General features: G+C 38.5%; 1 long non-coding RNA gene and 1 other non-coding gene across 3 annotated transcripts; both read left to right on the forward strand.

Moving 5' to 3' along the window:
- The first annotated feature begins 4466 nt into the window (after nt 1-4466).
- Nucleotides 4467-104886, forward strand: LOC135966798 (uncharacterized). Of its 2 annotated transcripts, none has more exons than XR_012421755.1 (2): nt 4467-4599; nt 104755-104886. It is a non-coding gene; the product is annotated as an uncharacterized lncRNA (long non-coding RNA). The 2 variants fall into 2 exon arrangements; XR_010580399.1 differs by lacking the exon at nt 4467-4599 and adding an exon at nt 38914-39088.
- LOC123568525 (small nucleolar RNA U13) lies at nt 36746-36849 on the forward strand. Its single transcript, XR_006691897.1, has one exon. It is a non-coding gene; the product is annotated as a small nucleolar RNA U13 (small nucleolar RNA).
- Nucleotides 104887-144179: the final 39293 nt, after the last annotated feature.

Raw genomic sequence — 144179 nt, forward strand, 5'->3', positions numbered from 1 at the left:
AAGGACTTCTTGGAGAAACAGTTGATTGCTAGGCTGGGGAAGGAGAAAACACAAGATTCCTTTGGAGTACTCTGTGGGTCATAAAATAAAGAAGTGCTTAATAAAGAATGAAGGCCCATCAAAAGGGCAGAAATAAGCCTGAAAGATCTCCCAATGACCATAGTTGAAAAAAAGAGCAATAAATAAATAAGAGTAATGCTGGCTTATTAAACTCACAGGATAAGAAACCATTCATGAATCCTCACTGATATAAATAGTTTAGTAACTTAATAAGTGGGTGAAAAAGGAACAGCTCTTTCTTAATTCCAGTTAATAAATGTAGAAGCAGCAATGGGGGAAATAAAAAAACTACCACTAAAATACCTCAGTAATAATTGTTATAGGCAAGATACACAGATCAGTGTCAAAATCATTGCATGAAAGTATGAGAAACAAGATAATTGCACAGTCTTAAAGTACATACTTATTATAAAACAAAAAAAATAGTAATTTTGTGAGATTGAAACCCTGCAGACACTACCTTACAAGTAAGCAGGCTAGCATCACCAGTAATAAGACTTATTAACATCATATTTCCTCTGACATGATGCATTGAGAAGAGCATATCACCTCTGTGGTACTCTTGCCAAATGTTGCATTTCTGGGATTAGGTCATGGGGGCAGATTTCCCCCATGCTGTTCTCATGATAGTGAGTGAGTTCTCATGAGATTTGGTGGTTTAAAAGTGTGTGACACTTCCTCGCTCACTTGCTCTCTCTCTCCTTCCACCAAGTAACATGTACCTTGATTCCCTTTCACCTTCTGCCGTGATTGTAAGTTTCCTGAGGTCTCCCCAGCCATGCTTAACTGGGAGCCAATTAAATCTCTTTTCTTTATAAATTACCCAGTCTCAGATAGTTCTTTATAGCAGTGTGAAAATGGACTAATACAGTCATGAGGAATGATTCTTTTTTTATGTATTTTTAAATTCAATTTGCCTAAAAGTCTGCTTAAAAATTTTCACCTAAATTCTTGAGGGAATATCCCTAAAGGCAAACTACTTGCCTTTAGATATAAATATCATTTCCTACTATCACTCTTTCAGAAATAAAGTATTTTGCCCACCCTTACGTATTTTTTTTTGTTCTTAATTAGTTCAAAACTTTTACAGGAATTAAGAGTTGTTTCTTGAGGGGTCCCCCCAATATTTCAACCTCTATGAAATTCAGAATTATCAAGAATGGTACACTCTGGGTGTGGTCATCTGAAGGGAATTTTGATTCTCTTTAAGAATATCCCTCAAGAATATAGGTGGAAAATTAGCTTTTCTTCTAGTACATTTTTCTTTTTCTGGGTTTGTGTCAGGGTAATGCTGGCCTCACAGAATAAGTAGCAAAATATTTCCTAATCTTCAACTTCCTAGGAAAAAATTTTATAGAATTGGTACCATCTCTTCCATAAATGTTTGGTAAGATACCCCAGTGAAGCTAGCTAGGTCATATTTTTTTTTTTTTAGAGAAGAGTTTTTTCTTTTATTTTTAGTTGATACATAATAACTGTACATATTTATGAGGCATAGAGTGATATCTTAGTCCATGAATACAATGTATAATATATAAGAAAGCTTTTACTTTAACAGAAAAATAGTTTCTTACATTTGTTCACATACTTGACATTTCTGGTGTATATTTACCAATTCTGAGGTTCTTGACTATTTCCAAATCATCTGAGTTTCTATTTTCTATAATTTTCTTTCAACCTGAAGAATTTTCTTGGGCACTTCTTGTAGTTCAGTAAAGGTGGTAATAAATTCTTTCAGTTTTTTTTCCTTGACTCATATTTATTTTGCCCTCATTGTTGAAGGATATTTTTCGGAATATAGATTTTTAGGTTGACAGTTGTTGTTATTGTTTTTAAAATTTATTTTAGCACTTTCAAGTTGTTCCAGTATCATCTGTCTACCACAGTTTCTGATGGAAAGTTAGTGGTTTCAAATTATTACTCCCTTGGATGTAATGTGTCACTTTTCTCTGGCTGCTTTCAATTTTTTCTGGTTTTGATTTTTATTACTTTGACTATAATGTAGCTAGCAACGTGCGTTAGGTTTTTCAGCATTTATTCTGCTTGTATTTTATTGAGGTTTTTGAATCTTTAAATTTGTATCCTTCCCCAAATTGGGGAAATTTTTAACCACTATTTATTCAAATATTTTTTTCTCTCCAAATTTCTCTTCTCTTGTGAAAATTCAACTACACGTGAGTTGAACCGTTTTACATTACTTGTTTTAAAAATATTTTTCTTCTTTGTTTTCCAAATTAGATCCTTTGACTTATTTATTTTCAAGTTCACTGTCTCCTTCCTTTGTCACTTCCTTTTGGTTATAAAGCCTACCAGGTGAATTTTTAAGTTTTAGATATGACATTTTTTAGTTCTAGAATTTTCCTTTGGTTCTTATTTTTATCATTTTTGTTTTGCTTTGTTTTTGAGACAGGGTCTTTCTCTGTCACCCAGACTGAAGCACAGTGGTGTAATCTTGGCTCACTGCAACCTCTGCCTCCTGGGTTCAAGCAATTCTTGTGCCTCAGCCTCCCTAGTAGCTGATATTACAGGTGCATGCCACCACATCTGGCTAATTTTTTTATTTTTGGTAAAGACAGGGTTTTGCCATGTTGTCCAGGCTGGTCTCAAACTCCTGACCTCAAGCGATCTGCCTGCCTCAGCCTCCCAAAGTGCTGGGATTACAGGTGTGAGCCATGACACCTGGCCTTTTTTTTAATCATTTTTATTGATGCAGTCTTCCATGGACTGTATTTTATCTTTAGAAGAAGTCACTTTTTTTTACTCTTCATATGTTGAAGAAGTTTGGATTATATAATGAATATTGTGACTATCATATTGTTGATTCTACTTCATGTCTCCCAAAATGCCAATTTTCTCTTGTTTTATCAGGTGGTTAACTTGTTTGAATTCATACTGCAAACTCAGTCTCTTGATAATAGCTCAAATACAAGTCCAGTTCTTTCATTTTTAGCTATTATTCTTGTGCTCTGTCTCATGCTTATATGGTTCAGGGTTTTTTCAGAGATTTGGGCAGATTTTAGACATAAATTGTATCCTTCCTACTTTAGCTCTCTCCTTTCTGAGATTTCTGCCTTCCTCTTATTTTCTTCAGACTGTGCTTCTTCAGACTAGAAGGATTGCAGTTTTCTATCAAAGTGTTAGCCTTTCCTTGTGGCCACCTTCAGGCTAAAAAAACTGTAAAGATAGAAAACACACAACTTATTTTGAAAATAAATAAGTCAAATTATCTAATTTGTCCTTCTTCCAAATTTTGTTTCTCTTCAAGAATATTCCTACTTTTATTCACTCTTCAATGCCTTCAATAGTTGCTATTTATATTTAGTTGATATCTGAGGAAGTATTGGCCTGGTAGAGGCTTTGTTTTATATACCATAAGCAGAATCTTATATTTCTTACTTTTAAACATCTGTTATTAGGAGTATATGGCTTTTTAATTACACCTGGTATTTCTTAGTATATGATAGATCCCTGTTAGCATAAAATTCCTGGCTTCTCTTTGCTCATTTTTCATCTTATAGAAGGTATGGTGATTTTACTGTTAAATGAGTTTGTATGGAAAACTAAGAAGGCATAACTTTGCCCATTTATTTCCTCTTTTTCCTCTTGCAAGTGGGCCTGTCTACTGAGAGCACACTATCTACTCTATTTCTTTATTCCATATTATAGAGGCAGGCCATAAAGGAGGCTTATGATGGTCCAGGGCTACCTAGGACTCTGGAGATGGGTCTTTCAATGCTGAAATTCAATATCAGGCAAGCTACTTGCCTTTAGATAGAAATAGCATTTCCCAGTATCAGTCTTTCAGAAATAAAGTATTTTGCATACCCTTATTTGATTTTTTTGGTCTTAATTAGTTCAGAACTTTCATGGGGACTAAGAACTCTATTTCTTGGCGGGGGGGCATCTAATCTCCCCAATATTTTGACATCTATCAAATTTGGAATTATCAAGAATGGTACACTCTGGGTTTGGTCATCTGTAGATAATGCCATAAAAACAGCAGGAGTTTAGAATAGAAATTAGGAAAAATATACAGATAGAAGATGGTAAATACTATAGTCTAAATTTGAGTCTGAAATCAATAAACCAGAAATACATCTTATATTCTTATTTGACTGTAGCATATGCCACAGCAGAACAATGTTGAGCTGTGAGACTCACACTCATCCCCATATTTAGCTTACATGACAAAAAATGAACAATCCCACAGAAACTGATGCTAGCCAGCTTCCAGCGATCCCTACTTCCCGGTATCCTTGCCCTTCTTTCCCACATCATATCGTAATTGCTGTATGTGAATAATGTAAATATAGAGGAAGTATATGATTTCCTTGTGTATGGTTTCTGAGATCATTGAGGATTCTGCCTTGTTTTCTCTCTCCAGGATTAATTGCTTGCAGGAGAATCCACCTGCCATGTAATGAGGACACTCAAGCAGCCCTATGAAGAGGTCAATGAGAACAGGAACTGTGGCCTCCAGCTCACAGTTGACAAAGAACCATTGATGACCTAGAGAGCAAGTCCTCCAGCTCCAATCAGGTATTCAGATGATTCCAACTTTATGAGAAGTTGGGCATGGTAGCTCACGCCCATAATTCCAGTACTTTGGGAGGCTGAGGCAGGTGGATCATCTGAAGTCAGGAGTTCAATACCAACTTTATGAGAGACACTGAGTCAAGCCACCCAGCCAGGCTGCTCCCACAGTCCTCACCTGCAGAAACTGTCTTAAGCTACTAAATTCTGGGGGCATTTTGTTACACAGTAGAAAACTATTACAGCTGACATGCATAAAGAGGCTGTGTATTATCCTATTTACCTCATTGCTATATATCATTTCATAGAGAAGGGAGGAGGTAGAAGGATAGAGGGTTTAAACTGAGAATTATTCACTCAACTCTGCTTTATCATGCACCAAATACATGGAGCTAACCTAGTGCTTGGATTCTGCTTGCCAGCATCATCAGGTCTGTGCATCAATAAGCATGCATGGGCTGAGGAACGTGCCAGATCTCCCACCCCCTCAACCCTCCACATCTCTCTAGCATAAAGTCTTGCTTTGCACATGCACACCTTACAGATATGGCTGAGAAATGAAGCACTAAAAATTGTGCTCTCTATACTAACACACTAATCATAAAACTGGGATCACTCTCACTTTTTTTCTAGGTGTTGTGACCACATGTTTCTTACAGATTTTGTTTAGGTAAGTCAAAGAAAGTGGATAAAGTACCAGTGGAATGATACTTTGATTTTTTGGTTGTTGGCCAGTGACTTGCACAATCATCTCTGAGAAGGAGGCAAAATGTCTTGAGTTATTAGTACTTTTTAAAGAGCCAATGAAAAAGTATTTCTGTAGTCATGAAACTTTTGCACTGATTAGCAGGCCATTCATAAAAATTAGCTAACAGTACAAATACACACACACACACACACACACACAAACACATGCTCCTTAACTTAGAACAAGCTATACAGACTTTTCCTGCCACAGTTTTCTACCTCCTTCATGAAAATGAAATAGGCCTTTCATTTAAAAAGGTAGACATCATTTCCAACACTTATTAGTGAATTTGGACATTATATGGTCAAAGGAGCAATAGGAATTTAAGAACTGGAATGGAACTGAAGTAAATGTGAGACCTGGAGGATAAAGGGAAAGGCTGGGCACAGCACATTGGAGCCGGAAAGAGAATGGAGACAAGGATGACAAGGTCCAGGAGTGAAACTTGAGATGCTAGGTTTCCATAGTTGCATCTCTTAAATAAGGCATTCTGGGTCTCTCTCTCCCCGCACATATACACACAAATCTTTTAATGCTTCTACCAAAGTTATTTACAAGAATGTTCTGAGTTTATACATTTGCCTGTTTCTCTGCCTCTCTGTCTTATTCATCTTTGGTCTGTAAGGCCTGGAATAGTGCCTAGAATGTAGGAAAAAGAGTAAAAGGTTTTGGTTGAATGAGGCACTGAGTAATGGTTGAGATGGATAAAGAGTGTGGAAGTGATTATAATGTGGATACTTAGATGAGATTAGATACCATGTATCCTAACACTCAAAATGTTATTTTATGGGGTGACTATCATCGTCAGGTGCTAAAGAGAGTCTAGTTCAGAGTCTAGAGGTAATAAAAACCCTCCTGACGTCTGGGTTAGGCACCAAAATAAACCTAAATCAAGGACTTAATAGAAATCTGAGGACAATAATTAGATCATTTGATATCTTGTTTGAATCCTCATTTCACTACTTCTTAGCTGCATGAACTTGGGAAAGCTCCTGTCTCTGAGCCTCAATTTTCTCATATGTCAAATAGGGTTGTATAGTAACCTACATCAGAGAGGCTGTGGTGAAGGTTAAAAAAGGTAAGGCATGTAGTGCTTAGAATAGGGCCTGGCACATATTTAGGACTCAAATTACAGTACTTCTCAACTTTCCTGGTGGATCATCCCTGTGGTCCACCATTCAAGGAACATCCAATTGCCACCAACTTTCTTAGGCTGCCATATCTACCTGCTTCACCTTGCTTCTTTGTATTGCATCTCTTTAGGGAAGACACTGCATAAATCCATCCATTGAAAGGCCATACACGGTCTGCTAATAACCCATTTGAATCTGGTCCCTAAAGCCCACCACTCTTTTAGATGGGATTAGTTTCAAGTCCCAGGTCTTACAGTCTTCCAAGTCCTGCTTAGATAACAAGATAGATCAGCAACAAGACACCCTTTCTAACCTATGCCTACCCGTACAAATTATTCTCTCACTTTGATGCTCTCTCTACTTCTGCAGAATTTGTGCTCTGCCCTTTTCAAAACTGACTCCCCACCCCTAATTTGTATCTTATATGTTTGATGCCTTCTCCAGCTGCATATTGAAATTTATCAGAGAGAGCCAGTCCACACATTTTTTGTCCGATTTTGTTCAAAGGCATCTCCTTAAAACAGAATAGGGGTTCTGGAGCCAGATGGAGCTGGACATAGACCTTGACCCTCTGTTTTCTAACTCTGTGATTTGGGGCATATTAGTTAGCCTCTCTCTGTGCCTCAGCAACTACATCTATGTAATGATAATAATACCCACCTTCTAGGGTTGTCATGGTGGTTAAATGGGATAATATGTAAAATACTGTGCTTAGCATTTAGTCAATACTCAATAAATCATAGCAACAACTGCTAGGGATAGCAGCACTGCCTATCAAGGCCAATACCACCCAGCTGAGTTGGGTGAAGGGCCAGGTCATACCGGGCACTCCATGACGTGGACTGAATGCAGGAGGGCAGTTCCAACTGATGGCCAGGTTGAGATGCATTCCCTGCCCCAGCAACTTCCGTCTCAGGTTGGGTTTGGAACAATGGCTTTTATTCTAACCAGCCCCTTTTTGAGAATCAGGCAGAACATTTCCATTTCTTTAGCTTTCTGGCTTGTGTTTTCCACATTAAACTGATTCCTTCAGAATATAAGGTAACTGTTGAGTGTGCTGTCATTTAATACAAAGTTGTTGATTATGCCGCAGCTGATTTCTGACATGGGTGGGATCTTATCCCAATCAGAAGCTATTATCCCCCACAATTCCCTATTGAAATTGCACCTGTGAGCTTCTCCCAGGCTGCGTTTCCAGAATGATAGACTTCAAAGCTGCGGGTCAGTGCATGTTTGGGGCCCAGTGCCAGTCAGCTTGGAGGTGTTCATGCCGCACATCATGATCTCTACATATGAAAGAAAAGTGATGCTCACGAAACTGGTCTTTGATGTGATCCAGAGCACCATGAATAGCTGAGTGATTGCATTCTCAAGGAGGTCTCAGAGTCAGACGGGGAGGGTGAGAAATATGTGAGAAGAAGAAGACAGAAGAGTTCAGTTCAAATGAGAGTACAGTGATGCAGAGCTTGTGCATGCCTGCTGGGAAGGGACATTAGGCCAACGACTTTTCACCTCTCATGGCTATCTTACCAAGGAATTAAGTGGCTTTGACTCAGCCACGGTCATGTCATGATGAGGCTGGACCCTGGTTCCCTTGGGCTCCCCCAATACACACAACATTCTTTGCTCTGAAAGTGTACCTGGCAAAATTTGGCTTCATTGCCTATGTTGTGGTACTTGAAAAAAATGTTTAGATAGATGAGCAGCAAGTGGCTGAGTGGTAAAAACAAAGTGTTCACCAAGGAGAGGCTGGACAGCAGTTCTCAGACTTGAGCATGCACAGGAATAACTAAGGGAACATGTTGCAAAGACAGATTCTTCCACCCCATCCCAGACCAGCTGGATCAAAACTTTTTGGGTAGGGAGGATGGTGCCTGAAAGTCTGAATTTTAAATATAACCATAAAACTGATTATTGCATAAGCAGTCAACCTCACATAATCATTCCTATGTGGCAAGCACTGTCCTGAGTGTCCATAGTTATTAACTCACCTAATTGTCACACTGGTCTTGTGAGTAGGGTCTATTATTCTCATATTCCCCATTTGCAGATGAGGAAACGGAGGTGAGTAACTGACTCAAAGTCACATGACCCAGCTAGGCAAGATTGGCTCTAGGGTGAGATTCCTGGGCCACAATATTTTTTTTTATTACAATAGTTTAAGGGTTACAGGTGGTTTTTGGTTTCACGGATGAATTGTATAGTGGTAAAGTCTGGGATTTTAGTGTACGCATCACCTGAATAATGTACATTGTACACAATAGGTAGTTTTTCATCCCTCATCCTCTTCCCATCCTTCCTGCTTCTGAGTCTCCAGTGTCCGTTATAATATTCTGTATGCCTTTGAACACTCATAGCTTAGTTCCCACTTATGAGTGAGAATACGTGGTATTTGATTTTCCACTTCTGAGTTACTTCACTTAGAATAATGGCCTCCTGACTGGGTGCAGTGGCTCATGCCTATAATTCCAGCACTTTGGGAGGCCAAGGCCAACGGATCACCTGAGGTCGGGAGTTCGAAACCAGCCTGACCAACATAGAGAAAAACCCATCTCTACTAAAAATAGAAAATTAGCTGGGCATGGTGGTGCATGCCTGTAATCCCAGCTACTCAGGAGGATGAGGCAGGAGAATCGCTTGAACCCAAAAGGTGGAGGTTGCAGTGAGCCGAGATCGCACCATTGCACTCCAGCCTGGGCGACAAGAGTGAAACTCCATCTCAAAAAAAAAAGAGAGAGAGAGAGAGAGAATAACGGTCTCCAGTTCCATCCAAGTTGCTAGAAAAGACATTATTTCATTCTTTTTATGGCTGAGTGGTATTCCATGGTGTATATATACCACATTTTCTTTGTCTTCTCATTGGATGATGGGCACTTAGGTCAATTCCATAACTTTGCACTTGTAAATTGTCCTTCAGTACACATATGTGTGCAGGTGTCTTTTTGATATAATAATTCCTTTTCCTTTGGATAGATACCCAGTAGTGGGATTGGTGGATCTACTTTCAGTTCTTTGAGAAACCTCCATTTTGTTTTTTATAGAGGCTGTACTAATTTGCATTCCCTTTTCACCACATCTGTGCCAACATGTATTGCTTTTTCACGTTTTAATGATGCCTGGCTTGCAATATTGACGATGTCTCACTCCCAAATTTATGCATGTGCTCCTCAGGGAGTAAGAGCCTCTTTAAATTGGCTGCCCTAGGGGCCTCCCTTGCCTCACTTGAGTCCTGGCTTTGGAGCTAGGATTTGAACCCAAGGAGTGTTTCTTCAGAATACATTATTTTAACTGTAGTACATGCAAAAACCACAGGGAAAGACCTAAGATATGGAGACAATTTCTCCCTTTACCTTCATTTGGCACCCAAAGATCTCCCTTCTGAAGAACATCCTGCAAGAAGTGCAGGTGTGGAAAGTCTCCAAGGCTGCACATCAGGGTCTTCGCTGGCTTTCATGTCCAGGCTACACCCTCCAAGGGCTGGGGGCTTAATTTTGCCGGACTATTTCTTCCCAACACCAGACTTCCTTAAATAACAAAGTTTGCTCTGGGATTCCCATCAGTTTAACCAAGGCTATCTGCTGCACTACAGTCTAAGGCTCTTTTTATTCAATCTGCCTTCCTATCCTCCCCTCTTTCAGGCGTTAGGCCCACATCACAGTCTGATGGCTCCTTCTGCCTTCTCCTCTCTCTTTGTCCTTCCTTCACAGTTGTTTCTACAATAAAGCTTCTGCATGTTTAATTCTATCTTGGTGTCTGCTTCTTGGAGAACCTGTACGGACATAACCATCTCTTGCCTTCTAGATCAATGACTTTGAAATATTTTTGGCTGAGACCCACAGTAAGAAAAAAAAAAAGTTTCATCTTATCACAGTACATATACATATTTGTGTGTGTGTGCATGTGTATATATGTGAATACATATCTCATATAGTTGAGAAAAGGTTTCGAAAACAATACGTACCTTCACTCTATGCGATGCACGATTCTATTCTATCTCATTTTGAGAAAGTGCATCAAGTTATAATTCACAAAATTGCATTCAAGGCCAAATACATATAAGAAATGTGATTTATTTTCATCCATTGGCAGCATTTGCTGATGATCACATGATGGTGGCATTTACATTTGATTGCTCCATCAGCCAGTGCAAGAGCTCCTTGCGTTGTATTTGACTTTTCCCATGGTCTCTTTTTCATATTGGCTTCTTTTCGATGCAACATAGCCATGTTTAGATGAGTACATACCATTATATTAATAAAATAAATGTCAAATCAAAAGATTTGTATGGGTAATTTTTAAATTGCTTCCATGTCAGGAGCACCTGGAAGTCAGGATACTCTTTTCAGAATACTTCAGATTTGGTAAATTTAAGGTCATGATTGACAAAATGCGTGTGTATTAATTTAATGAAAATACATTTCCTATGCCCCCCAAAAATACAGGTTTTTAAATTGATCATTTGATATTTTCTAGGTCTCATTGGTAGCAAGAAGAGGCAGTTTCCTAAGATTAGGAGATATTTAGTGGATGTAAAAATTAAAATTTAGAAGTTCTATCCAGTTAAGTTTTGATTAATTGGAGAAAGGCTGATTTGTTGTTGTTGTTGTTTTAATTTTAGCTCAAGGAATGCCATTTGTCTTCAGGAGCATATTTTGAGAGGCAAATAATGGACACTGTGTTCCTAGCCCCTGTATTCTACCTGCACATCCCACTCATGCAATTTAAAGACATCTCAGTGCTGTTTGGTTTGCTAATTCTATTATGAGACACGTATTCTAGAGAAATCATCGGAATTACAGAAAACGATTCATGTGCACAGTGGTCACCATGACATTACTCATAATGATGTAAAATTGGGAACAACCTTAATTTCTAATGCTGGGGGATGGTTCAGAAAGCCATGATGTGTCCATAAGAACATAGATGTCCCTGATGTGCTATTAGAGAATAAAGGCAGGAGGCTGAACTGACCTTAGAATTTACAATTACATCATTAAAACATAAAATCTGGCAGTAAATAACCAAAGTGCAAATGGCAATACTTTCTATATTCTAAAACATTGATTCTCAACCGAGATACTTTTTTTTTCTGTCGGGGGACATTTGACAATGACTGAAGATAGTTTTTGGATTTCGTGAGTGGAGTGAAATGCTTCTGGCATCTAGTGGGTAGAGACCAGTGATTTTCCTTATCGTCTTGCAATGCACAGGATGGACCCCACAGGATGGCAAAGAATTAACTATCCCAAAATGTCAATATTACTGAGATTAAGAAAATCTACTCTAGAAGCGTGAGCTGTGTTAGTTTTCTTCACCATACTTTTATAAGCCTTTTTCAAATGTTTGTTTTTCACAATAAGCATATAGTACTCTTATTATTAGAAAAATACATGAGTGATATGTGATTTAAAACTCTGTCTAACTAATAAGTTTAAAAGAGCTCATTTCATAAGCGTAAAGTAAAAATTCTAAGAGATAAATCACTGTGTTCTGATTCAATGGGCAGATTTTTGTTTTGTTTTCTGCCTTTGTGGTATAAAAATATCTTCCAATTGATGGCATCTTAGATGAATGAAATGCAGTATTTTCCAGCTAGGGAGAGATTTTCTTCTCTGGAGAGCTATTCCTACATTCCTAGCACTCCTTCCTTCAGGTTCTGAGTTGCTGTGGTGTTTTTTCCTTTTCTAATTGGTTATCTTCTTACCTCTCTAATGCTATTTTCCAGACCTTCCTTTCTGGGTTTTGGCAGGTGAAGTATCAGAGTTCCCAGGGTTTTGTGCTCAGACCTGTAGGTATCTGTTTCTGTGGAGGCTCCTTTGGGACTGTCACCCCTCTCTGGGCTCCATAAAGGCTGCAGAGCTCACAGGCAACTTCAAGTCTGTGGATTATTCCTTCTGAATATATTTTGAGTCTATTCTTTCTCTATTGATACTGACTCCATCATGGTTGAGGCTTTTTTCATCATTCTCCCTTAACTATGCCAATCAGTTTTCTTAATTTAGTATTTTTTTTTTTTTTTTTTTGTTGAGACAGAGTCTCCCTGTGTCGCCCAGACTGGAGTGCAGTGGCCGGATCTCAGCTCACTGCAAGCTCCGCCTCCCGGGTTCACGCCATTCTCCTGCCTCAGCCTCCCGAGTAGCTGGGACTACAGGCGTCCGCCACCTCGCCCGGCTAGTTTTTGTATTTTTTTAGTAGAGACGGGGTTTCACCGTGTTAGCCAGGATGGTCTCGATCTCCTGACCTTGTGATCCGCCCGTCTCGGCCTCCCAAAGTGCTGGGATTACAGGCTTGAGCCACCGCGCCCGGCCTAATTTAGTATTTTTAAATTAAAGTTTCTCTTTGAAAGTAATAGTAGACTCACATGTAGTTGTATGAAACAATACTGAGAGATTCCATGTACCCTTTATCCAGTTTCCCTAGTGGTAAAATCTTGAAAATGAATTTACAGTATCACAACCAGGATATTGACTTTAGAGTCAAGATGCAAACCATTCTCCTTACCACGAGGAAACTTCAGGTTGCCCTTTAAGAGCCACATCTCCTCCTTAACTTTGGCAACCACTAATTTGTTACCCACTTCTATAATTTTGTCGTTTAAAAAATATTTTATAAATGGAAATAGACTATATGACCGTTTGAGATTGGCTGTTTTTTTCCCACTCATCGTAATTCTCTGGTGATTCATCCAGGTTGTTGAGTGTATCTATAGTTCATTTGTTTTCAATTGCTGAGTAGTATTCAGTAGTGTTGATGTACCACAGTTTGTTTACCCATCTATCCATTGAAGAATATCTAGGTTGTTTCTAATTTTTGGCTATTATGAATAAAGCAGCTATAAATATTTGTGTATAGATTTTTTGTGTGAATATATGTTTTCATTTTTCTGTAATAAATTTCTGGGAGTACAGTTACTGCATTATATGCTAGATGCATGCTTAGTTTTTAAAGAAATTGCAAACTATTTTCCAGAGGATTTGTACCAATGGCAATGTAATGGTGATCCAGATTCTTCACATCCTTGCTAGCATTTGGTGGTGTGATTTTTTTCTTTTTTCTTTTTAGAATAGATAAATATATTTTATTTCATGAATACAACAGTTCACTTTACAGCAATGAAAATGAATAAATTATAGCTGGCATGTAACAAAATTGTTAAATCTCAGAAAGAATGTTAAACAGAAGACAGAATCAGAATACATACTGTATGACTGCAGTTCAAAAGCAGGCAAATTTCATCTATAGGGAACATGTTAGTAAGTGATAAAGTTGCGAAGCAAAGCACAGTGACTATTTTAAAAGCCAAGAGTGGTTACCTTTGTTTTTTAATAGAATATTTTTATTTGTATATTTCTTTAATTTGAAAATTTTCAAAGATGTCTACACTCAAAGAAAATGTCAAAATAGTCTCCAGATTCTTTATCCAAAGCTTCTTGGAAGAATTCAACAATAGGTTGTGTGTTACTTTTCATTTATATTGCAAACATGGAAGCAAAAAACAAATTACAAACAGTTCAAAATTCAAAAGAATATTGAAATGTTGGAAAGAATTAGAAAACTTTTCAGGAATAATTTGAGTTTTGCCTGTCTGAGGCTACATCTTACCTGATTAACTCAATATTTTCTGTATGTTTGTGTGTATATGACTGAGTTCTTATAGACTTAGAAAAACTTTGAAATTGCGTTCACAAAAGTAAAAAATTTTAGGTTTGAAGATTTTAATTCAGTTCAACAAATATTTGCAGAATCTGCATAATGTGCCTGGAAATACATTCCAGGGTTGTATTTTCGTTGTAATCTACTAAAATTTCTTTTTAATTTTTTTAAAAAAAATTTTTTCTGTTTAATTTTACTTTAAGTTCCAGGATACATGCACAGAACGTGCAGGTGTGTTACAGAGGTATACATGTGCCATGGTGGTTTGCTGCATCTAGCAACCCATCATCTGGGTTTTAGGCCCCACATACATTAAGTATTTGTCCTGATGCTCTCCCTCCCCTATCCCCCACCTCCTAACAGGTCCTAGTGTGTGTTGTTCCCCTCCCTGTGTCCATGTGTTCTCCTTGTTCAGCTTCCCCTTATGAGTGAGAACATGTGGTGTTTGGTTTTCAGTTCCTCTGTTAGTTTGCTGAGGATGGTAGCTTCCAGCTTCATCCATGTCCCTGCAAAGGACATGATCTCATTCCCTTTTATGGCTGCATAGTATTCCATGGTGTATATGTACTACATTTTCTTTATCCAGTCTATCATTGATGAGCATTTGGGTTGATTTCATGTCTTTGCTATGGTAAATAGTGCTGCAATACACATACATGTGCACGTGTCTTTATAATACAATGATTTATATTCATTTGGGTATATACTCAGTAATGGGATTGCTGGGTCAAATGGTGTTTCTGGTTCTAGATCCTTGAGGAATCGCCACACTGTCTTCAACAATAGTTGACCTAATTTACATTCCCACCAACCATGTAAAAGCATTCCTATTTCTTCACAGTCTCATCAGCATCTATTTTTTCTTTACTTATATTGTTTGTTGGTATTTTAATAATAGTCATTCTGACTGTTGTGAGATGGTCTCTCAATATGGTTTTGATTTGTATTTCTCTAGTGATTAGTGATGTTGAGCTTTTTTTCATGTTTGTTGGCTGCATAAATGTCTTCTTTTGAGAAGTGCCTGTTCATATCCTTTGCCCACTTTTTCATGGGGTTGTTTGTTTTTTTCCTTGCAAATTTGTTTAAGTCTCTTGTAGATTCTGGATATTAGACCTTTGTCAGATGGGTAGATCACAAACATTTTCTCCCATTCTGTAGGTTGCCTGTTCACTCTGATGATAGATTATTTTGCTGTGTAGAAGCTCTTTAGCTTAATTAGATCCCATTTGTCAGTTTTAGCTTTTGTTGCAATTGCTTTTGGCGTTTTCATCATGAAATCTTTTCCTGTGTCCATGTCCTAAATGGTATTGCCTAGGTTTTCTTCGAGGGTTTTTATGGTTTTGTGTTTTACATTTAAATCTTTAAACCATCTGGAGTTAATTTTTTTTTATTGTATTTTAAGTTCTGGGATACATATGCAGAACGTGCAGGATTGTTACACAGGTATACGTGTGTCATGGTGGTTTACTGCATCTAGCAACCTGTCATCTAGGTTTTAAGCCCTGTATGCATTAGATGTTTGTCCTAATGCTCTCCCTCCTCATGCCCCCTACTCCTGACAGGTCCCAGTGTGTGATGTTCCCCTCCCTGTGTCCATGTGTTTTCATTCTTCAAGTCCCACTTATGAGTGAGAACATGTGGTGTTTAGTTTTCTGTTCCTTTGTTAGTTTGCTGAGAATGATGGTTTCCAGCTTCATCCATGTCCCTGCAAAGGACATGAACTCATTCTTTTTTATGGCTGCATATTATTCCATGGTGTATATGTGACACCTTTTCTTTATCCAGTCTATCATTGATGGGCATTTGGGTTGGTTCCAAGTCTTTGCTATTGTGAATAGTGCTGTAATAAACATATGTGTGCATGTGTCTTTATGGTAGAATAATTTATATTCCTTTGGGTATATATACAGTAATAGGATTGCTGGGTCAAATGGTATTTTGGTTCTAGATCCTCAAGGAATCACCACGCTGTCTTCCACAATGGTTGAACTCATATACATTCCCCCCAACAGTGTAAAAGATTCCTATTTCTCCACATCGTCTCCAGCATCTGCTGTTTTCTGACTTTTTAATGATCACCACTGTAACTGGCATGAGATTACATCTCATTGTGGTTTTGATTTGCATTTCTCTAATGACCAGTGATGATGAGCTTTTTTCATGTTTGTTGGCATAAATGACATAAATGTCTTCTTTTGAGAAGTGTCTGTTCATATCCTTTGCCCACTTTTTGATGGGGTTCTTTGTTTTTCTTTCTTGTAAATTTGTTTAAATTCCTTGTAGTTTCTGTATATTAGACCTTTGTCAGATGGATAGATTGTGAAAATTTTCTCCCATTCTGTAGGTTGCCTGTTCACTCTGATGATAGTTTCTTTTGCTGTGCAGAAGCTCTTTAGTTTAATTAGATCCCATTTGTTAACTTTGGCTTTTGTTGCAATTGCTTTTGGTGTTTTAGTCATGAAGTCTTTGCCCATGTCTATGTCCTGAATAGCATTGCCTAGGTTTTCTTCTACAGTTTTTATGATTTTAGGTCTCATGTTTAAGTTATTAATCCATCTTGAGTTCTTGTTTGTATAAGGCATAAGGAAAGGGTTCAGTTTCAGTTTTCCGCATATGGCTAGCCTGTTTTCCCAGCACCATTTATTAAATATGGATTCCTTTCCCCATTACTTGTTTTTGTCAGGTTTGTCAAAGATCAAATGGTTTTAGATGTGTGGTGTTATTTCTGAGGCCCCTGTTCTGTTCCATTGGTCTATACATCTGTTTTGGTACCAGTACCATGCTGTTTTGGTTACTATAGCCTTGTAGTATAGTTTGAAGTCAGGTAGTGTGATGCTTCCAGATTTGTTCTTTTTGCTTAGTATTGTCTTGGCTATATAGGCTCTCTTTTGGTTCCCTATGAAATTTAAAGTAGTTTTTTTTCTAATTCTCTGAAGAAAGTCAATAGTAGCTTGATGGGAATAGCATTGAATCTGTAAGTTACTTTGGGCAGTATGGCCATTTTCACAATATTGATTCTTCCTATCCATGAGCATAAAATGTTTTTTCATTTGTTTGTGTCCTCTCTTATTTCCTTTAGAAGTGGTTTGTAGTTCTCCTTGAAGAGGTCCTTCACATCCCTTGTAAGTTGTATTCCTAGGTATTTTATTTTCTTTGTAGCAATTGTGAATGGTTTGTCTCTCTGTTTGTCTATTATTGATGTATAGGAACGCTTGTGATTTTTGCACATTGATTTTTTGTCCTGAGACTGCTGAATTTGCTTATCATCTTAAGGTGTTTTGGGGCTGAGACAATGGGGTTTTCTAAATATACAATCATGTCATCTGCAAACAGAGACAAATTGACTTTCTCTCTTCCTATTTGAATACCCTTTATTTCTTTTTCTTGCCTGATTGCCCTGGCTAGAACTTCCAGTACTATGTTGAATAGGAGTGGTGAGAGAGGGCATCCTTTCCTTGGGCAGGTTTTCAAAGGGAGTGCTTCCAGCTTTTGCCCATTCAGTATGATATTGGTTATGAGTGTGTCATAAATAGCTCTTATTATTTTTAGATATGTTCCATCAATACCTAGTTTAAGTGGTTTAGCATGAAGGGGTGTTGAATTTTATCAAAGGCCTTTTATGCATCTATTGAGATAATCACGTGGTTTTTGTCATAAGGTGTAAGGAAGGGGTCCAGTTTAAATTTTCTGCATATGATTAGCCAGTTTTCCCAGCACCATTTATTAAATAGGGATTCCTTTCCCCATTGCTTGTTTTTGCCAGGTTTGTTGAAGAGCAGATGGTTGTAGATGTGTGGTGTTAGTTCTGAGGTCTCTGTTCTTTTCCACTGGTCTATATGTCTATTTTGGTACCAGTACCATGCTGTTTTGGTTACTGTAGCCTTGTAGCATAGTTTGAAGTCAGGTAGCATGATGCCTCAAGTTCTGTTTTTTTGTTTTGTTTTGTTTTGTTTTTCACTTGGGATTGTCTTGGTTATAAGGGCTCTTTTTTGGTTCCACATGAAATTTAAATTTATGGGCTCTTTTTTGTTCCATGTGAAGTAGTTTTTAAAAGTTCTTCAAAGAATGTCAGGGGTAGTTTGATGGGAATAGCATTGTATCTGTAAATTACTTCGGACAGTATGGCCATTTTCACAACATTGATTCTTCTTATCCATAGGATGGAATGTTTTCTATTTGTTTGTGTCCTCTCTTATTTCCTTGAACAGTGGTTTGTAGTTCTACATGAAGAGGTGTTTATAGTATTCTCTGATGACAGTTTGTATTTCTGTGGGGTCAATGGTGATATCCGCTTTATCATTTTTTATTGTGTCTATTTGATTATTTTCTCTTTTCTTCTTTATTAGTCTAGCTGATAGTCATCTATTGTGTTAATCTTTTCAAAACACCAGCTCCTGGATTTGTTGATTTTTTGAAGGATTTTTCATGTCTCTATCTACTTCAGTTCTGCTCTGATCTTAGTTAATTCTTGTCTTCTGCTAGCTTTTGGATTTGTTTGCTTCTCTAGTTCCTTTAACTGTGATCTTAGAGTGCTGATTTGAGATCTTGCTAGCTTTCTGATGTGGGAATTTAGTGCTATAAATTTCCCTCTTAACACTGCTTTATCTGTGTTCCAGAAATTCTGGTACCTTGTCTCTTTGTTCTCATTGGTTTCAAAGAACTTCTTGATTTCTGCCTTAACTTCATTTTTCCAAAAGTCATTCAGGAGTAGGTTGTTCAGTTTTCATATAGTTTTGTGATTATGAGTGAGTTTCTTAACCCTTATTGGGAGAACCCACTCCTGAAGTTTAATGTGGGTTCTTTTCTATTTCCTAAGTGTCTCGGCTGGGTTGAGAAATAAAGGGAAAGAGCACAAGAGAGAGAAATTTAGAGCTGGATGTCTGGGGGCAGGATCTGTGATGTTCCCAGAGCCATAAAACTAGCAAGTTTTTATTAGCGATTTTCGAAAGGGGAGAGAGTGCACGAATAGGGTGTGGGTCACAGAGATCACATACATCACAAGGTAATAAAATATCACAAAGCAAATGGAGGCAGGGCGAGATCACAGGATCGCTGGATGAGGTGACATTAAAATTGCTAATGAAGTTTCGGGCATGCATTGTTGTAAATAACATCTTATCAGGAAACAAGGTTTGAGAGCAGATAACCTGTCTGAACACAATTTATTAGGTGGGAATTTTCCTCCACTTAATAAGCCTGGGAGTGCTATAGGCAACCAGGGCTTATTTCATCCCTTTGGCTTTGACCATAAAAGACAGGACACCTTAAAAAGGGGCCATCTATAAGCCTACCTTCAGGGTGCATTCTCTTTCTCAGGGATGTTCCTTGCTGAGAAAAAGAATTCAGTGATATTTCTCCTATTGGCTTATGAAAGAGGAGAAATATAGCTCTGTTCCATCCGGCTCACTGGTGGCCAGTTCAAAGTTACCTCTCTTGTTCCCTGAACATCACTGTTATCTTGTTCTTTTTTTTAAGATGCCCAGATTTCATATTGTTCAAACACATATGCTGTACAAACAATTTGTGCAGTTGATACAATCACAGGGTCCCGAAGCGACATTCATCCTCCTCAGCTTACAAAGAAGATGACGGGATTAAGAGATTAAAGACAGGCATAGGAAATCACAAGGATATTCATTGGGGAAGTGATAAGTGTCCATGAAATCTTCACGATTTATGTTCAGAGATTACAGTAAAGACAGGTGTAAGAAATTATAAAAGTATTAATTTGGGGAACTAATAAATGTCCATGAAGTCTTCACAATTTATGTTCTTGTGCTGCGGCTTTAGCTGGTCCCTCTGTTCGGGGTCCCTGACTTCCCACAACAAACCCTGAGTTTTAATTTGATTGCACTTTGGTCAGAGAGACTGTTTGTTATAATTTCAGTTTTTTGCATTTGCTGATGAGTGTTTTAGCTCCAATTATTAATTGATTTTAGAATAAAGACCACGTGATACTGAGAAGAATGTATATTCTGTTGATTTGGGGTGGAGAGTTCTGTAGATGTCTATTAGGTCCACTTGATATGGGGCTGAGTTCATGTCCTGAACATCCTTGTTAATTTTTTGTCTCATTGATCTGTCTAATATTGGCAGTAGGGTGTTAAAATCTCCCACTATTATTGTCTGAGAGTCTAAGTCTCTTTGTAGGTCTTTAAGAACTTGTTTTATAAATCTGGGTGCTCCTGTATTAGGTGAATATATATTTAGGATAGTTAGTTCTTTTTGTTGAATTGATCCCTTTACTATTATGTAATGCTCTTCTTTGTCTTTTTTGATCTTTGTTGTTTTAAATTCTGTTTTGTCAGTGACTGGAATTGTAACTCTTGCTTTTTCTTTCTTTGTTTCTTTCTTTTTTTTTTTTTTTTTTTTTTTTTTTTTTTGCTTTCCATTCGCTTGGTAAATTTTCTTCCATCCCTTTATTTTGAGCCTATGTGCGTCTTTGCACATGAGATGGGTCTCTTGAATACAGCATATCAGTGGGTCTTGACTCTATCCAATTTGCCAATCTGTATCTTTTTATTGGGGCATTTAGTCCATTTACATTTAAGGTTAACATTTTTATGTGTGAATTTGATCCTGTCATCATGATGTTAGCTGGCTATTTTGCACATTAGTTGATGCAGTTTCTTCATAGTCTCTTTGATCTTTATATTTTGGTGTGTTTTTGTAGTGGCTGGTACTGGTTTTTCTTTTCTGTATTTAGTGCTTCCTTCAGGAGCTCTTGCAAGGTGGGCCTGGTGGTGATGAAATCCCTCAACATTTGCTTGTCTGAGAAGGATTTTATTTCTCCTTCACTTATGAAGCTTAGTTTGGCTGGATATGAAATTCTGGGTTGAAAATTCTTTTCTTTAAGAATGTTGAATATTGGCCCCTACTCTCTTCTGGCTTGTAGGGTTTCTGCTGAGAGATCTACTGTCAGTCTGATGGGCTTCCCTTTTTAGGTAGCCTCGCCTTTCTTCTTGGCTACCCTTAACATTTCTTCCTTCATTTTGACCTTGGAGAATCTGATGATTCTGTATCTTGGGGTTGATCTTCTCATGGAATATCTTAGTGGTGTTCTCTGTATTTTCTGAATTTGAATGTTGGCCTGTCTTGCTAGGCTGGGGAAGTTCTCCAGGACAATATCTTGAAGTGTGTTTTCCAACTAGGTTCCATTCTCTTCATCTCTTTCAGGTACTCCAGTCAATTGTAGGTTCAGTCTTTTCACATAGCCCTATATTTCTCAGAGGCTTTATTTGTTCCTTTTCATTCTTTTCTATCTATTCTTGTCAGCTTGCCTTATTTCAGCAAGATGGTCTTCAAACTCTAATATTCTTTCTTCTGCTTAATTGATTTGGCTATTGATACTTGTGTATGCTTCACAAAGTTCTAGTGCTGTGTTTTTCAGCTCCATCAGGTCATTTATGTTCCTCTCTAAACTGGTTATTCTAGTTGGCAGCTCCTGTAACCTTTTATCAAGGTCCTTAGCTTCTTTGCATTGGGTTAGAAACATGCTTCTTTAGCTCAGCAGAGTTTGTTATTACCCATCTTCTGAAGCCTACTTCTGTCAATTAATCCATCTCATCCTCCATCCAGTTCTGTGTCCTTGCTGGAGAGGTGTTGCAATCATTTGGAGGAGAACAGGCACTCTGACATTTCAGGTTTTCAGTGTTTTTGTTGCTGTTGTTGTTGTTGTTGTTGTTGTTGATTCTTTCTTATCTTCATGAGTTTGTCTAGTTTTAATCTTTAAGGCTGCTAACCCTTGGATGAGATTTTTGTGGAAACTTTCTGTGTTGATGCTGTTGTTGCTTTCTGTTTGCTTTTCTTTCAATGGTCACATCCCTATTCTGTAGGGATGCTGTGGGGGTTCATTTCAGGCCCTATTCATCTGGTTCTGCCTGGAGATGTCACTCGAGGAGGCTGGAGAACAGCAAAGATGGGTGTCTGCTCCTTCCTCTGAGATGTCTGACCTCGAGGGCACTGACCTGATGCCAGTAGGTATGCTTCTGTATAGGGTGTCTGCCAACCCCTGTGGGAGGGTCTCACCCAGTTGGGTGGCACAGGGAGCAGGACCCATTTAACAAAGCACTTTGGCTGTCCCTTGGTGCGAGGAGTGTGCCACGCTGGGGGGAAACTCACTCATCTGAGCTGCCCAGATTCCTCAGAACAAGCAGGAGGAAAGACTAAGTCTGCTGGTCTGAGGAGAATATAGCCACTCCTCCCCCTAGGAGCTCAGGCCCAGGAATATCAGAGTTCTGTCCCTGAGCCCCTGGATGGAGTTGTTGGAGTTCCTGCAGGGAGGCACCCCAGTGAGGAGGGATGGATCAGGGTCAGGCCTAAAGAGGCACTCTGGTTGCAGTCTGCCACAGCCTGTGTGTTGGGCTGCGAGGAATACCTCCTAAGACCAAGGCTTCCAGCCTCCCTGGCTCCAGCCAGGGAAAAGCACAGCCTGGAGCTACAGTGATGGCTGCCACTCTTTCCCTAAGAGCTTAGTGTATTAGGCAGCTGGGAATCCCATTGTTGGCTGCTGCCCTTCCTCCAAGGAGCTCAGAAGGCTTAAGCAGTAGACAGCTGCCCCGCCCCCTCAGGAACTCAGCTGATTTAAGCAGTTTCTAGCTGCTTAAAGTTTTGATTCTTGTTCAGAATCTGCTCAGCTCCGTGGTTTTCTAGGCCCTGGTGGTGTGAGCTCACTAGTGGGATTTTCTGATCTGTGGGTTACACAGTTCCATGGGAAAAGCACAGTTTCCCATGTTGGATAGCACTCTCACTCACCACCTCCCTTGGCTGGGGGGTGGAAGCTCCCCTGTCCTGCGTGGCTCTCAGGTGGGCCACTGCACCACACTGCTCTTCCTTCCTTTCTATGGGTCACACCAGCTACCTAGTCAGTCCTGATGACAGAACCTGCATACCTTGGTGTGGATTTGCATGCTGTTTTGGTTCTTTTCAGTAGGAACGTCTCATCACCACTGCTTCTAGTTGGCCATCTTGACTGGAGTCATTCTTTCTATCTTAGAGGTTCTGATAGATTTGTAGTAGTATCTCACTGTGGCTTTAATTTGCATTTTCCTAAAGGCTAAAAACATAGAACATCTTTTCATGTGCTTATTTATCTTCTGTATTTGTTTTTTGATGAAATGTCTTTTCATGCCTTCTGCCCATTTTCTAATTGAATTGTTAGCTTTTTTACTATTAAATTTGGAGGACTTAAAAAATATATATTCTTGACATTAGTCCTTTGTTGGGCATATGGTTTTAAATATTTTTTTCTCCTCTATAGTTTGCATTCTTATCCACTGTTACAGGTTTTTTCTGATTCATTCTAATTTCTAGGCTCTTTCCTTCAGTGCTGTCTTCAGAGGTGTTTTAGTACAAGGAACTCCTAACATGAAAATCCTTGTAGGATTCCAGTAGAGTCTGGTAAAATTGTTTATAAAACTGGTAAAATTTACATAAATATCTGGATCCTAGCTTCTCCAAAAGAATCAGGTAATCAGGCAACACTGGTTTGCATTTATTTTGGTAACAGAACTCACTTTAGATAGGCCATAAAATCTCTGAGTTTTCACTTTCTTCACTTTTTCTTATTGGCTAATAACCAGACTGCTTTATTTACTTCTGTTAGAGTTTGTATATGGTTGGTTTGTCCCACCAAATCTTACATTGAAATTTGATACCAGTGTTGGAGGTGGGACCTACTGGAAGATATTTGTGTCATTGGGGGTGGATCCCTAATGAATAGATTAATCCTCCCTCTGGGGAGGGATTGAGATTAATGAGTTCTCATACTATTAGTTCCCATGAGAGCTGGTTGTTAAAAAGAACCTAGAGGTTTCTTCTCTCTCTTACTTCCTCTCTTACCAGGTGATCTCTGTACACATTGGCTCCCCCTTTGCCTTCCACCATGAGCAAAAGCAGCCTGAGGCTTTTGCCAGATGCAGATGCCCAATCCTGAACTTTTCAGCCATCAAGAATTGTGAGCCAAATAAACCTTTTTTATTTATAAATTACCCAGCATTAAGCATTCTTTTATAGCAACATAAAATGGACTAAGATACTTTCTTTAGCTGCCTGGCTCTGGTAGGCATTAAGATTTTAACCACTGGCTGACATAATACAGTTTAAGTTATCTTGCATGATATGGCAGGCTGAATTATGCCCCCCAAAAATGCCTAAGTCCTTGTAAAACAAAAAGAAACTTCTAAGCCCCGCCCACCCTCACTGACCCCAACCATTGAATGGACTTCCTCCTCAGCCAGGGCACTCTTAAAATTTAACCTGAAAGACTGGTTCAAGCCATTACAGGAAGTGGGGGTCAGATACGCCTCATTATACCTCTGGCATTAACATCAACACAGACCTTAAGTCTGATAAGTATTTACCATCTATTCTCTCTGAAGCCTGCTACCTGAAGACTTCCTGTGCACACTAAGAACTTTAGTCTCTACAATTCTTTGTCTTAACCCAGACATTTTCTTTCTATTGATCCCAGGTCTTTATATAAACTCAACCAATTGCAAGCAGAAAATTTAAAAATCTACCTATAACCTGGAAGCCCCCTCCTAGCCCCTCACTTCAAATTGTCCCGCCTTTCTGAACTGGACCCATGTATTTCTTAAATGTATTTGATTGAAGTCTCATGTCTCCCTAACATGTATAAAACGAAGCTGCACCCCAGCCACCTTGGGCACATGTTCTCAGAACTTCCTGAGGGCTTTGTCACAGGCCATGATCACTCATATTTGGCACAGAATAAATCTCTTCAAACATTTTACAGAATTTGCCTCTTTTTGTTGATACCCTGATTCTCAGAATCTGCAAATACGTTACTTTATATAGCAAAAGGGACTTTGTTGTGGGTGATTAAGTTAAGGATCTTGAGACAGGGAATTATCCTGGATTATCTGGATGGGCTTGATGTAATCACAGGGGTTCTTACAAAACAAGAGTAGAAGAGACAGAGTCAGAGAGGAGATGTGGACAGAAGCAGAGGCTGAAATTATGCACTTTGTAGACAAAGGTAGAGGCTGCAAGTCAAGGAATACAGATGGCCTCTAGAAACTGGAAAAGGCAAGAAAAGAGATTTCCCATAGAATCTCCAGAAGCAGTGCAGCTCTGCTGATACCTTGGTTTTAGCCTGTAAGATCTATTTTGGGTTTCTGACCTTCGGAATTGCAAGCTAATACGTCTGTGCTGTTTAAGCCTATAAGTGTATGGTAATTTGTTACAACAGCAACAGGAAACTAGCACTCATCATTTAAGTTTATTTACTGCCTGACTTCAACAAATCCCTTAATGCTCGTTTCTTTCCCCTTTGCTCCATTCTCTGTATACCCTATAGTCTCCACATCAAATTACTCGTCTTTCCCCAGGACACCATGTTTTTCACATCTCCATGATTTTGTGTCATTCTTTTTGCCTAAAATTCTCTCTCTCTCCATAAAACTTCTAGAAGAGAAAGGGGAAGTCTACTTTAATATTAGTAACTACTAAAGATGTTTCTACCACTTATAGTGCAGACAAGCTGAAGTTGATGAAAGACACCACAGATCATTCCACAAGTTTCCTACCTGAGAAATACACCCTATTATAAGAGTCCCATTAACATACCCTAATTTGGAAGGATTCAGGCTGGAAAAGAAGGCAGTTCTCTGTGGATCGGGTGGGGAGTTCCTGGCTTGATGTCCTTTTAGCATTGTAGAATAACACTGGGAAGCCAAGGTGATGGGAGGTACAAAGGCAGGTATGGGCATGGCAAATGGAAAGGTGACAAATGGTGGGACCTCCTAAAGATGCAGCTTCTTTGTGCCTTTCTGTGCATCCCAGTTTTAGTATTTAGCATGCTATGCATTTGTAGTTAAAATCTAAAGCTAACTTAAGAGTTGAGACTGTAGTCAGCCAGGTTCAGCTTTGCTTGCGGCACTAGTAGTCCCAGAAAACAGAGCAGCTGTCTCCCAGTGGCACAGAAAGAACTGCTCTAGCTGACAGCAGTCGCATTTGCACTGACTCAACCAAGGCAGTGAGCACCTCCCACCACATGCCTATGAAGACGAGCTGCTCCCAGGCTGCTGGGCACCACTCAGTCTGATTCCTGGCTGGACTCACTGCCAAGTCTGCTGAACCACTTTGTTTTCCAAGATCTACAATTCCACCAGTATGATCAATTAATATTGCCAAGGCACCTGCCACAGTTGGCCATGGCTTCTGGGAATGGTAGTGACAACAGATACATAGGCAGGACACAAACCAAGCTTTGTGGGTAGTTCCCAGCATTTTACCAAAACTGCCTCTTTTGCTGCAGGGAGATATTTTCCATTTCAGATCTGGAACTTTCCATTCGAGATGCTCATCCTCTTTACTCCAGCCAGCCTCGTCTTCCACAGGCAGAAGCATTATCTTAGGCTTTCCCTTTACCCTCTTCTCATAATTCCTCTTTATGCAGCCCTTAAGTATGGCTTGTACAGCACAACAGAGCTTTCCTCTTAAGCCTGAGATCTTTCATGGCACCTCTTCCTCTGGCACGGCACTAGCAGGGCAGTAAGATTTCAGAATCTTGAAACCTGCTGCCACTGCTCGTCTGCTTGATTTGCATGACAACTAGAGAGTATTTTAAGATGCCGGCTCCTAGCGTTATTAATCCACCTAATATGTCTCTGAGGGACTAGGGGGCAATCTTGTAACTCCATGCTGGTTTTCCAACAGTGTTAGCATGGGCTTTTATCAGAGACTTTAGAATTTTCAATTGCTTCTATGTACCTACGTCCAGGATTTCTTCACCATAGTTAGTTCTTGTCACATGTTTAACCTGCTGTTTTCAGAGAATGATGAAACGTAATGAATTCTTTTAGAATCATATTTTTTAAGGAAAGGTAGAGGTGTGGAATGAAGAGAAAGCATTACAGATGCTCAAAAATCAGCCCCAGCTCTAAAGAGATAAGGCAGCTTGGATTTTCTGATACTCTCCTTGAACTTTCCAATCAGGAAACAGGCACTGGGAGAGAGAAACCACATTTTCCTCTCTTTTTCAAAACAAAATGTTGCCCAACAGGTTTGTGCTATTTCTGATATAAAGCCCGTGTGGGCTGTGTCATCCAATTATATCACTCTAAGATCTTTGTGATAGATTAATTTTCACTCCCAGTTGATGAAATTGTTGTCTTTTTTTCCTCTTATGTCTTCACAGGCTTTTTAGCAGAAAGTTGAAAAATGCCGCATTTGGACCTGCTAGCCAGATTGCTTGCTAAATCAAAACTTCTAGATGTAACTTTCAAAAGTCTGTTTTGTTCTTTTTTGGTCTATTCAGAGAAGCCCATTTTATGGATTGTAGAACAGGGCTAAGTGGAGGTGATTATTATGGAGAATGAGGAGCTGCATTCAGCCTTTAAAAAGCCTTGATTTGAATGGAAAGCTCAGAAACCCTAAGCTTTTACATTTCCGTACTTACTGGAGTCCTGGTGTCAATTTTTCTTTCCTTTGGATGACAGACATGTAATTTCTAGTTTATTGTGCCTTTACAATGCAATGCCTGATGCTTCGTTAACAAACAAAACAACACATTGCATCTCGTGTCAGTTAATGACATCTTCTCTCCCAGTGTATGGCTTTCTTGAATACTCAGAAATTGTCTTAAAATTGGAGGAGTTTTCTTTTGAAATATTGCTGTCACTCTAACTCCCTATCACCCTTTTAGTCTTCATCTTTGGAAGAAAAATTTGCACTTGTTGCCACATTCTCACCTGCTCCCCGCCCCACAGGCCCCCAGCAATTTCCCCAACCTCTCCCCAGTCACTTCTTTGCTTACTGGATTCTGGGCCACCATCAGTCCACGGCAACTCATCTTGAAGGCCACCACTGAATTGCTAACAGCCAAATTCAGCCTCCAAACTTTTTCTTACCTGATTTCACCTCCTGCTTCATTTTTTTTTTCATTTTTTTAATAGGAAAAATGAATGCGAACAACTTTGAATTTTCTCAATCTGAAATCACCCATTCTTACTCCCTTCCCTGTTGAGTGAGCCTATCTGTTGTTCAAGTTCCGTTCTTGAGACCCTTTCATTTCCTCTAGAATCTTCCTCCATCAATAGCTTCTATAGTATATTCGGATTTCCCCTTTCTAGTGGCCACTTCCAAATTAGCCTATTAATGTGTTTGAGTATGTCTCATCTAACACACACAAACACACACACACACACTTTGTCCCTTGATCCTGCATCCTCCTTCAACTCTTAGATTATCTTTCCTTGAATAGCCAAATTGGTTAGCAAAACAGTTTCCACTTGCTATCTCCAAATTCTCACCTATCATTTTCTCTCAAAAGCTTCAAACAACTTTTTGTGGCATCTAATGGGATGTTTGTATAGTTTTCATTTCTTATCTGATCAATGAATGTCACGAATTATTTAAACAAAATGTTCATCAATCCTTGGAGTGTTTTTTTTTTGTTTGTTTTAATTCAACCTGCTAACGTTTTATTTGGCAGTTTGCATGTCACAAAGATTTATCCCTGTTTTTTTCTAAGAGTTTTATAGGTTTAGCTCTTACATTTAGGTTTTTGGTTTTCAATTTATTCTTAAGTTAAACTTAGGAATTTATATTTAGAATCTAGACAGTGGTTCTGAAAGTACTGCTCCCACACCAGCAGCATCAGTACCTCCATAAACTTGTTAGAAACGCAACTTTTCATAGGAATGTTTTCACACTGTTGGTGGGAATGTAAATTAGTTCAACCATTGTTGAAGACAGTGTGATGATTCCTCAAAGACCTAGAACCGGAAATAACATTTGACCCAACAATCCCATTACTGGGTGTATACCCAAAGGAATATAAATCATTCTATTATAAAGATACATGCATACGTATGTTCATTGCAGCACTATTCACAATAGCAGACAGGGAATCAACCTAAATGTCCAACAAAGATAGAGACTGGATAAAGAAAATGTGGTACATATACTCTATGGAATACTATGCATTCATAAAAAGGAATGAGATCATGTCTTTTGCAGAAACATAGATGGAGCTGGAAACCATTATCTTCAGCAAACTAATGCATGAATAGGAAATCAAACACTGCATTTCCTCTCTTACAAGTGAGAGCTGAACAATGAGAACACATGGACACATGGAGGGAACAACACACACTGGGGCCTTTGGGGTGAGGGAGGTGAGGGAAGGGAGAGCATTGGGATGAAGAGCTAATGCAAGCGGGGCTTAATACCTAGGTGATGGGTTGATAGGTGCAGCAAACTACCATGGCACACGTCTACCTATATAACAAACCTGCATGTCCTGTGCATGTATCCTGGAACTTAAAATTAAATTAAATTAAATTTTAAAAAAAGAAATGCAACTTCTCAGGTTGTAACCCCAGAGCATTGAGTCAGAAACTCTGGGAATGGAGAACAGTGATAGTGGCAGGAGGCAGCCAAATGCCTGAAGCCAAACCTGAAACCAAGCTACAAGTCAAATTCACAGACTGAATTGAGAACCTGTCTTCCCATTTGGTGCACTTTCCTCTGAATGCTCCCTACCCTTCACCTATTTTACATACTTAACCTTCCCTAATTGGTTTTTTACACTGTCATGCCCACCTTTGAGTGGTGCCTTTGTTTTAAAATTTTTCACGTACTCACAAACCAATCAGCACACACTCCCCATTCTGAGCCCATAAAAGCCCTGGACCCAGACACACTGAGAGAGAAACCACCCGATTTCAGGTAAGGGACCACCCTCATGTTCACCCTCTGCTGAGAACTGTTTCATTGCTCAGTAAAATTCTTCTCCACCCTCCTCACTCTTCAATTGCCAGCGTGACCTCATTCTTCTTGGATGCAGTACAAGAACTTGGGACCTGGCGAATGCGGGTACAGAGAAGGCTGTAACAACTGTAGCCCTCTGCCCTCACCAGTGGAGGGCAAGTGCCCCACATGACAGAAAGCAGTGGTGGGGATGAACCAACCCTGGAGCCATGAACCAGAGCAGGTTAAGGGGCTGACAGAGCTGTTAACATGCTGTTGTTCATCATGCTGCAGATGATGGGACTAAAAGAGCTAATTATCATGCTGTAACACCCCCTCTGAGGCTTCAGGGTCAAGGGCACCCCTGCCTGGGTGCCACTGTATTCCCCTTGTCTGGACACCAGAGTCCACTATGGGAGTGGCTTGTGACATGCCTGGTCCAGCCACAAGCACCACACAGAGCCCACCTCTGTGCCAGCACTTGGAGAGGCCAGCTGAACCCTGCACTCTCTTGCTCACACACCACCTCTCACCATGGGCTGAGTGTGCAGTTGCAGCCACTGTGGAATCTGCGCCAGAGTGCAGGTTGTACTCTGCCAAGCAGGCTGAGTGGATGGCGCATCTCCTGCAGTGAGCCAGGGCCTGAGTAAGGCCCAGACAGGGGCATTGCCAGCTGGAGGTCTCCACCTGAGAAAGAGACTGAGAAAAATCCTACATCAACACTAATTTGTGTTTTAACGAAACTTCCAGGAGGTTCTGATACACAGTCAAATTTGAGAAACATTTTACTAGAAATGCATGTTTTTCATCCAAAAACATCCATCACCTCCAAAGGTTTCTTCCTGCCCTCTTTATTTATTTATTATTGTGCTAAGAACACTTAATACAAAATTTAGCATTTTAGCAAAATTTTGCAATATAGTATTGTATACAAAATTATGCAAAAGTATCTATTATCTTTTGTGATAAGAACACAACATAAAATTTACTTTCTTAGCAAAAGTATGCAATACAGTATTGTTAATTGCAGACATTACACTTTTTCAAGTAGATCTCTAGGACCTATTCACCTTATACAAGGGACATCTTGTACCCTTGGACTACTGCCTCCTAATTTACCCCTCACCCCAGCCCCTGGGGACCACCACTTTACTCTCTGCTTCTATGAGTTTGACCATTTTAGATTCATCATATCAGTGATATCATGTAGTATTTGTTCTTCTGTGTCTGGCTAATTTCACTTAGCATACTGTCCTCCAGGTTCATCTGTGTTGTCATAAATAACAGGATTTCCTTCTTTTTAAGGCTGAATTATATTCCACTGTCTCAGTCTGTTTGAACTGTTATAACAAAATACTGTGTGGCTTATAAACAATGGGAATTTATTTCATTCAGTTCTGGAGTCAGGAAAGTTCAAGATCAAGGTGCCAGCAAATCTGATGCCTGGTAAGTGTCATTTTTTCACTGTAACCTCAGGAGAAGAAGGGCGATGAATTTCTCTGGGATCTCTTTTATAGGGGCACTAATCCTATTAATCCAACTTATGAGGAGTCTGCCCTCATGATCTGATGACCTACCAAAGTTCCCACCTTCTAATATTTGATGGTTAGGATTTCAACCTATGAATTTTGAGGCACACAAACATTCAGACCATAGTGCCATAGACCAAAAGCACATATATTTATACACCAAATTTTCTTTATCCATTCATCTGTTGATGGACATTTAGACTGCTTCCATATCTTGGCTATTGTGAATAATGTGGGAATAAACAAGGGAATGCAGATGTCTTTTTAAAATCCTGACTTCAGTTCCTTTGGATGTATACCCAGAAGTGAAATTGCACGATTATATGGTAGTTCTATTTTTAATTTTTTGAGGAACCTCCGTAGTGTTTTCCTTAGTGGCTACAACAATTTCCATTTCTACCAACAGTGTCCAAAGATTCTCTTTCCTCCATATCCTTACGAACACTTACTTTTTTTTATATATACATCTGTGTGTGTGTGTGTGTATGTGTGTGTATCTATAGTATCCATTCTAACAGGTGTAAGGTGAAATCTCATTGTGGAAAAATCATATTCAAATAGATGTTAAATAGACATTCATATGCAGTTTACCCTTGAACCCATCCATATACAATTTACCCAGTTTACACGTTTGAACTGTGCAAGTCCACTTATACAGAGATTTTCTTCCACCCCTGCTACCCTTGAGCAAGACCAACACCTCTTCTTTCTCCTCCTCAGCCTACTCAATGTAAAGATGATGAGAATAAAGATCTTTATGATGATCCATTTCCCCTTAATGAATAGTAAATATATGTTCTCTTCCTTATGATTTTCTTTTTTTTTTTTTTTTTTTTTTTTGAGACGGAGTCTCACGCTGTTGCCCAGGCTGGAGTGCAGTGGCGCGATCTCGGCTCACTGCAAGCTCCGCCTCCCGGGTTCCCGCCATTCTCCTGCCTCAGCCTCCTGAGTAGCTGGGACTACAGGCGCCCGCCACCGCTCCCGGCTAATTTTTTGTATTTTTTTTTAGTAGAGACGGGGTTTCACTGTGGTCTCGATCTCCTGACCTTGTGACCTTATGATTTTCTTAATAGCATTTTATTTTCTCTAGCTTACTTTATTGCAACAATAAAATATATAGTACATATAACATGCAAAATATGTGCTAATTGACTATGTTATTCATAAGGCTTACAGTCAACAGTAGGCTATCAGTAGTTTAGTTTTAGGGGAGTCAAAAGTTATGTGTGAATTTGAGACTGCATGGGGGTAAGGCATTGCTAATCCCAGCATTGTTCAAGAGGCAGCTGTAATTTAATATTAGTTCTGGACAGAAATTTTTTAGAAATAGGATGATAATTTTGTTTGTTTAATGTGAGAAACATGCACACACTATCATAAAATTCCAGGGGATTCCCATTAAAGAGAAGTAGAGAAGAAGGATAACCACTGTGACAACTATGGGTTAACAGTGTTCTGAAAGTTTTAGGAAAAACAAGCCATGGAAATGAATTAAGTTGGATAACTATTGGAAATGACACAACAAAGGTATGATTTCCTTGTGATCTTTGCCTACAAAACCAAAGGAAATGAACTAAGAAAAATTTACTAAGATAATGAGTTAAAAATGGCATATACAACATTAAAGATTTTGTATATATTCAACAATGCAGAACATATAATTGTAAAAAGAGCCTACTGACAAAAATAATTGAAATATGCAGGATTAAACTTAATTTGAAATATTCAGAACCAACTGAAATAAAGCTCCAGAAGTAACAAAAATAGACAATTTAATAAAAATAGATACCATGCTTCTGGATACAGAATACTCAATATCATAAAAGTTGTCTACAAATAAACGTGTACATTTGATAGAATTAGTAATGGGAAGGTGTACAATACTGAGATGCTAAAGTTCATGTGGGTAAATAGGCAATAATAGTTTATAAATTTTTTAAAACAAAACTGGAACAGGGATCTATAATACTAGATATTAACGCATATACATTTTCAATAATTAAGAGTGGAGGCTTTGACTTGCAATTCTGATGGGGTAGCTTGCTATAGAACAATGCTCCTGCCAAGAAAACAAGAAAAACCAGATAAAACACAAAAACCATCTGTTTGAAGGCATTGATGAGCTGCCAAGAAAAAAGAAGATAATGGAGTGATATCTTTAAGTGCTGAAAGAAAATAACTAGAATCCTATAGTGTTAAGCAAATAACGCTGTGGAGCGGAAGAACTGAATAAAGCAAATAATGTCCATACAGAGACCATTTCCCCCTTGCAAGCTTCCCTCACTAGAATTATGATCCCAAAGGCCTTTGGATTCAACTTTTATTTAGGTCTCATCCTTAGGGTGGAGTAAAAGGGAGACAGACAGCAGAAGGCTTTAGTGTTGCTTCTGTGCCTTACCCCTAGAAACCAAATTTCCTTTCCCCTGCTCCTAGTTTTTGTTCTTTTTCTTTTTAACCCCAGTTGGGATACAGGGAAGACTACAGTTCCCAGGGTTGTGGCCATGCTCTATGCAGAAACATCTCTAGAGAATCAGGGCAATTCTGCTGTCTTGTAGAGCTACTTCCTTAATTCTTGTCTCTGTTTTTGTATATCCCCCTGGGATAAGTAACATGGGGACTTCAGTAGCTCAGTCTTTGGAATCACCTGCTAAGTATTCTTAAATGGATCAGAGGGTGTGACTTATCTTTACCCAACTTTTGACGTAAGAATTCACTCAGTATTCCACTTTCCATCTTAAATGGGGTTCAGTGATTCTGATTAGCCAAGGCGACAGATTATGCATCAAAAGATGCTATCGCCCTAATTGTACAGTGCCAAGCATACGCTATGCCTCACATGGCTGCTTCTTTCAAAAATGGCCTCTCCATCTCTTCCCAGGCAAACCTCCTCACTCCTCACTAAAGATGAATCAAGAGCAATCTTTTCCCTCCTCTCTTCATTCCACCTGCATGGGAGGCTACTTCTTCTGGACAGTCAGAAGTTTTCTTTTTATCATTATACTTTTGTTCCCAAAGAGATTAATTTGTCTTGCTATTTCAAAGCTCTCTCTTAATTACTTTCTTTTTAAGAAAACTATATTTAAAGAAGATATTTTTGGCTTGAAACAATAATGCCTCTTTAAGCTGCTTGGACATGTGCATTTACTCTTTGAATCAACAATCTCAATTCTAAGAATCTATCCCAAATAGACACTTGCAAAAGTATAAAAACATGCATGCACATGGCTATTCTTTAAAGCATTTTTTTAGATAGGAAAAGAATGGAAATGACACAAATGTCTATCAATAGGTGATTGCTTGACTATTGAGAAGGAATTTAATGTAGGGAAATTGCTACAAAGGAATTAGAAGAGATAAAGAGCAAATGAGTTGGTAGGGAAACCCAGAGATAACAACATCAAGCAGCCCTACCATCTCTAGGGCCAGAATGACAAAAGGAAAAGCTGGTATAACAGCTAGGGCTTTCCAGTGAAACTGGAACCTTATAGGAGATGTGGCCAGAGACACAGCCCAAAGCAGAGGAGAGAGAAACCTGCTTCTTTCCTCTGTGCCTCTGTGCCTCTGTGCCTCTGTCTCCTACACTGTCTAACTCTACTTACCAAGGAAGGCTGGTTTGCAGAGGTCAGATCAAGAAAAGCTGGGGAAGGCAGAGGATGCAAATGAGACACTCAGATTCAGTTTCTACTAACTGCTTTCTCCCCCCCTCACTTGGATATGAGTCCCATTTCTTTGTGTATCCCAAAACGTTGTTTATTGAAAATTAGAGCCGGGCGCTGTGGCTCACGTCTGTAATCTCACCACTTTGGGAGGCCAAGGCCGGCGGATCACCTGAGGTCAGGAGTTCGAGACAAGCCATGACCAACACGGAGACACCTCATCTCTACTAAAAATACAAAATTACCCAGGCGTGGTGGCACATGCCTATAATCCCAGCTACTCAGGAGGCTGAGGCAGGAGAATCTCATTGCAGCCTGGGCAACAAGAGCAAAACTCTGTCTCAAAAAAAAAAAAAAAAAAGAAAGAAAGAAAGAAAAAGAAAAAGAAAGAAAGAGAATTTAGACACTTTGATAATATAGCAACTCTGGGTCATGGTTTTCTTTCCTGACATTTGCTTTTGTTGTTTTGTTTGTTGAGTAGCTTGCCTGGGCCAAATCTGTGAAACTGGTTTTCCCAATGGCTGCTTATGTCTCTGTTCCTTCTTTTTTTTTAAGTTATTGTTGTTTTTATGTTGGACTTATGAGGGGTCTTTCTTCTTTCTGTGTAGCATAGTGGTCAGCCAATGATTGGGCAGATGCTATACTCAAAACACTTGGGCCAATAAGGTTTCTGTTCTCTGTTGATGGATTTCTATGCAGGAAGAGTACAAACTTCAGGCTGTTTTCAATTTTCCTCCAGATTTTTCTTCCCACCAGGCTCTTTTGCACATCTTCTCTGTGTGTGCAACCTCAGTGTTGGCCAGTAGTTTGTAGAGGGGCTTGGACCATCTTGGTCTCTGTCATGGATATGTATAGCCTTAGCTGATACTATGCTTGTCCCAACAAAAACCTCAGATTAGAAAAATCACTGGTCGATTCCACTGACTCTTTGCCAAGACTGTCACTTTTACTGACATTGCTGCATGGGCATGGCCCACCTCTCCAAATCAAGTGTTCCCAGTATGACCATGGTAGCAAACTTCTAGTTGTCACAGCCTGTTCCGCTCTCACAAAACATCCATGTCAGCCAGGCTGGCAGGAGCTTTCGAGTTGTCCCAGTACAAAATGCCCTAAGCTCCCACTAATATTCACAATGCCACAGGTTTTCAAGCATAAAAGCTTCTCCAATTGGCTCTGCCTTTGGCAGATTCCAAGAGCATAGACATAGTTGTTTTTGTCATTTTTGCTTAGCTTGGCAGTTGCTTTTGGGGAGAGGATTTGCTAACCTTCTTACTAAGCCACACCCTGAAGTTCTGCTTCATTCATCTAATAAATATCTATTTCATACATTCTTGTAAAAGGTATTTTTCTGGGCATTGAGATTCCTTAATAAATGATACAGACCTAGTTCCTGTTCTTATGGAGCTTATGCTTTTACAAGGGAGATGACAAGTGACCATATAATCATTATTTAATTACAAACGTAGTGAGTGCTACAATGGCAAAGCGCTTAGACTTCTGTTTTTGTTTCATGTCTTACTGAATCAGCCATAATTTCTAGAAAATCATTACCATAACTTTGTAATAGCAGTGATGCATGTAATTTTCATGTTTCTGATTTTGATAGGCTTCTAATGTGTAACCACTAAGATAAATGTTTTTTGAGATCATGTTGAAGAATTACATATTTATTCCTAGTTTTCTAGTATGTTTTCCCCTCAAAAAAATTATGTTGAGATCCTTTTGTGATTTGTAAACTTGATGATTAGGATTTTATGCTTAGGCGTGAGATGTGCCTCCCTCATATCTTGTTATGACATTTGTACATTACCCATCTGATTCGAGAAAAATAAAGAAGAAAAAAATTATGTTGAAAGTTATCAGATGCTTTTTCAGCATCTTTTAATATAAGTTTTTATATAAGTTTTATATAAAAGTTTTTTATAAGTTTTTTTTATATAAGTTTTTATATAAGTTTTCTTATTAGGCTCGTTTGTTTCACATTTCATGTATTGAGATATTCTAATAACAAAGTACTTTGCAGGATTATAGTAAAATAAACTAGATGGAGATGGTGATCATTTAAATTTACCTGAATTTCATTGGCTTGTACTTTGTTTAGTATTTTATTGAAAGTGAGCTGGGCCACTATTTTGGTCCTATCATTTTCCAGTTTTTAATGATTTTTAATATTTTTCTGTGATCTGCAATTGTTCATGTAAATGTGTGACAATTTAAACAAAAAGAAGGGAAAGAAATTTGGTAATTTATAATATTATATTAGTTATAGGGCAGGAATACTACCTAGGCCCCAGACCCACAAAACCAAAATGTTTTACTAATGTATCTTGAAGAACTTTTTAAAAGATTATCCGGTTTATAATCTTAAGTTCTTTAGCCTTAAAAATATATAAACCTATGTCATAAGAAGTTAATCTGACTGGCTTTTATTTAGTACTTTGAATTTAGTTCTAAATCATAACAATGACAACTCCTCAGGATAAGAAAGATGGAGAAGTCCCACTAGGAAGAGAACTGTGAATTCCATGGCACCAGTAAGTATCTGTTTATTGTATACCTGTCCGATTGAATTAAAATTATTTACTTACATGTAGATAATCCCCACTGGCCAGTAGCATCTTATGGTGATGACTTAATCAGTCATCTGCCCCTACATCCTGGTGCAGCTCCCAGCACATGCAGTTACTTCAAATCTTTATTGTAGGAAGGAATGTATGGGGCTATAGAGGACACCCCAAAATCTAAAGGCCAATTCTTATTCTTCCAATGTCCCAATAAAATACCTAAAGAAGAGACATTATACAGGCATAGAAATGATTTAAAGATTAGGTTGAAGGAGGAAAACATGCAAATGTCAGGGACTTTCACTGATGGATGGACAGTTGTTACAATGTACACAGTGCTTCTGCAATGATCTCTTACCAAGAGGAAAGGCAGCCTGCTTTCCTAGAGATGCCGTCAGATTCACAGAGACCTGTACAAAATGTGTTTTCTTGAGGGTCCACATCTAGTTGCACGAGCTCAGGAAAGTCACATAATTTTTCTGGATCTCTGTTTTTCCAGCTGTAACATACAGGGGTGATAAGTCTGTTTGAGAGTCTCTTCTGTACCTCATATCCTTTGATTCCAAGATGAATGAAAAATAAGCACTGGTTTTCTGAAAGATTTATTATAAAACATAAAATCAAATTCTACCTTTTTATAATAATAAAAGTGAGTTGGAGATTGTCAATCCACCTGCCATCCCCATGAGCAGAAATTTCTCCTAAAGGAAACAGAAACACAATACAGTCCCAAAATATCAAGACTTTATATCTGTCAGAAGGAGAAATGATTATTTGCTCTCGGTAATATGGGACAGTTATTCTAGCCAAATAAGTTAAACAGGTTTGTCTTCCCAATATCTGAGACCTGGAGCTGGCTTTCTTATTTCTGCTCTGAGAGTGTTTGATTTGGTTAATGTTTAGCAGAAGGAAAAAGAAGAGAGAGAGAGCGTGTGTGCATGTTTGAAAATTGCAGTCACTTTTCTTCTAAAGCCACAGGCTATGATGTCAAGAAGTAAATGATAGAAGATGTCAGCTCTCCTATCTATCACCTCAGCTTTGCAGTTTCTCTGGGGGCCTCATGTGCTCTTACAGCTTCTTAAACAGGAAGTAGACCTGGCAAAAAATTGAAGTGCATTTTACACTTGATATACCACAGACTCAGCCAGAACAGTTCTAAACAGAAGACTTCACAGAAATCCTGACACTTTGTTTTTTGCCAAAGAACAGAGTCTTTTTCAGATAATGCTGATTTGAGGATCATGGACATTTTCCTTAATTTCTCCTTGCCAAGTCTGTTGGGAAGGAGGAAATTGGTGCCTTTGAACAGATTATCCCTCCACACAATAGCACTTGGTAAGTGGCAGTAAGCAGCACAGGTGAGTGCTGTTAGAAGGTGGGGTGGGAAAGAGGAAGAAGGCAGAGGAGGAGCCAATTAGAGTTAAATAGAAAGACCAGAGCAACCCAAGAGTGCCTGAGAGGACTGGGTGTTGAGAAGACCTGCAGGAAGGCAATGGTGAGTTAAGAATGTTATAATGAGAACTCCTTTTGTCTACTCCATATCTTTGTTTACTATAGACAGCTGGGGTTTTGTACAAACTGTGTGTTCTCATGAGAATCTAGAGCTGACTGCTCTGAGCATTTCTTGGTACATACTGTGGGATTTTGACTAATGCTGGCAAAGATCTTTAATTTATTCCAAGGACTGGAGTATACAGGAATTTGTTTTTTATTACATAGATCAATCAATAGAAACAGCTTAGATGATATTATTCATGCAGTTAACCTGAAATGAGTATGATAATAGTTGCAGGAAACAACCATTACCCTCATATTAAATTAAATCATTTTTGTTAAACTCATTTATTGAAAAAAAAGTATCGATTCTCCCAGTAATAATGTGATTCTGTGAATTGAATTTTATGTTATTTAGGAACTTCAGAGTAAAATTTTTCCAAGGCTTGTTTCTCTTGGATGAAGGGCTGTAAAATCTCATTTTGGATGTAGAATATTATGACCGCATAAATTACTCAGGGTTTATAATGTGAAGTTTGTAAGAAAAGCAAATAGTTTTTGTTTGTTTGTTGTTTGTTTTTTGCTTTTAAAAATTCCGGGAGTATGTGGCTCCCTGAAGAGATGCTTCTTTTCAACCTCAAATCAACTTTGTTTCTTGGCTCTTTCATAAACTTTCCTTCCTGTGCTACAAGTATTTCCAAGGGAGATTGTGTCATATGTTTTCAGATTCTGCCAAGAAAAAATGTTCCGTTGCTCACAGTTGCATTTATATCATTTGGTTATTGTCTATGATAGAACACAGCTAAGGAAAGAGGTCAATACTGACTTCTTATTAATACTGTATACTTATTAATACTTATTAATACTGTTGACTATGTAGTTGAATTGGCCTTATAAACAGATAAGTTAAGCAACTAAATTTGCAATGAAAATGTCTACATCTGTTCACTAATTTCTGAAATTCTTAAATGGGTAATGTCTCTCATAAGTATAAATTGTTTTAATCTAAGTTGCCTCATATGTCAAATCTAACACAACAACTTGCATATAGATAGTTTATTCTGGAAAACGATCACAAAGAATGAAAGTAAAGAATAGGGAAGAGAGGAAAAATAATCCAAGGGTGTGTTATTAAAAGTTTTTACTGCTGTAGGCAGCTGAAACTCAAGCCACATGGGAACATCTGAGGACCCAATGATAATTCACCTGAGAGTTATTCACTCAAGGGATGCAAGGGGAGAATATTTATCAAGCAAATTTTGTTCCCCATTGGTGAATACTTCATGGGATATTAACTCCATCTTACTTCCAGGTTTGCTCGGAGACCAGAATAGCTGAACAAGTTTTGGCAGGTATTAGGGAGGCAGTGGTGGAGAAGTGCTAAGACACAGAAATCAAGAGATGCATGGTGGAGCTGAACAGAGGTGCTGTCAGGCTACATTCTCAGGCATTGGTAGCCACACCAAGGGCTAGAGTGAAAAAAGAGCCTAGAGAATATGAGGCAGAGCCCAAGAAGTCCAGAGATAAAGCTTAAAACATAAACATTTATATTCCATTTAGTATAAGAAGGTCTCATTAGAGCATATCTGTGGAGGGTTAGTGATACAGAGGATGGTGAGTATCTGAGGGAGGAGACATGCTAAGCCATGCACATAAGGAAGATCATACTGGAGGTTGGTAGAGGGTTTAAAATGACCAGCTTGGCCTAGTTTAGATTTTCAACTAAGGCTAAGACTGCCTGAAATTCACTGAAGAGTCTGTAGAATTATAGTGAATTTAGGGTCATCTACTTAACTTCCCATCTTATACCCTCTGTCAGCAGGCATTGACCTTTGCCTAAAGTTCTCTCATGTCAAAGCACTCACGGTCTTCTGAGTTAATAGCTTGAGACATTCCTAACTACTAGATATTGTGACAAAAACTTATCTTTCTGAGATTCCTGCTTATGAGTTTTGGATCCTTGGGGCCATGCAGAACTATTAAGATCTGAAGAGTTATCATGGCTTCCTGAATCTTTAATCATTAGGCTAAACATCTCTAATTTCTATAGACACTTATTCCTCAGTTAATAGTATTTATAGGTCTTGCTCCTCTGAAATCTTCCATATTGAGGTGTCCCAAATAAAGTGCTAGACAATGCATTGTAAACTGATGAAGACTGGAGGGATATCATTTCCTTCCTCGGGCTAGGTGACACAGTTCTAGTAATATAGGCTGAAACTGACAGAGCTTTCTCAGAAGCTGCTACGCACTGCTATGTGTAACTGAATTCACTGCTGACCAAAGCCCCTGACTCTTTTTCATATGAGCTACAGCTAAACCATATTTTAATCTGTCTTTGTACTTTTATTAGTTGGTTTGATTTTTTGGAGGGGTGGAGCAAGGAAAGAATCTTACATAAATCTTTATTGAAATTAATCTTGTTAGATCAGTCAATTGTTTTGACCTGATAAGACCTTTCATAGCCATAATTTGACATTCAACATGTTTGTTATTGTTTTTAGCTTCTTATCACTGGCAAGGTAAAGGAAAAAAAGATTTATTAAGACAGGAGTTGCATTACCGCAAGTAGAAATGTCTGTCTGGTAATGGCCATTCAGCCGGTTATTAAACCTACCAAATGTACTAGCATACAAGCCAGGGAGAACTGGAAACATTGTAGGTCTTTATCTTTGAACAGGAGAAGCCAGTTGATATGGTTAGGCTTTGTGTCCCCACTCAGATCTCTTCTTGAATTATAATCATCATAACCCGCATAATCCCCATGTGTCAAGGAAGAGACCAGGTGGAGTTAATTGGATCATGGGGATGATTTATCCCATGCTGTTCTTGTGACAGTGAGTGAGTTCTCCCGAGGTCTGATGGTTTTATAAGCATTGAGTGTTCTTCCTGCATTCATTCTCCTTCCTGCTGCCTTGTGAAGAAGGTGCCTTGCTTCCCCTTTGCCTTCTGCCATGATTGTAAGTTTCCTGCAGCCTTCCCAGTCATGCTCAACTGTCAGTCAATTAAACCTTTTTCCTTTATAAATTACCCAGTCTCATGCAGTTCTTTAAAGCAGTGGGAAAACAGACTAATACACCAGTAATCCTCAGAAAATGCATCCCAGCAAGTAAGATAAGACGCTAGCCCAATTCTAGCATTCATCAGTGTCTAAGGAAGAGTCCAATTGGTGGTGGCAAAGTGAAGACAGCACTTTTGTATTTCTGAGAAGAAGCGTTGTATAGTGGCGGGTATAGTTGAGGTCATTAACTAGAAGTTATTTTGGTGGGAATCGTCAGGAAAATCTAACAGAGTTCACTGCTTGGAGAAAAGACTGTTAGGAATAAAGCAAGAAAATTGCCCTCCTTTTCCCTCCCCCACCATAAAGGATGGGATGGAAAGTACAATTTTCAAATTGTCACAGGTTTCTAAGGAATATTTTTGTATGACCCCTGAGTTTTGCCTTTAAAGAGTGGACAACAACAACAAAATGTTTCCAAATTCCATTTGTCTTTTAGCGTCCTTCTGCCAGGCTATTCCACTTTGCTTACTTTGGGGCAGGGCCAGTGGAGTCAGGACTGAGCAGGAACTAGCACTTAAGTACACACAAAATACATCAATATGGGCATGAATTTTTGTCATTATTCTCACCCAACAAAAACAGCTCCCCAATTCCCTCTTTGAGTTTCCAAAACGTGTAATAAGTACCACTTTTAGTTCTAAATCTACATTCTATTTCCTCACTAGAACCAGAGCTCTGCCATGCACCCCGGTTCATTTTCCTGGGGCCATGATACCTTGCCTGTCTCTTTTTCAATAATCTACCCTTGGGACACAATATAGACAGAAAAATGGCCTCCTAATGATGTTCACATCCTAAGCTCTAGAATCTATTACATTATACAGTAAAGGGGAATTAATATTACAAATGGAATTAAGGTTAGTATTCAGCTGCCTTCAAGATAAAGAGATTATCCTGGATTATCAAGAGAAGCCTTGTGTAATTATAAGCGTCCTTGAAAGTGGAGGAGATAGGCAGAAGAAATCACAGAAAGAGATGTGATGATGAATGGAAAGTCAGAGTAAGGTGTTATGAGAAGGACTCGATAGACCATTGCCGGCTTTGAAGATGAAGGAAAGGGTTAGGGGCTGCGGAATTCAGGTAGCCTCTAGACACAGGAAAAAACAAGGAAACAGATTCTTCCATAGAGATTACAGAAGAGAATGCATTTTTGCCTGACACCTTGATTCTAGCCCAGTGAAACCAATGTCAGAGATCTAACTTTCAGATAATAAGAGAATAAGTTTGTGTGGTGTAAGCAGATAAATTTGTGGCAATTTGATTCAGCAACAATAAGGAACTAATACAAAACTATATAATGTTTCTTTCTCTTTCAAATAATTATTGGGATCTTGATTAAACCTGAAACCATGGCTCTTCAAATGATGACCACTCTTAGTTAAAATAAAAAAATTAAATTAACAAAATTATATATATTTATCTTAGCATTATGTTTTAAAATATATACATTGTAGAATAGCTAAGTCATCCTAATTAATATATGCATTACATTGCATAACTTATTTTTTGTGGTGAGAACACAAAATGTATTCTTAGCAATTTTCAAGAATAATATACATTGTCATTAACTATAGTCACCATGTTGGACAATAGATCCTTTGAGCTTATTTCTATCTAACTGAAATTTTCGATCCTTTCACCAACAACTCCCTAAATCGCTTCCCACCCACTTCTTAGTAACCACCATTCTACTTTCTGTTTCTATGAGTTTAACTTTTTTAGATTCTACATATAAGTAAGATCATACAGTATTTATCTTTCTGTGCCTGGCTTCTTTCACTTACCATAAGAACCTCTGGGTTCATCTATGTTGTTGCAAATGACAGAATCTCCTTCTTGTTTAAGGCTGAAGAGCATTCCATTATATACATATACAATGTTTTCTTTATCCATTCATCAGTTGATGGACACTTAAGTTGATTGTATATCTTAGACACTGAATAGTGCTGCAATGAACATGAGAGTGCAGATATCTCTTCAATATACTGATTTCATGTACTTTGGATATACACCCAGTAGTAGGATTTAAAGTAATTATTTATAGGTAAGGAATTTACTACTGTCATTTTGCTGCTTTCTGATTGTTTTATAGATCCTTCTTCCTTTCTTCCTGTCTTGCTGTTTTTCTTTTTTATTAGATGATTTTCTCTAGTGTTATGCTTTGATTTCATACTTTTTATCTGTTGTGAATCTACTATAGGTTTTTGCTTTGTGGTTACCGTGAGGCTTGTAGTTATAACAGGCTATTTTTAACTGATAACTACTTTTGATTGTATTTAAAAAACTCAACCTTTTAATTTCACTTCCCCCCATCTTATGTTTTCAAAGTCATAATTTATAGTTTTTTATATTGTGCATCCCCTAACAAATTATTGTTGTTATTAATAGTTTTGTTTTTAACCTTTATACTAAAGAAACAAGTGACTTACACACCATAGTTTCAGTATTAGAGTTTTCTAAATTTGATTATGTACTTACTTTTGACAGTGAGTTTTATGCTTTCATATGTTTTCATATTATTAATTGGTGCCTCTTTCTTTCAGCTTAGAGGAGTCCCTTTAAGATTTCTTATAAGACTTCTGGTGATGATGACTCTCTCAGTTCTTCTTAGTCATTTCTCCTTCATTCCTGAAGGACAGATTTGTTGGGTACAATATTCTCAGTCTGCAGTGTTTTTCCTTTAGCACTTTGACTATATGAAGCTACTCTTTCCTTGCCTGTCAAATTTCTGCTGTGAAGTCTGCTATCAGCCTTATTAAAGCTCTGCTTATATGTGATATGCTTATATTCTCTTGTTGCTCTCAGGAGCCTATCTTTGTCTTTGAATTTTCAGTTTGGTTATGTGTCTTAGGATTGTCCTGTTTGGATTGAATTTCATTTGAGGCTTTTGACTTTCCTGTTCTTGGATATATATATTTGCCCCAATTTGGAAAGTTTTCTGCTATTATTTCTTTAAGTAAACTTTCTATCTTTTTGTCCCTTTCTTCTCCTTCTTAAACTCCTATATCTCAAACATTTGCCCTTTTGATGCTATCCCACAAATCCCATAAGATTTCTTCATTCCCTTTCATTCTTTTTTTTTCTCTGATTGTGTATTTTCAAATAACCTGTCTTTAACTTCACAGATTTTTTTTCTTCTGCTTTATGAATTCTGTTGTTAATGCTTTCTGTTACATTTAAAAATTTTTTATTTATTGTATTTTTCAGCTCCATAATTTGTTTGTTGTTTTTTGAAAATAATTTCAATCTCTCTGTTACATTTATAATTTTGGTCATTTATTGTCTTCCTGATTTAATTAAATTGTTTCTCTCTATTTTCTTGAGGCTCACTGAACCTCCTTAACACAATTATTTTAAATTCCTTATCAGGCATTTTTTGTGTCTCCATTTTTTTGTGGTCAGGTCCTGGAAATTATAGTGTTCTTTTGGTGATGTTATATCTCATTGATTTTTCATGTTTCTTGTTGCCTTACACTGATATCTGCACATTTGAAAAAGTAGAGACTTATTCTAATATTTGCAGACTGGTTTTGTCTGGGAAAGCTCTTCACCAGTCAGCCCATGCAGAGATTTTGGGCAGGGACAGGCTATCTGGGGTGGTCTGTGGGAAGGCTTGCTGCTGGAGTCTTTGGGGGAGTTTGATCAGCAGGTGGATGCCTGGCACCTAAGTTCACAGGGGCTTACCAGGTGCTGCGGTGGGCCTTGAGCCTAAGTCTGCAGTGGCCAGTCTGGTACTAGGATGGGCCTGATAGCTGTGTTCACTGGGACAGGCCTGGAGCCTGAGTCCACTGGGATGGGCCTAGAACCTGAGTCCATGGGCACTAGCCTGGGACTGGGGAAGATCTGGGGCCTGAGCAAATGAAGATGGGTCTGCATTCTGGGTCTTCAGGTGTGGACCTGGACCCTGGGTCTGCTGGAACATGAGGCAATAAGGGCCAATATGGAGGATGCAGCTGCAGGGACCAACCTCAACAGACCTGGAGTCTGTGTCTATATGTGGCAACCTGATGCCTGAGGCCATAGATGTGCCTCTGTTGCTAGAAAAATAAATAAAAATAAATTTACAACTGAACATAGTGCAGTTAAAGAAAACCCAAAGGTAAAGCGAACACCTCAAAAGTAGTCAGAGAAAAAAGGACAGAGTTTCCCAAAAGAGCAAGGTTTAGACTAACAATTGACTTTTCAACAACAGCAACAGAGGACATAAAACAGTTATGTGATATTTTCAACTTGCTGGAAGAAAAGAACTGCCAATCCAGGCGGTAAAAATATTCTTATGATATTCTTATTCTCAAAAAATTAAAGAAAATTAGGAACATTTCCAGGCAAATAAAAATAGATTTCACTATTAGCAGACCCATGCTAAAGAAAATTCTAAAATATATTCTTAAGACAAGAGGAAAATGATCAGATAGAAAGATTCAGGAGAAAAATAAAAAGCAATAACATTGACTATAAGTTCCATAATGGCAGAGCTGGGCTCCATCCTGTCCACTGCTGACCTTAGCCATTTAAAGGATGAATGAGATAATAAAGTAAGTTTGAAATAAAGATGAGATTTCCAGTCATGAGAGCTGCTTACAGATGGAATAAGCTGTCCCAAAAAATGAGATATAGAAGCAGAAACAAACCAACTGATGCATTCCAGGCCTTGACTTTAATCCAGGAACTTCTGGATATTTAACTTAACTATCATTGACTGAGCTCCAGTGAGCCAAATATTTTTGCATGCATTATCTCACTAAATGCTAATATCTACACCATGAAGTAGACAAAATTATCTTTATTTTACAAATAATGAACTAAAGCTCAAAGAGGCCACAATCAGGGAAAGAGGTGTACAATTGGAAAAAGAGGTGCAATTAGGGTTCTATAAAGCTCAAACTAAAGCTCAGAGAGGGTATAGTTGGGGAAAGAGGTGAAATTAGGGTTCTATAAAGTTTGTATACAAGGAGTGTTAAGCCTATGGCAAGGTCAATACCTGTCATACCCCTTGTATGTCTCGGCATCAAGTGACAACCCCACAAACTTACTCATACTATAGGTTGTTATAGGCTTTCATCTATGAGTTCTTATAAATTACCATAGCTCTGCTGAACCATCCTATGAATCAAATTCACTGTTCCTGTTGTGAGTGAGACCTGTCACCTACTTCCTAAGATGTGAACCTCATTTATCATGAGAACCCCCTTTGCAAATGTCTTCATAAAACATACATCTGAGTCTTATTAAACTATTAGGAACTTCTTGTTAAATATGTTTACTTCTACTCCCTTCCCAGCTCCTATAAAACTGACAACAAAGGAATGAAAAAGTACAACTCAATGTTTTCAAAAAAAGAAGAAGTCAATCACAGTAGATTGTAAAGATCTATAATATTTAGAAGATGAATTGAGAATAGATGAGTCTTAAATTACTAAAGAGATTAAAGAAAACTGAAACTCAGATGCCCGGTATTGGTGGCAGTGCAAAGGGAAGAAGTATTGGTTTTTAGGGATGACACAGGGAAGCAAAAAAAAAAAAAAAAAAAAAACTCAAGGGGAGTTTATTGAAGAAGACTGAAGTTATCAGTATGAGTCAGCACTGAAAATAGAAAAATTTGCCAAAAGTCTGTAAAACAAACAACCACCCCTCATCCTCACAATACACCCATAAGACCATTCCTCCCACACTGGGATAAAAAAACTAGAGAAGTTATAACTCTTTGCAGAAATGGAAATCTCAGATTTAGCTAAGAGTTGGAGTGCCATGCCAGAAACATAAGAGCTAAATGAAGTCAGAATACTAAGTGACGAGGTCCCTTTCAGCCCCCAGAAGTCTGAAATCCAAGCTTCTACCTCCGCTGCCATCCCCTCTCTCCATGACAGACAAGATATCGGAAGGTTCCTCTCTATGAAACTGACTAGTGTAATAAGACCTAAGCATATTAATATTCAGGGTGTCTTCCAAAGAAACAGCCCAATCCCCACCACTCTTTGCTGAATCTCACACATCAACAAGCTTCTCTCACGTACAGTAAACGCCCAATCAGCTTTGTAATACTTTACTCTCAAAATTGAATGGAGAGCCAATGATTGCCAAACTATTGAGAAAATCCTTAACTTATTTTTTCTTTTTCTCTCTTTTTATTAAAAAATGCCATCATGCAGGAGAATGGCGTGAACCCGGGAGGCGGAGCTTGCAGTGAGCTGAGATCCGGCCACCGCACTCCAGCCTGGGTGACAGAGCGAGACTCCGTCTCAAAAAAAAAAAAAAAAAAAAAAAAAAAAAATGCCATCATGAGAGCAACATTTTTGCTATGAGTCATACCTTATCTTGTAAAAACCCATCTATGCCATTGGAGTAAATTTATTGTTGTTCTGGTGTAAGGTCTTAGTCCTTAGTTCTTTAGAAAGTGTTTCTATTTCTTTCTATGAGACCAGTCTTCCTCTTCCTGCTCTTGTCTAATTTCCTCAATGACAGATTTTTCACTTTGACATTTATTGAGCCTTAGAACTACTTTATGGGGTATGACAGCCCCAATTCCCATTGTGCGTTGTTTATTTTTAGTTTAGTTATTTCATTGGGTGTTTTATTGGGTTGATATTTTTCTCATTTTATTCTATTATGTCTCTTTAGAATGCTATAGATGTGTATATTGAGAATAACAAATATTTTAAAGCTTAAAAACAATCAAACCTCTCACCTATTTTTATAGTCGGCTGTATTTTGTTGAACTTATTTTATTGGTGCTGTAGTCATCACAATATGTCTTGTCAACTGGCACCTTCCATTAGGGTCGGGAAGACTTAAAAATTTCATGTCATTAGTTTATTTTGGGATGCAGTACAGTAGCTGAGATAGTGTGCTTTGATAAATAAGAAGTTTAATTTTAGAAAGTTCAGTAAGACCTATAAATTTTTTACCTGGTCTATGCTTCATGGGAAAATAAACTTCAGAAACATTCTCATTTACTTTCTATTTCTTTTTTGTTACACATATGTAGAATGTTCATCTACAGAGAGCTCTTTCTTATGTGCATTTAAATGTGGTTATAAATTTTTGTTTATTAATTTAATAAAAGAAAGAAAAATAGCGATGTGCAGAAGGAGACGGAGCATGGCACAGAGCACTACAAATAGGAAAGATTTTTCTGTGCCCAGAGATAAGGAGCAAAGAGCCATCATACACTGAGAGCATGTTTCCCTGAGAATAATGAACCGTATAACTACTCTCATGTGATTTTCAAAACATAAATCTTCAGGATGAAAGGGCAGGTGGTGATGAATTATTGAAACAGAAAATAGTTGAAGGGAAAGGGCAGCAACATCAATGTTGTGCACATTTATGCAAATTCAACTTCTAAAATATGAAAGGGTTTTCTCTGTACTATGACAGTGACTGAAATTAATAGGTGAGAAGCAGGGAGATTTTGTATGTCTGCTTAACTCTGCCTATGGAGTCCTTTTGAAAGGATGCCTACAACACAAAAGACTGAGCCATCTTTCACAGGCTCCACACTATTATGAGTTTAGGCTGACAGCCCAGATAGCAAGAGTCAAAAGGCAGATGTGTTTTGTGAAGACTTGAGTGGAATAAAAGAAAATAATGCCAGGCTCAGAAGAGAAACTTCATATGGATGGAAATGGGTAAAAAATACTCAGAAAATATGATTCTAGTGAGCAGTGGGAAACTTTAGTAACCTTGAAAAAGCTCAGAACTCTCCTGTAGTATGTAGAATGCCTTTAGAACCCTAGGTGAGTCAGAAAAGACCCCAAAAAGCTAGATCATATTAACAGAGAAAATGTACTATGGTAAAGATAAGAGCCTCCACAGAAAGGTCAATGAAAGATTTTAAGTTCATCTCAAAGTATTTCATTTTGGCCTGGATTTACATTGATGTAAAATCTCAGAGACTCATTCCAGCTTTTTGGGGGCCAAGATGATTATCTCCTCCTGCAGATCTCCCAATATAGTCAACTTTTCCATGAGGTGAAGTGTGATATAAGACTTTATAAGAGCCAGAAGCACACAGTAAGAGATATGGCAATTGACAAGGATATCCTAGAACACTTAAAAAATTTTGAAAATACAAAAGGGAAATCTACATGCAGATAAGCATTCTAGTTTTTATTCTGCCTTCAGATGATGCCAAAATCCTTGGAAATACATGGAAATGGGTGAGTGAAACTAATATTTTTCTGCTTGCTTACAGTTTATTACTTCTCATTTTAGTATTAATCACCTATGATTACACCACATGTTAACAATAACATGTGGAAAATGAAGGCAGATAGCCAAAGAAAAGCTGTTTGAACCCAGAGGGAGATTTTCAGGAAGGAAAAGATAGTTCAGCAGTTAGAGCTTATAAGATGTGTGTGCTCAAGAGAAAGAGCCATGACCCAGATAAGAAAAATAAAGAGTATGCCTTAGACTGGGGAAAAAAAGAGAAAGAGCTTACATCTCAAATGAGAGAGAGAAAAAAAAGAGACAGAGAGAAGGAGGAGATTTATGATGGATGGAAGCTCTTTAGCTGTCTAGTACAGTAAAATTTTGTCATCAAATGTGACAATAGGAAGCTCCTAACAAATTGATATTTGATGGCTTAATGATATTTCTACCCAACCTGAGTGGGTCACATCGCCTCTCTCTGGCTCGAAATTATTTAATCTATCCTGGAATATTTTGCAATTTCTTCTTCCTCCAGCTGCACTGCTTAGTCAGTGATAGGCAATCATTTTGCATAGATCTTAATAATAGAACATCATAATAGAGAGTCACCTACTCATGCATACCATTCTTTCTTAGGCCCTATAAAGCATTTGGTTGTTGCTTTGTAAGAAAATATGGAAATGCAGTTATCCTTACAACAATGAGTATGTGCATTACTAATGTAAAATCTATGCCCTGAGATACTATTTTCTTACTTTTCTGTGTACTTAATCACATTTTGTTTCAATCATTAATCAGTGTATTCAATTTGGGTACATTGCACATGTCAATTAAATTTAATGCATAGAGCATCAACAATAAGCATAATTCTTTTGAAGTGGTAACAGCATGAACAGCTATAAGGACGCTCCCACATGCACAGGCAGTAACAACTATATCACAATACTGATAACAATTGCATGATTCCATTGATTATAAGATATAGTCTTATTTTAAAGATGTTAGTATGTGAATAAAAGTTTCAGAACCATTGCAGTATGGTAATGTGATATATAAGAGAGAGTGACAAACCTCATTTTGTTATATCTTCATGTGTTCACACAGTCATGAGGAATTTGGGAAATTTACTCCACTGAGTTGAAGGAATTTTTGCCTGGGACCCTGATAGGCATGATTCAGAGAAATGTGTTGCAATTCTCAGGATAAACCAGTAGAGGGAGGAATTCTCCACAGTCAGGAGCACACTCAAGCAAGAAGCAACATAACCTAATTTAGACCAAGGGGTAGATGTTATAGGGTCTAGCTATGGGAGTGTAAAGTATGTCTATGGAGGCAGAGGTCACAGTGAGCCAAGATCATGCCACTGCACTCCAGCCTGGGCAACAAGAGTGAAACTCTGTCTCAAAAAATAAAAAAAAATTTTTAAAAGATGGGGTCACACTGGAGTAGAGTGGTTCGCTAACTCAATATAACTAGTATCCTTAAAACAAGAATGCCATATGAAGAGAACAGACATGCATACAAAGAGAATACCATGCAAACATGAAGGCAGAGGTTGGGGTGATGCATCTACAACCAAAGTACGCCAAAGATCATCAGCAAATCACCAAAAGCTAGAATAGAGGCACAGAACAGATTCTCCCTCACAACGTTCAGAATGAACCAACATTACTTACATGTTAAAATCATACTTCTAGCCTCCAGAATGGTAAGACAATACATTTCTGTTGTTTTAAGCCACCCAGTTTGTGGTGGCAGTCCTAGGAAACTAATACACTCAGTAAGATACAAAAAAGCAGGTTCAGAAACAAAAAAAAAGCAAAATGAAATATAAATGAACAAAGTTTAAAAGATTACAGAAGAAATTTTCCTTTCTCCAATGTCAAAAATCAGTTAGTTCTAAATATGTGGAATTATTTCTGGATTCTCTATTCTGTCTCATTGGTCTATGTGTCTATTTTTGTGCCAGTACAATGCTGCTTTTGTTACTATAGGTTTGTAGATATTTTGAGGACAGGTAGTGTAATTCCTCCAGATTTGTTCTTCCCTCCCACCTCAGGATTGCTTTTGTTATTCGAGATCTTTGGTGGTTTCATACAAATTTTAGAATTGTTCTTTCTATTTTGTGAAGAATGTCACTAATATTTTGATAGAGATTTTATTGAATCTGTAGTTAACTTTGAGCACTATGGTAATTTTCACGATATTAATTCTTTCAATCCCTAAAAATATGTTGTTCTACTTTTTTGTGTCCACTTTAATTTTTTATTAGATTTGTAATTTTCATTGTACAGATCTTTGACATCCACGTTTATATTTATTCCTAAGTTTATATTTTTGTGTGACTACTGTAAATGATATGAGTTTCTTTATTTTTTCTTATTTTTTTGCTTTTATGATTATTTTTAATTGACACAATAATTTTACATATTTATGGGATATAGTGTGATATTTTGATACATGTATACAAGGTGTAATTATTGAATCAGAGTAATTAGCATACCTATCACCTCAACCATTTATGGATGAGAACATTCAAAATCTGCTGGAGAGGATACGGAAGAAAGGGAACCTGTGTGCTGTTTGTGGAAATGAAATAGTATAGCCATTATGGAAACCAGTATGGAGGTGCCTCAAAAAACTAAAAGTAGTACTACCATAGGATCCAGCAATCCCACGACAGGGTGTATGTTCAAAGCGAAGGAAATCAGTATGTCAAAGGGATAGCTGCATCCCCATGTTTACTTCAACACTTTTCAAAATAGCCAAGGTATGAAATAAACCTAAGTGTTTATCAACAGATTAACAAATGAAGAAAATGTGGCATATATATGCAATGTATTACTATTCAGCCTTAAAAAAGAATGAAATCCTATGGCAATATGGGTGAGCCTGGAGGACATGATATTAAATAAGTCTGGCAAAGAAAGACAAATACCACATGTTCCCACTCATTTGTGGAAGTGAAATAAGTTGATCTCATGGAAGTAGAGAATATAATAGTGTTAACTAGAGACTAAGAAGGGTAGTGGGGAGGAAGAGATAGCCAAAGGCTGGTTAACAGATATAAAATTACAGCTAGGTAGGAGGAATTCTTTCTGGTGTTCTTTAGCACTGCAGGGTAGCTATGGTTAATAATAATTTATTCTGTATTTTCAAATAGCTAGAAGAGCAGATTTTGAACGTTCCCAATACAAAGAAATGATAAATTTTAAGGTGATTTATAGACTAATTACCCTGATTTGGTCTTTATCCATTGTATGTATGTATCGAAATATCACACTGCACCTCCATAGCGTGTAAAACTATTATGTGTTAATTTTAAAATGATTACAGAGAGAAGTAGAGGAATTAGGAAAAAATAATAGCAATAGATTGGAAATAAGAATGAAGCTCTTATGAGATTAAACCTATGCATAGTTAGTGTTCTTAAAAAGAGAACAAAACAAATGTAACAAAAAATAATTTGAAAGGTATAATTCAAGAAAGTTTCCCAAAGATACAAGAGAACTTGACAGGGTAAGTCTTAGATTGAGAAGACAAAAAAGTGTATACAGAGATTTTCAGAACAATTAATATTAGGACACGTCCTACAAAGTTTTGGGATCTCATAGATAATGAAAAAAAAAAGCTATTGTATATCCATTCAAACCTATCAACTTAAATGAGAAAAAATAATCTGTGTGGTTTCAGATTTCTCTAAGAACGATTTGATGTTAAAAGACACCACTGTCTATGAAATCTTCACATTTAGGTGAAAAAAAGTGTTGCCCGAGAATTTTGTATCCAGTTGAACTGTAGTTCAAATATAAAGGAAAATATAGTTCCCATAAAAATTTATTGAAGAAATGACCAAATGAATTTTAGCCAACAGATAGATGAATGAAGAAATCAGCAAACAGATTGACAGTGAGCATAAAGTCAATTTAATTATAAGGCTGAGATTAAAACAACTCTACAAGTTATGGTTGTAAGTGTAAATATGAAATACAATAATTTAGAAATTATAAAACTAACAACCTGGAAGGTTGTATTAGTCCATTTTCAAGCTGTTGATGAACACATATCTGAGACTGCGTAATTTTTTAAAGGAGGTTTAATGGACTCCGAGTTCCACGTGGCTGGGGAAGCCTCAAAATCATAGCGGAAGGTTTTACATGACTACAGGCAAGAGAGAATGAGAGAGCCAAGTAAAAAGGGAAACCTCTTATAAAACCATCCAATCTCCTGAGGCTTATTCACTAACACGAGAACAGTATGGGGGAAACTGCCCCCATTATTCAATATCTCCCATTGGGTTCCTCCTACAACACGTGGGAATTATGGGAGCTACAATTCAAGATGAGATGTGGGTGGGGACACAGCCAGACCATATCAAAGGGTAAGAAGGAAAAAATTTACAAGGTAATGTAAGCATAGACATTAAATTAGCTTTTAAAACCAGATATTTATAAACCAATTAGTAGAGCATTACATACATTTAGAATTAAAAATAAACACTAGATAAGTTAAGAATAATAATATTACATAATCAAAAAAACCCAAGCAACAGAGGAAAGGAAAGGGTAATAAGGGAGTGCAATATGATAATTTTATCAATAAAATGGATCTTTTTTCAAATGAGAGAGTTAAAATATATGAAGATATATTTAAAATAATCTCTAAAGTATCAAGAACCAAATATATTAAAACTTTCCAGGAGGAATGCACACAGAAAACACTGGCCACAGAATGGAAGATATAAAATAAAAGATTAGGAGATCAACTTCCAGCATTACAGCGTAAGGAGCATAAGACAGGGTGAAGAAAAGCTGACATTCTGCTCCTTAGGATAATAGCCCTCCCACAGGCAGCTGAAGGAATACTGTGTCTTGGCTATACCAGTATGAAGTGGAGTTTCCAACTTGCTGATAGGAATTATATTGAATCTGTAGATCACTTTGGGTGGTATGGACATTTTAAGAATACTAATTCTTCTCCATAAACATAGGATATCTTTCCATTTATTTGTATCTTCTTCAATTTATTTCATCAATGCCTTACAGTTTTCAGCATACAGATATTTCTCCTCCTTGGTTAAATTTATTTCTAAATATTTTACTTTTTTGATACCTATTGTAAATATGATCATTTTCTTTATTTTTTTCAGATAATTCACTTTTAGTATATAGAAACAACACTAATTTCTATTTAATTTTTATTTCAATAGTTTTGGGGGTATACGTGGTTTTTTAATACATAGATAAATTCTTTAGTGCTGCTTTCTGAAATTTTGGAGCCCTCATCACCTGAGCAGTGTACACTGTACCCCATATGTAGTCTTTTATTCCTCACCTCCTCCAAATCTCCCCACTGAGTCCCCAAAGTCCATTATATCAATCTTATAACTTTGCATCCCCATAGCTTAGCTATCACTTATAACTTACAAGTGAGAACACAGGATATTTGGTTTTCTATTCCTGAGCTACTTCACCTAGAATAATAGACTCCAGCTTCATCCAAGTTACTGTCAAAGACATTATTTCATTCTTTTTTATGGCTGAGTAGTATTCCATGGCGTTACATATACCACATTTTCTTCATTCACCTGTTGGTTGATGGGCACTGAGGTTGGTTCCATATCTTTGCAATTGCAAATTGTGCTGCTATAAATATAGTGTGCATGTGTCTTTTTCATTTAATTACTTATTTTCCTTTAGGTAGACATCCAGTAGTGGGATTGCTGCATCCAATGGTAGTTCTATTTTTAATTCTTTAAAGAATTTCCATACTTTTTTTTCTATGGTGGTTGTGCTAGTTTACATTCCCACCAGTAGTGTAAAAACATTCCCTTTTCACCACATCCACACCAACATCTATTAATTTTTGACTTTTGAATTCTGGCCATTCTTGCAGGAGTAAGGTGGTGTCTCATTGTGGTTTTAATTTGCATGTCCCAGATAATTAATGATGTTGAGCATTTTTTTCATATGTTTGTCAGCCATTTGTATATCTTCTTTTGAGAATTGTCTGTCATTTGCCCACTTTTTGATGGGAGTATTTGTTTTTTCTTGCTGATTTGTTTGAGTTTCTTGTAGATTCTGTATGTAAGTCTTTTGTTGGATGCATAGTTTGCAAATATTTTCTCCCATCTTGTGGGTGGTCTGTTTACTCTGCTGATTATTTCTTTTGCCATGCAGAAGCTTTTTGGTTTAATTAGGTCCCATTAATTTATTTTAGTTTTGTTGTGTATTAGTCTGTTCTCACACTGCTAATAAAGACATACCCAAGAATGGGTAATTTATGGAGAAAAAACAGTTTAATGGACTCACAGTTCCACATGGCTGGGGAGGCCTCACAATCATGGTGAAAGATAAAGAACAACAGGACTTCTTACATGGCAGCAGGTGAGACAGAACTTGTGCAAAGGAACTCCTCTTTATAAATCCATCAGATCTCATGAGACTTATTCACTATCATTAGAATATCAGGGGAAAGACCCACCCCTATAATCCAATCACCTCCCATCGGGTTCCTCCCACCTGGGAATTTGGGGAGCTACAATTCAAGATGAAATTTGAGTGGGGTCACAGCTAAACCGTATCAGTTGTGTTTGCCTTTGGGTTCTAAGTCATGAATTCTTTACCTAAACCAATGTTTAGAAGAACTTTTCTGATGTTATCTTCTAGAATTTTTATGGTTTTAGGTCTTCGATTTAAGTCTTTGATCCATCTTGAGTTGATTTTTGTATAAGGTGAGAAATGAGGATCCAGTTTCTCTTCTACATGTGGCTTGCCACTTTTCCTAGCACCATTATTGAAAAAGGATGTTCTTTCTCTAATTTATGATTTTGTATGCTTTGTGAAAGATCAGTTGGCTCTGAGTATTTGGCTTTATTTCTGGGTTCTCTGTTCTCTTCCATTGGTCTATGTGCCTATTTGTATACTAGTGCTATGCTTTTTCGGTAACTATTGCCTTGTAGTATAATTTGAAGTTGGGTAATGTGATGCCTCCATATGTGTTTTGTTGTTGTTTTGTTTTTTGGTTTTTGCTTAATGTTGCTTTGGCTATGTGGACTTGTTTTGTTCCATATGAATTTTAGGATTGTTTTTCATAGTTCTGTGAAGAATGATGATGGTATTTTGAATTGCATGGAATCTGTAGCGTTGGGCACTATGGTAATTGTCACAATATTGATTCTGTCCATCCATGAACGTGGCATGTGTTTCCATTTGTTTGTGGCATCTATTATTTCTTTCAGCAGTGTTTTGTAGTTTTCCTTGCATAGATCTTTCACCTCCTTGGTTAAGTAGACTTCTAAGTATGTTATTATTTTTTACAGTTGCTGTAAAGGAATTGAGTTATTGATTTGATGCTCAGCGTGGCCACTGTTGTTGTATAGTAGTGCTACTGGTTTGTGTACCTTGATGTTGTATCCTGAGACTTTACTGAATTCATTTATCAGATCTGGGAGCTTCTTGGATGAGTCTTTAGTGATTTCTAGATATACAATCATATCGTCAGCCAAACAGTGACAGTTGGACTCCTTCTTTACCGATTTGGATGCCCTTTATTTCTTTCTCTTGTCTGATTGCTCTGGCCAGGACTTGCAGTACTATGTTGAATAGAAGTGGTGAAAGTGAGCATCCTTGTCTTGTTCCAGTTCTTGGGGGAATGCTTTCAACTTATTGTCGTTCAGTATGGTGGTGGTGGTGGGTTCGTCATATATGGCTTTTATTACTTCGAGGTATGTCCCTTATATGCCTATTTGGTAAAGGTTTTTATTATAAAGGGATGCTGGATTTTATCAAATGCTTTTTGTGCATCTGTTGAGATGATCATATGTTTTTTTAAAAAAATTATGTTTATGTGTTGTATAAATTTATTGACTTGTGTATGTTAAAGCATCCCTGGTATAAAATCCACTTGATCATGACATATTCTTTTTGATATGCCATTGGATTCAGTTAGCTAGTATTTTGCTCGAGGTTTTTGCATCTATGTTCATCAGGGATATTTGTCTGTATTTTTCCTTTTTTTGTTATGTTCTTTCCTGGGTTTGGTATCAGGGTGATACTGAATTCATAGGATGATTTAGAGGAGGTGTGATGGTTAATACTGAGTGTCAACTTGATTGGATTGAAGGGTGCAAAGTATTGTTCCTGGGTGTGTCTGTGAGGGTGTTGCCAAAGGAGATTAACATTTGATCAGGTGACTGGGAAAGACAGACTCACCCTTAATCTGGGTGGGCACAATCTAATTAGCTGCCAGTGCAGCCAGAATAGAAAGCAGGCAGAAGAATGTTAAAAGACTAGACTGGCTTAGCCTCCCAGCATATATCTTTCTCCCATGCTGGATGCTTCCTCCTCTTGAACATCAGACTTCAGGTTCTTCAGTTTTGGGACTGTGGACAGCCTATTGTGGGACCTTGTGATCATGTGAGTTAATACTTCTTAATAAGCTCCCATATATATCTGATTAGTTTTGTGCCTCTAGAGAACCCTGACTAATACAGGTTTTGGTACCAGGAGTGGTTCTAGAGGAACAAGATATTAAGGATAGAGTTCTTTCATTGGTTTGGGGGTTTCTGGAGTTGGTTGCTTAATATGATTAGACCTAAAAATGCTAAGGACTCTACTTCTAATAGTACAGAGGACACTGATAGTCCTTGGCATGAAGTGTTTAGAGAGTTATGCAAAATAAATGCATTTGACACTCCTGATTCACAGCTGGTGACAGGCAAGGAGTTTAATGACTCTATACATAATCTTTTGACTATATGTAGAGAAGCAAGGAACATAATGAAGTTGGCTGGTTACTCCTAAGTTCACTAGACAAAATGATGAAAGAAAATGATGAACTCGGGGATTTTAACTCCCAGTTTCAAAAGCAGATACTGAGCCTCAAATCTACTAAGATTTCCCTGAGCGAGAGTCTTATCTCCTGTAGAGAAAGCAGAAATTGTGGAAAATCAGACATAAGTTCTTCTCACATGAGTGGCTGACCTGCAATCAAAGTTGCATTCACAGCCTTGTTCAGTTGTCTACTGTTGAAGTGAGGGCATTGATGGGAAAGGAATAGGACCCTGCAACTGGGAATGGGGATGTGTGGGAGGACCCTGATGAAGCTGAGGGCACTGAACTTGTAAACTCTGATGAACCTTTTTTGCCAGAAGAAACAGCTTCCCCATCCCCAATAGTGGCAACATCTGCTCCCAACCTATGCTGCTATCAGCCTTTCTACCTTTGTCTGAGGAGATAAACCCTGCCCTCCTGAGGTAACAGTGATGCCCTCCCCTGAGGTAGTTGCCAGGCAAGATAATGTTGGTTCTCCTCAGGGGCCATCCCCAACACCCTTGTTTGTTTCTAGACCTGTAACTAGACTAAAGTCCCAGCAGGCCCCTAGAGGTGAGGTTCAGAGTGTGACTCATGAGGAGGTGTGCTACACTCAAAAAGAACTGCTTAAGTGTTTTAATTTGTTTAAGCAGAAATCTAGAGAACAGGCATTGGAATGGATATTATGGGTGTAAGATAATGGTGGAAGGAACATAAAGTTGGATAAGGCTGAATTTTTTGATTTGGGCCCACTAAATATTGATTCTGCATTTAATATTGCAGTCCAAGGAGTTAAAAAATTTTCTAATCATTTATTTGCTTGCTTAGCTGAAATATGGATTAAAAGATGGAACTTCCTGTCGAGACATTCCATTTTTTTTTTTTTTTTGAGACGGAGTCTCGCTCTGTCACCCAGGCTGGAGTGGTGCAGTGGTGCGATCTCAGCTCACTGCAAGCTCTGCCTCCCGAGTTCACACCATTCTTCTGCCTCAGCTTCCAGAGTAGCTGGGACTACAGGTGCATGCCACCATGCCCGGCTAATTTTTTTTTGTATTTTTAATAGAGACGGGTTTTCACCATGTTAGCTAGGATGGTCTTGATCTCCTGACCTTGTGATCTGCCCGTCTTGGCCTCCCAAAGTGCTGGGATTACAGGCATGAGCCACCACTCCTGGCCTCTTTTTTTGTTTGTTTGTTTGTTTGTTTTTTAAGCACCCTTTTGGGAAGAAGGGAAATTCTTCCTTTGCCATTTTTGAGTTCTTGTCCCACACCTCAGGTCCTCCAGGCATTACTACTTTATGTCCAGAGGGCAAATAAATGTTTCCCTCTTGAATCGAAGGGCTGCTGTTTTCACAAGCATGCGAAGACTTTCTGTGAGTATTGCTTTTACTTTCTCCCACTTCCTCCTGTAGACTCCACTTCTCTTAATCACTTACACACCCTTATCATGCATCACAACCATCAAGGTCATATCCCAAGGGAGTGGAGAGGGAAGTGCAGCCCCCTTTTGGCAGTTATCTTTAAAAAAAAAAAAACTGCCTTCTCAGCTACTTAAAAGAACATGGGAAATGAAAATCTAAGAAAAGAGATAATCATCTTATTACCAAATGCTGTGAGTGAGAGTCACTATAAGGCCAGGGAGATAAGGCTCTAATCCGGTCCAAGGCTGCACATGCAAGAGACTCACAGGAAAGAAACAAAGGGTGGTCTCAGGCTAATGGATTACCATTGGAACACAGATGAAAGGTTAGGTGGGGTAACCAGGAAGACCAGTTATTTAGGAACCCCGAGGATGAAGAGGGAACCAAATCTTCCCTCCAGATCTCCTCCATTGTCAAGTAATTATGACGAGATGGGACCAAGGGTACACAGTAAAGCCAGTTCATCCAGAACTCAAGGATGATGGGGGATGCCCCATTCAGGATAATAAAAAAAAAAGGGGGGGGGGGAGGGATACCTTCTTTTTTCTTTTTCCTTTTTTTCTTCCTCTGTTTTTTCTTCACAGATTGGTAATTTCATCTCCATCCCACAAAACATGCCCCTCAAATCCATCCTCCAAAACTACAGTTTAATTCCCCCAAACCTTAAAACAAAAAACTAGATTTCCTTTGTAATATTGTTCGGCTTAAAAATGAACTGGGAGGAAATTACAAAAGCCAGCCTTGGAACCCAGTGTCTTTGTGCAGGAGGTTCTCAGATTAGCCTCCTCAGTCTTTTATAACTGACAGCAGAATAAGGAGGACAAGGCTAAGCCTGCTGGGTAATTGGGGAGAATGGCATCCTCTCCCTCCAAAAGAAAATATTCACACTTCTTTATTTTGCTTAAGACACCAATTATCATTCTCCCACCAGTCCCTGGTAATGTCTAAATAACCCACACCTCTTTGGGGCAAGACTATATGTTCCAAGATCAGTGCTCACTTAATATTTACCTGACCTCTGAATTCATCTTTCTAATAGCCCTATTTCTACAAGGAAAGCTACCTAAATTCTTAGCCAATAACTCCAATACTACCTGGACAATACTACCTCAGGGGTTTAGAAGTAACCCAAACTTATTTGGGCAAGCCCTAGCAAAAATCTAACTGAGCAATCTCTTGAAGGGGGATAACTTCTACAGTATGTAGATAACCTCCTTATCTGCTCCCCCTTCACAGGACATGCACAGAAACATGCAGTTAAATCCTTAACTTTTTAACAGAAGGAAGATGACTTTCATCTAATTCAAAGCTTATAAAAGTAAAGAGGAATTTGTGGTAAAGAAAGTTATAAAGAAAAGAAATTCCATTTGAAAAGCAGCGCAAGACAAGGATGCCCTCTCTCACCACTCCTATTCAACATAGTACTGGAAGTACCAGCCAGGGAAATCAGGCAAGAGAAAGAAATAAAGGGTATTCAAATAGGAAGAGAGGAAGTCAAGTTGTCTCTATTTGCAGATGACATGATTTTATATTTAGAAAACCCCATTGTCTCAATCCAAAAACTCCTTAAGCTGATAAGCAACTTCAGCAAAGTCTCAGGTTACAAAATTAAAGTTCAAAAATCACAAGTATTCCTATACACCAACAACAAGCAGAGACCCAAATCATGAGTCTCATCAAACTACCATTGACATTCTTCAAAGAATTTTTAAAAACTACTTTAAATTCCATATGGAACCAAAACAGAGCCCATATAGCCAAGAAAATCCTAAGCAAACATAACAAAGCTGGAGGCATCTCTCTTCCTGACATCACACTATGCTACAAGGCTACAATAACAAAAGCAGCATGGTACTGGTACCAAAACAGAAATATAAACCAATGGAATAGAAAAGAGGCCTTAGAAATAACACAACACATCTACAACCATCTGATCTTCAACAAACCTGACAAAAACAAGCAATGGGGAAAGGATTCCACATTTAATAAACAATGTTGGGAAAACTGGGTAGCCATATGCAGAAAACTGAAATTGGATCCTTTCCTTACACCCTATACAAAAATTAACTCAAAATGGATTAAACACTTAAATGTAAAACCTAAAACCATAAAAACCCTAGAAGAATATCTAGGCAATACCATTCAGGACATAGGCACAGGCAAAGATTTCATAACAAAAACACCAAAAGCAATTGCAACAAAAGCTACAATTGGCAAAAGGGATCTAATTAAACTAAAGAGCTTCTGCACAGCAAAAGAAACTATCATCAAAGTGAAGAGGCAACCTACAGAATGGGGCAAAGTTTTGCAATCTATCCATATGACAAAGGTCTGATATCCAGAATCAACAAGGAACTTACATTTACAAAAAACAAAACAAAACAAAACAAAACAAACCCTAAAAAGTGACCAAAGGATATGAATAGACACTTCTCAAAAGAAGACATTTATGCAGCCAACAAACAGATGAAAAAAATCTCGACATCACTGATCATTAGAGAAATACAAATCAAAACCACAATGAGATACCATCTCACACCAGTCAGAATGGTGATTATTAAAAAGTTAAGAAACAGTAGATGCTGGTGAGTCTGTGGAGAAATAGGAATGCTTTTACACTGTTGGTGGGAATGTAAATTAGTTCAACCATTGTGGAAGACAGTGTAGTGATTCCTCAAGGATCTAGAACCAGAAATATCATTTGATCCAGCAATCCTATTATTAGTTATACACCCAAAGGAATATAAATCATTGTACTACAAAGACACATGCACACGTATGTTTATTGCAGCTCTATTTACAATAGCAAAGACATGAAACCAACCCAAATGACCATCAATGACAGACTGGATAAAGAAAATGTGGTACATGCAGCCATAAAAAGGAGTGAGATCCTGTCCTTTGCAGGGACATGGATGAAGCTGGAAGCCATCATCTTCAGCAAACTAACACAGGAACAGAAAACCAAACACCACGTGTTCTCACTCATAAGTGGGAGTTGAACAATGAGAACACATGGACACAGGGAGGAGAATAACATACACCGTGGCCTGTTGGGGGTAGGGTCAAGGGGAGGGAGAGCATTAAGACAAATACCTAAGGCATGTGGGGCTTAAAACCTAGATGATGGGTTGATGGGTTGATAGATGCAGCAAACCATCATGACACATGTATACCTGTGTAACAAAACTGCATGTTCTGTGCATGTATCCCAGAACTTAAAGTAAAATAAAAATTAAAAATTAAAAAAAAGAAAAAATCTTGTATAGTAAATTCTTGTCCTAAAGTAAAATGTCTGGTTGTTTAAAAAGAGGAATCTTTAGGACAAGTCAGAACATTCAAGCATGTCATAGAGGGTCTGTGTAATTTTTGAGAAAAGACTAATGAAGAGAATTTATGAAAAAAAAAGTAGTACAATTTAAAAGCTATTAGGTCTACTAAATGCTTTATAAAATGCCACTATGACACTTGACCTTACAAGTTGCCTGATTTACAGCTAGTTAAGGCCTTGGGACATAGAGTTATCCATGTCCCCTAGCTATACTGGAAAGAGTCAGACTTTATGTGCACTTCTGTCTGGTGTCCTGGGCTCCACATCTAGTACATAATTAAAATCATGTACTAACCATGTTTTTCACCAAAAGTCAAAGTTGCTAAGAGTTAACAGTGTAACCTGTATTTAAGACTACTGGAAAGACAGTTTTACATCTTTTTCCCAATGTGTATTATGTTAGCTGTGGGCTTATAATATATGGCCTTTATTGTATGGAAGTACATTCTTTCTATTCCTAATTTGTTGAGAATTTTTATAGTAAAAGGATGTTGAATTTTGTCAAAACCTTTTTCTGTATCAATTGAGCTGATCATATGGCTTTTGTCATTCATTTTGTTAATGTGGTGTATGATATTTATTAACTTGCTATGTTGAACCATCCTTGAATCCTAGGTATAAATCCCATTTGACCATGGTGTATAATCTTAATGTGCTATCGAATTCAGTTTGCTACTATTTGAGCTGTGAGAGTAGGAGATGGAGCAGTCCTGGTTCAAATACCAAAGACTTTCACTGTTATTATTAAATTTTAGTAAATTTTTTGGAATATATATTTCTTCATTTGTTCTATATAACATAGGGCCATTTCCAGAGACTTCAAATGGTTGTTTTAAAACAATCATATTCACCAGTTTTGCTAGTTTTTCAGTTTGCAGAGCTCCTCAGGCTGTGCTGCAGAACACAAAGAAGTTTAAACTTAAGGGGGCTCTCAAAAACAGTGGAGATTGTAGTCAACAAAACTGGAAGAATATTGGGGTAAGAAGTCAGTAGAATATTATCAGACATAGGCTAAATTGCAGGCAAGAAAGTTTATAGGACAGAATCAGAAAAAACAGACAGCTGGGAGTAACTTTTCTGGGCTTAGAACGTATCTCAAATATTGACCTCAGAAACTATCCCTTCAAAGGATCTTGAGTTTGATTGGATTATTCTACAGAGCAATTTATGCCCCAGGGCATTGTTGAAAACAATAGAGCAAGGCTGGGCGCGGTGGCTCAAGCCTGTAATCCCAGCACTTTGGGAGGCTGAGACGGGTGGATCACGAGGTCAGTAGATCGAGACCGTCCTGGCTAACACGGTGAAACCCGTCTCTACTAAAAAAAAATACAAAAAACTAGCCAGGCGAGGTGGTGGGTGCCTGTAGTCCCAGCTACTCGGGAGGCTGAGGCAGGTGAATGGCCTAAACCCGGGAGGCGGAGCTTGCAGTGAGCTGAGATCCGGCCACTGCACTCCAGCCTGGGTAACAGAGCGAGACTCTGTCTCAAAAAAAAAAAAAAAGAAAAAAGAAAACAATAGAGCAATCAGCCAGCTAGTTGTACAGTTATAGCTGGGTATGGTCAGGAAAAAAGATTGTCAAAGAGAGCCCTGCTAAATCCCATTGTCATCCCAAGATGACTAGGCTACCCAGGACTTTGTCTCCCAGGAGTAAACTCAGCAAATTAACACTGAAGAAGGGAAACAGATCTCACTAAATAATCCAGCCAGTCATCAAACAAATAAGCAAAGAACTTTAACAAGTGCTAGAAAGGAGAAACAAGCACCCAGAGTTGCTACAAGATATTATCTAAAATGTCCAATTTCCAAAAAGAAAATTTTAAAGATGTGAAAAGAAACAGAGTATGATCCACACATTAGGAAAAAATAGGCAACAGAAACTGCCTGGGAGAGAGGCAAATGTTAGATTTAAGAGACAAAAACTTCAAAGTAGCCATAATAAATATGTTCAAAGAACTAAAGAAAACCATAATTAAAGAAGTAAAGAAAGATCTGATGATAATGTTGAATCAAGTGAGAAAATTAATGAAGATATAGAAATTATTTTTCAAAAACCATCAAATGAAAATTCTGTACTTAAAGCATACAATACCTAAAGTCAAAATTCACTAGTAGAAACTTTGGCAACTCATTGTATAACATCATAATAACTCTAATACCCTGACCAAACCAAGACTTTAAGATAAATCTACAGACCAATACCTGTTATTTACATGGACCCCCCAATCCTCAGCAAAATTCTAGCAAATCTAATGCAGCAAATATAAAAGAATTATTTAACATCATGAGGTAGAATTTATCCAGGTGTGCAAGCTTAGTTTAACATCTGAAAATCAATTAATGTAATGCACCATTAAGTGCCCAATAGAGCACAAACAAAGACTACAATTTCAATAGATGCAGAAAAAACATTTGATAAAATTCAGCGTTCTCTCATGGTAAAAAACACTCAAGAATAAGAGGAAACTTCTTCATCTTGATAAAGAGTATCTCCAAAAAATCCACAGGTAAATCGTGTTTAAGGGTGGAAGACTGAATTCTTTCTTCCTTAAAATCAGAAAATCTATAGAGGCAGACAGTAGATTAGTTAGCAGTAGATTTCTTAGGGCTGGGGGGCATGGAAGGATAGGGAAGTGTCCTAAAGGGTACATGTTTTCTTTTTGAGGTAATAACAAATGTTCTAAAATTGACTGTGGCAATGGTTGTACATATCTGGAATATACTAAAAACTATGGAATTGTTTACTTAAAATGGGCAAATTATATCATGTGAGAATTACAGCTCAATAAAACTGTTACCAAAAAAGAAAGACAAGACCAGACCTACCTTTTATGGCAATGCATGTAAAGAGAAACGCTCTATTACAGAAAAAGAGCTCTGAAAGTCACAATGCAAAATCTTGCTCTGTATAGAGAACTGTTTTATATAATGAACCTATCTAAACAAAGCTGAGAGTTAAGGGATATTGAGGGTCTACCAGATAATTGCAAACAAAAAGAGAACATGTTCACAGTATTAATATTAGACAGTCTTAAATTTAGTAGAAAAGCAATAAATGAAACAATGACAATCACCATATAATAATAAAAGGTAAAATCCATGGTAAAGATCCAGTAGCTATGAATACCTATGTAAAAATAGTTATATCAAAATTCATAAATAAAAAAATATTGCGCAACTGGAGCAAGATGGCCGAATAGGAACAGCTCCAGCCTCCAGCTCCCAGCACGAGTCACACAGAAGACAGGTGATTTCTGCATTTTCAACTGAGGTACTGGGTTCATCTCACTGGGGAATGCTGGACAATCAGTGCTGGTCAGCTGGTGCAGCCCGACCAGTGAGAGCTGAAGCAGGGCGAGGCATTGCCTCACCTAGGAAGCACAAGGGGGAAGGAAATCCCTTTTCCTAGCCAAGAGACACTGAGACAAACAACACCTGGAAAATCGCATAACTCCCACCCTAATACTACACTTTACCAAGGGTCTTAGCAAACGGCACATAGGGAGATTATATCCCACACCTGGCCAGGAGGGGTCCCACGCCCGTGGAGCCTCCCTCATTGCTAGCACAGCAGTCTGAGATCTAACTGCAAGGCAGCAGCAAGGCTGGGGGAGGGGCACCCACCATTGCTGAGGTTTAAGTAGGTAAACACAGCCTCCAGGAAGCTCGAACTGGGTGGAGCCCCCCACAGCTCAAGGAGGCCTACCTATCTCTGTAGACTCCACCTCTGGGGACAGGGCATAGCTAAACAAAAAGCAGCAGAAACCTCTGCAGATGTTAATGACCCTGTCTGACAGCTTTGAAGAGAGTAGTGGATCTCCCAGCATGGAGGTTGAGATCTGATAACAGACAGACTGCCTGCTCAAGTGGGTCCCTGACCCCTGAGTAGCCTAACTGGGAGACATCCCCTACCAGGTACAGACCGACACCTCACACCTCACATGGCCGGGTACACCCCTGAGACGAAGCTGCCAGAGCAAGAATCAGACAGCAGCACTCGCTGTTCAGCAATATTCTATCTTCTGCAGCCTCTGCTGCTGATACCCAGGCAAACAGGGTCTGGAGCGGACCTCAAGCAACCTCCAACAGACCTGCAGCTGAGGGTCCTGACTGCTAGAAGGAAAACTAACAAACAGAAAGGACACGCACACCAAAACCCCATCAGTACGTCACCATCATCAAAGACCAGAGGCAGATAAAACCAAAGATGGGGAAAAAGAGTGCAGAAAAGCTGGAAATGCAAAAAATCAGAGTGCATCTCCCCCTCCAAAGGAACGCAGCTCATTGCCAGCAACGGATCAAAGCTGGATGGGGAACAACTTTGACGAGTTGAGAGAAGAAGGCTTCAGTTGATCAAATTTCTCAGAGCTAAAGAAGGAACTACGTACCCAGCACAAAGAAACTAAAAATCTTGAAAAAAGAATAGAAGAATGGATAACTAGAATAATCAATGCAGAGAAGGCCATAAATGAACTGACAGAGATAAAAACCATGACACAAGAGATATGTGACAAATGCACAAGCTTCAGTAACTGACTTGATCAACTGGAAGAAAGTATCAATGATTGAAGATCAAATGAATGAAATGAAGTGAGAAGAGAAGTCTAGAGAAAAAAAAGGAAAAAGAAATGAACAAAGCCTCCAAGAAATATGGGATTATGTGAAAAAACCAAATCTACATCTCATTGGTGTGCCTGAAAGTGAGGGGGAAAATGGAACCAAGTTGGAAAACACTCTTCAGGATATCATCCAGGAGAACTGCCCCAACCTAGTAAGGCAGGCCAACATTCAAATTCAGGAAATACAAAGAATGCCACAGAGATACTCCTCGAGAAGAGCAACTCCAAGACACATAATTGTCAGATTCACCAAAGTTGAAATTAAGGAAAAAATGTTAAGGGCAGCCAGAGAGAAAGGTCGGGTTATCCACAAAGGGAAGCCCATCAGACTAACAGCAGATCTCTCAGCAGAAACTCTACAAGCCAGAAGAGAGTGGAGGCCAATATTCAACATTCTTAAAGAAAAGAATTTTCAACCCAGAATTTCATATCCAGCCAAACTAAGTTTCATCAGTGAAGGAGAAATAAAATCCTTTACAGACAAGCAAATGCTTAGAGATTTTGTCACCACCAGGCCTGCCCTACAAGAGACCCTGAAGGAAGCACTAAACATGGAAAGGAACAACTGGTACCAGCCATTGCAAAAACATGCCAAAATGTAAAGACCATCGATGCTAGGAAGAAACTGTATCAACTAATGAGCAAAATAACCAGCTAATATCACAATGACAGGATCAAGTTCACACATAACAATATTAACCTTAAATGTAAATGGACTAAATGATCCAATTAAAAGACACAGACTGGCAAATTGGATAAAGAGTCAAGACCCATCAGTTTGCTGTATTCAGGAAACCCATCTCACATGCAGAGACACACATAGGTTCAAAATAAAGGGATGGAGGAAGATCTACCAAGCAAACGGAGAACAAAAAAAGGCAGGGGTTGCAATACTAGTCTCTGATAAAACAGACTTTAAACCATCAAAGATCAAAAGAGACAAAGAAGGCCATTACATAACGGTAAAGGGACCAATTCAACAGGAAGACCTAACTATCCTTATATATATATGCACCCAATACAGGAGCACCCAGATTAATAAAGCAAGTCCTTAGAGACTTACAAAGAGACTTAGACTCCCATACAATAATAATGGGAGACTTTAACACCCCACTGTCAACATTAGACAGATCAATGAGACAGAAAGTTAAGAAGGATATCCAGGAATTAAAATCAACTCTGCACCAAGCAGACCTAATAGACATCTACAGAACTCTGCACCCCAAATCAACAGAATATACATTATTCTCAGCACCACATCACACTTATTCCAAAATTGACCACATAGTTGGACTAAGAAAATCAATCAAAACTGCTCAACTACATGGAAACTGAACAACCTGCTCCTAAATGACTACTGGGTACATAACGAAATGAAGGCAGAAATAGAGATCTTCTTTGAAACCAATGAGAACAAAGATACAACATACCAGAATCTCTGGGACACATTTAAAGCAGTGTGTAGAGGGAAATTTATAGCACTAAATGCCCACAAGAGAAAGCTGGAAAGATCTAAAAATGACACCCTAACATCACAATTAAAAGAATTAGAGAAGCAAGAGCAAATACATTCAAAAGCTAGCAGAAGGCAAGAAATAACTAAGATCAGAGCAGAACTAAAGGAGATAGAGACACAAAAAACCCTCCAAAAAATCAATGAATCCAGGAGCTGTTTTTTTTTTTGAAAAGATCAACAAAATTGATAGACTGCTAGCAAGACTAATAAAGAAGAAAAGAGAGAAGAATCAAATAGATGCAATAAAAAATGATAAAGGGGATATCACTACTACCCCACAGAAATACAAACTACCATCAGAGAATAGTATAAACACCTCTACGCAAATAAACTAGAAAACCTAGAAGAAATGGATAATTTCCTGGACACTTACACTCTTCCAAGACTAAACTAGGAGGAAGTTGAATCCCTGAATAGACCAATAGCAGCCTCTGAAATTGAGGCAATAATTAATAGCCTACCAACCAAAAAAAGTCCAGGGCCAGACAGATTCAAAGCCGAATTTACCAGAGGTACAAGGAGGAGCTGGTACCATTCCTTCTGAAACTATTCCAATCAATAGAAAAAGAGGGAATCTTCCCTAACTCATTTTACGAGGCCAACATCATCCTGATACCAAAGCCTGGCAGAGACCCAACAAAAAAAGAGAATTTTAGACCAATATCCCTGATGAACATCGATGCAAAAATCCTCAATAAAATACCGGCAAATCAAATCTGGCAGCACATCAAAAAGCTTATCCACCATGATCAGGTGGGCTTCATCCCTGGGATGCAAGGCTGGTTCAACATATGCAAATCAATAAACATAATCCAGCATATAAACAGAACCAAAGACAAAAACCACATGATTATCCCAATAGATGCAGAAAAGGCCTTTGACAAAATTCAACAGCCCTTCATGCTAAAATCTCTTAATAAACTAGGTATTGATGGAAGGTATCTCAAAATAATAAGAGCTATTTATGACAAACCCACAACCAATATCATTCTGAATGGGCAAAAACTGGAAGCATTCCCTTTGAAAACTGGCACAAGACAGGGATGCCCTCTCTCATCACTCCTATTCAACATAGTGTTGGAAGTTCTGGCTAGGGCAATCAGGCAAGAGAAAGAAATAAAGGGTATTCAGTTAGGAAAAGAAGAAATCAAGTTGTCCCTGTTTGCAGATGACATGATTGTATATTTAGATAACACCATTGTCTCAGCCCAAAATCTCCTTAAGCTGATAAGTAAGCAACTTCAGCAAAGTCTCAGGATACAAAATTAATGTGCAAAAATCACAAGCATTCTTATACACCAGTAACAGACAAACAGAGAGTGAAATCATGAATGAACTTCCATTCACAATTGCTTCAAAGAGAAAAACATACCTAGGAATCCAACTTACAATGGATGTAAAGGACCTCTTCAAGGAGAACTACAAACCACTGCTCAGTGAAATAGAAGAGGACACAAACAAATGGCAGAACATAGCATGCTCATGGATAGGAAGAATCAATATCGTTAGAATGGCCATACTGCCCAAGGTAATTTATGGATTCAATGCCATTCCCATCAAGCTACCAATGACTTTCTTCACAGAATTGGAAAAAACTGCTTTAAAGTTCATATGGAACCATAAAAGAGCCCACATTGCCAAAACAATCCTAAGCCAAAAGAACAAAGCTGGTGGTATCACGCTACCTGACTTCAAACTATACTACAAGGCTTCAGTAACCAAAACAGCATGGCACTGGTACCAAAACAGAGATATAGACCAATGGAACAGAACTGAGCCCTAAAAAATAATACCACACATCTACAGCCATCTGATCTTTGACAAACCTGACAAACACAAGAAATGGGGAAAGGATTCCCTATTTAATAAATGGTGCTGTGAAAATTGGCTAGCCATAAGTAGAAAGCTGAAACTGGATCCTTTCCTTACTCCTTATACAAATTTTAATTCAAGATGGATTAGAAACTTAAATGTTAGACCTAAAACCATAAAAACCCTAGAAGAAAACCTAGGGAATACCATTCAGGACATAGGCATGGGCAAGGTCTTCATGTCTAAAACACCAAAAGCAATGGCAACAAAAGCCAAAATTGAAAAACAGGATCTAATTAAACTAAAGAGCTTCTGCACAGCAAAAGAAACTACCATCAGAGTGAACAGGCAACCTACAGAATGGGAGAACATTTTTGCAATTTACTCATCTGACAAAGGGCTAATATCCAGAACCTACAAAGAACTCAAACAAATTTACAAGAAAAAAACAAACAACCCCATCAAAAAGTGGGCAAAGGATATGAACAGACATTTCTCAAAAGAAGACATGCATACAGCCAACAGACACATGAAAAAATGCTCATCATCACTGGCCATCAGAGAAATGCAAATCAAAACCACAATGAGATACCATCTCACACCAGTTAGAATGGCAATCATTGAAAAGTCAGGAAACAACAGGTGCTGGAGAGGATGTAGAGAAATAGGGACACTTTTACACTGTTGGTGGGATTGCAAAGTAGTTCAACCATTATGGAAAACAGTATGGCGATTCCTCAAGGATCTAGAACTAGAAGTACCATATGACCCAGCATCCCATTACTGGGTATATACCCAAAGGATTATAAATCATGCTGCTATAAAGACACGTGCACACGTATGTTCATTGCAGCACCATTCACAATAGCAAAGACTTGGAATCAACCCAAATGTCCATCAGTGACAGACTGGATTAAGAAAATGTTGCACATATATACCATGGAATACTATGCAGCCATAAAAAAGGATGAATTCGTGTCCTTTGTAGAGACATGGAGCAGCTGGAAACCATCATTCTGAGCAAGCTATCGCAAGAACAGGAAACCAAACACCGCATGTTCTCACTCATAGGTGGGAATTGAACATTGAGGTCACTTGGACTCTGGAAGGGGAACATCACACACCGGGGCCTATTATGGGGAGCGGGGAGGGGGGAAGGATGGCATTGGGAGTTATTCCTGATGTAAATGAGGAGTTGATGTGTGCTGATGAGCTGATGGGTGCAGCACACCAACATGGCACAAGTATACATATGTAACAAACCTGCACATTGTGCACGTGTACCCTAGAACTTAAAGTATAATAATAAAAAAAAAAGAAATACGACTCTCAAAAATAAAAATAAAAATAAAAATATTAAATATGCATTAGAGGTAGGAGACTTTAATTTGCCATCTTCGGGCCCCCCCAAAAAAGAAACATACATATGAATATAGATAATCTGATTAAATTTTATGCTTGGACACAGAATATTACTATCTTCAATGTCAATAGAATACCCACAAATGGACCCCAAAACAGACGTCTATAATTTCCAAAGAAGTAAAAATTTATTTCTTTTTGATGCAATATATTTCAATACTAGATAATAATAGCAAAAAAGAAACAGAAGAGAACAACATTATGCTACTTGGAAACTTGAAAAAAGCCTCACAAGGAATCCTTGGGTCAAAGATTAAGTCAAAATTAAAATGGAGAAATAAATATGAATTAACAATAAAATACCACATATCAAAACCTATGGGATATAACTAAAGCTGTTCTCAGTAAATTTCATGACTTAAACATTCATATTACTAGTCAAGAGAGTATAAAAATAAACGGCAAGGCATCCAAATCAAGAAGTTAGAAAAATAAAGCTAAAATAATTAATAACTATAATGCAGAGTTACAGATTTAATAAGTTTGATGAGGAGCAATAAGCAGGTATATTCATAAGAAATAAAATGGGACTAAGAGAAGTAAAGAAAAGAATTATGAGATTATTTAATGTAACATTAATCAGATGAACCTGAAATTCCTATAAAGTAGGTAATTTTTGAAAACAAGTGTAAAAATTGACCCTGAAAAAATTACAAAATTAAATAGACAAATTAATGCAGAGAACTCAGAGGTGTAATTGGATTCTTTTCTAGTATATTATTAGATAATACAATCAAACCAAAAAAGGGCACAAAAAATACAAATTATTAAAGGATTTTCATGTAAAAATACAAAGGAAAATCTTGGCAAATGGAATCCTGTAGCACATTTAAAGCACAATATGCTGTGGCTCAGTGGGCTTCATGAATAATTCAGGGATAGTTTACTTTGTGGCAATAAAGGAACATATTAAATTAATAGATTACAGGATAAAGGTAAAATAATTAGCTTTATAGATATTTGTCTCAGTTTAGGCTGCTGTAAAATTACTATAAACTGGGTGGCTTTTAAGCAATAGAAATTTACTTTCTCACCGTTCTGGAGGCTAGAAGTCCTAGATAAAAATACTATCATAGTCAGTTTCTGGGCTCTTATCCTGGCTTGTAGATGGCTACCTTCTCACTGTGTCCTCATATGGGGAAAAGGAAGCAAGTGAGTTCTCTGGTGTTTCTTTTTATAAAGCCATAGTCCCATCATGAGGACCCCACCCTCATGTCCTCATCTAAACCTTATTACCACCAAAAGGCCCGTGAATTTCCAAATACTATCCGAATTTCCAAATACCATCACATTGTAGGTTAGTGCTTCAACAAATGAATTTTAGGGAGAAATAATTCAGTCCATAGCAATGTTCAAAATACATTTCATAAATTTAGTATATACTTTTTATTAAATAGGAATAGATAAATATCTCCTTAAGACAATTAAATGAATTTATCTCAAAACAAAAGTCAGCATCACATTTAATGAGGAAACTAAGATAATTCCAACTGTAGATCAGAATAGAAATAGAATTTTCAATATCAATCACCACTATTCTTTTTTCAAACCAACTAAGAAGAAAGAAAATTTACATACCTTATACGTAGTGCTTATATTTTAAGTTCACAATTTGATAAAGTTTGACAGATGTGTACACCTGTGTAACCACAATGTCCCCAAAGTTTTGATTACCTCAGAAAGATTCTTTCTGCTTTTTTTAATTGATCATAAATTCTACTTAATTTTATGATTCTTCCCTAGTATTTTACATAGTTTTGGAGATTTACCCTAAACAATTAGAAAATAAATAATAAGTATAAAATTTAGAAAGGAAGAGATAAAATAATCATTATTTATAGCTAATATAATTGTAAATCTGGAAATCAACTGAAAACCATTGAAGAATATTAAGATGGTTGGGTAAAAAAAATAATATTCCAAAGTCAGTAATGACGCAGGAATTTTCTTGATCACTTTGTCAGCCGGGACCTCCAGCCGGTGACACACCCTCGCCCCCCACCCCCTTGCTCAGCCCCAGGCCTGCCACTGGAGGCACCCCACCCACTCAGCCCGTCTGAGTTGAGTTTGGCTTTCACACCAGCTCAGCCCGCGGCTGGGCCGGATGCACCGCAGCCCACTGTATTATAGCTTGTAAACACGTTCAGCGGTTCCCAAGCTCTTGAACTGCATCCAAGAAAAGTGAGGATATGCTCACAGTTGAAGGGTGAGGATGGGCGGAGAAGAATTTTATTGAGCAATGGAACAGCTCTCAGTGGGGAAGGATGAAGAGGGGTTATGCGGGGCGAGGGGTGGTCCCCCATCCCCTCATTTGGGTAGTTTTTTCCTTTTTCCGTGTTGCTGGGTCTGGGGCTTTTTATGGACTCAGAATTGGGAGTGCATGCTGATTGGTTTGTGAGTATGCAAAAAAGGTTAAAGTAAAGACACCATTCAAAGGTGGGCATCACAGTGTAGAAAACCAATTAGGAAAGGGTAGGCATATGTCAAATAGGTGAAGCGTGGGGATCAGTCAGAGGGAAGTGCACCATACAGGAAAACAGGTTCTCAATCTGGTGCGAGGATTTACCTTGTAGCTTGGCTTTCAGGCCAATTTTCCTTGCCACCAATCTCCAGTCTTTTTCCTTTAATATCTCCGAAAAAAATCTAGCTTTCAGGCTTTCAGGCTTTAAGCTGTCTTCGGCTTGGAGGTGGAACTTCACCAGGGACCCGCCCCTTTCTACCTAAGCATTTGACTGCCTTCCGTCACCGTCAATAGCCTTCCTATATTCAAATAACTACTAACTGAGAAACCTTGCAACATATATTTCCTAACCTTTTAGAGGACCTATAAAATGAGTAATTCTTAAGTTTCCCTAGTTCTACTTTGGATTTTAATTTTCTGTTCTGTATTATTTGCTTTCTGGCTTCCAAAATGTTGCATCTTGTCCATTCTGCCTATCTTTGTGGATTTATGCCCTTCTAAAATTGTTTACTCTAATTTCATTTGTGATATAAGAGGAAATGTAAGTAGGTGTTTGTGTTCAATTTATCATCTTTACTTGGAAGTTTCCTAGGAAAGATTTCTAAGGGGATATGACTCTACTTATTTGTTAATTATCTGAAAAAAATAAACTACCTCCCTAACTTAGGGGCTTGCAACAATAACCATTTATTTCGCTCATGAGTCTGTAGGTCAGCAGTTTAGGCTAGGCTCAGGTGAGTGGTTTTTATGGTTTTGATTGTGCTCCCTTATGTGTTTATCCTAGGATCACCTACATTGATCGGATTCTGGGATTTGGCTGGTTGTTGACTGGGGCATGCTTATACATTTAGCAGTGGCAGAGTTCCAGAAAAGTTCATGGAAGCACATAGACCTTCTAAGGCTTGGATTGGCAATGGACACAACACCACTTGCACTGCATTCTGTTGGCCAAAGCAAGTCATAGGCCCAGTTCGATTCAAAAGGTGGGGAAATAGACTCCACCTCTTAATCAGAGGATCTGCAACATTATAGTCTCATTATAAGGGGTGTGGATTCAGGGAAGGATAAGTAATTGGAAACAATTTTGCAATTAGTCTATCATAGCAGGCATGCAATATCAGTCTTCCCTCTTTTACCTGGTTAGAATGAGGATGTGCCTGAAAAGGTAGCAATTATATTATGACCATAAAGACAAAGCCCCATGATAAGGAGGATAGAGGAACACTGTGTTAGGCTGGAACTCTCTTTCTTTAGACTTTTGTTGCATGAGATCAATAAATCCCTCTCTATTTAAGGCATTGTAGTAGATTTTACTGTTGTTTGCCATTAATTGCAAGCAACAAATATTTCTTCAGTCCATGGGGCAAAATACATTTCCTATTGTCCTCATGCTTCTCTGACCATTTCTTCCCTGACTTCTATGACTATGTCTACCTTTTAAATGTGTTTTTCACAAGGTTTTGTCCTCAGCCCACAGATATGTATATATTCACAAGGGTTTTGTCCTCAGCCCACACGTGTGTATATATATGTATATAATCACCAGGATCACCTGGAATGGTTGCAATGCACAACCTGCATGGCCACATGTGGCAGCCATACTCCCTACATGCTTCCTTTTGTTATTTAATCTACTATGATGAGTTGAATTACCACCAAATAATTCACTATTCTTACATCAACAGGCAAGTCTAGTTATCTATCCTGCATTCAGGTGCATGTCTCAAGATAACTGTTGGACGTTTACACCTGGATGCACCATATATATGCAGTCTCAACATATTTCAAAAGATCTTATCATCTTTTCTTCTAAATGGTGGCCGCCTCTCTTTCCCTAGTGGACTATTGGTATTAATAATATCAACTGAATTAGAATACACCATTATTACCAATAGCCTACTGAGGAAACAGAATTTCTCTGACTCTCTCGCCTTCAAATACCTAGTCTTGGTAATTTTACCCCTAAAAGTTCTCCTAAATTTGTCTCCTCAGTTCTGTCTAGATGAGCATTACTCTGTTTAGACCCTTACCATTTCCCATGTGAAATACCAAAAGAACTTGCTAATAACACTTGCTGCTTCCATTTATATCTCAGTCAAACCCATTCTCCACACAGCTGCCAGTGTGATCTATTTAAAATGCAAATGAGACCATGTCATCCCCCTGCTGAAAACCATTTAGTGGCATTCTATCATCTGTGTGATAAAGTTCAAGCTCCTTAATATAACACATAAGATCCTACATTATCTGTCTCCTGCAGACTCTTCCAGCTTAAACTTTAGTGATTCTCTACTTTGAAATTCATGTTCTATCCACACCCAAATATTTGCCATTATTCTCTTCTAGCATCCTTTTCTGCCCTATATCTCCTGTTTTCTTTGTAATGCCTTTTTAGACACAGCACAGGCATTACCTTCTCCAGGACATTTCCCTAAGCCCTTGTTTATCAGGCAGCATTTTAGCTGCAATCAACAAAAATCAAATGTGGCTTATGTAAGAAGAAAATTTATTTAATGAATGTTTGGTTTCTTATGGAGTTTCCAGGATTCTGAGAAAATCAGATTCAGGTCTACACAGTCAGGACCAATAGGTGAAAAGCACAGAACTGGTCCATTAGGACACTGCTGCATAGTAAGGGACCAGAGGTTGGAGATGCCAAACTTTCTCACTACATTTTGTATCACTTACCACTTCCCCCAATGGTATTAACCCAGTTACTGGATTTGCCTTCAAGTCTAGGACCTCTAGCAGTGTTTATAACTTCTCTAAGTTTGTAACAATCCCTACCTTAATATTTCATAAGCTATGGATCAGAGTGTTAAGATAACCATTACTAACATACTCATAAAAATGTGAAATTATGAAGCAAAGGAAAAGGAAAAATTCTTTTATTTTTGAGTTTTAAAATCAGCTGATGTGTAACTTACATGTAATCAAATGAACACATTTTAAGATAATACTTTAATGAGGTTTGACTAATAAGTACCTCAATCGGGAAACCATAGAACATATCCATTATCCCAGGAAGTTCCCCAAGACTCCTTTATTTATGGTCAACTCCCATGCCCTCCCTCAGGCAATCATTGATCTGATATTTATCTGATTAATCTTGCCTGTTCTAGAACTTCCCATAAATGGTATCAGTTATTGTATACTCTTTTCGTGCTTGACTTCTTTGAATCAGCAGGTTTTCTAGATTCATTCTTGCTTTTGTCTGTTTCACTAGTTCATACATATTGCTGATTAGCATTCCTTTATATGAATATGCCTAATTTGTTTATCCATCCACTTGCTAATGAGTATTTAGATTTTTTTTTTACTATTATGAATAAAACTTCTTTTTAATTACCTAAGAGTGGAACACTAGGTTATATGGTAAATGTATATGCAACTTTATAAGAAATTTTCAGATTATTTTTCAAGGCTGTTGGACTATATGGCACTCCTACCAACAATGTATGAGAGTTCCAGTTGCCCCAAATCCTCATCAACACTTGGTATTGGTAACTTGTTTTTAACTCTAATCATTTTAGTCAGTACACAGTAGTATCTCCTTGTATTTTAAGTTTATATTGCTTAACTAAATATATAGAACATCTTTTCATTCATTTATTGGTCATTTTAAAAATGACTCTTTTTGTAAAACATCTTTTCACATCTTTGACCATTTTAAAAATTTAATTTTATAGAACTTCTAAGAGTAAATACATATTCTTCCTAGCCTCTGCGGTATAGCATTACTCACCCCCTTTTTTTTAACCTTTTTGCCTAATGACATGAAAAACTCAGAACAGTCTGAAGGAATATTGGTTTACCAGGTTAGGTTTCCTTCCTTGGGTAGTAAGACTTCTAGAGCCCAAAGTCATAGGGAGAGAAAAGAGAAAAGCTTTGTAAGCAGCTCATTAGGTATAATAATGACACATGCAGCTTCACTGCATTTCCTCTTCTTAGCTCCTGGAACCACATTTCCTGACTTTAGGAGAACAAATACCATATAGGACAGCATATCATTCTCACTAAGTGTGTTCTTCCAATGACATTCCAAGTCTTCAATAGACTGTTCCATCATTTGCTAAAGCCAACTAATTTTAGGACATGAAATACATGCTATAACAGTGAATACATGGGCATCAGTTTCTTTCTTACTGTAAAATAAATTTTCTCGTTAGAAATCATGTTGTGTTGAGTCTCACAATGGTGAATAAGATGATTAGTAAATTCACACATGGTGTCGCTAGCAGAATGTTGGCAGGCGGAAAAAAGAAAAGCTTTGTAAGTGGCTCAACAATAAATGTTTATTCCAGAGGGGGATATCATTTTCCACCCCATGATTGAAAGAGTCCAATGCAATCAACTTACTGCCGGCTAGCGGACTGATCCCCCCAGCCATGGCAGCCTATTAAAGACAAAGCATTGGTCATTGCTGCTGACACAATAAGGACCCAGCTATGGCGATGGCTGCCTGGGTCAGTCTTGGTGAAGTAAAGTGCTTATGCTGAGCCCAGGCTTAACCCTCATGCCTATCACCATGGGTGCTTTGTTATTGAGCATACTGAACAAGGACTTGGGAAAACTGGAGAAGGAGGCTGACTGGCATCTTCAAGTCAGTGATTTCATACACCTGACTATTGACAATTTCCACCAAAGTTGGGACCTTTTGTTGTGTATTCAATGTTTAACCCAATATGGGCCAATTTTGAAAGTTTTATTCCTATAACTCATACCCAAATTTCCTTGCCGCCAATCTCCAATCTTTTTCTTTAATATCTCTGAAAAATCTAGCCAAGCCATTAGTCACTTCCCGTGAATCACTATAAATGGATACTTCAGGCCATCTTTCTCTTCATGAATTAAATTCTACCTCCTGGGAGGTAGAATCCTGGGAGGACTATCCTGAGTGAATCTATATTACAACAACATATCACTCAGAGCATTTGCAAATGAGGCTTAAAGTTTCTTCTCTCTTAAGGAATCATAAGACATTCTCTGGAAGACTCGATTTGGGTGAAGAAGAGATTGCAGTGTGGTAGCAGCAGGCACACTAGGGATGTAATTCATCTACTTATGGAAACTAATTGGGCCTTCAGGATTTTCTTGATCCCCTTTCTGTCTATAACACTTCAACTTGTTTGTGGGGTATTGTTGGACATGAACAATCTTATAACTTGATGAATCACATAAAATCCTGTACATTATGGGCAGCTCAGATTGTTTGATCACCAAGTGTTTCATAGTTATGCATTCCATCTCTACCAAGGCTCAGTAGCAATCACGGTGTTTAATTCTGGAAAGGAATATAGTTATATAGAGAGAAGGCATACCCTAATTCAAGAGGAAACTCTGCTTTGATTTTTCAATTCTGGCTTGCCACAGACTTTATTTAACACATGAATCTTCTACAGAATATCTGCTAGGTCTTAAGCACCAAATATCCACCTGGATCAGTTGGAGACCCACTTCTTCCTCTGACCCTGAGTCAAAGTTTTCAAGTTGATTCCCTTGATAAGTAGGTTGGGACAGCACATACAACTATGTTGTTACTGTAAACATCCAGAGACTTGGTCACTTCCAAGATGGCCACATTGGAACAGCTCTAGTCTGCAGTTCCCAGTGAGATTGATGCAGAAGATGGCGATTTCTGCACTTCCAACTGAGATACCTGGTTCATCTCATTGGGACTGGTTGGACAGTGGGTGGAGCCCACAGAGGGTGGGCTGAAGCAGGGCAGGGTGTCACCTCACCTGGGAAGCACAAGGGGTTGGGGGATTTCCCTTTCCTAGCCAACAGAAGGTGTGACAGACTGTATCTGGAGAAACAGTACACTCCTGACCAAATACTGTGCTATTTCCACAGTCTTAGCATCTGGCAGACCAGGAGGTACCCTCCGTTGCCTGGCTTGGCGAGTCTCATGCCCATGGAGCCTTGCTCACTGCTAGTGCAGCAGTCTGAGATCAACCTGTGATGCTGCAGCTGGATGTGGGGGAGGGGCATCCACCATTGATGAGGCTCGAGTAGCTCACAGTGTAAATAAAGAGGACTGGAAGCAGAAACTGGGTGGAGCCAACCACAGCTCAGCAAAGCCTACTGCTTCTATAGATTCTACCTCTGGGGTCAGGGCATAATATAAAAAAAGGCAGCAGACAACTTCTGCAGACTTAAACGTCCCTGTCTGACAGCTCTGAAGAGAGCAGTGGTTTTCTCAGCACAGTGTTCAAGCTCCAAGAACAGATAGACTGCCTCCTCAAGTGGGTCCCTGACCCCCGCGTAGCCTGACTGGGAAAAACTTCCCAGTAGGGGCCCCTTTGGGATGAAGCTTCCAGAGGAAGGATCAGGTAGCAATATTTGCTGTTCTGCACCCTCTGGTGGTGATACCCAGGCAAACAGGGCCTGGAGTTGACCTCCAGCAAATTCCAACAGACATGCAGTTGAGGGATCTGACTGTTTAGAAAGAAAACTAACAAACAGAAAGGAATAGCATCAACATCAACAAAAAGGACATCCACACCAAAACCCCATCTGTAGGTCACCAACATCAAAGACAAAAGGTAGATAAAACCACAAAGATGGGGAGAAGCCAAAGTAGAAAAGCTGAAAATTCCAAAACAAAATAGAGTGCCTTTTCTCCTCCAAAGGATTGCAGCTCCTTGCCAGCAAGGGAACAAAACTGGATGGAGAATGAGTTTGACGAGTTGACGAGGCTTCAGAAGGTCAGTAACAACAAACTTCTCCAAGCTAAAGGAATATGTTCTAACCCATTGCAAGGAAGCTAAAAACCTTGAAAGAAAGGTTAGACAAATGGCTAACTAGAAGAAACAGTGCAGAGGAGACCTTAAATGACCTGATGGAGCTGAAAACCATGGCAGGAGAACTTTGTGATGCATGCACAAGCTTCAATAGTCAATTGGATCAAGTGGAAGAAAGGATATCAATGATTGAAGATCAAATTAATGAAATAAAGTGAGAAGTCAAGATTAGAGAAAAAAGAGGAAAAAGAAACAAATAAAGCCTCCAAGAAATATGGGACTACGTGAAACGGCCAAATATACGTTTGATTGGTGTACCAGAAAGTGATGGAGAAAATTGAACCAAGTTAGAAAACACTCTTCAGGATATTATCCAGGAGAATTTCCCTAACCTAGAAAGACAGGTCAACATTCAAATTCAGGAAATACAGAGAACACCACAAAGATACTCCTTGAGAAGAGCAACCCCAAGGCACATATTTGTCAGATTCACCAAGGTTGAAATGAAGGAAAAAAATGTTAAAGGAAGCCAGAGAGAAAGGTCGGGTTACCCACAAAGGGAAGTCCATCAGACTAACAGTGGATCTCTCTGCAGAAACCCTACAAGCCAGAATAGAATGCAGGCCAATATTCAACATTCTTAAAGAAAATAATTTTCAGCCCAGAACTTTATATCCAACCAAATTAAGCTTTGTGAGTGAAGGAGAAATAAAATCCTTTACAAACAAGCAAATGCTGAGAGATTTTGTCACCACCAGGCCTGCCTTACTAGAGGTCCTGAAGGAAGCATTAAACATGAAAAGGAACAACTGGTAGCAGTGACTGCAAAAACATGCCAAATGGTAAAGACCATCAGTGCTATGAAGAAACTGCATCAATTAATGGGCAAAATAACCAGCTCACATCATAATGACAGGATCAAATTCACACATAACAATATTAACCTTAAATGTAAATGGACTAAATGCTCCAATTAAAAGATACAGACTGGCAAATTGGATAAAGAGTCAAGACCCATCAGTGTGCTGTATTCAGGAGACCCATCTCATGTACAAAGACACACATAGGCTCAAAATAAAGGGATGGAGGAAGATCTACCAAGCAAATGGAAAGCAAAAAAAAAAAAAAAAAAATCAGATGTTGCAGTCTAGTCTCTGATAAAACAGACTTTAAACTAACAAAGATCAAAAGAGACAAAGAAGGTCACTACATAATGGTAAAGGGATCAATTCGACAAGAAGAGCTAACTATCCTAAATATATATGCACCCAATACAAGAGCACCCAGATTTATAAAGCAAGTCCTTAGAGACCTACAATGAGACTTAGACTCCCACACAATAATAACGGGAGACTTTAACACCCCACTGTCAATATTAGACAGTTCAATGAATCAGTAGGTTAACAAGGATATCCAGGGCTTGAACTCAGTTCTGGACCAAGTGGACCTGATAGTCATCTACAGAACTCTCCACCCCAAATTAACAGAATATGCATTCTTCTCAGCACCACATCACACTTATTCTAAAATTGACCACATAATTGGTAGTGAAACACTCCTCAGCAAATCTGAAAGAACAGAAGTCACAACAATCTGTCTCTCAGACCACAGTGCAATCAAATTAGAACTCAGGAATAATACAGTCACTCAAAAGGGAAACTGAACAACCTGCTCTTGAATGACTACTGGGTAAATAACGAAATGAAGGCAGAAATAAAGATGTTCCTTGAAACCAATGAGAACAAAGATACAACATACCAGAATCTCTGGGACACATTTAAAGCAGTGTGTAGAGGGAAACTTACAGCACTAAATGCCCACAAGAGAAAGCAGGAAAGATCTAAAATTGACACCTTGACATCACAATTAAAAGAACTAGAGAAGCAAGAGCAAACAAATTCAAAAGCTAGCAGAAGACAGGAAACAACTAAGATCAGAGCAGAACTGAAGGAGATAGAGACACAAAAAAAACCCTTCAAAAAATCAATGAATCCAGAAGCTGGTTTTTTGAAAAGATCAACAAAATATATAGACTGCTAGCAAGACTAATAAAGAAGAAAAGATGAAACGATCAAATAGATGCAATAAAAAATGATAAAGGGGATATCACCACCTATTCCACAGAAATACAAACTACCATCAGAGAATACTATAAACACCTCTATGCAAATAAACTAGAAAATCTAGAAGAAATGGATAAATTCTTGGACCCTCGCAAGACTAAACCAGGAAGAAGTTGAATCTCTGAATAGGCCAATAAAGGGCTCTGAAATTGACACAATAATTAACAGTCTACCAACCAGAAAAAGTCCAGGACCAGACGGATTCACAACTGAATTCTACCAGAGGTACAAAGAGCAGCTGATACCATTCCTTCTGAAACTATTTCAATCAATAGAAAAAGGGAATCCTCCCTAACTCATTTTATGAGGCTAGCATCATCCTGATACCAAAGCCTGGTAGAGACACAACAAAAAAAGATAATTTTAGGCCAATATTCCTGATGAACATCAATGCAAAAATCCTCAATATAATACTGGCAAACCAAATCCAGTAGCACATTAAAAAGCTTATCTACCACGATCAAGTTGGTTCATCCTTGTGATGCAAGACTAGTTCAATATACACAAATCAATAAATGTAATCCATCACATAAACAGAACCAATGACAAAAACCACATGATTATCTCAATAGACACAGAAAAGGCCTTTGATAAAATTCAACAGCCCTTCATGCTAAAAACACTCAATGAACTAGGTATTGATAAAACGTATCTCAAAATAATAAGTTATTTATGACAAACCCACAGCCAATATCATACTGAATGGGCAAAAGCTGAAAGCATTCCCTTTGAAAACCGGCACAAGACAAGGATGCCCTCTCTCACCACTCCTATTCAACATAGTGTTGGAAGTTCTGGCTAGGACAATCAGGCAAGAGAAAGAAAGAAAGGGTATTCAATTAGGAAAAGAGGAAGTCAAATTGTCTCTGTTTGCAGATGATATGATTGCATATTTAGAAAACCCCATTGTCTCAGCCCAAAATCTCCTTAAGCTGATAAGCAACTCAGCAAAGTCTCAAGATACAAAATCAACAGGCAAAAAGCACAATCATTCCTACACACCAATAACAGACAAACAGAGAGCCAAATCATGAGTGAACTCCCATTTACAATTACTACAAAGAGAATCAAATACCTAGGAATCCAACCTACAAAGGATGTGAAGGACCTCTTCAAGGAGAACTAGAAACCACTTCTTAGTGAAATAAAAGAGGACACAAACAAATGGAAGAACACTCCAAACTCATGGAAAGGAAGAATCAGTATTGTGAAAATGGCATACTGCCCAAAGTAATTTATAGATTCAATGCTATCCCCATCAAGCTACCACTGACTTTCTTCACAGAATTGGAAAAAACTAAAGTTCATGTGGAACCAAAAGAGATTTTGCATAGCCAAGACAATCCTAAGCAAAAAGCAATAAGAAAAAGCTGGAGGCATCATGCTACCTGACTTCAAACTATACTACAAGACTACAGTAACCAAAACAGCATGGTACTGGTACCAAAACAGAAATATAGACCATGGAACAGAACAAAGGCCTCAGAAATAACACCACACATCTACAACCACTTGATCTTTGACAAACCTGACAAAAACATGCAATGGGGAAAGGATTCCCTTTTTAATAAATGGTGTTGGGAAAATTGGCTAGCCATAAGTAGAAAGCTGAAACTGGATTCCTTTTTTACACCTTATACAAAAGTCAGTCAAGATGGATTAAAGACTTAACATCATAAAAACCCTGGAAGAAAACCTAGGCAATACCATTCAGGACATAGGCATGGGCAAAGACTTCATGACTAAAACACCAAAAGCAATGGCAACAAAAGCTAAAATAGACAAGTGTGATCTAATTAAACTAAAAAGCTTCTGGACAGCAAAAGAAATTATCATCAGAGTAAACAGGCAACCTACAGAATAGGAGAAAATTTTTGCAATCTATCCATCTGACAAAGGGCTAATATCCAGAATCTACAAAAAACTCAAACAAATTTACAAGAAAAAAACAACCCCATCAAAACGTGGGCAAAGGTTATAACAGACACTTCTCAAAAGAAGACATTTATGCAGCCAACTGACATAGGCAAAAATGCTCATCATCACTGGTCATCAGAGAAATGCAAATCAAAACTTCAATGAGATAACATCTCACACCAGTTAGAATGGCAATCATTAAAAAGTCAGGAAATAACAGATGCTGGAGAGGATGTGGAGAAATACGAACGCTTTTACACTGTTGGTGAGAGTGTAAATTAGTTCAACCATTGTGGTTGAACAGTGTGGTGATTCCTCAAGGATCTAGAACTAGAAATACCATTTGACCCAGCGATCCCATTACTGGGCTTATACCCAAAGGAATATAAATCATTCTACAATAAAGACACATGCACACATATGTTTATTGTGGCACTATTCATAATAGCAAAGACTTGGAACCAACCCAAATGTTCATCAATGATAGACTGGATTAAGAAAACATGGCACATATACACCATGGAATACTATGCAGCCATAAAAAGAATGAGTTCATGTGCTTTGCAGGGACATGGATGAAGCTGGAAACCATCATTCTAAGCAAACTATCACAAGGACAGAAAACCAAAACCGCATGTTCTCATTCATAGTTGGGAGTTGAACAATGAGAACACATGGACACAGGGCAGGGCACATCACACACCTGGGCTGGTTGGGAGGTGGGGGACTGGGGGAGGGAGAGCGTTAGGAGAAATGCTTAATGTAAATGATGAGTTGATGGGTGCAGCAAACCAACATGGCACATGTATGCCTATGTAACAAATCTTCACATTGTGCACATGTACCCTAGTACTTAAAGTATAATAATAATAATAATAATAATAATAATAATAAACCCAGAGACTTACCAACAACATGCCTTTAAATCTGGGATTTGATGGGGACAGGGAGAAAAGGCATAGGAAGCTGTATTTCAATTTGGAGACAATGTTTCACAATGTCCTAGACCACTGAGTCCTGCAAACTTCCCTCTGGTGACTCAAGTCTGTATTTTTATGGAAAATACCTTCTATCTTCAAATACAAATTTATCCCATATGCTTACCTAGAGCACTATTATATCTTGCTGTACTTCCTACAAATATGATATAATTATGGTAGGATCCAGCTGACTTTCTGTGGTAATGTTGAGTTGAAGAAGATGTACCATACAAAATAAACATCACCGAGGCATATAATTATCAGGTTGTCCAAGGTCAATGCTAAAGAAAAAAAAACCATAAAGGCAGCTAGAGAAAAAGGTCAGATCAGGTACAAAGGGAACCCTATCAGACTAACAGCAGGCTTCTCAGCAGAAATCTTATAAACCAAGCGAGATTAGGGCCCTATTTTCAGGATTTTTTGTTTGTTTGTTTGTTTGTTTTTCCCCTTATCGCAGTTTATTCTAAACGTGATGGTAGGACTATCATAGGTGAAAATTACAATATTTTCCATTGAACTTTGGTATTTGATGCATTAAATAAATACAGCTTTTTAAATTTTGCTATCTTTTGAGAATTTAAAGGAATTACTTATTGAGGTCTACGAAAGAAGAGGAAAAATAGTTGGATATGATCTTTTTTTAGTTTGTAGGAATGCTGAATTCTAAAAATCTTCCTTGTCTTCAATGTTCACTAAATAACACCCTTAGTCCAATTAAGAAATTTCATCTGTAGAAATTTCTTACTTTGTCTACTCTGATATTCCCTGTCTGTCAACTTGTTGGGTGGAATTTTGAAGCTGCCTGTCCTATGAGGAGATATTTGTTATTACAGTCTAACACTGTTTAAGGTTTTGCAACAGGTCCACATACCTCCAAGGCCTCAGATAGCTAAGCTTAGTTTATACCTCATAGTACTCTGACACTCATAATACCCTGGCTAAAAACTCCTCTCCATCTCTACGTCCAACACACCTGGCTAGCTGGAGAGATGGTTAACAGGCAAAATTTTCACCTGTAGTCCTGGCAAAAGAGACTTCTAAGCCTTCAGTGTTATTGTCTTCTTAGAGCAGAGAGGAGAAAAAAAATCCATGTTCCCTCTCATAAATCCAGGGAGGAGAGTAACATCATTCAGAAAATAGAATTTGCCTGAGGGTTGCCTTTGTTTGCACAGCTGATGAAATCAGCCACCCAGCCTCTTTAACTGATCTGAGCTCACACTGGTACTACTTCTGCCCAGGAATTAATTGCTGGTTTTTCATTATTATTGAAATGTTCTGAAGTCATTGTGCTGCTAGGTCCTGCAAACTGTAAGCACCAATAATACCCTGTAATGGCAGAAGGTTTGTTCAGAGCCATGACCTCCTTCCTCTCTAAGCAGTCATCCTAGAGTGTCAGATCCTGGTGTTCCAGTATAGGACATACCCCCCATTTTCAGCATTCTTAAAGAAAAGAAATTCCAAACAAGAATTTCATATACCACCAAACTAAGCTTCAGAAATGAGGGAGAAACAAAATCTTTTCCAGATAAGTTTACCACTAGACCAACATTACTAGCTATCCTTAAGGGAGTTCTAAACATAGAAATGAAAGAACAACACCTGCTACCAAAAAAACACACTTAAGTGCACAGCCCACAGATCCTATAAAGCAACCATGCAATAGAAACCATAAAGCTAACAACAAAGAGCTTCATGACAGAATCAAAACCTCATATATCCATAGTAACCTGAAATGTGAATTATCTAAATGTTCCACATGAAAGGCACAGAGTGGCAAAGTGGCTTAAAAAAAAACAGGTCCATTCATCTACTATCTTCAAGAGACTCATCTCATATGTAACACCCATAGGCTGAAAGTAAACGGTTAGAAAAAGACCTATCATACAAATGTAACAAACAAAAAAGCAGGGATCACTATTCTTATATCAGATAACATAGACCTTAAACCAATAACAGTAACAAACAACAAAGAAGGGCATTACATAATGATAAAGGGTTCAATTCAACAACAGCACTTAACTATCTTAAATATATACACACTCCACACTGGAGCCCAGATTCATAAACAAGTACTTCTGGATCTATGAAAAGACTTAGCCACACAATAATAGCAGAGGACTTCAATACCTCACTGACAGCATTAGGCAGATCATCAAGGCAGAAAACAAATAAATTTTGGGCTTAAATGTGATATTTGACTAATTGGACCTAATAGACATCTCTACAGAATATTCCACCCATCAATTACAGGGTGTACATTCTTCTCATCTGCACATGGAACATATGCCACGATTGACCACATGCTTAGTCATAAAGCAAGCCTCAATAAATTTTAAACAAATCAAATTTACACCAAGTGGAATAAATATAGAAATCAATACCAAAAACATCTCTGAAAACATTGAAATTAAATAGTTGATCCTGAATGACATTTTGGTAAGCAGTAAAATTAAGGCAGAAAAAAAATCTTTGAAATAAATGAAAACAGAGACACAACATACCAAAATTTCTGGGATGCAGCAGAAGTGGTATTAAGAGGATATTTTATAGTACTGAACTATCTCAAAAAGTTAGAAAGAGTTCAAATTAATGATGTAACATTACACTTACGGAATCTAGAAAAAGAAGAACAAACCAACCCTAAAGCTAATAGAAGTAAAGCAATAACTAAAATCAGAGCAGAACTCAATGAAATAGAGACCCAAAAGGATAAACAAGATTGATAAACCACTAGCTAGATTAAAAAAGGAAAAAAGAGAGAAGAACTAAATAAACACAATCAGAAATTATGAAGGTGACATTACAACCAATCTCACAGAAATACAAAAGTTTCTAAGACAATATTATGAATACCTCTATGCACACAAATTAGAAAATGTAGAGAAAATAGATGAATTCCTGGAAACACACTATCTCCAAATATTGAATTAGGAAGAAATTGAAACTCTGAACAGATCAAAATAAAGGTGTGAAATTGAATCAGTTATGAAAAACAAAACAAACAAACAAACAAAAAACAACTACCCACCAAAAATAAAACCTTGGACCAGATGGATTTCACAGCTGGATTTTACCAGATATACAAAGAAGAGTTGATACCACTCCTACTAGAACTATGTCAAAAAAATCAGGGAGAAAGGGCTTCCCCAATATTCATTCTATGAAGCCAGCAATACTCCAATACAAAAACCTGGTGAAAATACCGTAAGAAAAGAAAACTACAGTCCAATATCTCTGATGAGCATAAATGTAAAAATCCTCAACAAAATACTGGCAAACTGAACCTAGCAGCACATCAAAAAGTTAATAAATCATAATCAAGTAAGCTTCATTCCTGGGATGAAAGCTTGGTTCAACAAATGAAAATTGATAAGCTCATCACATAAACAGAATTAAAAACAAAAGCCATATCATCATCTCAATAGATGTGGAAAAAACTTTTAACGAATCCAACATCACTTCATGACAAAAACCCTCAAGAAACTAGGCATCGAAGGAAAATACTTCAAAATAATCAGAGGCATCTATGACATACCCATAGCCAATGTCACACTGAAGGGCAAAAAACTGGAAGCATTCCTCTCGAGAGCTGGAACAAAACAAGGATGCCCACTCTCACCACTCCTTCAACATAGTACTGGAAGTCCTAGGTGGAGCAATCAGGCAAAAGAAATAAGAGGCATTCAAACAGGAAAAGAAGAAGTCAAACTGTATCTCTTTGTGGATGGCATGATTTTATACCTACAAAACCCTAAAAACGCCACCAAAAGGCTCCTGCAACTCATAAACAACTTCAGTACAATTTCAGGATACAAAATCAATGTACAAAATCAGTAGCATTTCTATGCACCAATGATGTTCAAACTGAGAGCTAAATCAAGAATGCAATCCCATTCACAATAACTACAAAAAAAAAAATCTAGGAATGCATCTCACCAAGGAGGTGAAACATTTCTAAAAGAAAAACTATAAAACACTGCTGAAAGAAATTATAGATGATGCAAACCAATGGAAAAACATTCTATCTTCATGGATTGGATGAACCAATATCTTTGAAATGGCCATAATGCTTAAAGCAATCTTCAGATTTAATGCTACTCCTATCCAGTTACCAACATCATGCTTTCACAGAATTAGAAAAAATTATTTTAAAATTCATATAGAACTGAAAAAGAGCCCAAATATCTCAAGTGATTCTAAGCAAAATGAATAAAGCTAGAGTCTTTACATAACCCAATTTCAAGCTACACTATAAGGCTACAGTAACCAAAACAGCATGGTACTAGTACAAAAACAGACACATAGACCAATGGAACAGAATAGATAGGACAGGAGGAAAGGGCTCCACATTCAATAAATGGTGCTGAGATAGCTGGCTAACCATATGTAGAAGAATGAAACTGAATCCCTACCTTTCACCACAGACAAAAATTAACTCGAAATTAACTTAAAGATTTAAGTGTAAGACCTCAAACTAAAAGAATCCTAGAAGAAAACCTAAGAAACACCATTCTGGATATCAGCCTTGGGAAAGAATTTACGACTAAGTTCTCAAAAGCAACTGCGACAAAACAAAAATTGACAATTGGGACCTGATTCATCTAAAGAGCTTCTGTACGGCAAAAGAAACTATCAACAGAGTAAACAGACAACCTAAGGAATGGGAGAAGTATTCATAAAGTGTACATCTGACAAAGGTCTAACATCCAGAATCTATAAGAAACTTAAACAATTAAACAAGCAAGAAACAAATAACGGCATCAAAAATGGGCGAGAGGCACTTCTTAAAAGAAAACCTGCAAGCGACCAACAAACAAAAAATGATCAGCATCACTAATCATAGGAGAAATGCAAATAAAAACCACAATGAGATACCATCTCACATTGTTTGAATGACCATGTTTTAAAAGTCAAAATATAACAGAGCCTGGTGATGCTGCAGTGAAAAGGAAATGCCTATACACTGTTTGTATGAATGTAAATTAGTTCAGCCACTGCGGAAAGTAGATTGGAGATTTCGCAAAGAAATTAAAACAGAATTACCATTTGACCCAGAAATTTCATTATTGAGTATATTTCCAAAAGAAAATTGTTCTAACAAAAACACATGCACTTATATGATTATTGCAGAACTATTCACAATAGCAAGGATATGGAATCAACCTATGTGCCCCTCAACAGTGGATTGGGAAAAGAAAATGTGGTACATATACACCGTGGAATACTACACAACCATAAAAAGAACAAAATCATGTCCTTCGCAGCAACATGGAGGCAGCTAGAGGCCTTATCCTAAGCAAATTAACACAGGAACAGAAAACCAAATACCACATGTTCTTACTTAAAAGTGGGAGCTAAACGGTGGGTACTCATGGACATAAAAATGGCAACAATAGACACTGGGGACTACTAGAAGGTGGAGAGAAGGGGCCAAGGGTTGAAAAACTATTGGGTACTATGCTCAGTACCTGGGTGATAGAATCCATTGTACCCCAGAAACATCAGCATCACACAGTATATCCAGGTAACAAACCTTCACACGTACCCCTTGAATCTGAAATAAAATTTCAAATTATAATAACCAGACAAACAAAAAACAAACAAATAAATAAAGCATACCCAAAATGACAAAAAAAGGTATCTGTGGACTAAATAGAGGTATAGATCTGAAGAATTAATGTAGCTCTCAAACTAGGTAGAGAATATATTCCTGTCCCTTCCAGATTAAAGCAATGTGCTTCTGGGTGTGCTCTCCTTTTTGAGAAACAGCAATAAGTGCTCTATATCTGTGATTCTTAAATTTTAAACATATGTTAGACTCATCCAGAGAGCTCATTAAAGCACAGGCTACTAGACAACAGCCCCAGAGTGTCTGACTCAGTATGTTCGGGTTAAATGGAGATGTGATGGGAATCACTACCCTTAAATATTTCAGACCATTGACAGTAGCATTAATTCCTTTGTTCCCCCAGGGATGTAGTATTACTTTCTGTTTATAATTTTGCCATGGATCAAGGAGCTGATATGGTACTTTTGCCAATTACTGAGTAAACTTCTTCCTGAGTAAATACTCAAGAACTGGACAAATAGATTCACACTATAATATAAATCCTGGACAAACCTTAAACATTTATCACTTATATAACTATTGAAGCAGAGTGGCATCTGGGTTCCCAGGAATCAAGCAATTAGTTCAAAATCAGAGTTCAGAAAGTCTTAAAATGCCTATGTATTTTTTTCCAACATACAGATACCCCAGTACACTGCACAGGATATTTTTTTTCTAATGTACATATACCCTGGTACCTTTAGGAAAGGACAGAGAAGAAATGATGCAAACTTGGGCCATAGGTCCCTTAAGGGAAGGAGAGAGGCAGTGTCATAAAACTTGTGTTATTAGCTCAAGTATACTAGACTTCCATTTGGACAAAGAACTCTGGATGTCTGAATTAACAGAGGTCTGAGATTTTAATGAATGTATTTCATTTTTACCTTGGCTTAAGTCAGACTTCTGTCGGTCAGCTCTAGAGGGGTTTTTTTGTAAAAAAAAAAAAAAAAAAAAAATATATATATATATATATATATATTATTATTATTATGCAGGTACCTTAGACTGATCATCTAGTTTAGTCCTAATGGCTTTGTAATTAATTAAGCACTACCCGAGATCTGTGTTGATTGGATTATTTGGTTAGCAACCCCAGCCCTGGGGTCTATTATAATAACCATTTCAGTCTTGTCTTGATTGGGTAAGTGCTACTACTTGGCCTCTTACTACCCAGGATCCCGCCATCTCCATTGAAATTATACAGCCTATTTCAATGTTGGCATCCTACCCACATCGTTATCAACAGGAAACAGCTATTAAAGTTCTTTTTGAAAATGCTGGTGCTCCCTTCACCAACGCATTTCTTTAGGCAACTGTGAAGTGAGCATTTTCTGAGACTCTTGTTTGGAAGATTGAGGGGGTGGTTCTAGTTAAGGGATAAATCTCACTTATCCTACATGCCTGTCTTTATAAGTTATTGGATTTCTTTCTTTACATTTCAACCTTATCAGCTCATTAGTGTCAGGTGGGGAGTTAAAAATCCTATTGTACAAGGTGTACCTCTATCCAAGACTAGAAGTGGGATCCAAGCATAAGTGTTTTTCAAAATTCCCCAGATAATTCCACATTGCAATTACAAAACTGATGTATAGAATCTCAACTTCATTTTATGTAGGATGTAGGTCATATTGAGTCTGGATTTCAGCATTCAAATGAGCAAACAATTTATACCTATTCCAACTGCTCAAGCAAGTACATTAAATTCAGACTATATGGTAAGTGTACCCTTACTGATAAAATCCACCTAATCTGAAATTAAATGTCATTCTTTCTGTTCTAATACCCTTATAATTATTGTCACCTATGCATATTTCCCAGGTTCTTTTCATTGAAGTATAATAGACATAGAGAGTAAAATGCAAAATTTTAAGGGTACAGCACCATGAATTTTGCAAAGTGAACACATTATTATAAGCATTATATTAACCAGAACATTAATACCACATAGAAACTTCTCTGTGGGCCCTCATAATTGTTACACCTTCTACAAAATTAACCACTGTTTTTTAACTGTCATTGCTATAGTATAGGTTTTCCTGCTTTTGAACTTTAAATGATAGAAATCATACAGTATACATTCTTTCATATCTGGCTTCTTTCGATTAACAGCATGTCTGTGAGATTTTTCCACATTGTTGCATAAAGTAGTAATTGGTTTTTTCATGCTGAATAGTACTTCATTTTTTAAAAATTCACATTTTCTTTACTAATTTTATTTGTATGCCATTTGAGTTGTTTCCAGTTTTTGAATATTAGAATGTTGCTATTGTGAATATTCAACAGAAATGCATACATATAATGGCATTACATTTAATGGCAAAAACCACAATTATTTTTGCACCAACCTAATATGTATCTTTTGGTACACACATATGTATGTGCACTATACGTATGCATTTCTGTTGTATTATCAGCCTTTAATTTTACTCATTCTGGTGGATGCATTACAACATCTCATTGTGGCTTTACTTTTTATTTATCTGATGATAATTGTACTTTTCATTTGTTTAAATAATATTTAGATGTTCACTTTTATAAAGTTTCCGTTTAAGTATTTTGCTTGATTCTCTATGGAATTGCCTGGTTTTTTTCTTATTTATGATTATGAGTTTGTATTTTTTGAAATATATTTTGTCAAATATGTGTACAGGAAATACCTTTTCCCACTCTATTACTTGCTTTATTCACTCTTTTAATTGTGTCTTTCACTGAATAGAGATTCTTAATGTTAGCAAAGTTCAAAATATCAATTTTTTAAGTTAATACCGTTTTATTTTTCTTCTTTAAGAAATTTTTGTCAATCCCAATTTTATAAAGATCTCTGCCAATGTTATCTTTTAGCAGTTTTATTTTTTGGCTTCCTCATTTAGGCATGAAATTTATTTTTGTGCAGAGCAACATTTAAATTATTTTTACATAAATAGGCAATTGACCCAGCAGAATTTATTGAAATGACTATTATTTTCCCACTCTGCTACAGTGGCTTTTTTGTCACAGAGTGAGTAAATATGTATATGTGGATCTCTTTCTGTTCTCTCTGTTCCATTCTGTTAGTCTCTTTTTTTTATTTTTGCACCAATATTACATGGTCTCAATTACTACATGTTTATACAGTAGTAAGTTTTGATATCAGGTAATATGTCATCCAACTTTGTTGTTGGATATTCTTAGCTGTTCGTGATAGTCTGATTCCCATTTAAATTTTCAAAACAGTTTATCAATTTCAGCAACAACAGAAGACCTGCTGGGACTTTCATTGGAATTTCATTAACTGCTTGGATCAATATAGAAACAATAGTTATTTTTAAAATATTGAGTGTTACTATCCAAGTATATGCTGTATATTTTTACTTACTGAAGTCACTTAAAATTTGAGAATGTTTTCTATTTTTCTGTGGAGAAGCTATGCATATTTCTATTAAAAATTTTCTTAGACAGTTATATTTATACAAAATTTTTTATTTTCTGACTTTTTGTTACAAGTGTTTAGAAATGCAATTGATTTTATACATTGACCTTTTTCTCAATGGTGTCACTAAATTTACTTATTAATAGTTTATAAATTATTTTATATGTTATGTGTACATAATCTTGTTATATATAAAACCTATCACTCTTTATTTCTTTATTTTTAAACTCCTTGACTTTTATTTCTTGCCTTATTGCACCATGCAATGCAATAAATTATCAAATAGGAGTAATAATAGTACACATCTTTGCCTCATTTATGATCTAGGGAAGAATGCTTTTAATATTTTGTCTTTAACTTAAGTATGAAGCATAAAACTATAAAAACCCTGGAAAACAACCTAGGCAATACCATTTAGGACACAGGCACAGGCAAAGATTTTATAACAAAGATGCCAAAGGTAATTGCAACAGAAGCAAAAATTGACAGATCTAATTAAACTAAAGAGCTTCTTCACAGCAAAAGAAACGATCAAGGGAGGAAATAGACAACCTACAGAATGGGAGAAAAATTTTGCAAACTATGCATCCAACAAAGGTCTAATATCCAGCATCTGTAAACAAATTTACAAGAAAAAAACAAGTAACCTCATAAAAAAATGAGCAAAGGACATGAACAGGCACTTTTCAAGAGAAGACATACATGAGGCCAACAATCATATGAAAAAAAGCTCAACATTATTGATCATTAGAGAAATGCAAATAAAAATGACAATGAGATATCATCTAACACCAGTCAGAATGACTATTATTAATAAGTCAAAAAATAACAGAGGCCAGGCATGATGGCTCATGCCTGTAATCCCTGCACTTTGGGAGGCCAAGGTGGGTGGATTGCAAGTTCAAGAGATTGAGACCATCCTGGCCAACATGGTGAAACTCTGTCACTACTAAAAATACAAAAATTAGCTCGGTGTGGTGGCACGCACCTGTAGTCCCACCTATTCAGGAGGCTAAGGCAGGAGAATTGCTTGAACCCAGGAGGTGGAGGTTGCAGTGAGCTGAGATTGCACCACTGCACTCCAGCCTGGTGACAGAGGGAGACTCTCTCAAATAAAATGAAATAAAATAACAGATGATGGCAACGCTGTGGAGAAAAAGGAATGCTTATACACTGTTGGTAGGAATGTAAATTAGTTCAGCCATTGTGGAAGACAGTGTGATGATTCCTCAAAGACCTAAAGACAGAAATACCATTAGACCCAGCAATCCCATTACTGGGTATATACCGAAAAGAATGTAAATTATTCTATTGTAAAGACACATGCATGTATATGTGCATTCAGCACTATTCACAATAGCAAAGACATAGGATCAACCTAAATGCCCTTCAATAATAGACTGGATAAAGAAAATGTGGTACATATACACCAGGGAATACTATGCAGTCATATAAAAATGAATGAGATTGGCCAGGCGCGGTGGCTCAAGCCTGTAATCCCAGCACTTTGGGAGGCCGAGGCGGGTGGATCACGAGGTCAGGAGATCGAGACCATCCTGGCTAACATGGTGAAACCCCGTCTCTACTAAAAATACAAAAAACTAGCCGGGCGTGGTGGCGGGCGCCTGTAGTCCCAGCTTCTCAGAGGCTGAGGCGGGAGAATGGCGTGAACCCGGGAGGTGGAGCTTGCAGTGAGCCGAGATCAGGCCACTGCACTCCAGCCTGGACCACACAGCGAGACTCCATCTCAAAAATAAATAAATAAATAAATAAAAATAAAAAAAAATAAAAATGAATGAGATCATGTCTTTATAGGAACATGGATGGAGCTGGTGGCCATTATCTTTGGTAAACTAATACAGCAATAGAAAACCAAATATCTCATGTTCTCACTTACAAGTGGGAGCTAAATGATGAGAACACAGAGACACAGAAGGGAACACACACTGGGGTCTTTTTGGAGGGCAGAGGGTGGAAAGAGGGAGAGTATCAAGAAAATCAACTAATGAGTATGAGGCTTCATACCTGGGTGATGAAATAATCTATGCAACAAACCTCCATGACACAGTTTACCTATGTAACAAACCTACACATGCACCCTTGAACTGAAAATAAAAGTGAAAAAAAATGTATTTCATCTTTAGGTATTATTTTGAGTTAAATTGCGTCCACCCAAAAGATATATTGAAGTCCTAAACTCCAGTAACTGAATATCACCTTCTTTGGAAATAGAGTCTTTGTAGATATAATCAAGTTAAGATCAGGTCATGCTAGACTAGGAAAAGCCCTAATCTAGTGACTGGTATTCTTATAAGAAAAGGGAAATTTGGGCACAAAGACACAGATATACTCAGGAAGAATGTCATGTGACAACTAAGGCACAGATTGTCGTTATGTATTTTCAGCTTGTTTTATCAGTTACTGAGATAGATGTGTTAAAAATTATTGACATGTTTGTGAATTTGCCTATTTCTCATTCAATTTCTATCAAATTTGCTTTATGCTTTTTGAAGCTATGATATTAGGTACATACACATTTTATATTGCTACATGTTCTTCTTACTTTTGGAATTGCTTTTTGCCTTAAAGGTTATCTGATTTTAGTACAGCTACATTACTTTTTGTTCTGGTTTATGTTTTCATGTTATATCCTTATTTCACCATTTTACTTCACCCTCTTTGTGACCTTTTATTGTTTCTTGTAAGCAGTACAAAGTTGGATAGAAGATGCACAGCAAATCCTGGAACCTCTTGCCATGCCAGATAGCAAGGTAGCTGTAAAGAAAACTCTTGAAACAATGCCAAAAATAAAAATGTTGGGAGCCAACTTGAAGGGGATCCCATTAGCCACAGCTGGTACACCTTATGCATCAATAAGGATAATAACTCCAATGGATTGACAAATATCAAATAGGTTTAAATGCATGAATTCATAATAATACTAACAACCACAAGCCCTTACTGACCTATGTTAGAGAAAACAAAGAAGCCAATCAATTACTTGAAAACAAAAAAAAAAATGAAGGAGAATAAGGTCAAACATTTATTCTGACTTTTCTCTATAAATCATACCTTAGGTAACTAAAGCGTTAATAAGGAGATAATCTTTCTTTGTAGAAGTCTTTCAAATAATAAATGAAGATAGAATGATACAACTAGATGATATCAACCTTTCTCAACCTTTAATGAATTAATAGGTCTAGAAAAATATTATCATTGGTCACTAATACTAGTACTATTAACATTGACTACTAAAAGATAAACCAAATATTAAGTTTCTTCTGATGGAGGCATACAATGCCACTTACTAAGCATTCTTGAGGGAAAATATCAGTCCGAATCTGATCAAATCTCCATTGTTAACTACCAATTTATAGGAAATACAGAGGAAAAGGAACATATTAAACAATACCTAGGTCTTCTGTGAGGGGTAGCACAAGAAGTTGCTATTATTGATATAAATTTGGTTAAAACAGGAAGAATCACTTTGAACTGGGTTTCAATTGTGAATGGATAGTCTATCCCAAAAAGAAAAAGAACTAGAAAGTCAACCAGTTATTTAAAAAAAAAAAAAAAAAGTGGCCAGTTATAAAAACAACAACAACAAAAAGGAAACAAACAAAAAAATCCAAAACCCTGCAGTAGAGAATAGACAAATGCTGGCTCATCATCAAGAATGTCCATTATTCAACTGTGATGGTTAATTTTAGGTGTCACATTGACTAAATTAAGGAATACCTAGAGAAATGGTAAAGCTTTACTTCTGGGTGAGTCTGTGAGGGTGTTTCCAGAGGAGACTGGCATGTGAGTCAATGGATTGAGTAGGGAAGATCCACCCTCTATGTGGGCAAGGACCATCTAATCAGCTAGGAGCCCAGATTAAACTAAAAAGGAGAGAAAGGATTTCTCTCTTTCTTTCTTTCTCTCTCTCTCTCTCTCTCTCTCTCCTGGAGCTGGCAAGCTCTCCTCCTCCTGCCCTTGGACATCAGAACTTCAGGTTCTCCAGTTTTGTTACTCCAGGACTTACCCCAGTGGACTCCTGGGTTCTAAGGCCTTTGGCCTCAGATTGACAATTATACCATCAATTTACGTGGTTCTCAGACTTTCTAACTTGAACTGAACCACACTATGGCCATCCCAGGATCTCCAGCTTATAAATGGCATATCATGGGACTGACCATTCATAATCATATGAGCCAATTTCCTTAAAAATTCCATATCTATCTATCTATCTATCTATCTATCTATCTATCTATCTATTATCTATCTATTCATCATCCTATTGGTTTTGTCTCTCTGGAGAACCCTGACTAATGAATCAACTTCAGGGTCATGAGCTCAATAAATATTTGTCTTATTGGATTAGAATCCCACAGCTAAAAACAAGACTGGGGCTCCAGGTGGGAGTTACTAATAGACAGTGAAGGAATTTGAAGAGTTTCCGGCCTCTTCACGATGAATATCTCTTTGAAGCCTTGATGTCATTGATTGGGGCATAGAGGTAAGGAGACATGAGTTAAGTGCAGGGACACAGTATTGACACCAGCAAGAGGAGTGTGCACAGAAGCTGAACAAGTTGGTTTCTCCCCCACCAGAAGTCCTAGTTAACTAAGAGATGAGCCTTAGAAGCTGCTTGGTCAGGCTTGGAAAAATTCCTGGCAATAGTGACTTAAATGCTTCATTATCCCTGGATAAAGACACCTGTGGCTCCTTAACAGCAGTACTATCAAGGGTGACTATGGTTTATTGAGAATTTAGTGTGTCAGGCTCAGCATCCACCCTTCATTTACTTTATTGGTTTTATATTCCCATAAAAACTTTGAGGTAGATACAGTAGGTGTATCTCCAATATTTTATGGATGAATAAAAAGAAGCCCACAGAGGTGGAGGAACTTATCTCTGTTCTATAGTTAGTAAGTGTGGAGCAGGACTAAACACAGACATGTCCAAATTGAAACCTCAGGTTCCCCACCATCATGCTAAATTGCCTTCCTAAACTCAGAGACAAATGTGATTCAGGACAAGAAAGTTTGTGTGGGGGAGAGAGTTGAGGAGAAAATCATGGAATCAGAGACTCATGGCCATTCTATGAGAACAAATATTAGAACATTATACACTTGTATGTTTTGCAAAGTACCACCCAAACAATGAAATGGGCCCATGAGAGAAAACAGCACCACAAGCATAAACTTTACCTGTCAAGCTGTAGTTAGGTTTGCCTCCATCTCATGTAAAAATTCCAGTATGTAAAATCCTGCCTCATTACCATCCTGCCTGATCCTTGTTTTAACAGAAGTCAGTCTGATTCCCTTTGTTCTGCTTGTCTTTGCTGTAACTGTTACATTAGAAGGATCCCCCGTGGCCTTCCCTATGGTGTTCATTTAATCAGCCCCAGCCAGTTCTGTCTTCTACCTCAGTGGAACTGCATCTCATTCTGTGCACATTCAATCCATGAGCCTGGAGCAACTCCAGGGGAGGCTTTGGTAGTTGGTTTTGAGATAGGATACTTTTAATTTGTCTTAATTAGATATCAGAGAAAAATCTACGAAATTATCAAAATGCTTCTTAAAACAATACCTTGTGGGCTTTGGGGTTGTAAGTTTTTTTTTTCTTACAGGTATTTCAATAGTATCTTTATAGTCACAACTGTGAGAAATGTTGACTCCAGGATTCATTCTGGAAAGATCTGTAAGATGAAAAGCCTACATCTGTCTGCTCTACTTTTGATATGATGCATTTAAAATAAAATATCACTCTCTAGAACAATGTATGATCATGAAAATGAGCTAGTACTAAGGGACTTGTATTATAAATCTTTTCTTGAGAAGGAATTATGTCAAGCTGCTCCATTTTTCACATAAAGGAAGAAAACCGTAATAATTTGGCATCCTTACAGCAAGGTATGTTTGTGCCTGAGTTGGATTAATTAGGAACAAGGGATAAAGGGCAATATGCCTTATAGGAAGAACAACTCAGAGATGTAGCCCATGGTCCAGAATATTTCCAAGCACTGTCTAGCTGCTCTAGGACTGCCCTCAATGTGGCAGGAGGATCCCAGCCCATAAATTTAAAAACACACACACACACACAAAAACTGTTCTGCAACTAGCTGTGGTATGCTCCATATTGTCTCCTCTTTTAATTTTCTAGTCTAATTATCGAGTTTTCCAGTTTGAAGATCTTATTCATTGGCCATCTAGTTGTTGAACCTGGCTCATATAGTGAAACATGGGTTGGTCCCACATGCAGCAATGGTACCACTTATCAAAGTTCAGCCTACAATCAAGCAACTACAAGAATATTTATTGGCTTCCATAAGGATGAAATCCTGTGCACTTCTGAGTCAGTATGTGGCTAAATTCTTTATTTTTATTTTTATCTTTGAGATGGAGTCTCGCTCCATTGCCCAGGCCGGAGTGCAGTGGTGCGATCTCAGCTCACTGCAAGCTCCATCTCCCGCCTCCCGGGTTCATGCCATTCTCCTGCCTCAGACTCCTGAGTAGCTGGGACTACAGGCGCCTGCCACCATGCCTAGCTAATTTTTTGTATTTTTAGTAGAGACAGGGTTTCACCGTGTTAACCAGGATGGTCTCGATCTCCTGACCTCGTGATCCACCCGTCTCGGCCTCCCAAAGTGCTGGGATTACAGGCGTGAGCCACTGCACCTGGCCAGTGTGTGGCCAAATTCCACCTCCTTGCCCAAGATTCATCCTAATTTAATACTTCCCTCTGCATGAAGTTTGATGGGGACTGGCAGGTCTTATCTAGAAAGTCCAACTCTCCAGCTGAGTGCACGCCATGATGTATACATTGAGACACTGAGCAAACTTGTCAACTGAGCATGGTACAACTGTCAACATGCCACAAACTCACCTGATCCAAAGAGACATCACTGATAGCAACTCATGTCTGGGCCATTTTGCACAAGCTCATGCATGCTTTCTCTTGTTTGAGTAGCTTCTCCACATAGAGTCCTTCCGAAAAACTGAGTTTTGTGGATACAAATTCAGAGTAGTGAACTGCTCTAATTATTCCATTGGTAGACTTATTCAAGAAGGAATAACATTTTAATGAGACTTTAGTAATGGACAAAGCTTTCAGAAAGCTGAAGCAGCTTTTTACATCTGTAATGATATTGACCTGTCATAATGTTTAAAGGCTGTTTATGGTAGAGAAAAATATCTCTAGCATTGTATGGAGATTTTTTTTCCCCCCTGAATTGTTGGGCCTTCCTACCCTGCATCTTTTTCTACCATGTTGGGATTGGGCCCTCCTACCTTGAATCTTTTTCTAGCATAAACTAATTCAGAGGCTTCAAACCTAAATGTTGTTATACTTGATTTGATTCCTTGTGAAGATTTAAGCCTCTGGGATGCTGTCAGTGGTAGATACAGGAGCAGTTTTGTTTAAATAATGGGTCTCCAAGAGTGCCTCCCATGGGAAGACAGGGCTATTACACTATGTCCTGTCAAGAAAGTTGGAGTTCCATGGGGTCCTGGAGCCTACTCCACTTACGAAGTCTTCAACCTTAAGAGGAGTCTGTGTTTGTGAGAGTTGATTTACTTGTCCCGGAGCCCACCCACCTTTCCTCACTCACCTCAGGCATTCTTAACTGGGAAGCTTAAAAAAATTACCAGTGCCCCTCGAGATTCTGATTTAATTGGTCTACCATAGGCCCTGGCACAGCTCTTTATAAAAATCTCCCAGGTGATTGTTTTCTATCAATATATAATTTATGTACAACAAAATTTAAACTTTTTAGTGTACAATTTTGTGACTTTTAATGAAGATATATTCATGTAACTATCACCAAAATCAAGATGAAAATTACTTGCATCACTTCAAAAAATTCCCCCATGCTATTTTGTAGTCAGTGCTTCCCACCATTCTCAGCTTCTATTAACCAGTAAACTGTTGTCTGTCCCTCGAGTTTTACCTTTTCTGGAATGTCTTATAAATGAACTATGTGACCTTTGGCTTTTTTTTTTTCACTAGCATAACGCATTTGAGATTCATTTGTGTTACTGTATATATCAGTAGTTTGTTCCCGATATAAGTTTGAATGTTTGTCTTCTCCAAATCCATGTTGAAACGTGATCCCCAATATTGGAGGCAGAGCCTATTAGGAGGTGTTTGGGTCATAGAAACAGATCCCTCATGAATGTCTTGGTGCCCTCCCTACAATAATGAGTGAGTTCTTGCTCTACTAGTTACCACAACATCTGATTGTTAAAAAGTCTGACACCTCCCTCTCTCCTCTCTCTCTTGTTCCCTCTCTCACCAGGTGACATGCCTCTTTCTATTATGAGTACACGTTTCCTGAGGCCTCACTAGAAGCCAAGCAGATGTTGGTGCCATACATCTTGTAGAGTTTGCAGAATTGTGAGCCAAATAAACCTCTTTTCTCCATAAGTTACCCAGTCTCAGGTATTCCATTATAGCAATGCAAAGCAGACTAACACAATTTCTTTTTATTGTTGAGTTTTATTGTCTATTGTATGGACGTACCACGGTTTGTTTATTTGTTCCACAACTGAGGGATATTTTTTTTCTCCCAGTTTCCAGCAATTACAGATAAAGCCTCTATAAACATTCATATATAGATTTTCGTGTGAACATTCCCAGATATTTTTATGTTCACCAAGACTGAGAATGAATACTCTTATCAAATGCTCACTTCAGCTTTGAAATCTTCTTTAATTACAGTCCTTCCAAGTTTCACATCCCAGATGATCAACTTTTTTCTTTGCTTCTCTTTTCTCTATGTCCTCCTTCTTTCTATTTAGATGCTTATTTTGATGGTACTTAAGTAAAACAACCAATTAGCTTGATTCCAGTATCGCTAGTAAGCAGTCTAGTTAGTTTGAATTTGGAATTCTATTCCATTGTAGTAGGAAGGAGTCCCTTTCTCTTTCTCCACTTACCTTACAGTTCTTCAGAAAATAAAATTATGAATCTAATTGTGTGAGTTTCTAAGATGCTATCTGGGTTGCACCTCTCTCTTCTCCTTTATCAAACCGTATGTTAGAAGTAATGTCAAAATGACTTAGGAATCTAGGGCTCATCAGATCAAACTATGCAATGTCAGATCCCAGTCATGTTTTCTTGGCAAGGGAGCTCCTGGAAAGCTCATGGTAATTTCAGAGTATCCCAGATAAATCTCCCAAGACTGGGAATGATCTTAAAGTTCAGGTTATTGCTGGACTCTGAGATGTCTAGGGATGGGATTCTCAGATGACAGATGGAAGACAGAAATAGAGAGAGAGAGATTATTCATATGAATGGGAATGTATATATATTTGCAGGCTTCTCCCTGGCTCTTTTTCCTCCCAAACTGACTACTAAACACATTCCACAAACATACAAAGGTAGATTATCTCTGTAAATCTGAATCTTTTTCCAACTGATCTTACCTATCCTTCCATGTGACTAATCACTATCCAATCAGCATCTGGTAGACCATCATTAAACAGACATCTGGTTGACCTTGCTCATTATAGTGACTGTGTCTAAAATCCTGAATTCAGAGGTAGTTATTATACCAACTGGCCTGCTAGGCCTGGGAAAGACCATTCTTCAAGACTGCCCACCATTAGAAGGGCAATGACATGAAATAATAGTCCTATATCCAATGTGCCACTTCATCTCATTATAATTATCATCATTATTATTATTTAATGAATGAAAGCAAAAGAACAATAACATAAATGACTTTAATCCTTGTTGGAAAACAAACAAAAGGATAGAAAGTGAGAAATTTAATGAGCCAGCCACTTACCCATGTTATAGAAACAGTGTAAACCACCAGTTTGATAGGAAATCTGGTGTGCTAAGTCCTGTGTGCTACCATCCCGCTCACTGATTTTAGCTTAAATATTGTTGGTCAACCTCATGAGCCAGAAACTGAACCTGGGACTTTTGTCTGGCTTGCTGGCCAACCTATATTGGAGTAACCAAGTCAGTGCACACGATATGAAGTCAAACGCCTTGGATTTGAATCCCAGATCCAACTTAGTAGGCATATACTCCTCTCCATATTAGTTAACTTTTCAACCTCAGTTTATAAAATAAGTGAAAAGGTCACTTGTCATTACACAGTTGAGAAATATATCTCAACTCTTTGAATATATATCCCAACTGTGGAGTGGATAAGTACTTATTTTATTGTGGGAAATACTTGAAAAAGAGAAGCGGGGAACAAGTGTTATGGTTGCAGCAAACCAGTGGACAGAGTCTTTGGCGTTGGTCCCATTATGGAACAGAAAATTCATGATCAGACTTAGGTGGTGTGCAGCTCAGTTCAGATGGAGAAAGTAGAGGTAACAAAAGCACCACAGACAGATTCTGTGACTTCAAGTGGCAACATCACTTATAGCTATGTATCAAACTTGTATATGGCACCACTTTAAGAGCTCTTGATTTTGATGGTCTTAAGGTTACCGCTGATTTGATTTGAGCCAGTGCCTCGTGCCAACAAATATAGGTCCCTGTTGACCCCAGACTTAGGAATCATTGCATCAGTGTGTTCCAAGTACTCATGAATTTCCATTAACAAAAGCAGCATCCTCTTTCAAAACCCAAGAGTCAAGACCTGGAGCCTATCAATATTCCCAGTGGAAATAATCTTTCCATTTATCAACCTAAACTCCAGGATCGGGAATGTAGCTTTGACAGTTATTTCAACAAAGCAGAAAGGAAGGATAAAAGATGACTGAGAACAGGATTAGAAAGGTACAATGTAGTTGGTGCCCTCATAACCTGCCTCTGAATATTAAAGCTGACGAGTAGATTTTGAGTCTTTTATTAAAGACATTAGTGAGGAAACATTCCCCATCTTACAATCTGTTCTGTTTTCAAGTTCCAGAAAAAAATAGCACAATATTTTCTCTAGTGTTTCTAGCTCCCTATATCTCTAAAGATAAATTCAAACTATTTTTGAGTAGGATGAAAGGTTCTGTTGGAGAGCATCTCCAAACATACATATTTCTCTCTCTTTTTTTTTTTTTTTTTTTTGTTTAAATGTCACTTCCTCCATCTGACTCTTAGTTTGGAAGAAATGCCCCTCCTATATTCTACCATAATTTACTCCATTAAACTATTTTAGGCATTTACACTTATCGCACTGTATTAGGGTTGCCTATTTACTTGTCAGGCAGGCCATGACTCTTGCAGTGATTCACTTGGTGCCTGCTCAAGGCTTCACACATAGTAGGTATTCAAAAAATATATGTTGAATAAAAGATGACTAATATTTTAAATTATTCATGCAAAAACTTTTCAGGTTAGGAACTGAAGCTGTGTTTGTTTTGCCGATGAGCTGAGAAAACAGTTCTTGGCAGAAAACCATGAAATGGCCTTATACCCGAGCTAGTGCCACACGCAAGACAGGAAGGCCTGGTATGAGATTGCTACAGCAATGGGGTGAGAGAAGATGAGGTCTGTGAACCACATGTCAGTGAGGGTAGAAAAGAAGAAATAGATTGAGATATTTAAAAGGTAGAATTGAAAGGATGTGGTGATGCTGTAGTATCATTACCGGATTTAGTTTACTGCTCATTCTGGAACCAGCATTCATTGAATGCAGTGTTCTATTCACATTCATTTTCCCTGGGCCAACTAAACACAGCGTCTTGACACATAATAAAACTCAATGAATGTTGAAATGAATAAATTAATGAATAAAGAAACATTCTATTAAGTTCACCAATCCAATTTTTATCCCGCAGATAGGTCTTAAATCTGTCTCTTCTCACACCATCTCCCGTTCAGTAATTCAGTTGAGACCCTCATCATCTTCCTCTTGGAATTTGACAATGGTCTCCCAAGTGGTGGAAGCTTTATGGTGCTTTTAAGACATCTCCCTTCACCTCTGGAAACAGCATGATACCGTGGTAAGAGACAGACTTGGATTTAAATCCTGCATCAAAAATTCACTGACCGTGTGACCTCAAATGGTTTAATCTCTCTGGACCTCAGTGTCCTCCTGGGTAAAATGGACATATCAGTAATTGCCTCCACAGAGTTGTTCTAAGGATTTAATGAGATTATGCATATAAATAATTGGCATATTGCCTGTGAAATAGATATTCAGTAGGTGTGGATATGCCCTTTTCCTCCAGGATGAAAACCATCACATGTATAGATGGGTCAATAAAACTTTTCTGTGTCCTTTGAAGAACAGACGTGTGCCTGATTCACCATCCTCCTGCATTTGTGTGAGACGTGTCTCTACCTGCTGCAGGCCCCTGGCCTGGCTTTCACCTGAATAAATGAATGTAAAGTTTAGGCTCTGAATCTTAGACTACTTGGGCTGCTATAACAAAACACCTAGTACCAAAAAGTAGGTAGTTTACAAACAACAGAAATTTATTTCTAAGTGTTCCAGAGGCTAGGAAGTCCAAGATCAAGAAACTAACAGATTTGGTGTCTGCTGAGGGCCCATTCTGTGGTTCATAGATGGTGCCTTCTCACTGTGTCTGCATGGCAGAAGGGCAAACAACTCTCTTGGCTCATTTTATAAGTACACTAATACCATTAATGAAGCTCAGTTCTCATGACCTAATGACCTCCCTAATGATCCCACTTTCTAATACTATCACCTTGGCAGATAGGATTTTAACATATGCATTTTATGGGGCCATAAACATTCAAACCACAGCATCCCACCATAAGCTTACCTGCCAACCTGGCCTTTAGTCATTCATTCCTTCATTTAACCATTTCTTCAACAAATGAATGGACAAATATCTGTGGAGAACATGAGCAAGGCTGTGAGGGCACAGTTCCTTACCTTCACAGAGCTTTCAGTCTAGTGCAAGATACACAGAAGTAAGTAGAAATTTGCAATATCATGTACTAATGCTATTATGGGGGAAATATAGGAAACTATGGAAGCAGGCAAAAGGGCAAGACCAAAGGGAGCATCCCTGAGCATTGTGATCAGACGGGAGGGGTAAGTAAGATGTCACCATTTGAAGAAGCAGGCGGGAGGAAGAGAGGAGAAAAGGGAACTCCATGTGCCAAAGTGCAGAGCTGAGAGAAATGATGTGTGCAAGGAGATGGAAGGACTTCATAGTAGGTGGAGACTACAGAGCACTCCTTCAATGGAACATTGAAAGAAACAGATTCTTGTCAGTTGCTTTAAGCATGGAGCTGAAAGCCCATCTATGAGGATCTTTATGCTATGCCTATACTCTCCTGTGACGATGGGTAAAGTTTTGTGTGGAGTTATGGGCAGACTGCAGAGATCACCGGCTCATCCTTCTTGGCTGCCTCATGTCTGTGAAAGAAAAAAAGACCATTCAAAAACTTAGAAATCTTACATATACAATTCATTCTAAACTGTGTTGGCAAGACTCTGCATCAACAGTGAACATGGCTTGGCCTTGTGAACAGGTCAGAGGGTCAGAGGGTCAGAGGGTGCCAAGCTCTCATTGGTGATCTATCCGCTAGAAGGCCTGCCCCTCTGAGTGCTCAGTGCATGGTCACGTTCCTGCCTATAGCGGCTTAGGTTAGTACAATAGACCTCCATTTTAAAAAAAAATTAAACTGAGACACAACACTTGCATATTAACCACATTTTTGTTTTTCTTATTTTACTTATTACCTGTTATCTGTAACTAAACCAAAACAGCATAACCACTCCACATATAACATGTATCAGTTGATATAAATTAAGGTTGTATTATTCATTTAATTACAGCTGTCTTAATGATAAGTAAATGGTGGAAAGTGTAAGTGTATTTGTGGTTTCCCTCTAAGTAATGTATATCACCTCATTAGTTCAACATGAATTCATCTACCATAAATTGAGTGCTTACTCTGTATAAAATGCTCTGCCAAACACAGGAGTGAATGTTCCATGGCATTTGACCTCAAAGAATATACAGTCTGGAGGGAGAGATGAACACATGCATAACTAGCCAATTTCCAAGTCATTCTGTGGTCACACCAACCTGCTTGTGGTTGGATTCCCAAATTACACCTCTGGGCCTTTCTGTCTCTCTTCTGTCACCTCAGAACCATCTCTGTGCCCTGCTTCCAGGCCTGCCCTAACATTTCTGCAGCCCAAGGCAAGAGCATAAATGGAAGCACACCTATCAAACATGCATACATTTAAAAGTTATAAATCATGCCAACAAACTGTAATGTAAAATGCATTCTATCTTCCTGTGTGACAAATATATCTTCATAATGACCTGAAGGCCAAGCTCAGATTTAGAATTTTCAGGCTCCTTGGGTTTTTCCATGCTGGAGCTTACTGGTGTAGAATATGCCAGTCCACCCCACTTCTCTCTGCTCCCTGGCTTTCTCCAATTCAACAAAGGCTTTTGGGTATAGATATATGGACCACTTAATCTAAGCCCCACCCACACCTCCCAACATCACCCCCAGCTTGGGCCTAGAGGACACACACTATCAGCACATTCTGGCCTTTAAGAGCATGGACTTGTGGAAAAGGCCAGTGCAGGCCTGGAAGGGAGTCTGGGGATGTTTGGGTAGGGAACGCTGGGGCACTGGGTGGTTGGAACCGGGTCTAGAAAGTGGAAACATAAGGTGGTGCAGAGCTAGAGAAAGGCCACAGCAGGATCCTGAAAGCATGGGGTACTCTTCTTGGTCCATCTAAGGACAGTACTGCCAACCCCATTCTTTACTTGTGTGGTGAACTTGGGCTTATTCCTCAAGATCTAATGCAAATATTTCCTCCTGGCTAAATTCCTATCTTTGTGACATCACAGTCACTATACCTTACACATCCCTTTTGACTGAGGGTTCTGGAAAGCAGGGACTATTTCTTTTTTTTTCATCACATTTTTGCCTCCAGCACCTACACAGGGGTTAACATTGGAAGAGCTCAATAAACTTCTCTTGAATGAATGCATGAATGTAATCCCAAATAGTGATGTGGAATTGTAATGAAAGATGTCAAATGACCAGGAGGCTCCAGGAGGTCTTCCAAACGGAGGTGTTATTGGAGCTGAGCTTAGAATGAATGAATAAGATTCTGGGAAAAAAATTCAAGGAAGGAAGTTAAAAACAGAAGGAAAGACATTTTCCATATACACATATACAACTCAAAATAAAGTGTGTAGACCAAGCATTTAATTCAGATATCTACCTAATATACATGGAGGATATAATCATTTATAGCTTGGCTTAAGGTTTTTATTCTGTTTTGCTTAAGTATGTTTTCAAAATCTATGCATTGCAAAAGTAGTTCTGGCTCTTTTAAGATCAAGGATGTTCTGCCAGACTGATGAGGCGGGGAAAACGGCTGGAAGCCTGCTAAATTGTTAGAAAGGAGATTAATGTTATGTAAATGTAAGTAATTAATCAGCAAGCACCTAGAAGCCAAATACCTGATGTGAAGAGACATTCTTTGAGAGGGGAAAATTGCTCTCCTCTGATTAAAAATGGACTATCAGACAGCATTCAGATTCATCTTTTGCTTCTAACTTTTCCCAAGCTGTCTGAAGTTGAATGTAATCTTCCCCCGCTCCTCAACATAAAGAAACAAAAGAGGAGCTGCAAGACTTGAGCTGAGAACTAGTTGAAGCGATGGCTAAAGAAAGAGGATAGAGAACAGCAATACCAACTGAGCTCTCCAGGGAGCTCAGGGTTTTGAACTGATGTCAGGCAATCATGTTACAACTGAAAGTACAGGACATTCAAAATTATAAAAACAATGATTTTGCAAACATCTCTTACCTGTTGCCTGCCTCAGTATTCAGCCTCTGGTCTTCTGAAACAAACCTTCCTATGTGATGGGCACCAGTCCAGGTGGCGGAGGAGAGCTGCCCCCATCTTCACCCTCATTAAAGAGGTGTGAACATGCCCAGGCCTGGAATCTTAGAGCAGCTCATCCTCCCCGCCTCAGGAATTGAGTCAGAAATGGGCTGAATTGAGTCTTCCTAGCGCCTTTACTTGGGAAATATACTATTTCTTGGAATTGTTAGCTGGTTAAGTCCCATATGCTTGTAGCTACTATTGACATCTTTCCCGACATGAGCAGAGGGCCTTAAGAACTCTAACACAGAAGAAAGCAGATTCAAAAGATGGAGCAAGAACAATAGATCCTGAAAACATTGTTTGTGATCCTATTGTGTTTGCCTGGGACCTGTCAACCCACATATTCCACCCTAAGTCCCCTCTATTTACTCAAACAAATTTGCATTTCTGTTGCCTGCAATAGCAATTGTTCCAATTAATAGAACACAGAGATTTCCAGTGGTTACTCAGATTCCTAAAGTAGATGATTATTTCTTGTCCTGAAAACGATATTTTCTATAGACTGCCTTTACGTGTTTAATAAAATTTATCCAAACCTATTATGTTCCTGTAACCATACAGGTCTTAGATAATAAAAAGATGAATAAAACTTAATTTATGTCTTAATAGAGAACACAATTAGTCAAAAAAAAAAGCAGTCTAGGAGGATAAAGACTCTTAAAAATAAAATTTAGGTTGGATATATTCCATTAATAAATATCTAGGCCTTAATTTTAATCACATAAATTTTAAAGTATTTCAAGTGACTGTGGTTATTATTCAAAGCCAGAAGACACACAGGCTTTGTATGAAAAGTTTTTTGCTAGCTTAAATGTATCTGTTTCTTTTGTGACACATAAAATGACTGAATATATTTTAAGCTTACAATAAAAATACAAACTATTTATAAAATAAAAACATAGAACATTACATATAAAAATATATGAAAATGCAGCCAGAGCAGTTACCAAAGATAAATTTTTTTGCTGTAAATACTGTCATTATTAAAGAAAACAATTACTATGGATTAATTAAGAAATTAGAAAATAAGTATAAAGACACAAGAAAAATGTAAATAATAAGATCAGAAGCTAATATACCTAAAAATAGAGGGAAAGGCCGGGCACGGTGGCTCACGCCTGTAATCCCAGCACTTTGGGAGGCCGAGGCGGGTGGATCACGAGGTCAGGAGATCGAGACCATCCTGGCTAACACGGTGAAACATCAGCTCTACTAAAAATACAAAAAATTAGCTGGGCATGGTGGCAGGCGCCTGTGGTCGCAGCTACTCGGGAGGCTGAGGCAGGAGAATGGCGTGAACCCGGGAGGCGGAGCTTGCAGTGAGCCAAAATCGCGCCACTGCACTCCAGCCTGGGTGACAGCGAGATTCTGGCTCAAAAAAAAAAAAAAAAAAAAATAGAGGGAAATAGCAGAACTGAGATATTCAGGACAAATTCTCTGCATATAAGCAATAGAATATACAAATATGACAGGTCTAATCAAAAAGAAAAGTGAAAACACGAAAATCAAAATTAGAAGAGATTCAAAAATTATAAAAGAAGATTATGCATAACTTCACTCAATTTGAATATCTCAATGAAACTCATGAATCTCTGGGACAAAATAATTACTTCAAACTGAATCAAGGATAAGTAGAAACTGAAACATACCTAATATGGTTTCTGGCAGAGGGCAGGCATTCAACAACTGGAATGCATGAACAGAGAGGAATTGGAACAGGTGTCAAAGTACAACTTGTAAATGATTTTTCACGAGAAGTCAATTCAGACTTTCAAGGGCTTAACATCTACCACACTATTCGAATTGTTTCAGAGTTCAGAAAATGACAGTAAGGTGTACAATCTATTTTATGAAACCAGCATTATCTAGAACAAAACCATAGACAGCAAAAAAAGAAAATTACAAACAAATCTTATGAATATATATTAAAGCATATGAATATATTTTCATCTGTTTGTGATGATATCTCACAAAAGTGGATAATTGGATTTCCACAAATCTAGAGGCTCTGTTTGAATTGTCTGATTTTAAACTAAGACTTTTGGGTATAAAGAGCATTTGTTCTGGGTGTTCCAAGAATGCATCTCAAAGACATGAGCAGTGATTTTCTACATAAGCCAAGATGGGTGGGGGTGCATATGTGAATGTCAGGAGAAAAATCCTGTGGAGAGTACAATGACAGGCAGAGAGGAGCAAGATGCACACACACAGGAAAACAGACAACATAATGGTGATGTCAAGAAATACTCCAAGTCAGAACTCATGGGGGAATCTTTCCAAACTGCAGACCCTAATTATGTTCAAACTGCTTCTCACATGGTCATTTCTATGTGAAATTATTTATTCATATAGAAGAATTTATTTACCATGGTTAACATTTCTCCTTAGCAATGATGGCAGTATAAAAAAGTAGACTGATTACTAAGAGAACAATTCAAATATAAAAATTATAATACTTAGAAATAAGCATAGTTAGAATTGTGTAGAACCTTTGTGAGTAAAATTTAAAACAAAAACAAAGAAACAAAAAGACTTTGAATTAAAAGTCCAACATTTAACTGAATGAAAAAGATTTAATTTTTTAAAATTTACAATTTTCACCAAATTATATCTATTATACTTTTTAGTCAAAATTCTAAAGGGAGATTTTAGGAATTTGACATATATACTCAGACTTTCCTGAATGAATAAAAGGGCAAGAATGTCCAATAATATTTTGGAAAAGAAGACTAATAAAATTATTTGTCTTACAAGATAATAAAAATTATTTTGAAAATAATTATTTTTATTTTATGTATTTAAAAAACATTTAATTTACCAATAATCTGTGTGCACTCACTATAGAGAAGATCACTCAAACTTATTTTGGTTGAAAAGAATAACAAATTATGCATTTTTATATTTATATCAATATGATTGCTCTAAGTGGTGTATGTTCCTTGATTTATTAAAAAAAGAAAAAAAAAAGGCCAATCAATAAGTCTTGAAAATGTGTTTAAATTTTCACATCTTATATTGTATAACAGCTACACAGTCATTGTTTATTTATTTATTTATTTATTTATTTTTATTTTTATTGTTTCTGAGACGGAGTCTCGCTCTGTCGCCCAGGCTGGAGTGCAGTGGCGCAATCTCGGCTTACTGCAAGCTCCTGCCTCAGCTTCCTAAGTAGCTAGGACTACAGGCGCCCGCCACCTTGCCCGGCTAATTTTTTTTTATTTCTTTAGTGGAGACGGGGTTTCACCGTGTTAGCCAGGATGGTCTGGATCTCCTGACCTCGTGATCCACCCGCCTCGGCCTCCCAAAGTGCTGGGATTACAGGCGTAAGCCCCCGCGTCTGGCTCACAGTCATTGTTCTAAGATTTTTTCTTCCGATCTATTTTTTAAACCATAGAACAACAAACACCATGTATAAAAAATGTGGTTTTTTTCCCAGAAACAAAGTGCAAACCGAAACCATAGCCATGATTTTATTTTCTTTCTTAGTCACCAAATTACCCAATTTGCCCCAGTAATTTAAGGAAGTATTGGCAGCTCCCTCATGGCTGGTAAGAACTTGAAGAGGGGACAGATTTATCAGATAAATGTAAATTGTCAGATACTCTTTCCACATGACCTCAAAATTAGTTTTGCCTGCTGGTAAGGGTTGCGCTTTTTGTTCAACGCATTGAAGAGTCCATTTAGAAAACTTCAAAACTCTTTATTTCTGCCCGAGGATGCTGCCCTACTGACTGCCCCTCTGGAGATGATGCAAAAAATCTCCACTTCTTTTTAAGTATGGGGAATGATTTACCCAAGCAAAGCAATAAAGCGTGTTCAGAAGTAACTAAACTCAGCATGCCCTGTAGTTACTGCTTGGTTCTGCTATTTCAAACCTATAATTAGATACGTTGTTAGGTTTTGCTAAGCTTTAATGACCTCCATTCTGTTTATGACAAATGCTGGAGAGCCACCCCCTGGGGGAATCCTATGGGGCAAATGCTGATGACTTGATGAGGGCTCACTTTATTTATTTAGTCTTGAGACACAATTTTCTCATTTTCAGATTGTTAAACATTCCAGCATGTCAGCATAACGTATGTGCATCATGCATGGTATGTGTGTGGTGGATAGTGTGGGTGGAGTATGTATTGGCAGCATGGGGAGTCATCAAAATTAATCACTAAATGTGTAAGGACTGGATTGGAAGTCATAGCCCTTTGGGTAATGCTCTCCGTGGCTGTACTTTTGATTCTCAAGAGGTGGTTAATGAAAAGTTGGGCAAAGTTGTATTTAGTTATGGTTATTCAGTAAGTAGATAAGCATTTATCATGTAAGTAATACAAAATGACAGTTCAAAACCTATTTGGGAAGATAACACGACATAAACAAAACAGATAAGGATGAAGCAGGCAATGGAGAGCTCTTCAGGAAAGACTCCCCTGATCTTTCCAGGCAGAATCAAGCCCTTATCCAAGCCCCATTACTATACTCAGTGCATTGCAATAATTATTTGTTTACACATTTGCCTCATTCACATATAAGGTAAGTTCTCTGGGGACAGAAACTATTCTTATTGTTATTCCATTCTTAGTGCCTTACACAGTCCTGACATGAGACAGGGGCTCAGAAAATGGGACTGACCATGTGAATTAATGAACATAGTACAAGGTCACCTCTATACTGGAGGAAAGATCCCAATGGTTGTTGGTAGAGAGAGTCAGTAAAGGAGGCCTTCAAGGGTGGCCTGAGATGCATAAGGAAGACTTTATACCCACTCTAGATGCAACCACACTGACTAAAGGATTGGTATAAACACAGGACACTTTCAGTTGCATGGGGTTATTAGAGGGTATCAGAAAAGGTCTCCTTGTCTTCCCCAAAAGAGGATTTCATTAATTGGCCTTAAACTCTTCTGGAGTAAGATAACTCTGTTGAAACTGAAACACCTTTGAGAGACTAAAGGCATCAACATCTTATAAATCATCATTATATCAGATGATATAGTTTCTGGAACATTTTTTCTGCTTAAATGGAGGACGGAGGACTAGGAATGACACATGGTATTCTGTGTGAGGAAGTAGGTCTGGGCAGGATCCTCAGCACAACCAGAAGTGGCCTAAGAACATCACCTGGAAGTAGATTTCTAGAAGTAGCAGAAGGCAGCAAGTGAGCAGAACCCCCAGCACAAGCTCAATACTTTGCCATTTTGTTTTGAGCTAATCCTTTTTACTGAATATACGGATGCAGGAAAGTAGGTTGCCTTTTGCATTATCCCTACTTTCTGTGTTTCCCTGTGTGAATGGAAAAGTGAACTGGAAGTTACAGCAGAGGAGGGCAGAACCTGGAATTTTTTTATCTAACTTGAATAAGAAGTGTTCGGAGAATAAAGGATGATTTGCAGCTCCTGATAGCTACAGGGAATAATAGGTCTTAACTGTATAGCAAAGAGAAAGAATCAAAGCACAAATTTGGAATTTTATTGTCAAATTTCTGAAAAACATTTATTTAAATATGAAATTTTATTACCATTAATGGTTCTACTTAAGGCAGAAAAATTAGTCTATGGACAAGGTTGCAAGCCTCCATAGGTTATGAGTGTAAGTGGCTGCTAGAGGAGAGGAGAACTCAGGGGAAATCATGACACAAAAGTAGAAGGCACAGAGAATGGGGTCCAAAGCTTTCAAGCCCAGTAGAATCTGGATGGAAGAGGGTGAATAAAAGAAGGGAAGAATCATGAGAAAAGTTAACACAGACTGCAGTGAGACTTTTCACGAGGTGCCACAGGAGGGCTAATAATTTGGCACCCTTCAAACTGATATGTTTTCATTAGCTTTCCCTGATGTAAAATAACCCACTCTGACTGAACTGAGTAGCCATTGATAATATATTAGCAAATTATATTTAAGTTTATATATACATATGTCTAATTTCATTGTGCAGTCAAATAACCATTTTTTCTCAGTTATGACTGTTAAGGAAACCAATGACAGTGCTTGTCAAAACATCATAGAGTGGAGAGCAAATTACAAGTTTCAGCACCTTTCTTCAAAAGTCTGTCTTTGTGACGTGATAACCATTGAAGAAGCGAAGCAGATAGGAAACTCTTCTTTTGGATAAGAAAAGCATATTTCTATGAGATTTTGAAATGCAAAATACACATGATAGAATATTCTCCAGCTTCCCTCAAGGCTTGCTTTCCCAACCCGTCTTTTCTTGTTTGCTTCTCCTGTGTTGATTACAGCTCCTTGTTGATTATTCATTTCTGGTTCTCCTTCTGATTAAGCGCTCCACGTTTGGTGATTCTTCTCATTCCAATTGTTCCTTAGCGTCTTCAGCCCATCTCAATTTTTTTTATTCTGATGAATTTGGTCTCCCCTTTACAGCTTATTACCATTCTTCTCTTACAGTTTCTAAAGGTTCTTACACACCGTCTTTCCATTTTCAGGGCCATTAAATGTTAAGCCTTTATTTGGTAAATCAATGCTCATACTCATAAACGATTCTAAAGATTGCCTTATTGTATTCTTCATCGGCTCATCATTTTCAGTGCTTAATAATGAACAGGCATGGGTTTGCCCGTGAGTGCTGAGGCCTTGAATGATTATTGGCTGGAGTGATCACATGAAACCACACTCAAAATTTGTGGAAGCATACCAAAGCACTTTTTACATATAAACATTTATTCAGTTCTTAGTGAAGAAGAAAACAACCTAATTTACTACTAATAAAAGTGTTATACTCCATGTTTTATGTTACAATTAAGGAATGTATTACATGTCGTTTTTCAGACCAGACAGTTTCTGAGTAAAGCATATTAAACCAGTTAAAATTATGGCTAATTCAGCTTATTGCCTTTTTCAGGCAATCAGCTTTTTGTTATGCATCACTTAGTTTCAGAATTGTAGCTCGCCTGACCTCTGGCTTCACTGGTCTTGGAGGTAGCGTTTGTCCTTGGGATGCACCATGAAACTTACACAACTGCATTACAGAAATGGCCAACAAATAGAGATGGTGCTGGTGAGGAGCATGCTCCCAAAAATTTCCATGAGGGTTGGTGGAGAGAGGTTCCAATTTATATTTCACTACTGAGAAGACTGAATTAATTGACACCATTATTCAGATCTGCATCAGTAATATTTTTTAAAAAGATATTACCTGCCAAAGTATTGCTTAAGTGAATCAACCCATTCACCTAAAATATAAATTTTAATCAAGTACCCCACTAAAAACATTAATCTCAAGCCACCTACCTCTACCTTTCCAAGCCCACTTTTGCTTGACTCTGATTCTGAAAAGACTAAAAATTTCAGTAATTCCAACATCTTTTGTAAAAAGATTTTATTAAAGTATTTTAAAATTTATCTACTTTTCCTTTCTGACTCCCAGATCAGCAACTCTTCAATCCTGACCCAAATGTGAGTCAGTTGATTCCAAATAAGGCTGAAAACTCTTGGAAAAGTAAAAATGCAAACATTTTTTTTTTCTTTAGCCCAGACAGGAATTAGAAACTGCTGCCTGCATCCATTTTAAACTAAATTTAAGAAATAAACAACTTAGCCACCCCAGTGATTGTTGACAAGGGACCAGTTACATCCTACTCCCACATTTTCCCTGCTTAGGCTGCCTAACCACTAGGTTTTGTGAATTAAAGAGGAAAAGAAATAAGAGAGTTTGAGTTCATCATTGAAAAGGAAGCTATGGGCAGATCTGTTTGGTATCTTTACTTTCTAAAGATAGCAAAGTTAAGTTCCACTACGGAAATGATGAACTGCGGATGGAGATGGAGGTTGGGTAGAGTTAATGTGGTCCTGCTCCTGATGCGTGCTTGGTTGGAGAGCATTGTGGTACCCTTAGCATGAACTGGATCCTGTGCTAACACCTCATTTGCAGGCAGTGCTATAATGCCAAGGTTGCAAACCTGGCGGTTTGAGGCCTGTGTCTAGCCCATCAGACTTATTTGTTTGACCTTCACAGTCTTAAATAAAAATTAAGCCAACATTTAAAGATGAGACACTTACATTTTAAATCTCCTATTTCTGCCTTTTTTAAAAAAAAAAAGAAAAAAAAGGAAAAAAAAAAAAGAAAAGGCAACAAACTCCAATTTCCCAGAGCTGAGTAGCTGCTGTCCAGCCTCCAGTTGGGCCCAGTCTCACCATTTACAGCTCTTCCTTTGATATTGAGTTTCCTTTGCCATTTAGCATCATGTTTTTTTGCTGCTGCTTTTCTCCGTAATCATTAAAAAATTATATCTCAAAAGTCAGAAAATGAAAGGCAGATTGAGAACTTTTTCCCCCAAGATAAATGAGAGAACATGTTTTCTTGTGGAAGTGAAAAATATATCCATTTGCTTAATAAACAAACAAGTTAGGTCTGTGTCAAAAGAAGACAGCTTAAGGTTCCCAGCTATGCTACCCATTTATGTTACCCTCATGGCTCATGTGGGTGTTGGAGTTTGTAACCCCTGAATTATTACATTCTCTACATCAGTGATTCTCAACTAAGGGGTACAGAGGAATATCACAGTCAACCAGGTGGCTTCTTCAAACTACACGTCCTTCCACATGGATGATTCTGGGATGCCTGCCCCTCTGGAGTCCCTATCTGATTACAATTGTTGTCTAGGAAATTCTGATGTAATTATCTAGTAGAGAACTCCTCATTCATATTCAACTCCTTATTCATATTCTGGTCTTTAGATGAGATTTATTGAAAAGCATCTTGATGTCTTTATTTCAATTCTTCTCCCCTGTTTCCTCCTAAAGTAAGATCGCTGACAACCCTGGCATTCAGGTATCATACTGACCACCCATAGGGTATGTGTATAAATGGTGGGAAGCTGGCAAGAAGCCCCCTCTGATTGTGAAGTTCTCGTTTCAAATGGTGTGTGGTAATCAGAGTTGGAGTAAAAACTGCCTGACACCTTTGAAACTGCAGTAGGATGGTTAGCAAAAACTCAGGATATCTATAAACGGGTGGCCAGCCAATTTGAAAACCTGGGGAGTTTATTAAAATATTGGTGTCCAGGCCTCATTACATTGTTTTTAATTAATAATTCTGGAATAGATGTTGAGAGACTGAATATACAAATGGAAAATGGCCAGAGCTACATAAAAATAGAATTCTGACCCGCAACCTCTATAGCAACCAATCCAGGAAAACAAACCATAATGTCTGTAGCAATCAGCCCAAAATGGCCAGGATTTAGTTAGCTTCCCTAATGTATGTCTTCCTTCCAACTTAGGACCAACTGGAGAAAGCCAAATATGTACCCCTAACCAATCGCATGGGATGCTCTGCTTTTAGTCAGATCATCTATGGCATGCCCCTGCCAACACCCTCCAATCAGGGCACACTGGAACCCTTCCCTTTTTCTCACTATAAAGCTTTTACACTTCCCCACCTGACTTTGTGTTACTGCCAAATGCAAGTGATAGTGGCTGGCTTCTTTGCTGTAATGAGCTCTGAATAAATAGTTTTCGCTTGTTCCTATTTGGGTAGTCTTCACTTATTTTCAAAGGTTCCAGGAATCAGTACATTTAGCAGCCTCCCCAGACAATGCCATTGCACAACAACATTGAAGAGTCACTGCTATAGACCACTCCTGTGTTTCCCAGATTTTTCAAGAATCACTGTATGCGTGCATATGTGTGTGGGGAGTAAGTACAGATTCTCGTGTCCCACCCCAAGCTCCAATTGAAATAGAATTTCTGGGAAGTGGCCTAGGGGATTTTTCCTTCAACTTTTTAAGTTCAGGGGTACATGTGCAGGATGTGCAGGTTTGTTACATAGGTAAATGTGTGCCACCGTGGTTTGCTGCACAGATCAACCCGTCACCTAGATATTAAGCCCAGCATAGGATATTTAAAAAATAATAATAATAAGCCTCTTCCTCCAGGTTGTTCTCATTATTAAGGATATTTGGGAGACTCTGGTCCATGGTGCTCTCCATAGGCTTGTGTCAGGTCACAATATAAAGCACCTAGAACGTTTGTTTTAAATAGAGACTTCTAAGTTCTACCCTAATGTTGTAAGTCCAGGCTCTCCTAGTGATTCCAGTAGGTCGCATGTTCTGGGAGGCCATACTCTACTTACATGATTCGCAAATGGTAACGTTCATGCATATCCCCTGGGAATCTTTTAAGAAGGCAGATTTTGATTCAGAAAGTCTAGGTAGGGCTGAGATTCTGCATTTCTAACAAGCTCCCACATGCCACTTCTGCTGCTGGTCTGCTAACTAGGCTTGGAATAGTTAGCATTGGCTGCGTAGTAGAACCACATGAGGAAACAGCCTCAGGTGTGAGACCCAGTGGTCCCCCTCAGCCAAGATTTGGAAGCCTAGTTCATCTACACACTGCTCAGCCACGTGACTGGAACAGTGTTTTCACAGGAATGGCAGCACAAGCGATCTGAACAGAGCTCTGGTGAAATCAGCACTGACCTGTGTCTGACATCATATACTCCTCAGCATGGCTTTGTGGTTCTTACAGTTTCCTGTGGGCGTGAAAATGCTCGGAAGTCCACTAAATGAGCTTTGCAGTGGTTGTTCCATAGGATTCCTGTTGAACTGCTTTGCCTTCAGCCGTGGGGAGATTTTGCTGAGGGGTAGGTGTAATGGTGGCCCTGAATATTCCAGCTGCCCAGCAGCTGGGAAATAGTTAGCTGAGCAAGATTCATCTTCAATGACAAAGGGGATTTCCACAAGGTAAATTTTTCTAACCTCAGACATGAGTGTGATTGGATGCTCCCAACTTAAAAAAGAAAAAAAAAAAAAAAAGGTGCACAAAAAAAAACCTGGCGGTCAGATTGGTTTATGTTTAATCTTTTGTCCCTAGGCTTTCACAACCAATTACAGGAGTAAGGTACACGACAGTGATGTTGCTGATGAGAAGGCAAATCTGGATGGGTTATAATCACAACCCACCCTTCACCAGATGGCTTCCTCTGTTGCCAGGCATTTGATGAGCCATTTCATGAAGGCTGTTGTGGGGTTAATGCCTGAAAGCCTGTGGATTTGAATGGACCAGTGTGAAAGTGCTTAATAGATCCTTGGATGCTTGGCTCATTTTTACTTAGATGATAAATAAGCTGGTACATAATACAATCTAAGAGAGCTTTTCCAGAATAAAACTACCTCACACCTGAGGATTATGTAGCTTTCAAATGACCATGCATGACACCAGAAAGGAGCAAATTTGTGATAATAGGCCTGGAACCATTTTACCATGAGTCCAGGGACACATGTTTTTAAAAATTATCTTTCCAAAATGTGTTACATCATAATAGATCAACTGCAAGGTCTCATAGCTGATAAACACCACAGTCTGCCTGTGCTCTGTAATTATCTAGAGCAAAACATTCTGTTTAGTGAATGGCCTTTGTTTTCTTTTCTATTTTCTTTTTATTTTCTTTTATGTTTTCGGAGACAGAGCCTTACTCTGTCATCCAGGCTGGAGCACAGGAGCACAATCTCAGCTCACTACAATCTCCCTCTCCCAGGTTCAAGAGCTTCTCATACCTCAGCCTCCCAAGTAGCTGGCACACTCCACAATGCCCGGCTAATATTTTTTTTTCTTTTATGCATTTTAGTAGAAACGGAGTTTCGCCGTGTTGCCTAGGCTGGTCTCAAATTCCTGAGCTCAGGTAATCTGCCTGCCTGAGCCTCACAAAGTGTTAGGATTATAGGCGCGAGGCACCGTGCCCGGTGGCCTTTGTCTTCAACCACATTGAAATAAGGTATAAATAAAAGGTATCTCTAAGAACTCTTCAGATATCTGAAGCCTGGATCATGTTAGAAGAGGCCAGGATAAGCTGGAGGCTGTCTGTAATTATCATGATGTGCTACCTAATTCTCAGGCAGAGGTTGGGAGGTTGGCAGGGAGAAGGCGGCGGAATGTACACGTGGAAAAAAAATCTTTATCATCCACAAACCAGTGCGTGTTTGGTTTCTGAGAAACAAATATTGATATCCAGAGGCTGGTCTAGTGGTCATGAATCATTGGACATGAGTCATTTCTCTCTATATATATATATATTTGTAAAAAATATACCAGGTACCTTTAACAACAAACTTGATGTGTGTTCAATGCTTTTCTGAACAGAGAGTTCCCAAAATAAACTAAGTAGCAGATTACCTTATATCGATGTTTAGCAGATGGTGAGTGATACAGAAACTGCAGACCAACCAAAAGAAAACAAATTTATAATAAAGTATTGCACCAGAAGATGGTAGTAGACTAATATTGCTTTCTTTATCTCATCTAACCACTGTATTTTAATACCCAAGAATATATAGAACAAGAAAGAAAAACTAGCAAAAGTACTGAATTCAGAGATACAAGAAACCTGCACGACACAGTCTGGAGAATTTTTAATGACTGCCTCGTCATTAGATTGAGAAACACATTGAACTGCAGATACCCTGCCTTACCTCATCCCCACCACCTGCTCCAGCAGACACACCCCGAGAGTGTGTCACTTGCCACACAAAGGGGACTTTCTTCTGAGCAGTCAGGGACCTGTCACTCCCCTCACCTACCACACAGCAGCATCTCTATTTCCATTCAGCCACAACTTTTAAAAAAAAGACCCAGATGAGAGATCTGGCTGTGGCACACTGCGTTCTGGAATATGTTTCATGAAGGTTCATGTGCCACATCCATACAACAAGTAGCTGATACACCTCCATCATCAGAGAACTTGTGAGGCAGAAAGCGGGGAAGGCCCATCTGAGTCCAGCAGAGCTCCTCTGGGGGACATCGGGTCAGGCCCCAGTATCTGGGCCAGGTGCATACTCATCAAAATTGCCTCTCAGTCCAGGTTGGAAGAGGGAAGCCACAGCACCCCGTGTGGCTAGAAACAGGGGAACGATATCACCTACAATTCTCGAGATGATAAATCTCAGGATAGCTCTTCCATAAAGCATTAGTTAACTAAAAAAATATATAAAATAAGCAAACATGGGTTCTAAGAAAAAAAATTCAGGTAAGAAAATGATTTGAAGGCTCAGAAAGAGCACATCTTTGAAAGTTACTTGCTATATAGGAAATAGAATTTTAAAATAAAATGCATCTGGTTGACTCTTCATTGACAAAGCGGAAGCTCCCAGGGATGAGAGGTCGAACACTAAATTACACCTCTTTATACCACGTCAACTTGAACACTGTGGGAACCCAGAGGCCCCTGCTGGGTCCCTGTGAGTCAGATCTGTCTACCTGGGAGGCTGATGCAGTGACATGAAGATCTGGCAACTGGAGTGGACAGAGCCTTCAGGGAAATCAGCACTGACAGCAGTGGGAAGCCAGGGTGAGGAAAAGCAAAATAAAAGAGGTGGGGGTGGTCACACTGGAAGCAATTTCTCTTTTTTTCTTTCTTTCTTTTTTTTTTTTTTTTTGAGACAGAATCTTGCTCTGCAGCCCAGGCCAGGCTGGAGTGCAGTGGCGCGATCTCGGCTCACTGCAAGCTCTGCCTCCCAGCTTCATGCCATTCTCCTGCCTCAGTCTCCTGAATAGTTAGGACTACAAGCGCACGCCACCACGCCCAGCTAATGTTTTGTATTTTTAGTAGAGACGGGGTTTCACCGTGTTAACCAGGATGGTCTCGATCTCCTGACCTCGTGATCCGCCCACCTCGGCCTCCCAAAGTGCTGGGATTATAGGCGTGAGCCACTACGCCCGGCTGCAATTTCCTTGCTTGTCACCTCATGCTTGTCATGCTTTTGACACATTTTTATTGACCTTGGACTGCATAGAACATTAAACTTCCTAAATTTATTTGTGTATGGTTTCCTATGCATGGATTCTTTATGCTACTACTTTGGAATATAGTGTGGCATTTCCTCAGACCTTCTCGTGTTTTGCTCAAGCATGGGTTTAAGAGCAAATAAACACATACACTCATTTCTGCTGTTGTGGGTGAGACAATAGTGTCACCACGTATTTATTATGCTTTAAGCATTGTCCTAGGCTTTTTAAATTAAGATACACATGTAATTCTTATAACAACCCACAAGATGGGTGTGATAATCCTTCCTTTGTGGACTGGGCAGCTGGGTCCCAGGAGGGTAATGTAACTTGCTCAAGGCCACACGGGGAAGGCAGGATTTGAACTCAGGTCCACTTGCCCTGTCTGCCATAGCCATACTCTCAAAACAGCATACTCACAGAAGTCACTACTTGTGACTTCCAAGTCACAAGTGGGGAAAGGTAAGGGTAGTTCAGAGACTGGAAAGAGGCTTAAGGCTGTAGCTCTTTTAATATTTATAAAGTATTGGGTCTACAGGTGTACTGGTTAAATATCACTTCTGGCCTGCTGGAAGACCTTGCAAGAAAGAAACAAGCCCTCGTCCAACTTCCCTATCTTATGGTTAAATTAGTCTCGTAGGTAGAACGGCAGTCTTTAGTTATTTCCCTTAATAGCTCCCTTCCCTTATTCCCTTGGGTCAGTTTGCAGCATCTAGTTGACTCTGGACTCTGAAAGTCACTCTTTTGGTCACACATTCCGTTGGCTGAAGATTGTCAGTCAATTACTAACCAATTGTCATCATCTGTTAGTGAAAAGAGGAAGAACCTGTTTTCAACCAGGCAAAGGGAGGAAGAACCTTAGATAATATTAAAGAAAATATTGCACCCCTACTTTTCAGTCTCTGCTACAAAAAAAGACTTTACAAAAATTATTACCCAAACCACTGATAAGTCACCTCAGCCACAAAATGTGCTTTCAAATGATTTTCTAAGCAAATCAAATCCACCTTCAAAGGGCAAAAATCTGGCATAATTTAAATATTCAATAGAATGCAATGTAGGTTTTGGGAAGCAATTCAAAGTCAGACAGTCCAAAACCAAGTCTGAGCAATGATGGTGAGGTTGGAATAAATGCAAAATCATTCAAAGTGACCACTTTCAAATACAACATTCTTTTGAATACAAAAATTCTGGTATGTTTGTTAAAAACTTAGTGTAATTTTCTTATTGTTCCATTGCCTGAAAACTATCAGTATGTTTCCAATAAATATTGTCTTATGCCTAAATTAGACAGAAGTTGGCTTATGTTACTAAAAGTCAGAGATTACTAATTAATTTAAAAAATTGGAGACTGAAGTGTTCAAATAACAGATTTTAAAAGATGACCTTAAATACAAAACTTGGCTGGCTCAAGATATGGAGGCGTAGACTGTGGTCTATTCTGGCTCAGATACATTTATGCACTACAGGAAAGAAAAAAAAAAAACCCCAGCTAAACTGTTGCCTGTTTATTGGCATTCAGATGATATGCCTACATGGAACTGCAGGGGATTTGGCAGAAAATTTCTGATTCTTAATGGATATTGACTACTTGTGGCTTTCAGCAGGAGTGATATTCAAAATACCTTCAACAACTCATACAGCTCTCAATCCACCAATCAGAATGGATGTGGGATGAGCAGCTGGGCCCTGAAGCCCTGACTGGCTCACACCAGCCCCTTAATTGCTAATTGTGATGTCCTCAGGAGGTCCTGGGGAAGGGCCAGGGCAGTGGGGAAGGGTAGAGGGTAGTTTAGATACTGGAAAGAAGCTTAAGGCTATAGGTTTTTTAATATTTATAAACAGTTTTGGGCCTACAGGCGTACTAGTTACATATCACTTCTGGCCTGCAGGAAGACCTTGCAAGAAAGAAACAAGCCCTTGTCCAACTTAACCCATGTAATAGAAGCAGAAAGAGGGCAGAATGCAGCTGATCTTTCTCCTGTGACCAGCAATCCAGGACCTGTGAGGGTTGCTTGTGAGTAAAAGCAAGGCAATAGTGGGAACAGAGCATCTGTAAGACAGGGGGATGGGAGTGTCCTCAGAAGTGGGCGAAGCCTGACCAGTCCCCTGTCCCCCTTCCCACACATGAGGCTGTTGCTGTGTCTTTATTTTCTGATACTTTCTGTAAGAGTGGGAGCTTGGTTCTGCCTCCCACCAGGGCTCACTGCTTCATCCTGCACCATGGCAGTGCCAGGCTGAGGTCTGGTCCAGTGGACAGAGCCCCCAGACCTGTTGCTAAGAGATGAAAACTGCAAAGCAATGAGTAAGATCTGGAGTTAAGGATCATGATTTTAAAAATTTATTGCTTTGGTTACTAGCTGTAAGTTTTCCCAGGAATTGAATAGACTGGCAGTTTAGTAGGTTTTAAGGAAGTTAAAGTGACAAAGAAAACCCAGCTTAGAAAGAAGCAGCCCATAATACTCCACTCCTGAAACAATTCCCAGGCTCCAAAATCATGTCAACAGGAAGGGCATTGCTAAAGCAGCTCCCTGATGAGGAAATATCCTTACATGTTTCTCAGTCATGGTCTTGGAGGTCAACAAGTAGGGAAAGTTCTCCCAGCAGGAGAATCAGGGCAGCCAGACCAGCCAACCAAGCGCAGATGCAGAGGATCTGCAATAGACCGGGAGAGAACATCTCATATGTTTTCATGTTCCCCCTTTACAGATGAGAGTTCCTGTTGTGGTTTTCCTGTTTTCCCTTCACTATTGGTTATTCACTGTGCTGGGGATGGTTAGATTGACCAATTAGCCATAAATTGACAGACTATAAGAAGCTGTATCTGTACATGCTCATCAGCCAGCATCCGGGTCTCAGGCTAGATGAGGCTACCCCTTTTAGGGGTGTTGGGGCATGCATATATGATTTCACATGGGGAATCTGTGTTACACTAGGAATTCTAGAATTGTGGGTATGGAAATAAAGACAGTGAGTGTAAGCCCCGGCAGCCATGAAGTGGAATGTAAGAGATTATGGTAGCTGCACTTATCTGCCTAAGAAACATTCCTTCCGCCTTCCAGTAAGAGCTTCACCTCTCACCAGGCCTGGCCAATCATGAGCCTCCATTGCCCAGGGAAGTGATTTCTTCTGGCATGGGCATGTGACACATGCAGACTCTGGGAGAAATACACTTTCCCAGCTGATTGTGGCTTGGTGACCACACTAGTGACCATGGTTTCCACCCTGTGGAGAAGAGACGAGAACTGGACAAGGACAATACTAGTGGTACCGAATCCCCAATTTCAAATCCCAAGGTCCGAATTCCTAGTTTCCGCAATTTTTTCAACATTTTTGTAAGCTACCTCTGCATCGTTCTTTACACACACACACACGCACACACACTCTATATATACTTACATAGAATTCTATGTGTAATTCTATGTATAGTTCATATATATGAATATGTAAGTACAGTTGACCTTTGAACAATACAGGGGTTGGGGCACCAACTTTCTGCACAGTCAAGAATTTATATATAACTTTTGACTCCCCCAAAAGTTAATAGCCTACTGTTGATTAAAATCTTTATCAATAACATAAACAGTCAATTAACATATATATTTTATATTTTATGTATTACATACTGTATTCTTACAGTAAAGTAAGCTAGAAAAAATAAAATGTTAATAATAAAAACCATAAGGAAGGGAAAATTTATTTCCTATTTATTAACTGAAAGTGGTTCATCAGCATAAAGGTCTTCATCCTTGCTGTCTTTACTTGAGTAGGCTGAGGAAGAGGAGGGAGAAGGTTTGGTCCTGCTGTCTGAGGGTTGGCAGAGGTAGAAGAACATTCATGAATAAGTGGACCTGCACAGTTCAAACCCATGTTGTTCAAGGGTCACTAGACACATATATTATACATATAATTCTGTGTGTGTGTGTGTGTAAAATACAGTGGTTCTTCCTTATTTGTGGTTTTGCTTTTCATGGTTTTAGTTACTCATGGTCAGATAAAGTTTGAAAATATTAAATGGAAAATTCCAGAAATAAACAATTCATGAGGTTTAAATTGTGTACCATTCTGAATAGCACCATAAAACCTCTCGCCACGGTGCTTTGTCTGGCCCCAGACATTAATCACCCCTGTGTCCACTGTATCTACCCTGTACACACCACCTGCCTATTAGTCACCTGATATCTATTTTGATTATCACATGGAAAAAACAGTGTATGTAGAGTTTGGTACTAAACATGATTTCAGGCAATCAATAGGAGTCCTAGGTGTTTCCCCACAGATAAGGGGGGACCACTATATAGGAAATTAGTTTCCTTCACTTGAAACCAAAAACGTACTATGTAATATAGCCTAGAAGCTATAACTAGTTATAGAATGATCAAAATGATTCATAAAAACGTACAGTGTTATTTAAATCAATATAGCACTGCATTTAAAAAAGTTTACATAGGATGTCATGAGAGACTAAAAGTTGTTATAATGCATGTAACATTATCATATGTAAAAAGTAAGCAATTTTTTTTTTGAGACAGAGTCTCACTCCATCACCCAGGCTGGAGTGCAATGGCATGATCTTGGCTCACTGTAACCTTCAACTCCTGGGCTCAAGTGATTCTCTTGCCTCAGGCTCCCAAGTACCTGAGATTACAGGTGCGCAGCACCACACCCAACTAACTTTTGTATTTTTTGTAGAGATGGGGTTTCGTCATGTTGGCCAGGTTGGTCTCGAACTCCTGACCTCAAGGCATCTACCCGCCTTAGCCTCCCAAAGTGCTGGGATTACAGACATGAGCCACCACATCTGGCCAAAAGTAGGCAAATATTTTAAAACTTATTTATCAATGTATTCAATGTACTTTCACATCTCATTTAGTTTTCACCAAAAAAAGGAATATAACACAAATCAGCTGGTGATGGTAATAGCAATGATGTTAAGCACCATGCATACATTGTCGCTGAAAGATGACTCGGCATTGTAATGACTTGTTTCCCAGTTTACAAATAAGGGAACAGAGGTTCAGAGAGGTTCAATGACTTTACCAAGTCTTCAGTTACTGAATGGCAGGGCCAGGCCTGAAGACTGCTTTTGATGTTTCCTAAATGTGTGTGCATTACCCTCGACCACACTATTTCCTCTTTAAACACTGGAATCCCTTTTTCCAAATAAGAAGCAAAGGCAATTAGCTGATGATGTATTTTGCCCAGAATTTTAGAGAAACAGGGAGATGTGGAAAGAGGTGAAAAGGGGCTAAGATGGAATGCAGAGCAGTAGGAAAGATTACATGTTGTCTAGGATAACATCAGCTGTATAGTGGTCCAGCTTTTCAGTTTACCACGTCCTTCTGTGTTGTCTCAACACCAAGGCATCTGAGAAAAGACGGCAAACAGCAAAGAGGATTCACTCTAGAGTTAAGGGAAAGTAAACCTAAAGAATAAACACAGCAAGCACTATATTATACTATCTTTGAAGTAGTTTCTCGGGACCCAAATGGCAGGACAAGGTGGCACAACCATTGTGACCTAGGTCAATCAAGGGCAGCTGTCTCTTGTCATTAGTGGGAACACTGCATTGATTAGTGCCACTAAATGCTCAAGGGACTGGAGGACCACCTGTGTGGCCTGCGGGCTGCTATTGATTATATGCTGGTGATGTTCTGGGCTGCAGAGCAAGGAAAGGCTGCAGGGAAGCTGAGGGAGGAGGGCAACGTCCCCTTTCATTGACAGCAGGCACAGTAGCCTGATAACCAGAGATGCAGGCTGCAAGCTGCAAATTTTTCTTTGCTGTTTTCTTTACTCACACTGGCTCTGCTCCCTGTTGCTGCTCAAAGCGAATCTGGGAAGTAATATATTCATGTATTTACCACCTGATCCCACCCCAAGGCCTGCAAAGTCAGAGTCCTCAACATAAGGAGACCTCCCCCTTTCTTCTGGATTACATCCAGAGTGTTATTAAGGCTTTTGGCATGTCTCCTAAATCTTGCTTTTCCAAACAAGAACAAGACGCACTTGGGCTAATTATTTTTACCTAATGAAAAGTGTCTGCTTGAACTAGGCTGATTTCCCCCAGGGGTTCAGGTCTTTCTAGGAAATAAAGGAAAATCTTGACATTTTTCTCTTTTCAGCGGCTGGAGCCATATTTATTTTGTGGTTGACACAAAGGGATTCTTGCTTGAGGACACATTTCTAGCTCCAACCTTGTTATTAGCCATACCCTTTGGAGAATGTGTAGCACATAACTGGGAAGGGAGTGGAAATACTAATTCAATAAGCTGAGCTCATAAAACATGGCCAAGTCAGAAATAAGAAGGAACATGAAGTGTCAGGCTCCTGACAGGGTTAGGGAGAGCAACTAGCGAGCCAGAGGGAAATCGCATTTCAGGCTGGACTGGTCACCTCATGTCTCTTGGCATCCTCTGGGTATCAAGGCTGCATCCTAAAAAAGTAGTGGCTTTAATAAGAACGGGTGAACCGATTTGGTTAAAAAAAAATTCAGTGGCCTCAACTTCCAGCTCAAAATGGCATTTGGGCAGCAGTTCCTCTATGGCTCCTTCAAACTTTGCCATAAATAATGCAATAAGGAACTGTAAAGAAATACACAACACCGGCTGGTCGCGATGGCTCACGCCTGTAATCCCAGCACTTTGGGAGTCTGAGGCAGGTGGATCACGAGGTCAGCAGATCGAGACCATCCTGGCTAACACAATGAAACCCCATTTCTACTAAAAGTACCAAAAATTATCTGGGCATGGTGGCAGGCGCCTGTAGTCCCTGCTACTCGGGAGGCTGAGGCAGGAGAATGGCATGAACCCAGGAGGCAGAGCTTGCAGTGACCCGAGATTGCAGCACTGCTCTCCAGCCTGGGTGACAGAGCGAGATTCTGTCTCAAAAAAAAAAAAAAAAAGAAAAGAAATACACACCACCAAAGTAACAGGCAGACTAATGCCAGAATGTTAGTGGAAGTTTTGCAGATTATAAGGGAAATGCCACTGAATTAATGTTTAAAACAAAGCAAAAACAGTAAAGACTTCACTTAGTTATACAGACACACCCTGAAAATAGAAAAGCAGACTCTTTGTCCTATGTTCACTCTCTGTCCCCAGTCTCTGTAACCCATAGGTGTGGATTTTGAGGTAGCCTGAGCACTTTTGCCCTCTTGTCCCTCCCACCCTTTATTCTTCCACCATCATGATAAACTTTCATAGTCTGCAATTTCTAGAACATAAACAGAAATAGGAGGTGGGGCTGGGCTGGCTCAGATAATTCTGAGATGTACGGCCCATTTTTCAAGAACCTGTGACACTCTGGCTCATCTGTGTTCTTGATGTAGCCCCATAGGTCTAGGGCCAGCAACCCAAGGAGTATGACTTGAAGAAGACACCACTTTGGTCCAGAAAGGACTGCTATAATGATATCAGATCACTCTTTTATTGAAATTTTTAAATGTGTTAATGTAGGGGATGTGGCTTGTGTATTTTCTTTTGTGCGTGTGTTATAGTTTTCAGGTTTCAGTAGCAGAAATTATCCTATCTTAATATAATGAAGTAAGTAGATTTTATCTTAGTATATTTTCAGGACATTTTATATATGGTATGGGAATTGCCTGTTCCTTAAAGGATTGAATGGATTTTAAAAATTACACTTATTTGGCTCAGAGCATTTTTTGGGCATAATTCTCAAACTTAAAAAATTTTTTCTGTCATTACTACTCACTACAATTCAAGTTCTACTATTTCTTAGCCAGTTATCATTTATATTTTAAATAACCCGACTCATCAAGATTTTAAAGTTTATGACTATAGAATTGATACACAATATGTCCTGCCTGCCTGAATTGTTTGGGAACGGCTCTTGGATTAACATGTTCCTCAGCAGTGGACACACACCTCCAATAAATATCCACTTGGTCTAAGTTGACGTATAGAATCCTCTGGATCAAGACTTTATCCTTAAAACTATCTGATGTCTTGAAATCCATTGGGCATAAATCCAGAAGCAAGTTCCTGTCACTTTCAGTTCAGCAGGCAGGCAGAAAATTCTTTTCTTTTTATTGAAAGTTAATTTTCTATGGTTTCCATTTCCTCATCATTCCTGGGTATTGGTTTTTCTGACGCTGCTTTGCCTGGACATTAACATGTAAAGTGACCTCTCATTTTACAATTCAAAGCCCCTGCAAACATGGAGTATAAGGTATGAGGGAACCAGTAAGGAAGTGGTGGAGGCCGTGCCCTCTGATGATGCAAACTCTCACCTGGTTATCTGCCTGCTTGCGTCCTCTTCCTGCTGTATAACAGGGTCCTCTGTTTTGTGGGAGATAAGAACTCAATATGGAATGTTATTGGCCATTGGAGGTAGCAAAAACTGCTGCACCTCTTGTTAAGGAGTTAGTCAACCTATAAAGGCTGTGGGTCTGCACAGGGATTACAAATGAGAAACAGCTAAAACTAAGGTGTCCAACCTAGATAGGAAGATAAAGGAGTAGGCTGGGCAAAACAGGAGTTGTTTCTATGGAGACCGCTCTGAACAGTGCACTCGCTGTGGTGGGAGCGTGCTTTGAAAATATGTCAGGCTGAAGTCAGAATAGAAATCACTCAGCACCAGCTCCACTCCAGTTCCCAATCAGCACTTTGAGGAATGATGAGTCCCCTAAGAAAATGATAGGAAATCCTTCAATGCAAAGAATTCCAACAGCTTCCTTCAGCCCCCAGCTGGTGATGGGAAGTTGTCACGTAAATGGAGGAACTGTCTCCATTTATAGAAAAACTCTCTCCATTTATGTGGCCCCACTCCTCAACTCCAGCCACTCCTCAATTCCTTTGTTGCTTCTTCCCCATCTCCCGGCTTCCAAATATCCCAGTATCCCTAGCCTCGTGTCTCATATCTCTTTTTTCTATATATTCTCACTCATTAGGTGATCTCATCCAGGCCCAGAGCTTCAAAGACATTTATACATCAATGATTCCCCAATTTTTCTCTCTCTCCTCATCCTCCCCTCTGAACTCAGCTCTTTTATACCCAACTACTTACTTGAAATCTTTACTTTGATATCTAATATCTATCTCAAAATTAATATGTGCAAAATTGAATATGTGCAAAAATAATTCTTCATTTCCTTGCCCAAAGTGTGTTCTTTCTCCAATCTTCCCTATGTCAGGAAATGACAACTCTTTTAAGAATTGCTTAACACAAAAAGCTGTCTTAGTTCACTTGGTGATTCTTTTGTCTGGTATTATTTGCATATTTTTCAATTGCCTCTTACACGACAACTTTTAGAATATATATTTTTAATAGATAGGAAAGATAATAAGTCTTTCCTCTGTCTCAGTTGATAAACCATATGTCTTCACACAGAGATACACTCTCTGTTGGTAGTATCAGTACAGATATTGTTTCTCCTTCTCTACCCGTGTATTTCCAGTACTTCTGAGCACCACGGTACATATTTATATTACCATATGACCTTTGACTCTTCGTCCTCCTCTTATTACTCTAAACAATTTAGCATAGTTTAAAGGAGTCGTATTATTCCTGGAGGCTCTTCCTACACAGGGTTGGTGATACAAGAAGCATCTGCAAGCTACATAAATGTATCGCAACATATTCAACTGGGATGCATCCTCAACACAGGTTTTTTTAATGCAGATCCCAAGCACTTTATGCCACCCCAGTGCCATCCGACATGAAGGGAAGATGGATGGAGGGGCAGGTGGAGAAGAAAGAAACAGTTGTCTTCACTGATTGCACCTGAGATTTGCTCTTTGTGAGCACACAGCTGGGCCCATCCCCGGGCTTTGTGAGATGCCCTGAACATAAGCCTCATTAGCTTCTCAGTCAATTCCCTCTGCTGAGCAGTGCTGATTGTGTGAAGCTGCTCCCAAGCACATCTACCCCAGCGTCCAATGACATTGCCACTCTACCATTCAGGAGCAATGTTGGGTGAGGCTTGCATCTCCTGGGGTACGCTCTGAAAAATGGACCACAAAGACACATCCTCTGTTCTCATGATGGTTCTAAAAACATGTCTTAGGTTCCCATCACATCTGCAGCCCCTGAAACTTGATGCAGGAGCACTGAGAACTTTCTTGGGGATCTAGGAGGTATCCAGGTTCTCATTAATTCCCCATTAGCTTTCCCTTCCTGCTGACAGTTTTTGGACTCTTACTTCATTTAAATAAGAAAAACTTCATGACATCATACTTTTTTTTCAAACTCTTTATTTTATGGTATAAACTCTATACCATTGGTTCTCCAGTCTTTATCCTTGTTCCTTCTGAGCCAAGCCATTTTTTTAGAATTCAAAATCAAAATTATTTATCTCCCATGCACCCAGCTCTTGTAAATCAGTAGTATACTGGCCTTCAAGACTGTTCTCTCAAACAAAGATTTGCAAGTCTGTTTAACAACCCCAAAGTCAAGAAAATGACCATTAGTTGTCTTTGTGTTGGCTTCCTCTGGGTATCATTTGAAAATAATGTTATCCTTGATGCTTGAAAAGGGAGGTAAGGTGGAGTACAGAGCAGAGAAAAACAAACTATTAATATTTCAACATATATTTCTGGTTTAGGAAGTATTGATTTTTGCTTCCAGGCACCAGAAAGATTAACCGGAATACCTGGTCAAATGAGAGGGCTCTGGTAGCAGTCAGGGTCCCCTTGACTATAAATAGAAAGGAATTTAGTATAGGAAATTATGCACTTCCAAGTTTCTGGAAGAGTTAGAGAAGCAGGGTCTAGGGTGGTCTCCAGAAATGACTTTTGGAAGAAAACTGACTAAAAGCATAGGGACTTTTTCTATAATTAGAATGTTGGCAGATGAGGAAGCTAGTGTACCCCTGTAGGCTCCAGGATCACACATCACTCCATGTCTAACTGGGGGTCAAGAAGGCACCACCGGGGGAGCTGGTTCCAGAGCCATCACATGCTGACTAGAACCACATCCACAAAAAAGATGCCTCGCATTTTGCCACTTCCCTCCTTGCAGAACTTGATTCTACATTCAGGTCTCACACGAGTGCCTCTGGTGATCTTGGTGCAAGGAAGTCTGGGATATATAGTTTTCAGCTTTCCATACTCTGTAATAGAGAAAGGCACACCAGGAGGAGGTTGTAAGAGATGTTCATTCCTTGATCTACCATTTAGCTGCCGGAACTGTGGACATTAGTCAACCTTCTGGGAGCAAAGTTTCTACTCAATCCAGCTCCTGTTCCAGCAAGATACCCCGGGCCACATGTAAGAGGAACAGCCACCATGGGCTTCGTGTCTGTGAATTTATATCCTGAGCTGCCTACCTTAACCACCAAATCCCACTGCTTCTGCCATCCACACCCTTGCCTCATCCCTTCTGTCTGGCATGTAGTTCATCCAACCCTGGCCCTTCTCCCAGGTGAGCATATGTCTTCTGTGGCTTGATGGAATTTCTGCAGATGGCCTACACAGCCCTAGGACTGTCCCTTCCCATGAGGGGTCCTGAAAGTATGTGTCTTCTTCCACTTCCATCCAATTTTTCTCACTTTCTAGGGTGTGACTTATTTACAGTCAAACCCCAATGCTAGGAACAATTTAGTTTTTCCATTCTTCAACGGCAAGCTTGAAAAAAGTCTGATTTTGGTGCACCTTCACAAAATGCTGCTATCCTACAAGGATCCTAATATCAATATGTATCGTGAAGATACAACAGGACAGATGTGGGTCACATTGGTGGTTCACACTGCAAGAATCATTTTTCTCAACAAAAAGTGCATCTTGGCTACAAAATATTGTGTGGGGTCATGACCCCGTTAATTTCTTTAAATGAAATTTCAATTCAGGTAATTATATTATGCTAAATGATGTCAGACCAGTATTAAATAAGCCTGTGGAAATAATCATCCTTCAATCACAGAGAAATTGAAAGCTGCATTTTATTCACGACTGAGCACAAATAACATGTCTAGACTTCATTGTTTAGTAAAAAATGATGCATAAATTAACTCTTCCCCTTAGTACTATTCAGACATGCCATTTTAATTCCTCTTAATATACTCATTCATAGATTTAGTACCAACCTGTATAAAAGACACTAGTCTTCATCTAGTAATAATTTTAGCAAAGATCCCTTTGAATCTACATGTATAGGTCATATTTTCCTTCCTTTCGATGCAACACTAAATTAAACTCAGTATGTTGCTCAGACATGTGTTGGGAGAAATAGACAAAGGTTATACTGATACATGTGATTGCCTGGTCTTTTCTAGGGCATGATCCTGTATTATCACCCTCCACCACCTGGCCTCAGCAATCAGTGAGAGGGCTGTGTTCCTATGAGCAGTTTCACATCCTCTTCCTGCCTTTCACACTGGCCATACAGGGAACCCCTGTGCCTGTCCCCAGATACTGCAGGCTGCTGCCTCCTGCACACCTACTATTGGCCAGATCGCTCTGCCCCCTGGTCCCTGATGCCTGACTGTGTCCTTGGGTGAGATGCACCCGAGAAACTGTAGCAGTGCCGCTTGGAACGAGGACATCCCAGTTAGCTATGGATCAGGACTCTTGCTCATTTTCACCACCTTTGGCCAGAGCACAGTCAAATGTCCAGTTCTCTACTGTGTTTCTCTCCCTTGGCTGGAACAAGGACATAAGCCTCTGCAGGCCCTGGGATGCCCCACTTTGCCTCACTGAAAATGGGAACCTCTCTTGGGGATGTGCAGAGCTCTGAGAGGTCGCTATCCCAATTCAACCAGAATTTCATGAATTGTGCTTTCCAATTTCATTTAGAGAAACAGTTGCTATGATTAAAATACAGGTATACTTCCTCAGAGATACTGTAGATTTAGTTCCAGACCACTGATGTAATGGTCACAGTAAAGTGAGTCACATAAATGTTTTTGTTTTCTGGTACATATAAAAGTTATGCTTACACTAAACTCTAGTCTCTTAAATGTGCAATAGCATTATATCTAAGAAAAATGTATGCAGCATAAATTTTTTATTGCTAAAGATAGAGCAAAGAGGATACTAAAAGAATCTGTCTTCCACCTCAGGGGTGAAGGGGGCAACTAGACATTCATCTGCTTATTTATTTTGGAGCCTCTAAGCCCCCTCTGAATTCCCTCTGGCCCACCCCCCCACCCCACACAACAGCAACAACAACAACAACAACACACACAGCCTGTGGAATGGCAGAGAACACACAGAAGGACACACACACCCCCAAGCTTATGGGAACAGATAATTTTGAGACTTCATGTACCACCAACCTGAGAGCAGAGTTCTTGGGCAGTGGGAGCTGCTGCCTCTGCAACCTGAGGACAGAAAACTTCTATCCTGCTATTTGAAAGCAGTCCATTCCCTGCTTCCAGCAACCTCTGCTAATGTTTACAGATGGCTTCACCATTGCTCATCTCCCTCTTGGGACACTAGTTTCATTTTTTTGTGAAAAATTGAGTTTAGTTTCCCTTTGTGAAGAAATCGCTCCACCCTTCTTAAATCTGTCTGGAGTCTTATGTCCAGACAGCTTATCTCTTCAGCCCAGAAGAGTAACACATGTCTTCTAAAAACTGTATTATGGAATCTTCTAGACACTCGAGGAGGTACCTACCATCTATCTGACTTAATATGTATAATGCTATGCATGCATTTGAAGACCCATGTGTTCCTCCTGATTATTTATTCTTCCAGAGGGAAACCACTATTCTGATTTTGTTGACACATATTTCTTAATTTTTCTTATTCACCTTCTTCTACTTACTTTCAAATAATCTCAATTAAATTTTGGATGTTTTTCCTGGTCCTCCTTTACCCCAGTGGTATCTTGGTCCCTCCATTACATAATGCCAGATAATGGAGGAATGTGTATGGTCTTGATTTACAACTGAATACCTGGCTTCTAAGCCTCTCATCTGATCCTGAGACCTGGCCAGCCTTCATGATGGAGGACTTTCAGATGTCTAGCCAGCCCACACCAATTCACTGCACGTCTACTGCTGGTTATGAGCCTCTGTGGGCCTCGGGGCTCCTCACCTTGTTTCACTGAAAATGGGAACCTCTCTTGGGAATGTACGAAGCTCTAGGAGTTTACTATTCCAATTCATCCAGAATTTCATAAATTGTGCTTTCTAGTTTCATCTGGAGAAACAGTTGCTTTGATTAAAAATACAGATATACTTCCTCAGAAATACTGTAGATTTGGTTCCAGACCACTGCCATAATGCAAGTATCACAGTAACTTGAGTCGCATAAATGTTTTTGTTTCCTGGTACATGTAAAAGTTACGTTTACACTAAATTCTAGCCTCTTAAATGTGCAATAGCATTATATCTAAGAAAAATGTATGTATCATAATTAAATTAAATTTTTTATTGCTAAAAAATGCTAACAATCATCTGAATCTTCAGTGAGTCATACTCTTTTTGCTAATGGAGGGTCTTGCTTGATATTGATGGCTGCTGACTAATCAGGGTGGTGGTTTCTGAAGTTTGGGGTGGCTGTAGCCATTTTCTAAAAGAAGACAACAATGAAATTTGTTGTATCAATGGACTCTTCCTTTTGCAAAAGATTTATCTGTAACATGTGATGCTGTTTGATAGCATTTTGCCCACACTAGAACTCCTTTCAAAATTGGAGTAAATTCTCTTAGACTGTGCCAATGCTTTATCAACTTAGGGTTTATGTGCTATTCTAAATCCTTTGTTGTCATTTCACCAATGTGCACAGCATCTTCCCCAGTAATAGATTCCATCTCAAGAAACCACTTTCTTTGGTCATCCATAAGGAGCAACTCCTTTCCATTCAAGTTTTATCATGAGATTGCAGCAATTCAGTTGCATCTTCAGTCCCCACTTCTAATTCTAGTTCTCTATTTATTCCATATCCGCGGTGACTTCCTCCACTGAAGTCTTGAACTTCTCCAAGTCATCCATGAGGGTTGAAATTAACTCCTTCCAAACTCCTATTAATGTTAACATTTTGACCTCCTCTTATGAATCACAGATATTTTAAATGGCATCAAGAATTATAAATTCCCAGCTGAGTGCATAGCTCACGCCTGTAATCCCAGCACTTTTGGAGGCTGAGGAGGATGGATCACTTGAGGTCAGGAGTTCAAGACCAGCCTGGACAACATGTGAAACCCCATCTCTACTAAAAATACAAAAATTTGCTGGGTGAGGTTGTTCATGCCTGTAGTCCCAGCTACTCGGGAGACTGAGGCAGGAGAATCGCTTGAACCCAGGAGAGGGAGGTTGCAGTGAACCACTGCACTCCAGCCTGGGTGACAGAGCAAGAGACTCTGTCTCAAAAAAAAAAAATTATAATTTTTTTCCAGAAGGGTTTCCATTTCCTTTGCCTAGATCCATCGGAGGGATCATTATCTATGGCATCTACAGCCTTACAAAATGTATTTCTTAATAGATTTGAAAGTCTAAATCATTCCTTGATCCATGGGCCGTGAAATGGATATTGTGTTAGGCATGAAAACATTAATTCCCTTGTATATCTCAGGGTTCTTAAGTTACCAGATGCACTGTCAGTGAGCAGTAATATTCCAAAAGGATTTTTTTTCTGAGCAATAGATCTCAATAGTGGGCTCAATATATTTAGTAAACCATGCCATAAACAAACATGCTGTCATACAGGCTTTGTTTCTTCATTTATAGCAGACAGGAGTAGTAGCTTTGGCATAATTCTTAAACACCCCAGAATTTTCCAAATGGCAAATGAGCATTGGCTTCAACTTAAAGTCTCCAACTGCATTAGCCCCTAACGAAAGAGTCAGCCTGTTCTTTGAAGCTTTGAAACTAGGCATTGACTTTTCCTCCCTAGCTATGAAAGCCTTAGATGGCATCTTCTAATAGAAGGTTGTTTTGTCTACATTGAAAATCTGTTGTTAATGTGACCATCTTCATCAATGTCTCAGCTAGGTCTTCTGGATAACTTGCTGCAGCTTTTCTACATCAGCACTTGCTGCTTCACTGTGCACTTTTATGTTCTGGAGATAGCTTCTTTCGCTAAACCTCAGAAACCAACCTCAGCTAGCCACCAACTTTTCTTTTGCAGCTTTGTCACCTCTCTCAGTCTTCACAGAACTGGAGAGAGTTAGAACCTTGCTCTGTATTAGGTTTTGGATGAAGAGAATTTTGTTGCGGGTTTGACCTTCTATTCAGACCACTAAAACCTTCTTCATATCAGCAACAAGGCTGTTTTGCATTCTTATCACTTGTGTATTCATTGGAAAAGCTCTTTTAACTTCCTTCAAGAACTTTTCCTTTGCATTTATAACTTGGCTGACTGGTCCAAGAGGCCTAGCTATTGGCCTATCTTTACTCTTGACCAGCCTTTCTTGTTGGACTTCGTCATTTCCAGCTTTTGATTTAAAGTGGGAGATGTGTAACTCTTGCTTTCATTTGAACACTTAGAGGCCATTGTAGAATTATTAATTGGCCTTTATTGTCTTATATGGGTGCAGTCCATGGCACTCCAAAACAAATGCAATGGTTATATCAAAGATCACTGGTCTCATCATCACAGATATAATAATAATGAAAACATTTGAAATATTATGGGAATTACTAAAATGTTACACATGTGAGCACATGCTATTGGAAAAATGGTGCTGATAGACTTGCTCAACACAGGGTTGCCACAAACCTTCAATTTGTAGAAAATGCAATACCTACGAAGCTCAAAAAAATTAAAGCACAATAAAATGAGGTATGCCTGTATGCCAAAGGCACTGATTTATTTGAGGAGTCCCCCATTTTGGGACTTGTATATGTTTCAGCTGCCACCTTTGTGCATACATCTTTCTCCATAGTAAAAATTCTCAGGTATAAAATTTCAAGATTAAAGATACTCACATTTCAAAGATTTTGGATACATACTACCAAATTTCCCTCTGGAAAAACTGCGCCTATTTACACTATCAATGTTTGAGGACACACATAGATCATCTGTTTTAGGTTATATGCTTTGCCATGTATCTAGTAACTCCAACCTATTGGTCACATTATTAAAGTTCTCTAACATTAAGTTTTATCTACTTAGTTTACCAGATTGATTGATGGTATGTCAAAATATCTTACTATTGTCTTTCTGCTTGCACGTATATTACTAACAGCATAGGCTATTTGCACAGAAAGTATAATGACTGTTATATCTTCAGGTTATCAATATTAAATTACCCTATATATTCTATGTAATGTATTTTGGCTTGAATTTTTTATATACAGGTGTTCAGTAAATGTTGCCGAAGTAATGAATGTCACTGCCTAGCGGAGTTCTTGACATGAGGTACATTTGAAATAAATCTTGCCTTCCTTTCAGAATCCCTTGCGGTTATGAGACTGGGCTGTCTCCTTTCATAATTGGCTCTTTGAAAACTGCCCTCATTTCAAACGTGATTTTCTAATTCTCATATGAGTGATTCCTCTTCCCTTGTATTCTTTTGTCCTATTTATTATTAGTCTCTTTTATCTGACCAAAAGGTGAGACAAGACTAACCTCCATCCTGCTTTGCCAGCCTGGAATCTGAGGCTTTGGTGGCTGCTTAGAAATCAGAAATAAAGGCCCCGTAGCGGCGGGTCTTCTAATGCATTGTGCATGAGAACGATGTGGGGAGCTTGTTAAAGTTGAGTCCTGGGCCTTCCGATTACATAATGTGATTCAATAGGTTGAGAGTTAGGCCCTTGAATCTGTATTTTTATTTTTATTTATTTATTTATTTTTTTCAGACAGCGTTTCGCACTTGTTGCCCAGGCTGGAGTGCAATGGCATGATCTCGGCTCACCGCAACCTCTGCCTGCCGGATTCAAGTAGTTCTCCTGCCTCAGCCTCCCGAGTAGCTGGGATTACAGTCATGCGCCACCTTGCCCAGCTAATTTTTGTATGTTTAGTAGAGACGGGGTTTCTCCATGTTGGTCAGGTTGGTCTGGAACTCCCAACCTCAGGTGATCCTCCCGCCTCGGCCTCCCAAAGTACCGGGACTACAGGCATGAGCCACCGTGCCCAGCCTTGAAGCTGTATTTTTTAAATACCTCCTGAAATGCTTCATTTGATGCAAGTGAGCTTCAGATGAGACTTTCAGAAGCACTGTCCTTGGGACCTTCCTAACTTCTCACACTATTTGGGCATTTCCGTGCTGCTAGAACTCAGTAGTTCAGTGCTGGGTGGATTCCCCCTTCATTGATATGCCAGAAGGCTTATATGTGTTAATTTACAAAAGCTACTTT

This window comes from Macaca fascicularis, chromosome 13, assembly GCF_037993035.2.
Source record: "Macaca fascicularis isolate 582-1 chromosome 13, T2T-MFA8v1.1".
Lineage (NCBI taxonomy): Eukaryota > Metazoa > Chordata > Mammalia > Primates > Cercopithecidae > Macaca > Macaca fascicularis.